At 41.6% G+C, this 144,179-nt stretch overlaps 1 protein-coding gene across 1 annotated transcript; it reads left to right on the top strand.

The window, feature by feature from the left end:
- Positions 1-34,682: 34,682 nt before the first annotated feature.
- On the top strand, positions 34,683-136,759 carry NPFFR1 (neuropeptide FF receptor 1). The gene is made up of 3 exons (XM_069979150.1): positions 34,683-34,968; positions 97,724-97,823; positions 135,871-136,759. Exons 1-3 carry the CDS (start codon positions 34,686-34,688, stop codon positions 136,757-136,759), a joined length of 1,272 nt encoding a protein of 423 aa, XP_069835251.1. The 5' UTR covers positions 34,683-34,685.
- Positions 136,760-144,179: the final 7,420 nt, after the last annotated feature.

The following is a 144,179-nucleotide window of genomic DNA, read 5'->3' as shown; positions in this document are numbered from 1 at the left end:
CCCAAAATCTGTAACGCAGGTTCTCCTGAGTAAAAAGGTACCTCATATGTGGGCATAAACCACTGTATGGGCACACAGCAGGGCTCAGAACGGAAGGAGTGCCAATTAGCTTTTTCAATGCAGATTTTGCTGAAGAAGTTTCTGAGTGCCAGGTGCGTTTGCAGTGCCCCTGTAGTGCCAGCGGAGTAAAATCTCGCCCATAGTCACCCCATTTTGGAAATTACACCCCTCAAATAATTCATTTTGGGGTGTGGTGAGCATTTTGACCCCACAGGTATTAGAGGAAAGTATTCAAAAGTAGACAGTAAAAATGAAAAACTCGAATTTATCCAATAATATGTTCCTTTAGTTTAAAATTTCTCAATTTCACGAGGAACAAGAGAAAAAAAGTACCCCAAAATTTGTAACACAGGTTCTCCTGAGTAAAAAGGTACCTCATATGTCGGTATAAACCACTGTATGGGCACACAGATGGGCTCAGAAGGGAAGGAGCGCCAATTAGCTTTTTCAATGCAGATTTTGCTGCAGAAGTTTCTGAGTGCCAGGTGCGTTTGCAGAGCCCCTGTAGTGCCAGCGGAGTAAAATCTCGCCATAAGTCACCCCATTTTGGAAAGTGCACCCCTCAAAGAATTCATTTTGGGGTGTGGTGAGCATTTTGACCCCACTGGTATAAGAGGAAAGTATTCAAAAGTAGACAGTAAAAATGAAAAACTCGAATTTTTCCAATAATTTGTTCCTTTAGTTTGAAATTTCTCAATTTCACAAGGAACAGGAGAGAAAATTCACCCCAAAATTTGTAACACAGGTTCTCCTGAGTAAAAAGGTACCTCATATGTCGGTATAAACCACTGTATGGGCACACAGCCGGGCTCAGAAGGGAAGGAGCGCCAATTAGCATTTTCCGTGCAGATTTTTCTGAAGAAGTTTCTGAGCGCCAGGTGCATTTGCAGCGCCCCTGTAATGTCTACAGAATAGACCCCCCCCCCCAAGAGTCACCCCATTTTGGAAAGTACACCCCTCAAAGAATTCATCTTGGGGTAGGATGAGCATTTTGGCCCCACAGGTATTAGAGGAAAGCATTCAAAATTGGCCAGTAAAAATGAAAAACTTGAATTTTTCCAATAATATGTTGGTTTAGTTTGAAATTTCAAAATTTCACAAGGAACATGAGAGAAAACGTACCCCAAAATCTGTATCGCAGGTTCTCCCGAGTACAACGGTATCCCATATGTGGGCATAAACCACTGTATGGGCACACAGCAGGTCTCAGAAGGGAAGGAGTGCCAATTTGCTGGAGCAAAACAGTAGCTAGTAATAGTTATTAGAATAGCGCAGTTACTAAAATAAAATAAAAAAAATTAGATTACAGGTAATGTGGGGTGGTTCCGGGTAATTTGGAGGTGGTTACGGGCAGTCTAGGGTGGTTACGGGCAGTCTTAGGTGGTTACGGGTAATCTGGGGTGGATACCGTCAACATGGGGAGGTCACGGGCAACCTGCTGTGGTTACGGCAACCTGGGGTGGTTACAGGCTACCTGGGGTGGTTACAGGCAACCTGGGGTGGTTACAGGCAACCTGGGGTGAATACGGACAACCTGCTGTGGTTACGGACAACCTGCTGTGGTTACAGACAATCTAGGGTGGTTACAGGCAACCTGCTGTGGTTACGGGCAACGTGGGGTGGTTACAGACAGTATGGGGTGGTTACAGACAATCTGGGGTGGTTACAGGCAACCTGCTGTGGTTACGGATAAACTGAAGTGCTAATAGGTAATCTGAGGTGGGTACCTGTAATCTGGCGTGGTTGCGGGCAATCTGGAGGGGGTCACTGGCAATTTGGGGTGGTTAGAGGCAAGGTGCGGTGGTCAGAGGCAAGGTGCGGTGGTCAGAGGTGACGTGCGGTGGTCAGTGGTGACGTGCGGTGGTCAGTGGCGAAGTGCGGTGGTCAGTGGCGACGTGCGGTGGTCGGAGGCGACGTGCGGTGGTCTAAGGCGACGTGCGGTGGTCAAAGGCGACGTGCGGTGGTCAGAGGCGACGTGCGGTGGTCAGAGGCAAGGTGCAGTGGTCAGATGCGACGTGCGGTGGTCAGACGCGACCTGCGGTGGTTGCGTGCAATCTGGGGGGTTACATGTAATCTGGCATGATTACCGGCAACCTGGGGTGGTTATGCGCAACCTGCGGTGGTTACGGGCAACCTGGAGGGGTTACAGACAATCTAGAATTGTTACGGATAGACAGAAGTGCTTATAGGTAATCTGGGGTGGGTACATAAAATTTGGGGTGGTTACAGGCAATCTGGGGTGATTACGGACAATCTGGAGGGGGTCACTGGCAACGTGCGGTGGTTACGGGCAGTGTGCGGTGGTTACGGGCAACGTGCGGTGGTTACGGTCAACGTGCGGTGGTTGCGGTCAACGTGCGGTGGTTACGGGTAATCTGGGGGGTTACGTGCAATCAGACGTGATTACGGACAACCTGGAGTGGTTACGGGCTAGCTGCGGTAGTTACGGGTAATCTGGGGGGTTAGGGGTAATTTGGGAGTAAACTGCAATTATTACTATAATAGAAAGTGTGTGTTTTATTTTTTTGTATGTTTGTCACTTTTTGTACTTTTCACATTCTTTTTCACTGTATAACTTTATTTTCTTTTTTTTTATAACTGTAATGTTTATTAAAGTTTTCATAAAGACAGTAAAAGAATGCAGAACACAATAAACAGCGGTAGTACAAAGCAATCTGCAGTATAATCGTGGACATGTCTCAGAACCGCAAATACAATAAGTCAAACCTAGGTGAACAACACAAGAACCTACAGGGAAAGACGTACATAGACAATAAGACACCAAAGATACGTTGGGGGAGAAGATAGGGAAGGGATCATGAAGGTAGAGAGAGGGTTGGGGGGGGGGGGAAATCGGTTCTGGAGTCAATCAGGTGTAACCCTGTTGTGAACAATACGCGTCCCATGGGGCCCATACAGTCTCAAAGGCAGCCACTCTATTATTCAGCATCGCCGTCAGCGATTCCATCGTTCGTACCTCCTTAATCCTTGCTACCAAGTCAGTAAGGGAGGGAGGGAGATCTGACTTCCATTGTCTAGCTATTAAGGTTTTAGCTGCTGTCAGCATTTGCAAGAGCAGCTTGGTGGATTTCTTTCCCACCGACTTAGGGGTCAGGTTAAGGAGGCAAGACACTGGGTCAGGTGAAAAGGGATGTTGCAATACTGAGGAAAATACCTCGCAAACGGTGGTCCAATAAGGCCGAATAATAGAGCATTCCCAAAAAACATGGTATAGAGTCCCCACCCCAGTATGGCACCTCCAGCACAGGGGTGATATAGATCTATTTAGTTTGTGGAGCAACTCGGGGGTGTGGTACCAAAACATTAGTAATTTATATTGGGTTTCTTTGTAGGTAACGCATGGAGAAGACTTAGCTGCCCTGTCCCAAATAATTTCCCAGTGCTCGGGGGAACTTTATTTTCTATCACAGTAATCATAGTTTAGTGACAGAGACCAAATTGGTCTCTGTCACTTTAAATTTTCAGAGCTGGCTGGTTGTGGAGCGCATGCGCACTTCATAACCAGCCAGGACACCGAGGAGGAAGGAGCTCCAGGATCAGGTGAGTATATGGGGTAGGGGAGGGTGACTCGGGGACGGGGGTGACTGGGGGGGGTGGGGGGCGACTGGGGGGGGTGGGGGGACATCACTTTTTATCCCCTGTCGCCAATCATTCATGGTGACAGGGGATAAAATGTTCCGGCGGCACATGGCACAAGCGATCAGCGGTATATAGTATAGACCGCTGATCGCTTGTACCGGGACCCCACAGGGGGGGTCCCCGATGACTGCCCCATGCTCTCCGCTACCTCCGGTGGCGGAGAGCATGGGGTTTTCATTCATTTTTACAAAGAGATCACTGTGAACAGACATTAGTCTGTTCACAGTGATCGCGGCGGCCATCTTGGATCTGATGGCCGCCGCGGGGAGGGGGGGTTAGATACCGGGGCACTAGGGGGGCTGGTCTGGGGTCTGATTTTAACTATTTCATCTCCCCCCAACGTGGATTCACGGTGGGGGGAGATGAAATATAGCGGCGGCACCGGCCCATTAGTGACCGCCGTTTCGGCGGTCACTAAGGGGTTAATGGGGGTCAGCTGCGGGATCGCAGCTGATTCTCATTATCTCTGGTGCCTCACTCAGATGAGAGCGGGATCGCTGTCCCTGCAGCTATCCCGTTCTCATCACAAACCCCCGTCAAAGCAGGAACGTATATGTACATTCCTACTGCACGGGGCATGTGCAATAGGAACGTATATATACAGATGGCTGACGTGAAGGGGTTAATCTAAATATATCTATAATACATCCTTTCTGGAGTCCTTTCATGTGTTTTCAAATCTTCAAAATCTCTCAGTTCTCCTTTTACAAAAAATTGTGTTACTAACCTGGAATATATTTTATTACAGAGAGATATTATCAGGTTACATGCTATCTATAGAAGGCTGTTAATAGGGAAGAGGGAGAAAGAGGAGGCGGTGCAATGAGATGAACTCATGGAAAACTAAGAATTACACAGCTGCAGAGTCTGCAATGTTATGAACTCTTCATATGTTAAGGTGTTAAATCAGCATGCTATTACAAAATGTACCTCTCATGTTAACTCAGCATGCTATTACAAAATGTACCTCTCATGTTAACTCAGCATGCTATAACAAAATACACCTCTCATGCCATGCTGGGAAAAATACATAACTACATATTGAGGAATAGATTTAAATGTGTGGTTCCTATGGATTTCTATTTTCACCATACAGGTATAACATTAAAACCACCTGCCTATTATTGGGTAGGTCTACCGTGTGCTGCAAAAACAACTCAGACCCATCGATTCATTTTAATTCAATATAGCTCTGACTGTCCTGTGATATCTGGCATAAAAATTTAGCAGCAGATATTTATATCCCGGCACATATGCACACTGGTCAATTGACCAAAACATTCAACATTCCAAACAGTCCACATTTTACTGGAATTTCTTTTGAGCTCGGCTTCTATTATATACATTTTTCCTAAATAAGGGAGTACATTGGATTTTCTGTCTGAGATTGCTACATATACAGTACCTACTTTGATTATTCTCTTTGTAAGCTGAAAGTATACTTGGAAATACTCTTGGCCAAGATCACTATAATAAATATTGGTAGTGATTTGTGCTGTGCATGCAGTCAACCACTACCAATGTCTATTATTCTCTGGGGGGGGGATGATGGTGTTTCTATCTGCAAGACTACGCAGGGGAAGGGGGAGTATGGGAGGGAGCCTGTGGCAGGGGTAGCTGTCTGCGAAGATTGCAGCAGGGGAGCGAGCCTGGCAGAGAAGGGGAGCCAGTCAGCTGTGTACGTGTGTATGGGGGAGTGGAGGGTCAGCGGTGATCGCAGAAAGGGAGTAAGGCTGGCACAGGGAGGGAACCGGTCATCTGTGTGTGGACGGACTCAACGTTGATCACAGCACAGGAGTCTGGTTGGAGGGAACTAATCAGCTATGCGGGGAAGGAGGGCAGGGGTGGTGTCAGCGGCGATTGCAGCAGGGGCGTAAGCCTGGCACAGGGAGAGAGCCATCAAGCTGTGGGGGAGGGGGGGAGGGTGTAGGCAGAGATCGCAGCAGGGGCGTGAGCATGGTAAAGGGAGGGAGCCAATCAACTGTGTGTGAGGAAAGGGGGGAGGTGACATCGATCAAAGCAGGGGAGTAAGCCCGGCACAGGGAGGGAGGTGGTCAGCTGCGTGGGGAGGTTGGCAACAGATGCAGAAGAGAATTGAAGAGGAGGAAAGGTATTTAAGAATGCAAAAAAATGTTGGGGGTGGAATACCCCTTTAAGGACACCGTTGATTCTGGCCTGATAGTGCCACTGTTATAACTTTTAACATCAAAATCAACAGTAGATGTGAAATACAGAAAGTTTGCAATTTACATTAATATTTTTTTTAAAACAAAGCATAACTTATCTGAAATCCAGGTCCAGTCTCCTGAAGGCAGTGTCAGGACAGGTCAGGGTACACACAGGTGATGCAGAGACAAGTACAGCCCTGACACTGTCCTATGCCCACTGTCCCTGCCTACTTGCCTCCTAGGCAACACAGGACAACTTAGAGCCATCCCCTATGCTAATATAGGTGGAACAGGACACAAGAAAAATATTAAACAAACTTGTGACAATTACGAGACAAGGAAAAATATACACAATGGTGGGTGGTCAGCAAGCTAGGGTCAAACCATGCAGATACTAGTACAAAGTAGCTAGGCAATAGGCAAAGTAACTGAGGCAAACCAAAGTCAAAATTCAGACCAAGTCAGGAGACAAACACATTGTCAGGGACACAAGCCAAAGTTAGGTTACCAATATCAAGATAGCAAATCACAGGGTAGGAAGCAATTATAAGCACACTAAGTATACGCTATAGCAGGCATCAGGCATAGTGAATGACTGAGTTTTAAAGAAAACCAGGTCCCAGTCTCAGAAGTGGTTGGAGCAGACAGACAAGGACTTAGACAGGAGGATAGGGCTGTCAATCACCGGCAAGGCAAAGAGTTAACCAATTAGATGCTGAATTAATTAGATCCAGAATTAATTCAACTAGCCCAAGGCAGATTAAACCCATGTTCACACTAGAAATATACAGAATCATCCTGGCTGCGTTGCCCATATCGGAGAGGCGCTAACAGGCAGCTTTTTAATCTTATGCTGGTTGAAAAAAAGAGACTAAAGACATGAAGTCTGACCAGTAAAGAGTGTTACAGCTCAAAAAAATATTGCAGGGTTCCCTTTTTGCTCCCATATAAGCAGTTAGGTCCAATTTATGTCCTTAAATGGTAGTCAGGTCCCTCTGTGCCCCACATAGTAGTTAAACCCAACTATGTGCTCCCCTATATGAGTTTGGCTTCATCTGTTCCCCTTATGCCTCTCTGTGCTCACATATAGCATAGGCCTCCTCTCTACCTTCAAAGTATTAGCCCCCTCCCCACACATCCATAAAATGTAGTGTAGTAGTCCCCATATAGTTTAGGCCCCCTGTGTAGCAACCCCCACATAACAGCAGTCCCCATATGAAATAGACCTCTCTCTGTAGCACCCCTTTGCTCTCACCCTGTGCAGCAGCCCCAACATAGTATAGCCCCCCTGTGTTGCCCCCACATAGTATAGGCTCCTTTCATGAGCCGGGCCACGCGCTTGGCTCCTGGCACTGATGGAGGGTGTGACCGGCCTGTCAGACACGCCAACGGCATCCCTGGTAACCAACCCAGGTACTCAGCTGCTAGTGTTTGTTGTAATGCTGACTGACAGGTACAGCTGCCAATCAGCTTTGGTGTTTTCAGGAGGTTGGAGTCCCAGGCCCCAATCAATTCTGGGGCTGGGACTTTACTTCCCATATAAACCTGCTATTCCCCTTTTTCTTTGCCTATGATAGCACCTTATACCCTGTCTTTTTGACCTTACAATGGTATCCTGTGACTTCTTGACCCAGCAATGGTATTCCTGATCAGTATCTCTGGTTCCTTGACTTTCTGGCTTTGACTTTTGACTACTCTTTGCTTCGCAGACCACTAGTTGCTTACCCGGACCTCTAACCCTAAATATTTGTGTTTTGTTTCTCTTGTCCACGTTATTTGTCACACCTGTACAGACTAGGGACAGTCGAGGCAATCAGGCAGGGACATCAGGACTGGGGTCAGTGCCAGGGCATAACTGTCTCATGTTGTCTAGTTCCCTAGTCCTGACAGCTCCTCTGTGTAGCCCCCACATAATATAGCCCACTGTGTAGCCCCCACATAGAAAAGCCCCCCCTGTGCACATAGTATAGGTCCCTTTGTGTAGCCCCCAAAAAGTATAGCCTTCATTTAAAAAAGGATACTTACCTCTCACATCGCTTCCCATCAGCAACTTTCTCCTCCTGAAGCTCTGGTCCTGGTGGTGGCTATTTCCACAAACAGCTTCCAGAGCAGGCAGCCTGATATAAAGCTCAGCTGCCTGCCATGGAAGTTCACTGCACCTGCACTTATCTTCTCCCTTGCTTGGTTCCCGATTTTTTACATCAGCCGTACGTCTTTTAAAATATGCAGCTGACGACACATGTCAGGGACAAAGCAGAAGAGAAGATGAGTGCAGGTGCCATGGGGCCTAAGCAGTGAACTTCTGGGGCAGACAGCTGAGCTGTGTATTAGATTGTACTGTATGCTCTGGAAGCTCTCTGTACATGGAAATAGCCACCACCAGGACCACTGGATTCCAATTTCGCAATCAAAGGTACAAAAAGGCTCTGAAGCCATCCGGAGGCCACAGGTGCCCTAAGTGTACAGGCCCATGACCCAGGGGGAGGGGTAAACATCTGCTTTTTACAGCCTGGGTGGCTCACAGATTAGCAATCTGACTGTATTTGTTGTGTCCGATAGATTGTCACTCCAGGCCTGTTGCTAAGGGCTGCCAAAGAACCTAGTAATCCAGCTTCAAGCTGGGACCAGCTCTATTACATCACTGGCCTGGCCTGGTAAGTATAACAGATCGGTTTCTCAAAATGGCATTGTGAGAGCCCGATCTTCCAATAGACTATGTGGTTGGCTTTTTTAATGTCATTTAAATGCTGCTATCAGTTTTGACAGTGGCATTTAAATGGTTAATTAGCTGATTTGTTGTTCATGCTGATAGCAGCTGGGAGCAGTGAGGTACAGAGTGGGGTAATGGTATGACCCCTCTGAGGGACTCTATGACGTAATGGGTACTTCATGGGTCTTTAACCCCTAGACGACCCTGGACATAGGGTTACGTCATGGAAGTCTGTCCCCAGACGACCCATGTCGTAACCTTACGTCCTGGGTGTTTCTCCTGCTATGAAGCGTGCTCCGGAGCGGAGCGCGCTTCATAGCAGGTGGGGGCCGGCTGCAAACAGCAGCCGGGACCTCACCGGTAATGACATGCTGCAGCGTTTAAGTGTAAGTGACAGGGGGAGTCCCCTGTCACTTACCGATCGGGACCCCCGCAGTGTGACTGCGGGGGTCCCGATCGTTGAAACGGACTGCCGGAGGTCTCTCACCTGCCTCCGTGCGGTCCGATCGGCGATCTGCTACACTGAGCCTGCACAGGCAGGCTCAATGAGCAGATCGCCGATAACACTGATCAATGCTATGCCTATGGCATAGCAATCATCAGTGTATAAATCAAAGTAGTGAATGTAAAAGTCCCCCAAAGGGACTTCAAAAGTGTAAAAAAAAAAAAAGTTCAAAACACTATTACACTACCCCAAAGCCCCTCCCCCAATAAAAGTCAAAATCACCCCCCTTTCCCATTATATAAATAAAACATATAAAAATAAATAAATAGATAAACATATAATATACCGTAGCGTTCGTAATTGTCCGATATATTAAAATATAACAAGCGTCATTGTGATCGGTGAACGGCGTACACGAAAAGAGGGGGAAAAAGTGCGCAGATTACCGATTTTATGTTACATTATATATTAAAAAAAATCAATAAAAAGTGATCAAAACGTCCGATCTTCACAAATATGGTATTACTAAAAACTAGAGATCATGGCGGAAAAAATGACACCCCATACAGCCCCGTAGGTGAAAAAATAAAACCGTTATAAGCGTCACAATAGGCCCATTTTATTAATATTTAATTGCCAAAAAAAAGGATTTCATAAAAAAATACATATAACATTAGAGAATCTGTGTAACCTGCATATGGTTGTGTTCGGACTGACCTATAGAATAATAGTGTCATGTCGCTGTTACCATATAGTGCATTACGTAGACACAGGAACCCCCCAAACGTTACCATATTGCATTCTTATTTACGATTTCACCTATTTATATCTTCATAAATAATATATTTGGAATTCCATCATACATGTTATGGTAAAATGAATGACGCCATTACACAGTACAACTATTCCTGTAAAAAACAAGCACTTACATGGCTTGTAGATAGAAAACTGAGAGTGCTGGAGCTCTTAGAAGGGGAGGAGGTAAAAACGAAAACACTAAGATCAAAATTTGCGCGGTCCACTGGGTCATTTTGGACCTGGTCCTCAAAGGGTTAAAGGGATATTCCAGTGGGAAAAAAAAACATTTTTTTTTTATAAATTATTGCAGACCTGTGAATGCTTGAGCATTTAAGTAGTTGTCAGCTGCTGTAAGCCCTGTAGAAAGTGGTGTTTTCCTTCTAGTTCGACACTATGCTCTCTATTGCTATCGGGAGCAGGAGGAGGTTTCTATAGATGTTTGTTACTGTTCTTGACGATTCCTGACATTGACAGAGGTGGCGGCAGGGAGTACTCTTTCTGCAGGGTATATGACAGTACTTAAAGGCATAAAGGCATTCATTTTTTAAATAGAAGTAAGTAAGTAAGAAGTAAGTACGAAGTAAACCTTCTTCATGATGTTTTGCTACTGTTGAGTGAGGAAGAAAGAAGGTAAAAAAATGTATATCAATTGGAGTAAGGGGTGGGGGATGGGTTGACACTAAACCACCTATTTACACCCTGAAAATACTGCTACTTTATAGTTAGAGTTGATGCAATGCAAATAGATGTGATGGTGTAGAGTTATTACACAATAAAGAGATTTACAAGCTTTCCTGGTAAAGTAAGGTAATACATTTGTCATGAATATTTTATATTTCCACCCAAATAGTCAGAAAGCACAGAGAAAAGATGAATAATGAAAAGTTCTTTGAAGGCTTCACTAGGCTTTGTCAGCTCCTACCTGCCATAAACTAATAAGTGTGATTCTACTCAATTATTCAAACCTTTATTTGTCTGCTCTTCCTTGTAACGATATTATGAATGCTATTTTTTCTGTTTACAATATCTTTGAGTCGTTAGACGAGTCTACGCATAGGTGGATTTCTCTCATTTTTATAAACATATAGCATCTGTATACTTTTGGAAGCATACAGTAATTACTTTGACTATTAATATCTTAGATCCAGATAGAGAATATTAACCTGTACAAGCAAAAGGGTAAACCACATGTAGTGATTAAAGTCACATTTACAGTTTACTTTTCTTTGGCTGCTTAAAAGGCTTTTCCATTTTTTGCTAAATAAAAAATTGGGATTTTTTTTTCTTACATAGCAATTTAGCTTATATATGTTGTGACTATACTGTACATATGTCTGTTTGCCCGCCATGTGTGCTTGTGTCTTACGCAGTGAAAGAATGCGCGAGTGTATGTGGATTAACTGGTGGCCTGTGTGTTTGTGGGCATGCTTCTATGTTGGGATATTATACAATGCAATTATTTGTGCATAGTATGACAGTAATATTTGAACAGTGTATGGTAGCTTTATTCACTGTAGCAGTATCTATACAGCTTTATATATGCACTAAATGCCTTTAACCTACTGTATCTTCTGGATATGCTATATGTTATGTTGGTCAGTATAACTTGATCAGTGTAACTGCTGATATCTCCCTGGTGCATACTGGTAGATCTCTTACCTTCATCCCTGGCACTATTTCCATGTAGTCTGTAGTTTAAAACCATTTCTAGTCAGGCCATTTAGGACACTGGCGGTGGAGCTACCACCACAATAGCGCCGATCGCCCCTTCTTCTTGTGATTATCAGTGGAGCGGGTCGGATTGGTGCTCTGTGGGTGGTAGCTAGATGCAGTATAAGGCTATGTTCACACTACATATCTTTCCGGCCGTAGTGCAAACCACGAATATACACACGTAGTTTAGAGGTTGATGCGTTCGCTTGAAAGTATACGATGTACGGCCGCACAATGCACACTACGTATGAGCTTACGGCCGGATCGTATACGGCGCAGTGAAAAATTAACAAGACCATTCTTTGAGGACGGAAATGTTCCAACTCACGGCCGTGGATTTCCATGCGGTCCCGTACGAAGTACTTATTTCAGCCAAATTGAACATGATTTTTAGATCCAAAAGGTTCTGTGTGTTTTATTGGGCTGGGCAAAGATTTCCAAGTTAATGACCGGTTTCAGATCGCTTCGAAACAAGCTAGGGAAGCATAACTCTACTACGGGCGTATGTTCACGGTTCGCCCGCATGTTCGCAATCCGGTCGCATGTCTATTTTTCCCACGCCCGTACTTTCAGCCGCACATGTACGGCTGCGTACGAACTACGGCCGGACTCATACGTAGTGTGAACGTAGCCTTAAACTACAAACTGCATTGAAATGGCGCCAAGGAGGAAGGTGGGAGGCTTACCTTCAGCATTAACGCCCCATGAGCAATAGGAATTTGTCTTAACAGTTAGTTTGTCTTTAAAAGGTGTTTTCCAAAGTACAATATCTTATTTTTAAAGTAACACAGCTAAACTTATTAAATTTTTATTTGATTCTTTGCATTTCCAATATGTATTTTATAAATGTTCCATACACAAATCTTTACTCCTGAGGGATCTTTCCCTTATACCATGATGCATTGCCTTTGAGCAGCCACGTAATCCAATTAATCTGTCACGTGACTGCTTTTCTGTCTATCTCTGTCTGCTCTCATTCAGCACATGTCCAAGCATCATGGCCACATTCCACAGAACAATCTCTCTAGTATCTTATCTGGAATTATAGCAATAAAGAGGCTATGTAATAATGTATTGTACAAACACACATCCTACTGTGCATACCTAACAGCACTGTCACGGCATAAAGCACAATACTGGGTTCCAGATGCTTTAACATATGTTTCTGGTCTAATAACATTGGCACAGCACACAAATCTGGAGTGGGAAAAATGTCCAGAATTTTTCTCATTAATGGAAAAGAATGATACAGAGATATGTCCTTTCTTAAGGCTAAATCCAATATACTGAGATGTATGATGTAAGAACACCAACTGTTTACAAGTTACATAGTTTTACTACACTGTCACACTGCATAAAACTGTGTTTGCCCAGGTGTGTAATTAGTTTCATATGAAATTTGAATAATTAACTAAAGTTGTTCTTACACAGTGTAGTACTGAATCAAAAACATGTAGTTTTTTAATTACACAGTAGAGTTAACAGCTGCCTCAGTACATGTTATACCTTTGAAAAAAACATAATTTACCTGAGAGTCTGCTAAGGCTGAGTTTGCTGAGCTTCTTTGTTTACACAATCAGAACCTGAGGTGGTGGTTCCACATTATGTAACAAAGAAAGGCTATGTTCACACACAGTATTTCTGTCAGTGTTTTGGTCATGTTAGAGCTCACTATTCTCTCAAGTTTTGGGGTACTCGGCAGTGGTCGATACTTGAACGAATGCCATGTAGTGGTCAAATAAAATCTTCTCTGCATGTTTGGCAGCTTTAATTAGCCAATAAACAGGGAAGGGGCTGGGAGATACTGGTACCCAGCAGAGGATTTATTTTCCTCTTTATTTCTTACTGAGAATGTACTGGTACAGCCACGCAGCTGTATCAGTACATTCACGCAAAGATTTACACATAGCTTTCCTGACTTCAATTTGATAGATGACGCCTGGAGAGTCCATGTCCCAGCTTCACACTCCCTCATCTCAGTGGATTACAGACCGTGGGAACAAGCCCTAACACCTAACATCTATAGGCTAGGTTCACACATACTATTTCTGTCAGTCTTTTCTTCAGTATTTTTTCAACCAAAATCAAGAGTTGAATTGACTTGGCAAATTCATAATGGAAAGATTTTGCACAGCTTTTGTATTTTCAACCCACTCCCAGTTTTGGTTGAAAAAAGACAGATAGAAATACTATGTGTGAACATAGCCATATACATATTTTTATTCACTTCTTTCATTTTTATGCAAAAATTATTAGGTTCATACCTGCAGTTCTGGCATTAAAAAAAACATCTAAATGTAGGTAGATGTACAGTAGTACATACAGCTACTCATATCAAGCATGTTTTTTTTGTTTGTTTGTTTTTTAGTTTTGTAGGGTTTATATTTTGGCATAACATGACTAATAAACTATTTCAGTAGCAAAATAAGATAAAAGTTTTACTAAGGCTATGTTCCCACACAGTATTTTTGCTGTCAGTATTTTGCAGCCAAACCAGGATTAAAAACACAGATAGGCTATGTTCCCACACTGTTAAAATTGAGTGTATGGCTGCCATTTAATGGTAAATAATTGCTGTTATTTAACAGCCGTTTTTTGCTATTAAATGGCAGCCATCTACTCTGTGTTTTCAATCCACTCCTGGTTTTGGTTGCAAAATGCTGACCAAAATACTGAGCACAAATACTGTGTGTGAGCATAGCTTAAGAAAGAAAAATAATCATGAATAAACTTGATAAAAGTAATCCATTTTACTGTTTATTTGGTCTACAATTCTACATCAAAGCTATAAAGTTAAAAATATTTCAATGCACTCAGCTAAATAGTTTTCCATTAAAACAAATGTATTTAATGTCAGTAAACTGATTGGGAGGCATTTATTAAGTCTGGCGTTTTTTACGCCGGACGTAAAAATGCCCCCGCAGCTCCGGCGCTACGGAGATTTATGTAGAGGCGGACTGCCTCTACATAAATCCCGTGCGCGCCGTTGGGCACCGCCGAAAACCTACGCCAGCTGAGGACTGGAGTAGGTTTTCGGCGTACATTTTGGCCCTCCGTTCCGCCCACTTTCCGCCCCTTTTCCGCCCCCTTTCCGCCCCCTGGCGTACTCGGCGGAAAGTTCCGATTTGCGAATATTTTATTCGCAAATCGGCCATTTGCGTATAAAAAAATACGCAAATCGGCACTTTCCGCCGAAAATCATCCGTTCGCCAGATGATACATGTGGCCCATTGACTATAAATTCAATCCCTTAATTTAAAGTGTTGTCCAGGGTGGTGAAAATGTAAGAGAATCTGTAGGGCTATGCTGAGCAAAGCTTACTACATACATATAGTTAATAGTAATTTTTTTTTAGCTACAACTAGTCAAAGCAACCTTTCACTCAAAATCCTAACATTGATATTTTAATCATAAAAAATATTTTTCCCCCAGTTTTTCTGTCAATTTAGTTGTTTCAATGATGTTAGTACATGCACCAATTTATGGAAAATAAATAGTCATGGCGTTAGTGTGGTGTTGGAAACCAGCCATCAGTCTCTCTTCTTGTAAATACAGTAGCTACGTAATGAACATTCTAATGATCTGATACAGTTAGTTAAGGCAGTTTGCAGGGATAAGTAAGACATTTCAATTCAATAAGGCTCTTGGGCAATCCAAATACCTTTTTAAAGATGGTAACCCACATGTAATGATGAAGGTCATTCTGTTGGCCGGACAATCTTGTTCAGTTTGTAGTTTGATTTACTAGCAACTCTAACCTTTGGGATGTATTATGACTTACAGACATCAATTTTTTTTATATTCGTGTTCATCGGGATATTTACGCATCACTATCTTTAGGGTGGCCATCTTTAAGTCCTCCAGAAGTGGAATGAAGGTATACATATGGTCCAGCATGGTCCATCCACCGCAAGAGGAAAAAATATATGTTGGCTTACTTCTGCAGTTGATTTCCTCAGTTCATCGTATATCTCCCTCTCTGATTATATATATAGATAGATAGATAGATAGATAGATAGATAGATAGATAGATAGATAGATATCCCTACTTTTAATTCTACATTGCGAGTACAGGGAATGCACAGTTAGATTCACCTTTAGTCTGAATTAGACTAACCTTTACCCAGGTTAACAGCATCTATAGCATAATACGCAAATAAAGATCTGGATGCCACAGCTGTAGATTGGTTTAAGAAATATTATAACGGTGCCCTGATTTTTTTCTGTAAAGCTATGAGCCAAATAAAAAGTAAATATTGAGCAATTTCCTTTGAGGCACACCTGCAGCTAATGCAATCATGCATGATTATGACTAAAGTAGTTCAGAGACAAAGTGGACTATAATCACCCAATCCTTTTAATAGAACAACCTACTGACATTCAGCTGCACACATAAATATTTTAGGTGTAGTGTAGTACGAGTGCTAGACACAATATGTATTCCCCCCCCCCCACACACACACACACAAAATAAATAAATAAATAAATAAATAAATAAAATTAAAATGAAATAAACAAAAAAAATTGTGTGCTGCAATTCTTCCATTACTTTCTATTAGAAGGTGACAAACCATATATGTGAACAAAATGTCAAACAAGATGTGTTCTCTCCTTGAATTTAGCCACTTCCAGATAAAAGGTACATGCACCCAGGAGGCAATTCTGCAGACAAAACATTCTGTAAATTACAATAGGTCAGAAAAAATGGTTATAACTACATTATACTGAAATATTACAAATAATGACACAGTCTTAACTGCAGATGCCAACAATACCAGCATACAGTTTCAAGCTGGTGCAAACGCAATACAGAACATAAATATAGAAACGCAGAACATTGTTGACAGAAAAAGACCACCTGGTATGTCTAGTCCACCCTTATATTATTTCTTTTATTTTGATCCATGGATAAATATAGCTCTGTTTCTTAATGCACTATTATATGTGGTGGGGGCCAGGGAGAACAGGTACTGGGAAACTATTTTCATCGCCAAATTAAACAGAACTAAATATTATCCCCTTAAGGATACAGTGGATTTTAACCTTGTGGACACAGGATAGCTCATCAGTCACTGATTGGCAGGTTGACAGTTTGTCTCTGCTCAGTGTGTAATGGTGTCGACCTGTAACACCTGGAACCCGTACCCTTTTAAGACCATTACTGGAATTTATTAAATTAAAGGGGTACCTTTTTTATATATGCTAGGTGATGGGTTATATAAAAATATTAAAGGACACTTACCAATTTGGCTCCCGCGGTACTGCCGGTATCTTAATGCTGTGTCTCACTGTTTGCCCGCTTCCAGGACCTGTTGTCGTAATGTTGCAGGGTCAACCAGCCGAGCAATGGCTGCAACGGTGTCCCCGGCCTGGCACTGATTGGCTGTGCAGAACTGCAATGTCACAACAACAGGTTCCAGGAGTGTCCAAACAGCGGGACAGGGCAGTAAGATAAGTGTCCATTGTTATTTTTAAACAATCCATCCTGAACATATATCAAAAAAGTCTCTTGCTTGGAGTACCTCTTTAAACAAATTACCTCAGTTAATATGATGCAGTGGCTTCTGAATTTAGGATTATATACTCAAAAGGAAATGTAATGGATGAATTCCAAAATTTGTTAGGAAAAAGAAAATCAAAAGTTTGTTTTATTGCTTAAAACAAAATACAAATAGGAGAATAAATTGGTAAGCAGGCTCTCTAGGAATAGGTATATGATTAGTATATATGATCAAGTGAATATGTAGGTTGTGGATAGTGGTGTATACTGTCAGGATAGTATTGGGATAGTACGAAAATAGATATACAGTAATTATTACTTATACAAAAGCATGACTTAATATGTAAAATAAAATATAGTAATTTAATAATTCATATACATGATATAAAACACATAAAAAGGTGCAATTCATAGAATCAGAGCTCTCATGGATGAGCTCATATAGTGTCCGATTGTATAATATGTAGAGCCAAGTTCAGCTGTCCGTGCCGGGCCCTTTGCGCAGGCAGCTGATAAGGAAATATATATCTATTGTAGATGACAGATATCCTGTAGTTATATCAATCAGTCAATTAGATAATGATTATTAGTATTATGATACCGTAGTGCTCCTTTCGAGACTTGTGAGTTATTGCAGACGTAGCGCTTGTATATGGTGAAGTTCAATTGCGTTAATTATCTCTGTATATATGGCTCTGTATCTCCACGATACAAGGCACTTATTGTTTTCACTGACAGTAAAATAGTCTTGTAGGAAAATGTCAGTGGAAACAATAAGTGCCTTGTATCGTGGAGATACAGAGCCATATATACAGAGATAATTAACGCAATTGAACTTCACCATATACAAGCGCTGCGTCTGCAATAACTCACAAGTCTCGAAAGGAGCACTACGGTATCATAATACTAATAATCATTATCTAATTGACTGATTAATATAACTACAGGATATCTGTCATCTACAATAGATATATATTTCCTTATCAGCTACCTGCGCAATGGGCCCGGCACGGACAGCTGAACTTGGTTCTACATATTATACAATCGGACACTATATGAGCTCATCCATGAGAGCTCTGATTCTATGAATTGCACCTTTTTATGTGTTTTATATCATGTATATGAATTATTAAATTACTATATTTTATTTTACATATTAAGTCATGCTTTTGTATAAGTAATAATTACTGTATATCTATTTTCGTACTATCCCAATACTATCCTGACAGTATACACCACTATCCACAACCTACATATTCACTTGATCATATATACTAATCATATACCTATTCCTAGAGAGCCTGCTTACCAATTTATTCCCTTGTTCACTCTCAGGCGTAGAGACAGTAGTGCACTCGGAGTCAGGGTTTAGCCACCATATTGTAGGGGTGTAGCAAACAAACATAATTTCTTCCTTAAAAGACAAATAGGGTTAACTTTTAGAAGCTTACTTAATTTTTTGAAATATTTTTAATGGTTGTTTTTGGGTGTGGGAGGAAACCCACGCATACATGGAGTGAGAACATACAAACTCTTTGCAGATGTTGCCCTTAGCGGGATTTGAACCCAGGACCCCAGTGCTGCAAGGCTACTGTGCTAACCACTGAGCCACCATGCTGCTGAAGCTTGTTTTAAAGAAGAGTAAATGTTATTGGATAATGTTACTTATCATAGATTACTTAGGAGCATTCATTCAAAAACAGAGAAATTATCTCTATGCGCAAAATCTAGTGGTTCCTATCTTACAGGCAGAAAGATATCCATCTGCTTCTGCTGTAGGCTGATAATATCAGAAATTGGATCTGTGAACAAAAGACTGTATGGAAGAATGGATTTCTTACTACATTGATTCAGAGAGTCCCTTGTTATGTGAAAGATACACATGTGAGATTTTCTCCTGTCTGAATAACAATGTGACTTGACTTCTCTTTGCAGCTCTATAGCCCTTGCTGTGTAGCCCTTGCTGAGACACTAGTCAAGTGCTGTACCCGCAGCTCTATTCTAAACAAAGAAGCAGCAGCCCTATTCCGAGATTGCTGGGGGTACGGAGGTCGGACCCCCGCAATTTCTTACTTGTCAACTATCTTGTGGATAGGGGACAAGTTATTTTATCTTTGAATACCCCTTTAGGGTGCCTTCACACCTACCGTATCGCAGCAGAAAATCCGCTGCGAATCCGCAGCAGATCCGCAGCAGATTTAACTAAGTGAATGAACACAGCATTAAATACGCACTGTCAAATCCGCTGCGGATCCAGCAGATTTGTAAGTGCGGATTTGATGCTGTGTTCATTCATTTAGTTAAATCTGCTGCGGATCCGCAGCGGATTTTCTGCTGCGATACGGTAGGTGTGAAGGCACCCTTAATAAAGGCTATCAGTTGATCTGAAGGCATTTTCAGGCTAGCCCCTATGGATTTTTTGGGTTATGTAATAATAATGAATGTTCCTTTTTATTCGGTCAGTATTGGGATATCTGAGATAGTGCACCACACCACCCTGATAAATAACCCCTTAAGTCCCACTCGGTTGCGAGTATTGGAACATAGACAGGGAAACAGGGTGGCCCCTTTTGTCAATGTCTAACTCAAGGTGCGAGTATTGCGATCATGACAAGGGCTTGCAAAGGCAGGCTTCCACCCACAGACAGCCGTTTCGGGGGTTTTGCCCCTCGTCAGTGTGGGGCAGGATTCTGGCTAGTTGGGGCAATGAAAAATCAACCAACAAAACACAGTAATCACTGAACTCAAGGAGAACAGCGAAAAAAATTCCAATGAAGTACTCAATCAAGAGTCTCCACTGATGCCCCCAAAAATTTAAATATGCAAAACAAGAGTCCGTGGAGCCTCAGTTACGAGTCTCAAAACACGGGATAGCCAGATATCTCTAGCCTGTTGCCAACGGGGTGCCTCCAAGATGGGGAGAGCACCACACCACCCTGATAAATAACCCCTTAAGTCCCACTCGGTTGCGAGTATTGGAACATAGACAGGGAAACAACAGGGTGGCCCCTTTTGTCAATGTTTTCGCTGTTCTCCTTGAGTTCAGTGATTACTGTGTTTTGTTGGTTGATTTTTCATTGCCCCAACTAGCCAGAATCCTACCCCACACTGACGAGGGGCAAAAACCCCGAAATGGCTGTCTGTGGGTGGAAGCCTGCCTTTGCAAGCCCTTGTCATGATCGCAATACTCGCACCTTGAGTTAGACATTGACAAAAGGGGCCACCCTGTTGTTTCCCTGTCTATGTTCCAATACTCGCAACCGAGTGGGACTTAAGGGGTTATTTATCAGGGTGGTGTGGTGCTCTCCCCATCTTGGAGGCACCCCGTTGGCAACAGGCTAGAGATATCTGGCTATCCCGTGTTTTGAGACTCGTAACTGAGGCTCCACGGACTCTTGTTTTGCATATTTAAATTTTTGGGGGCATCAGTGGAGACTCTTGATTGAGTACTTCATTGGAATTTTTTTCGCTGTTCTCCTTGAGTTCAGTGATTACTGTGTTTTGTTGGTTGATATCTGAGATAGTGTTGGGTGGGATGCCTATGCCTTTGTATTATTATATATTGTTATATGTTCATAATTGTAAAATTAAAAAGTCTTTATTAACTTAAAGGGAATCTGTCAGCTCCCGGGCCCTACCTAAGGTGCTGACAGTGTGCTGTAGCTGGCAGTCCTCTAGTTAACATGATGCCTTTTGGTAATTTTCCGTGCAGTGGATTATGCACAATCTCAGGTCTCCTACTGTAAGAAGTGTCAAAGAGGAGTTGTTTGTGCCACACTCTGGCTGCCTCAGCACTTCTTCCTCCTCCCTCTTCTTCATGAATAATCAATGCAGCCCAGCCTCCTGCTCGCCCAGCTGTCAGCCAGTGTCTCTGATTGCTGATCAGACCTCTGTAGGCAGTTTATGTTTATAGTTGAATCTCTCAACCCAAATGTGTTTGAGCTGTGGTCTAGGGGTAACTCACCTGTCTAGAGACCTGCCAGTAGTTTTTATTTTTTTTTCTCATTATTGTATCATTGTAAAGGCTATGTAAGGCCATTTAAACAACCCTTCTTTGCCTCTTCAGTACAGTAGGAGACCTGAGATTGTGCATAATCCACTGCATGGACAAATTACCAAAAGTCACCATGCTCACTAGGGGAATGCCAGCTACAGCACACTGTCAGCACCTTAGGTATGGCCTGGGAGATGACAGATTCCCTTTAAAAAAAAACATAATAAATTCTATAGAACATTTCAATTGCAGCAATACCAAATATGCACACATTAGTTTCATATTTATACATCAATTTTTACTACTTTTGCACATGCTATCTGCAGTTGTGAAATAATATGAACCCTAAATTACATTTACTAATTTTCAGGTGACGTAAATTTTAGATTCTTTTTTTCTTCTTTATCTGGTCCAAACCAAAATAACTTCTACTGACACTTGACGTTGTTGTCGAGGCATCTTTGCTCTTACACTTTTGCAGGCTTTACCCCTTTTTGGCAACACAACCCCTATTCTTTAATATTGCCATTCTGCTGCTACAACAAATTCTGTTCCAGCTACTGCTTCATGTGCCCCATTATGATATCTAAAGTGAAGCCCTTTGCACCACTATATTATATTTCAGATTTTACAATGCCTGAGAATAGAAATAAAACCATAGCAGTGACATTATTAATTCACACTTTTCAAACCTAAAGATCCCCCCCCCCATGTTATCCCTATCTAACAGAGAATGTTGCTTATGGTTCTTTGTTTCCCATATAGACTGCTGCTCAGGCCTCCTCACTAGTTATACAGACTGTTGTTCAGACCCCCTACATTTATATACATGCTCAGGTCCCCTCCCCCTGCTAAGGGTACTGCTTCTGCTAAGGGTTATTGAAGGTCATCCCAGGTGTAATGTATTTCCAGAGGTAACAACTAAAGAGCATACATACTGGTATAAGTTATCTCCTAGGTGGATATGGTCGCAGTGTTACTCAAGCAGGTATTAGGGTTACTACCACATAAGTGTATAAATGGCAGGTATGCCGGTAACAGACACTCAGTATTTACCAGTTACAGTATATTGATGCAATGGGGAGTATATACACCAGCCCATAAACTGTAACTGAAGTCAATGTCAAGGTAAGAAGGAGATAACTCAAACATACGTGAGACATTTAAAGGGGTACTCCGGTGCTAATGGAAAAAAAAATCAATCAAACATAGTTTTACCATCCCTCCGGAGACTGTCTCCGTTTGAATTTCCCGCTGTTTGCAGGTCCCTGAACCTCCAGTTAGTGGCTTCATTTTTTCATTGCTTCCTCGTTTGGGATTTCCCATGATGCACTTCATCTCCTGTGATGTCTAACGGACTCTGTAAAACTGTTAGATGGCTTACAGCTTGCTCAGCCAATCAGAGCTGAGTAACCTGTGTCATCTGACAAAGGGAGGCTGGCTTTACAACTTAGACTCGGCTCCCTCTTGATGATGTCATTGTCACAAAATGGCTTCCACGGAGCAGCCTGGGGTCAGCAGTCATTAGGTAAGAATGAGTTTACTTCACTTCCTGGTTGGAGGTTGAGGGGGAAAGATAGGAAAGGGGGGCAGATCAGTGATTGAAGCATATTACAATGTTATATAACTTTGTAATGTGTTTCAATTACTGGGAAAAAAGCTTTTTGCTGGAGTACCCCTTTAAGGCAAAGCTGAAAGTATTGGGAATGCTTCTCACATCGATGTGATAAGTGTTTTTAAATTTACTGGGCATCAGGTCCACACATTTTTATACATAAACTGTAATTTTTGAATGATTAGTGCTTTTCTTTTCAGGAGATTTGCAGGAGATTTTTTGTGGGAGATTTTTTGTGCTATTATTTTTGACTACAGTATGTGGAAGGTATTTTATCCCCCATATAGCATTGCCTTTGGTACAATATAATAATACATTCACATATATTTTTTTGCTCTCAGATTATTAGTAAAGCCATTTGAATCTAACACCATAATATTTAAAAAGAAATAATAAAAATGTAGCTAAGTATAGATTTGTAGTCAGTAATCTACCAAATCTGTTTGCTCAATTTCAAATCTTTCACCAACCATGAAAAAGTACATGTAGTTGCTGCTAATCAGGCTTGTTGTCTTTAGAGCACATAAATGCTCAAACAGCCTAGAGTTATGGGCGCATTGCACATCTTTGGGTGCTAATTGGATTTCTGTTGCCAGTGCAGCCAGCAAATACATCTTTATTACAGTCTTTCCCGGAGACAAAATGAAATTGCAAAAATGCCTGTTCCGTGTGGAAAAAAATAGACTAAATCACTAAAAAAGAAAACCTAAGTGCTAAACTGGCTAACTTTATTTTTGCAGAATACAGTACATGAAAAGATGTGCCTATTTGTAACTATGTATTGTAGCAATAAGATCACATATAAAAAAAAAAAGATAAGATTTTATTTATTAATTAAAGTACTAATTTAATCATCTGTGTCTAAGGCCTCATTCACATGTCCGAAGTAATTGCAGACCAAACTATGGATGTACAGTACATCCTTTTTTTTTGCGTCATGGATCATGGCTCCATACATACATACATACATACATACAAACAAACATACAGACGTAAACGGGCCCATTGAGAAGCATTGGTCCTATGTTTAATTGTCTAATTACGCACTAGTGAATGAGGCCTTATGGCCATAACACAATTCCAGGCAATCTAAATCTCAAGGGAATGTGAAATAAAGCAAGTTTGCAATTTATATAAAAATTTTTAAACAGTATGGTCGCCCATCAGTGGTTGCTCAGGGTTTCGATTAGTTCCCCGAAAGAAGATCACAGAGAGACGATCCACTGTAATGTCAACCTTTTGCATGTCTTAGTGGCTGCCTTGACTGATCTGCTCTACTGTACCATCAGATTGCAGATAATTCAATTCAATGTTATTAGATGGCAATGTATTAAAGGGGTTATCCAGCGCTACAAAAACATGGCCACTTTTGCACCACTCTTGTCTCCAGTTCAGATGTGGTTTGCAGTTAAAGCGACTCTGTACCCACAATCTGACCCCCCCAAACCACTTGTACCTTCAGATAGCTGCTTTTAATCCAAGATCTGTCCTGGGGTCCGTTCGGCAGGTGATGCTGGTATTGTGCTAAAAATTTACTTTTAATCCTACAGCGCTGTGTCTAACGGCCGGGGCTTACATTTGTATAAGCATTAGGCTGGCACAACCTCTCTGTCCCTCCTCCTCTCCCTCCTCATCATTAGGAATGCTCCAGGCAGATTGCTTCCTATTCCCCACCTGTGTGCATAATGAACATGGGCTGGATCGTTAAGACACCTGTGCAAAGCTCAAACAGCAGTAAATGTTCCTGGAGCATTCCTAATGTTGAGGAGGGCGGGGAGGAAGGATGGAGAGGTGGTGCCAGCCTAACGCATATACAAATGTAAGCCCCGGCCGTTAGACACAGCGCTGTGGGATTAAAAGTTGTTTTTAGGACAATAACTGCATCACCTGCTGAACAGACCCCAGGACAGATCTTGGATTAAAAGCAGCTATCCGAAGGTACAAGTGGTTGGGGGGGGGGGGGCAAATTGTGGGTACAGAGTCGCTTTAAGCTCCATTTACTTCAATGGAACTGAGTTTCAAACCCCACCCAATCTGGACACAAGAGTGGTGCAAACGTTACCATGTTTTTGTAGCACTGGATAACCCCTTTAAATTGAGTAAGCAACAAATGGTCACTTATGTAAGTCCCCTAGGGGGACTTTAAAAGTGTAAGAAGAAAAATTTATTTAAAATATAACAAATCTCCTTAATAAAAATTAAAATTACCCCCTTTTCCAAATTTTTTTTTTTTTATAAAAATTGTATTGCTGCATGGAAACTATAAAAATATAATGTTAATGAAATGAATGACATAAACATTAAAACATAAAATGGCATAAACCTTTTAAAAAATGGCAGAAAAAAAATAAATATAAATGATCAAAAAGTTAGTCTATACCAAACGGTACTAATAAAAAAAGTAGCGATCATGGAACAGAAAAAATTTGTAGACAAAAGTAACATTTTATCCTCTGACCCCTAAAACTTTTTCTATTTTATATTTTAAAGAAGTGTTAAAAGTAGTAATTGTACAAATAATCTTGCCAATCTTGCCAATCTGGTGAGTACAGATAACATATTAATTTTACTACACTAAATGGATTAAAATAAAAAATACATGTATGTGTATATATATATATATACACATGTATATATATATATATATTATATATATATATATATATATATATATATATATATATATATTTCAGCGCACAATTTGTCACACAAAAAACAATTCCTCATATGGGTCTGTAGATGACAAATAAAGAGTTAAAAAAAAGCCCTAAATTAAAAATAGCTGTGTCATTAACCCCTAGTCAACCTTGGACCTACAGTTATGCCCTGGAAGTCTGTCACCAGATAACCCTGGACTAGGGATGAGCGAACCGAACCGTTACAAACCAGATTTGTTACGAACTTTGCAACTTTACGAACTTTGCATCAATAATTTCCAATTTCAGTAACTTTGCAGTAACGAACTTTCGGTTCGGTACCGAACCGAACTTTCAAAAAGTTTGTTACGAAGTTCGTCAAAATCGCAACCGCGTCGCAAAACTGTATTGTTTTCACAGAATGGAAGAGGATATAAGGAATTATTACTCCTATAATCCCTTTTATCCTGTTATTATGTAAATATCAAGGTGAGTGACGTCACTACAGGAACAAGAAGTGCCTGAGCGTCCATGCTCTTTCTCATTGTGTGTCTAGGCTGCAGAGAGAGAGAAGCTCCGTGCTAGTTAGGGAGGGAAAGCACATAGATAGATAGGCAAACAAGTAGATAGCTACAGGGAGGTAGAGAGAGGGAAAGATAGGCAGAGATAGGAAGTAAAAAACTTGTGATATCCAGGCAGAGATAGGGAGATAAAAAAAAAAGACAGAGAAAAGTGAGAAGAGTCAGAAACAGCTACCGTTCTGTGACTGAGAGGAGACGCTAGTTGTTGCTGCTGTGGTGGGTGCCGTCAACCCCGTATAGCTGCAACCAAAAATGTTCATTTAAAAAAAAAAAAACTTAAAAAAAACCTAAAAAAAACCCAAAAAACTAAAAAAAAAAAAAAAAGTTTGTTTGTTTGTGATACCCTGTACATTGCTGCTTTGCTGGGTGCTGTCAACCCTGTATAGCTGGCTGCAACCACAAAAGTTCTTTAAAAAGTTCATTAAAAAAAGTTTTAAAAAAGTACAAATAAACACAAAAAAGTAAAAATAAAAAAAGGTGTTTTGTGATACCCTGTACATTGCTGCTTTGCTGGGTGCTGTCAACCCCGTATAGCTGCAACCCAAAAAGTTGTAAAAAAAAAAACAACAAAAAAGTTAAAAAAAAAAAAAAAAAAGGTTGTTTGTTTGTTCGTTTGTGATAACCTGTACATTGCTGCTTTGTTGGGTGCTGTCAACCCCGTATAGCTGCAACCCACAAAGTTGTTAAAAAAAAACCTAAAAAAGTTATTAAAAAAAGGTTGTTTGTTCGTTTGTGATAACCTGTACATTGCTGCTATGCTGGGTGCTGTCAACCCCGTATAGCTGGCTGCAACCACAAAAGTTCTTAAAAAAGTTCATTAAAAAAAGTTTTAAAAAAGTACAAAAACACACAAAAAAGTGAAAATAAAAAAAGGTGTTCTGTGATTACCTGTACATTGCTACTTTGCTGGGTGCCGCCAACCCACAAGATTGTCACTGAAAGTTTGTGCCTTGCAGCCAGTAGCTTCTTTCATTTTCCCCCAACAAAAGAACCATGTCCAAGCGTCCTACATCCAGCACTTCACAGGCAGGGACTGCAAGAGGCGGTAAGGCTAGGAGAAGTGGCAGCACCAGGCCCGGTGGCAGCCGGGGCAACAGGCGTGGCAGCAGGGTGCAGCTACCCCAGACACCCAGTGGTTCTGTAAGAACCACACAACCAGCGGTTCTAGATTGGCTTACCCAATCCTCCACTTCCACCACCCAAAGCTCCCAAACGAGGTCGGCTGGATCATCCGACACCACCCTTATATGGGACGGTCAGCGAGAGTCCTCAGCCTCGTCCCCTGTTATTACTATGCCACTTACCTTTGGGGCACCTTCTGCCAGGGAACTGTTGGCAAATCTTCATCTGCCTTTGGATTCTCTACCACTTTTTAGTGATGAGGAGGAGGTAGTCCCCCAAAGGTAGCAGGTGGAACGTGCAGAGACTGCAGAGGAGGTGTTGGAGGAGCCTCACTAGGTGTGCCTGCCCTTGCCTCCTTTTTGCTGGCCCTTAACTGGTATCCATGTTGACTATTGCTGGGCATTTACTGGCATCCATGTTGACTACTGCTGGGCCTTTACTGGCATCCATGTTGACTACTGCTAGGCCTTTACTGGCATCCATGTTGACTACTGCTGGGCCTGCCCTTGCCTCCTTTTTGCTGGGCCTTAACTGGCATCCATGTTGACTACTGCTGGGCCTTTACTGGCATCCATGTTGACTACTGCTGGGCCTTAACTGGCATCCATGTTGACTACTGCTCTGCCTGCCCTTGTTTGTTTGTTTTTTTATTATTTGTATAGCGCACACAGATTCCTCAGCGCTTCACCTATCTGTATGTTTTTGGGTGTGGGAGGAAACCGTAGTACCTGGAGGAAACCCACGCAAACATGGAGAGAACATACAAACTTTTTGCAGATGTTGTCCTTGGTCGTCTTTGAACCCAGGACTCCAGCGCTGCAAGGCTACAGTGCTAACCACTGAGCCTCCATGCTGCCCTTGCCACCATGTTGGCTACTGCTGGGCCTTTACTGGCATCCATGCCAGTAAAGGCAGAGGGCTTCGAAACGCAGTTTGAACACAGTTTAATTGGTTCCAGGACGACCATTGTATGTTGAAACCATTGTACGCTGAGACTAAAATTCTATGGAAAACTGGTAATTGGTTCTGAATGCAGCAACTTATCCTGTCCCAGATAAAGAGCAGCACAGGACATGTAGTATCACACTGTACTGTACAGAATTACTACTAGAAAGCAAACCAGTGCATGCACTTAAGTAGTACTGGGGTTTTACCAGTAAAATGACCACTTTCATTTACTTCCATTATTTGTTGAAAATATTGCATCCTAAGGCCATTGTAAGTTGAGGGACCACTGTATACATTTTAATAAATACATATACAATTGAAATGTGTTTCAATTAACATAATGCATCTGTATAGACCTAGTTTTCTTTGTGACAGAACCCCTTTAAATTGCATATAAAATCAACGCTACAAAAGGGACAATACAGATAAGCAATTCAGTATTAAAAAGCAAATGGTATTAGTTAAAGGGGTACTCTGGCCCAACACTATTAGGCTATGTTCACACACCGTATATTTTCGTAAAACCACTGCTTTTACCAACCATTGACCGTGATTTATATGGAAATATACGTCCATTGCTGCCTAGGAATCCTGGCCGGAGCGTATACACATAGTAAACGCTCCAGCCGGGATCTCTCGCGGTGCTGCAAACAACTGACATGTCAGTGCACCATGTCAGTGCACACTATGGAGCAAGCGGCTCCGGCCGCTCGCTCCATAGTGTGCTGTGGGGAGTTCTGATGCGGGGCCGCACGGCACTGCAGTACTGGCCGAGATGCTCTTTTCAGAGACCGGCCATTCCGTTCCTGTATGAACATAGCCTAAATAAGTATTGTGACCATAAGCTAAATTTATACAACTTTGTAATGTACATGCATTTCAAGTTTGTTATCCTTACCCTCTTTTTTCTGTGTGCCTCCCCTACTGAAGGGCCTGTAGTGTAGAAAAACATAATTATTAAGAGGTCTCATGCCTTTGCAGGAGGTGCCATCTTGAGACGTGACATCACAGTGAGGAATTACTGGATGTGGGTTTTAATATCACTCCCTGGGGCAGGGTGGGTGGGCGTGAGATAAGGAAGCTGTATGGTGCATGAGTGAATGGGATGAGCTTAAAGGGACAGGGCTTGTTCAAACGGAGCTACCTATGGCGGGGCAGCTATAAAGAGTATGAGTAAATCCCACAGAGTTTAAAATGGGTGGAGCTTGCTTAAAGAAGCCCCACAGCAACTGCTCTTTGGGGATTCCTTCCCTGCCATTGGTGGCTCATAGGTCTGAACAAACTTCAGCCCTTTTAAGCTGCACCCCTTTCAAACTTTGCAACTGCTGTATGGGAATCAATTCATGCTCCATACAGCTTCCCTGCATCACGTCAGCCCACTCCAAGGATTACCGCCCACATCCAGTAAAACTTTTGCCAAGGCATGAGCCGTCACAATAAGGATTTCTTCTGGACTACAGGACTTCCGGTGGAGGAGAAAAAAGTTGTTAAGAATAAATTTAATTTGCACGTAAATTACAAAGTTGTATAACTTTAGGTTATGGTCACAGTACTTGCTGTATTCACAGTGTTTGGCCGGAGTACCCCTTTAATGATTCATAGACTCTAAAATCCAACACAGCAAACAAAGGAAGACAAAACACAAAAGGCATACTGATTGTTTGGATGTCAATTTTCTGAGAAAAATTAAATAGTCTGTCAATTATTGTATCTTTTATTTATGGCAGTAGTCATTACTTCTTGGTACATTAATTTTTAATATTGATATTCTAAGAGTTCCAGTAGACTGTATGCAAATTTATTCAGAAAATGCCTCACCCATTATATAGTATGATCCATTTCTTGGAGGCTGTCAGTCAGCTGTGTGTGCAGAGGAGAGTAGGATTGCAGCAGGCATTTAGGGCAAGGCAGGGAGAGAAATAAGGAGAGATAGGGAGAGAGAGAGTAGAGGAGAGTCCATTATGGGTAGGTGTCTGTGGGTGCTGTGGACGAAGTTATACTAGTGTGTGGGAGAAGTGGTTAGTGTTCATTAAATCTATCCTGTGGGTGCTGTGAAGCCAGTGTCCATTCAAACCAGTCTGTGGGTGCTGTAAAGCCAGTGCCCATGTCAGCAAGTCTGTGGGTGCTGTAAAGCCAGTGTTCATTTCAACCCATCTGTAAAATCAGTGTCCATTTCAACCAGTCCTTGGGTGCTGTAAAGTCAGTGTCCAATTCAACTAGTCTGTGAGTGCTGTGGATGAAGTTAACCCATTGTTATGCTAGTGTGTGGGTGCTATAAAGCCAGTATCCATTCTAAACAGTGGCTGACCCCTCGGAATTTGCAGGTGGCCACTGTAGTGACGGACAATGGCAGGAACATTGTGTCAGCACTGCAGCGCGGACTGCTCCCCCACTGTGCCCTATGTGTGCAAAAATAATTGTGCCATTATGCCTTAATGGACTGTGTCACAATGCTATAAAACTGTGTTCCCAATAAATAGTGCAACCATGCCCTAATAAACTGTGCCACAGTGCCCTAAAAACTGTATCTCAAATAAGCTATGCCAAAACGCCCTAAAAACTGTGTCCCTGTGCAGTCATTTAACAGTGAATGTGAGAGAGCTTGCATTTCATATTAAGTATATGGTGTGGAGAGCAAGTGGTCCTATTTAGCTTAGGGAGCCCAGTCACCATTGTGACAGATGAAATCCCCATTGTTACACACATCAATGCAAAAAAACACAGAAGCCCGTAGAACTAATTTGGTCTTCACAAAATATTCCTGTACTTAAAATTATAGCATACTTCCTTGATAAAGAACCTTAGGGACATGTATCAACGTGTTTGCGCTATGTTTTTTGTTACAGTATATTTCTTATGCCACGTTCGTGATCAGTTTTTGCACCAAGGAAGGGTTATTAATTTCAAATTAGCTTTTTAAGCTGATTTTTTTTATTTTTGTGCAAAAAAATTGTGCAGCAGTATTCCATTGCTATCCTACCGTAGTTTTTTTTAGCCAAACTGTTTTAGACAAAAATTGTGCAAAAAAATTGCACAAGGATTATCAAGATACATGCACCTAACAATAATTTTTGACCGTAAATGATCGTGAAATTTGTGCAGCCAGTAAAAGGTACTACTTGCACAAAAAAGCCACATGATAAATGTCCACCTTAATATTTGCAAGTTTATGCTAAAAATAGTTACAAAAAGTAAACAACTTTAAAATAAATTACAGTTAAAGTAACATGATTCACCATTGTGTAAAAAATGTTGTCATCCTAATTATATAGCAAGCTATTTCTACATTCTCTAAAAGGAAAAAAAAGACAAGAACAAGAACTTATTAGCTTGATGTCACCTACAGTTATTTGTGGCAGTATTTCTTTCCTTTAAAAAAAAAAAAAAAAACAAACAAAGCCAGGAGAAAACAGCAGGAATGTGAAGTGATCATGAAAATTTCCATTTTTTTGTTTATTTTTTTCTCCTTGCCTTCAAGAGCTAGGTTCACATACCTTTTTTTGGCCCTTTGATGGCCATCTTTTCAGACAGACTTTTTTGAAGTCCATTATTTTGAAACCACGGACATTATTTGGCCTCAAAATGACGGACGTCCAAAAAGACAGCCAGGTTTTTTGCTGACATTCATATATATACTGGTCACCTTGACTTAAAACAAGCATGTTTGATTATTTGAGTAATCGGGTCAGTACAATTATAACAATACCTAATTAATATTGTTTCTGTTATGTTTTACTACTTAAAAAAAATAAAACTTAATAAAAATAACTAAATAAAAATTATTTGAATTGCCTTACTTTGACTCCTATAACTGTATTTATTTATTTATTTTGTCTTTAGACCTTTGTCAGGGCTCATTTTTTGTGCCATTGGTCAGTGGTTATTGGTCCCATGCCATGCACCAAGTGGAATCAATAATGTTATATAACAGTTTGGGTGATTCTGTATGAGGTTATACTAAATATGTTTATATGGAGGTGATTTGAACTAAAAAAAAAAAATGTTTTTTCTTTACAGTCCCCCTAGGGATTGGACTAATACTTTATTAGTCTACTATATGAGGGCGCTGTCCTGTCCCCTTTTTCCCAGCTGGATTTATTAAGAGGCATATACCCTTTTAGTAAAGCCGGCCTGGCTCTGCGCAACAAATCTATATATGTTTACAGCAGTTGTAGATTTGTAAAATGATTTACGCTTACTCAACGCCTTGCAGCACCTCCCCTGCCCGCCCATCAGTCAAGCGGGGGATACGGTTAGCATATGCCAGGGTGAAGCGGTAAATCTGTGCCTTCTCTCTGACTTACACCAAGGTCACAACCATAGTACCTGTCTCAGAGGCCTGCAGAAGGCTGCCATTGTACCTAATCGGAACCCCATGAAGAAAAATTTTTATTAAAGTAATGTATTGCCCCCCAAAAGTTCAATACAAATCACCAATATACACTTATTACAGAAAATGCACATAAAGTTCTTTTTTCCCTGCACTTACTACTGCGTCAAGGCTTCACTTCCTGGATAAAATGGTGATGTCACGACCCGACTCCCAGAGCTGTGTGGGCTGTGGCTGCTGGAGAGGTGTCTGGATGACCAAAAGATTAATATTTGTTAGAAGCCAAGTACTAGTAAATCCAACCCTTTTATCTTAAAAATTGCAGACTCCTCCCACAATAGGAAGAGAACTGAAAAGCAGCCAAGGTATAGTTTTATAGCCTAATTTCATTGCTACTTAGTGTCAGCATTAGTATTAGGCTGGAACTACATGGCAACTTTAGCCATGACAGGGGTCATGTAGCCAGATACTGCCATGTTGCACCCTGTAGATTATAGTGTGTCAGTAAATGGCCCCTACCAAGACCCACCAGTAAAAAAAAAAAATCCATCTTGACTGTAGGATCACAGATGATGATTGAATTGTATAAATGGAGCAGGAGGAGATACATATATACCATGGCTTTGGGCCACACCAGGGAGTGCAGTCTAAGTGCCCTCTAGACCTTCACTCTTTATGCAGATCCAGGGTGCGGAAGTTAGACTGTAGAAAACCAGGTCGCTCCATAAGTGTGGTCCCAAGGTGAGCGCAGATTGTCTAGGCAGGGAAAAAGCTGAATATGTGTGGTCAGCAGGCCGGGAAATTAGCAGGAGAGTCAGGGATGAGGTTGGGGTGAGTCAGGGACCAGGGATGAGACGGCTATCGTAGTTAGACAGGCAAAGGGCAGGTGGCTTTAGGGTCAGGTCAGACAATCTGAGTCAGCAACAGGAGAGGTACATGTTACAGACAGCGGTCAGGCAATAAGCGTAAACTGAAGAACAGGGACAGGTCAGGATACACAGAGAGTCGGCAGAATAACAGAACACACCTTCGCATGGAATCCAAGATTCCAATAACACTCAGACTGATTTAAATTGGTGCAGGCAGCTCTGCATGACAGTAGCAGGTGGAGACAACCTGCCTCTAAAATCCAGAGCAGTTTGCCGCCTGTACTGCCACTGCACCCTAGTGGCCACAGGTGTTACTGCACATGAAGTGTGCAGGTGTTACTGCACACTTCAGGTGTTACTACACATGAAGACACGAGCAGTACCAGGACGAGCATGGAGAATGGCAGAGGAGTGAACAGGACAGCGCTGCTGATGGTGAAACTCTTCCGTCACCATTACACTAAGCTAATATTTTGTTTTGTGGGAAAATATTTAGAATAAAATGTATTACTCATGTAAGCATCTGCTCTTTCTGGACTTAGGAGTCCAGTGGGCAGGGCTGATCAGTGATTGACAGTTATTTCTGTATGCACATTGATACAAAGGCAGCAGTAACTTAATGAGAAGGACTAACCACTTAAAGGGGTACTCCAGCGAAAAGCTTTTTCCAGTATTTGAAACACATTACAAAGTTATATAACTTCAATCACCTATCTGCCCCACTTCTCTATCTATTCCCCGCTCAATCCCCCACCAGAAAGTGAAGTAAACTCATTCTTACCTAATGACTGTTGACCCCAGGCTGCTCTGTGGCAGCCATTTTGTGACAATGACATCATCAAGAGGGAGGCAGGTCTAAACCCTGTTAAGCCAGTCTCCCTTTTACAGATGACAAAGATTGCTCAGCTCTGATTGGCTGAACAAGATGTAAGCCATCTAACAGTTCTGCAGTCAGTTAGACATCACAGGAGACAAAGTGCATCATGGGAAACCCCAAACCTGGAAGTAAAGAAAAAATGAAGCCACCAACTGGAGCATCAGGGACCTGTGAACTGCAGGAAATTCAAACAGTGACAGACTCAGGAGGGGTGGTAAATGTAAAAACTATATTTATGAATGTTTTTTTTTATCAGTGCATGAGTACCCCTTTAATCACTTAGCACAGAATAAGCAGTTATTTATATGAACAATATACAAATGTCCCAGTCTTTTTTATAATTCTGCCCAATTCCTCCTGCATTAACCTGCTGCCGATAATCATCATTTTTATCTTTTCAGGTTTTCAGACAACCATCAAACAAAATGGTTTGTAGAAAGGATTGCATTTTACATCAAAGATTATATTGATATAAATTTGCTTTTATGTAGTGTTCTACTTGCAGATAGTTTGTGTCTGGATGATAAATATATTAAACAAAATGTATAACAAATTAAAATAAAATGTCCTTGTTCTAAAACATTACTCGTGGTAAACGCATTGATTGAAAATCGATTTTTTTTTTTTCTCCCTCAGATCCATATGTTCCACCTTTCAACATGAGTTCCTTAGGATTGGGGAACAAGACACATGTCTCCAGGGAAAATCTAACATTCTCGTTCTACTACCAGCACTCCTCAACAATAGCAGCAATGTTTATCTTGGCCTACACGTTCATCTTTCTCATGTGCATGGTTGGAAATATGTTGGTTTGCTTCATCGTACTAAAGAATCGGCAGATGCGCACTGTGACCAACATGTTTATTCTGAACCTAGCCATAAGCGACTTACTGGTGGGGATCTTCTGCATGCCAACTACATTGGTGGACAACCTTATCACAGGTGAGTAACATCAATGGCACTGTATGTAAAATGAGTCAAAATTGTTTATATGTGCAGAAATAGTAAAGTTATCTATTATACTGTTTCTGGCTATAAAAGGCACATGGCTCTCTTATTTATTTATTTACTTTACATATTTAGATTTTTATAATGGGCAAGGGGGTATTTTAAACTTTTATTGGGGGGGGGTTATATAAGGTTTTTAAAAAAAAAATACTTTTAAAAACGTAATTTTTTTATTACACTTTTATTAATATTTTTATTTTATTATAAAACATGCAATCATTAGCTTGTATATACTGATCTATGCCATAGCATAGCATAGATCAGTGTTATTGGTGATCTGTACATAGAGGAGACTCTATACACGGCTTACCCCCGTCGGTGCTGCGGGGGTCCCGATCAGTCAGTGACAGAGGCTTGTTCTTTTACTGAATACCTTAAAGGGGTTATCCAGCGCTACAAAAACATGGCCACTTTTCTTCCTCTCTTGTCTCCAGTTTGGGCAGGGTTTTGAAACTCAGTTCAATTAAAGTAAATGGAGCTTAATTGCAAACCGCACCTGAACTGGAGACAAGAGTAGGGGGAAAAGTGGCCATGTTTTTGTAGCACTGGATAACCCTCTTAAACACAGTGATCACTGTGTATCGATGCGATTAAGGAGTTAATACGCTCCTGCTGCTCTGGGTATGTGCAGCAGGAACGTATATAAACGTATGGCTGACGTAAAGGGGTTAACCACAGCAGAAACATTTACCATTTTCATTTCTAGAATAAATTATATATTCTGCTGCCTTGTGGCCATTTTAAACAGTGGATGTAATGAATCCACACTGTGTTCAGAAAAAAAACATGCTCATGCTCAAATATAAGTGCTCATGCTCAAACAAATATAACTTGAAAAAAATGACACAAATATAAAATGACATATATAAAAGAGGTCATCAAGATTGGAATCCAACAACCTTCTCCACCTCCTCACTGACACACTGTCTCATCATTATTTACAAAGAAAAACAAAGAAAAACGGAGCCTTGAAATATTGTTGCACATGAATGAATTCAATAAATACAGTAGTACCTTGGTTTAAGAGTAACTTGGTTTAAGAGCGTTTTGGTTTAAGAGCTCACAGTTTTTCTAAATTGTGACTTGGTTTTAGAGCATTGCTTTGGTTTAAGAGCTCACAGTACTGGGTGGGAGGGGGAGTTGGGAGGGTCATGGCCTTCATAGCGGGGTCTATGGTACTGTACTCTGACCCAGGAAGTCTCCCTCACCTTCCAAATCATAGCAGAACCACTTCAGGCTGGGGCTTGCATCAGGGGACAGGACTGTGGAGGTAATCTCTCCATAGCTGTAACCCCTCTCTCCCCGGACAGAGAGTGCTGCATGTATGTGCCCACATCTGCCCTGCTCATTCCTCCATGCTTCCTGCAGTCTCTGTCAGCCCTTGTGTTTCCCATCCTCCCCATTACTGTACAGTAACTTATAATATCACTTATTTTGCTGTTTCTGAATGTTTATTTCATCTGTCATACAAGTTATTCAGAATAATAAATCATTATTTTTGGGGTGTGGAACCAATTGTCTGCATTTCTATGATTTCTTATGGGAAAATATTCTTTGGTTTAGTTTGGTTTAAAAGTGGATTTGGATTACAAGTGCAGTCCCACAACCAATTATGCTCGTAATCCAAGGCACCACTGTATTATGTGCACACGTTAGCAAAGCAATATTATTTGGAGTAGTCATAGTAGTAATAAGAAATCCAGTATCATTCATTGCTCAGGTATCCAAGAAATTTAATTCGTTTCTGATTGTTTTTTGTTTTTTTCAGAAATTCATAGTATTGTTTCAATTCCGGAAGAGTATGGGGTTCAGTTTTCATATTGTTAGTAATGATGAAAGAAGAAGTAGCAGGATAATCAATTCTTACACTGCAATCTAGTAAATGAAAAAGAAACTGAGCTTTAACAAGTATCATGGTTTACACATGGTTTACAGTCTTTTCAATCAATAAGAGATCAAGAACTGTAAAAATCAATTGTATGACCAATTTAAGTTTCTAATATCCTGTAAACTAAGACCTATAGGAATAGCTAGCAAATAAAGGGTAATACATGCTATAAAGGTTGTTCTAGTTAAAGAATCTATTTTCTGCTGACAGTTATAAACTGTTCACAAAGTGTCCTTGCTGCTGATACCCCCAGGGACCAGCTGTAAAATGTGAAGGAGCCTGACAAGTGATCAATTCATCTATAATGCCACCAAGGTGGAAACAAAACTTTTAACCGTTAGAAAGAAGCGTAACTCGAGCATGTTCTAATACGATCATTCAGCATCCTATGGCTGTGTCCATGTTTTCCAAGACCACCTAGGGCTGCATGCAACTTCTTCAGCCTCTGGTATTCAAATGTCGAATGCTCAGACTCAAGCATGTAATGGCCACACATGGATGTCCTGGATTTTCCAGAATAGGAGACAAACTTTGTAGTTGGTATGACTAAAAGATGAGGGTTCTAATCAGAAGTCCGCCCTCCCCTCTAGTAAAGGAATTGCATATGATAAGTAAAACACGGCTGCTTCCATAACAAAACCACTCTTTGCTATGGGTTGTGTCAGTGTTTGTGGTTATTTCATTGGCTAATATCATATCAGCATCATTGTTTTGTGACCCTCACGATCACTGCCAAGGCAATTGGCTCTTTGACATTGTTGACCCTTCTTTGCGGGCTACAGGTGCCGTGTGCAGACTAACAGGGTGAAGGCCACTTGTATACAGGACAGGAAAGCCCATAGTTCCCCATTACCATCCTCTATGCTGTTATCATGTCTATGAGAAGTAATACACTGCTTGTTATGCCTCATTGTCAATTTCTAGAAAAAAATTATATAAAGTGAGAATAGTTCAGTCTGCACAAGTTTTCATTGGTTTTCCATTTATCCATTCCTGTATACGATGGATATTTTAGCAATGGTTACAGGAACATTGATAATATTTTTTTCCAATTCCCCATCCCCCATGTAATAGTCCACAGTTTAAACATTAATGTTAAAGCCCAGCTGTGCCACACTTGCCAGAATGACTGCAAGTTTGAACTGAAATACTACCCTTGCAGAAAAAATATGTTGTGCGATTCCTAATAAACTTGTATTACTAGAATAAAAATGTGGTAATTTTTCAGAAAACAGAAAATGAGAATCTATAGTATATTCTAAGGAAAAGCCACACTATTGCCACATTAATTCAAGTTTAAAAGAGTAGTAAACATATGACAGCCAAAAGCATGACTGGTGGATCACCAACCAATCATTAGATCTAGGGTCCCGAGTGCCATGGTACACTTCATCCTCATGATTGTCTCAGAGGAGAGTTTGAATGCCATGGTTGTAAAGCATAATAACTAGAGACAAGTGAACCTTGAGCACACTCGTGTTCAGTTAGCTTATTGAAAGTGGTCTGTATGATCAACAACATTATTTTATTTAAAGAGTAGTAGATGTTTGGAATAAATCCAGCAGCAGCCCCAGATTCGCCAGTGTGGGGTATGGGGGTTGGGATTTATGTACAACCGGCATACAGATACACCGATCTTGATAAAATCCCCCCTATATGATTAAAAGTAGATGGCATACAAAATAACAAAGATTCATGACAATCTAAGAGATTTTTTAAAACGAATGTACCACTAAGTACATTGCTTTTTTGTTTTTTACATGAACAGATTGGCGCCTAAATGCTGGTGTCGTGGTTAATTTTTTTGACTCACCGCCCAGTTCCCACACCGGTGCCGATCTGTTCATATAAAAAACAAATAAAAAGGGATGTACGTAGTGGTACATTTGCTTTAAGAGAATGTAGCGCCTAGATTTCTTCTTACCGATTAGATCCAGATACTGAAACACATTTCTTTTTTTAAATCTGTTTCTATCTTCTGATAATTTCTATCTTTGAAATTTTATAAGCAGTGCATTATTATGGTCACTGACATCTTTCATAAGTTGTTTTTAAAAGCATTCTATGACATGCTTTACAGCAAGCTTCATGGACATCTTCTTATGGACACAATGAACATCTCTGGACTCTAATCTTTGTACGGGACACATTTTGTGCATGCTGCATGGGCTCATTACACAAGAGAGGGCTGGAGCTGGAAGTTGTAAGCAACAGTTCTGTGTGTACCTGTAAAAAAAAAAAGTATATATATATATATATATATATATATATATATATATATATATAATGTATGTTTGTGTGTGTATAAAGGAAGTCTCAGCTTAGCTTTAAGCCTGGCTGTGCCCGAAAACCAATTAGCCTTTCACTCCGATGCAATGTGCGGCCGCGCTGCACATTGCGTTGTGTGAAGCGTCCGGAAATAATTGACAGACACATTATTCTAACGCCCGTTCTAAAGACCAGGCGTTGAAATAACAATGTGAGAACACAGCGAGCGGCATTGAATTGACTTCAATGCAATGCCGGGCCTGCAGTAAAGAATGGTTGCAATCAGCGTACGTTCTTTACTTAAAAAGAACTTTGTGTGAACATAGCCTGACACTGACAAAGTGACAAAGACTGACTGACTGAAACTGGCAGATTGACTGACTGACACTGACTGACTGACACAGGCACTGACTGACACAGACACACTCAGACACTGACACACGGCACTTATAGCTCCGTCTTCTCCTTCCTCTCTGTCATACTCTGTCTCCTGTTTCTTCTGATGTTCAGCCCACTCACCCTGCACTATAGTGAGCAGGCTGAACTTTAAAACACTGGGCCCCTCGAGCCGCTGTGGGCCCTGCCAATTTTCCGGGTAAGCCCTGTGCTGACACCAGCCCTGCCTTCTTGTCTCCAGCTGCCAGCATGTTGGGGATACCCTTTCTCCTGTCTTATTCTATATAGAAACAAAGAAACATAGAAGATTGTCGGCAGAAAAAGACAACTGGGTCCATCTAGTCTGCCCTTTTAGTATTTTCTTTCTTATTATCTTAGGATAGATATATGTCTATCCCAGGTGTGTTTAAATTCTGTTATTGTAGATTTACCAACCACCTCTGCTGGAAGTTTGTTCCAGGTATCTACTACTCTTTCAGTAAAAAAAATATCATACCGCCATATCGCCGTACCTCTTAACCTCTTTACACTCCTCACTTAATCACCCAATCACACAAAACAAAAACAAAACAAAAATAATTATTTAATAATATAGGTAATAAAATAGAAAATTAAGTAAATTAAAAAAAAAAATTCTAAATGTGATGAGATGTTCCTTTTAATGGCCAGAACTCCCCATACTAGGGCTAAGCTTTACAGGTGATTTTTTTGCAGCAACATAGTTGCAAGTAGTTGCAGCAACAAAATCGCTTGTATAGTTGGCCTGTGTGCAACTTTAGCTGAACCAGTATATGTATATCTTATTGTAGAGAAAATGACCTGTAAAGTAGAAAAAAGTAAAGTATTCCAGAAGTTCTTATTATACGTTTTACAATTTAATTTATTGTCAAAGGCGAATGTTCAGCAGAATTGCACATCACTACTTATTTGTAATCAAAGCAGGGCAATTTAATAAGTGGAGTTCCAGTATTTCTTATTAACATTGGTATGTCCCAGAAATTTTCATTACATTTTATACAGTTTTTATACTATTCAATGCCCCCTGTGATTTTTATTCATGATTGTCACAACTAGTCATTTCTGATCAGTAAATTACATATTATCTGACATCTAAGACTTATTGGGGTAAGACAGGTTGAAGCTGTACACTGAAGTACACTGAAATTCATTGTGAGTTAGGAGAAAGAAGTTCTATGTCACTGATCTAGCATTTACGCACTCTGCACCCTCTTTATCTGTGAGGGTATGTGCACACTGAGTAAATTTGACGGAAACTCCGTTGCGGAATTCTCGCAAACTACAGCGGGTACGCGCGTCTTCACCTGTGTCATAGACTTCATTTTATGCACAGGCGGATTCCGCCCTTAGTCCAAAGAATGAACTTGATCATTCTTTGGACGGATGAAAAAATCCGCCTGCACATTGAATGGAGTCTATGACACGGGCGGAGACAAGCGTGCGAGAGCAAGAGCGGACACGAGCTGAGAAATCCGCGACTGAGTTTCCGTCAAAATTACTCAATGTGCAAATACACCAAAGCTTTAAGCATCAGGGGGAATAAAGGCTGCATTAGGATATCCATATCAGAGGGGTAGAAGGAAACGGATAATTATATACCCTTTAGGGCTAGTAAATGGCATGTAACATGAAAAATTAATACATACGAGGTAAACTCAAGAGGCTCCACATTACTATGCTATATTAGCCCATGTTGCTATATAAGAAAAACATGGCTTTAAAGTGATGCTGTAGACAGTGTCACCTAGGCGGAGATTAAAGGCAGTTGGGCCCCATCTGCTGGCTGGGGACCAGTCCCAACTGTCGTGAAGACCCGCCTAGGTAACACTGTCCACCAATGAAGTGAAGTGATTTTAGAGCAGAAAGAAGACACAGACACGTTGTATATACTATTATATATACAGGTATATATAGAATGTACAGCATCTAAGCTTATGGATGGTGCGGAGCTTTCATTATGGAAAAACCGAATATATAAGTGCAGGCCATATATATGTTTTTTTTTACGGATCAGTGGTTAAAAAAGGATGTGTGGATGAAACAGGATCCTGATTTACGGACAAAAAAAGCTGATGCATGAGGCTTAATACTGGTACTAAACAAAATGCACTATACACGGAAAGATATCATCAATGATATCACTAAATACTACTGCCACAACATGACTGCTATTCATTACCACTACAGACCATATAGAGATTACAATGCAGCTTCATCCACTGATTCACAGGTGATGTCTGACTGTGATGTCTTACCAGAGTTGTTCACTTTCCCTTTTGCCTTTTCCTCTGTCCCAGACCACCAGGACAATTTCTTCCAGCCACAACTCATCTTTCCAGAACCTGTCAGACAAGTTTTTTAGGCTCCTTGCTTTTTCGGCACTTTCTTTACGTTTACCTAAACCTAAAATCTATTTGGTGTCTGGCTCAGTAAAGTGCGTAGATAAGTGGGTTAAATTGGGGGTGGGGAGAGAGGTAATTCACCCATTAGGTTCTTAGGCCAAAAATCATTATATCGTTCGCATTTAAACGATAATCATTCTGTGTAATTGCAGGCCACGTTCGTACGTCGTTGATCGTTGATTTAGTTCTGAACCTTAAAATTATCTGTAATTGTTCGCTAATCATTCGCTGTAATTCCACGTTCGTTCGCTAAGGTTCTGCATTTTTCACTAATCGTTTAGTGTAATAGAACATTGCCCATTGTTTTGCTGAGATCAGAAGGAATATACAATCATAGTAACGATCGCAATAACAATCGTAATAACGATAGTATCTAATTACTATGGTTCTGTGTAATATGGTGAACGATTTCAGGTTAACGATAAACAATCTCATTTGTGATCGTTTATCGTTAGTCCTTAATTGCTAAAAATCGCTCCGTGTAATAGGACCCTTAGTGTGCATGTGTGTCTAGAAGAAAAAAATACTCTTGGCCTCTTGTGATCCCAGGGATGAAGATACCTCTGACCTATCAATGTGACAAGACAAAGAGCTCTTACTCTGTCACACCTTGCAATTGAGTACTAAACTTGTCCTTAAGATGTGCTTACAGATAAAAGCCCTCAGCCACTGTGGCTCCCCTACACACACACACACACACACACACACACACAGACAGCATCAGACACACACAGACAGTTGTTGCACCCCGCCACCACCACCACCAGGTGGTAGAAGCAGTCCTGTCTCTTCTTATAATTCCCTTATCCTCTAAACTTTCCTGATCTTAATCATGGTTTAGGAAAAAAGTATGAGAAAATGAGGAAAACCCTGTGTCATCTATCTCTGTCATACCACCCTGATATCCACCCCACCAGTAAGCTTTAAACGTAATTACTCAAGTGTCGTACTATGACTGGTTTTACACATGACAGTTATATTGTGGTTTTTGATTACCTAAAAAACAGTTACAAGAACAATTACTAGTAATCACTCGCCAACAACTTGTGTGATTTCAACAGGATTAGAGAGTAATTGCCTCTAATCTATTCCAATAAGCATTGCAATTCTGTTTATAATTTAGCCATCACAATGTAAGTCCAGCGCCCACATACATTTTAAAAAAGGAAATCCTTTATTTAGACATACAGAATAATATTGCGGCTGGGCATCCTGCCAACACATTTTAAATATTTTCATGTTCTTACTCATGGCTGGGTTGAACTAAGCCAGCAGTATTAAATGCATATGCTAAGAGAAGGGAAGGGGCACTGTTGTTAGGTAAAAATGCTATTTCTATGAATATGGAAACAAATGTGGTAAATCTCTGGCCCAGCTCTCAGAACCAAACAGACCAGATCCTACTTTTCCTGCATCTCATTCTTTTAATAGACTTGACCACCTAAGTTTCAGAAATTTTACGCCTCCACCATTACACTGACCACTACAATCCTGTCAATCTGCGCGACGGTCTTCTGGACCATGTTCACAATTATTTGACTGACTTGGGGATACCCCTAATATCAAGTAGTATAGTTCATGGCCATTAAATACTCTCAGCGGGGAAATGCCCTAGGTGGCTTTTTGTTATCACATTATAAAGCTTACATTGCAGTAATACCAAAGAAAGGAATAGATCGCATACCACAAGATCTCTATTCTTAACCTATTCTTAACCTCCAACTGTTTGAAGTTGTTCTGGCATCCAGGATGTTGAGTCTTCTGGAAATTGCGATTTACTCAGATCAGGCAGGGGTTCATGGCAGTGACAGGATGGGAGGCCAGGGACAATACCACTAGAGTTAATAACTTGATCTACAGAGTTTTATTGCCACTTTCTTGCATATGCAGTGGTGCCTTGGATTATGAGCATAATCCGTTCCAGAACCGTGCTTGTAATCCAAATTCCCTCTTAAACCAAAGCAAATTTTTCCATAAGAATTCAGACAATTGGTTCCACACCCCAAAATAATTATTTATTATTTAGAATAACGTGTAAAACAAATGAAACAAATATTCAGAAACAGCTGAATATGTGATATAATAAGTTACTGTACAGTAATGGAGAGGATGGGAAACACAAGGGCGGACAGAGACTGCAGGGGGCATGAAGGAATGAGCAGGGCAGATGTGAGCACTGTATAGCAGCACTCTCTGCCCTGGGAGAGAGGGGTTACAGCTATGAAGAGATTACCTCCACAGTCCTGTCCCCTGATGCAAACCCCAGCCTGAAGTGGATCTGCCATGATTTGGAAGGTGGGGGAGACTTCCTGGGTCAGAGTACAGTGCTGTAGACCACGCTATGCAGACCATGCCCCCACACACACACACACACACACAAACACACACACACACTCCCACCCAGTACAGGGAGCTCTTAGACCAAAGCAATGCTCTTAAACCAAGTCACAATTTAAAAAAACTGTGAGCTCTTAAACCAAAATGCTCTTAATCCAAGTTATTCTTAAACCAAAGTACCACTGTATTTTGAATTGTCCAGTGCTTACATTCTTTTGACATATATAAGACACAGAGTGTGAAATGGAGCCTGCAGCAGCCCTAGGCTCACCTTGTCCATAGCCTGACCCTGGATCTTTCTCTGGCCCTCTTCCTTCTCCAGCACCTTAAGATTTGATGAAAGAATACACTCCCTACTTGAGTTTCCGGTTATGGCAGCGTGAACCTGTATACCTGTGCTCTGGAAACAGTCCACGACCCCTCAGATCTCTCTCTGGGTTATGCATATGGAGGACTTGTCCTTTACAGCACAACTCATACAATCGTTATTACAAAACATGGTTTTAATGGATGGGATTCTGGGATGTCAGCGGCTGTCCTTCTTGGACTTCTTTAACCCTCCTCTCGTCCTCATCCCTTTAATCTTTCTTATACATACAAATACACATTTTGCATGTGTTTTCATTTTCTCCTCTTTTTCATTATTTTCTCTTCCTATCTGTGTCTAAGTAGACCCAAACTCTTTCTTATCCCTTTGGGAGTAACTACTTCTCAAAATTATAGTCGAAGTGTTCTCTTCAATTTTACCATATTTCCAAAGCGTCATATAACTATAATGTGTTAAAACATGCTAATGGAATACACAAAGACTTCTATAATGTTATATTCATTAGCTTTTTCCCTCAGCAGAACAATCATATCAAAAGTATACTAAGTGTCACAATCCATTTGAATGTCATTTTACTAATTACAGTATTCACTGGAGGGAGTCGATAGAAGTTTAACATCAGATTTATGTAATTTTAGGAAGAAGCTGAAAATACATTCTGTGGCAGTACAAGCCTATTTTACTTGGGGAGAGACCTTATAGCTATAGTGCTTTAATTTAATTGGAATATTTAGGTCCTGTTCACACATACTGTAGTTTTTCAATGAATAATGGCCATTTTTGTGGATTGCAACACCGATGTATTACAAATTCTACCAAAATGCGGAACTTAAGCAAACGAATGTGGAATTACAGCGAATCATTAGCGAACGATTAACAATGATTTTAGGTTCAGATTTAAATCAATGATCAACAACACATGAACGATTTTTCAATCGTTGCCTGCAATTGCACAGAAAGATTATGGTTTAAATTTGAATGATAATTGTCCCCTGTAATAGGGCCCTAACTGGATGTGCTAACAAGGCTACTGGTACATTAGGGTCTCTGATACACCCACTGCCCCTTCTGTACTGGCTCATATTCCAGCACCTCTTTACATAACAGCAAACATGGTCACACAAAGTCTAATGCACAGGTTAGGCAACAAGACTCAATGGAGACTAAAGTCAATATAAAATGAGTTTCCCAAAAATCTTTCTACTCTCCAAAGGCCCACCGGTCTGTCAGGCCGTCCAAACCCTCCAAAGGCCCACTTGCCTGTCAGGCCTTGATGATCTTCCCATTTCTGACCCTGCTTGGGGCTCAGATTCTAGCTGACTATCAATTAAGACGGGATATGGGTTGGGATGGGAAGTAAGGGTCCTTTGACTCAGCCTAATATGCAGGCCATGTACAACCACAAACTAGTGCCAATCAGCAAGATCAGCACTTTTGCACAATCAGTTTTGTGGCCAGACTACACAAACAATCGTTGTATCCTTCATTCGGCCATTTAAATACTCTGTTTAGACAGAGAGAGGTGCAGCCAATAGCGAAGATTTTACAAAAGAGTAAACGAACAAAGAAGTCCAATGAAATAGGTAGGGAGGTGTGAGAACATAATAGACAAATTATACTTACCTATCCTCATGTCCCATAGCGCCGCTCAAGGGTACAGCAGACAGACTCAAGCCTTCTGCAGTTCTTCCAGCTGCAACGTCATGGCCCGGCTGATCGATTGCCTGCTCAGCCTATAAGTGACTGGGGAAAGACACCGCCCCAGTCACTGGCTGTCTAAGCAAGCAACCGCTCAGTAGGGCCATGACATTACAGCTGGAAGAGCTGGGGTATGTGGCATACTTGGATTCCAGATAAAAATGACAGCCAGCTAGACCTAGAAGCACTGCTACGGAGGCATATGGCCTGAAAAGTACACTTTGTTTATGGAGTTCTTACCCCCCCCCCCCCCCCCCCCCCCCCTGCCTGCCTTGCTTTTTTAAATTTTCATGGGACTTCCCTTTTAACATAAAAACTTGATTTAAACAATAGATATTGTCTTCTGGTGGAACATTCCCTTTAAAAAGACATAGGGGGAGATTTATGAAAGGGTGTAAATATACACCAGGTGTAAACTGCCCACAGCAACCAATCACAGTTCAGCTTTCAGCTCTGGTAGAATATAAGAGGAGCTGTGATTGGTTGCTGTGGGCAGTTTACACCAGGTGTATATTTACACCCTTTCATAAATCTCCCCCATAAAGTACTAGTAAGCACAGCAACACCAAAATGTATAGAAGTATATGGAATAGTGTAGTGAATAGTGGATTACAGAAGTCCTAAAGAAGTGCTAAAGAAAAACCATACCAAGTACAATTTTAAGGTGGTAGACTTATTATAGTCAAAGTCTTGAATCAGAAGACTCCTTCATGAACATAAATACAGAGGGTTTATCTCAAGATGTCAGTTCTGCAAATAAGAATTTTTATTAAGGGTAATTTCAGTGATAGTCAGGGTCAGTGGTGTCTGGTGTTAAGGTCAGGGTTCAGCGTAAGGTCTAAAATAAAATTCAGGGAAGGCTAAATAGGGTAAATTTTGTAAGCTTGTTTCTGTTCATGAGCCATTTGCTTTAATTTCTGACTACTAACTTCATCATTGTGCCAGCATCCAATCCCAGTTTTTATTCATGTTATTCTTTACTTGAAATAGGCTTAAAACAGATAAAGCGATCGGCACTGCTACTGGCTCAATACGTTGCTGGTGGTGGATATATGATCGGAAATAAAGTGGTACAGTTAGTTCTTACGGGGGTGCTCACTCTATGAAGGCAGTATAAGCCGCTAATTTCCAAAGTACTTCAGAGAAGAGACAAAAAGAGGGCACTCACCAGTTATTTCACTTTTTTATTCTTATTTCATGCAGCCATAATCCATAAGCCTGCACGTGTCTGTTGAGGGGGTTGGCGTCCTCGCCGGCGAGTGCAGGCTTATGGATTATGGCTGCATGAAATAAAAATAAAGAAGTGAAATAACGTGTGAGTGCCCTCTTTTTGTCTCTTCTCTGAAGTACTTATTCTTTACTTGCTTGCATGGATAAATGCTTTGGGTTTTTTTGCAACTATCTGTCACTTTAACACAGCGTAATCTATGCCATGGGGGCATCTTAGAACTGGGAGCCACTGTTAGAACCAAGGAAAAGTGGTTGCTAAAGGTGGAGTCCACTTCTGCGATCTTGTGACCAGAGGATATCTTTACAGAGGCATAGAAGAGCAGAATTAATGCAGACCATCTTCGATGAGCCAATAGAACTGTTGTTTATTGTTGTGACTGTGAATAGATGTAACAGGATAAATTCTGAAGTCTATAGAACTATATTTTCAATCAAATTCTGCAAAATAATAGGACATCGCTTCACAGAATAGATGCATAACAGCCCAAAACAAACTACAAAAATAAACCAAGAGTTTCTTAAGGCGAAGAAATGAAATATTCTCCAGTGGCTGAATTACTCATCTGACCTCAAACTTATTGAAAATGCCTTTCTTTTGCTAAAGAAAAACTGAATATGGTAAGACCCACAAAAAAAGCAGCAGCTACTGAAGGCAGTTGCAGTAAAGGCCTAGCAAAGCAAAGCGAAACTTACTGGTGATGTTCAGTAGTTCCAGATACTGCAAAGTATTAAAATAAACTCTAAATTTTATCGAAAAAAATTCAAGGGATTGAGTAAAAAGTCTCTTTAGTCGTTAAGGGCATTCAGAGGGGGGCTGCGCGGCGACCCAGCTCTGAGCTGCCGCAATCCCGGGTGCTATCTGCAGCCCGAGACCACGACTATTAGCGGCACAGTCCGATCGCCGTGCCCGCTAATTTGCCTTTTAAATGCAGCTGTCATGGTGTTTTTGGATCCAGAGTTAGAAGGCACATCGGGACAGACAGTTCATACGAAAAATTTCAGAAAAACCATCTCGGGAAACACCACATTACATGCTTTGAGCCACCACCCCCTACACACCACCAAGTCCATTCCCGTAGGAGAGCTGCTTCGCATGAAACGCAACTGTGACCAACAGAGTAGCTTCACAAGGGAAAAAGCAATTTGTGCCCAGAGACTTACAAACAGAGGGTACAAAAAGGGAGGGATTGATGTAGTATCACGTAAAGCCACAACATTAGGGGACACGCTCTCTCCCTCTGTACCCAACAGTAGAGCCAATAAACTGACCAGACAATCTACATGGTTAGACGTCAATGGTTTCCACAGATGCGGTCACCATCCTTGCAAAACATGTACCCATGTATTACCATGCAAAGAATTCAAAGATACCACTGGCAACAAAACATTCAAAATTAAGTCCTTCATGAATTGTAACAGTTACAATATAGTCTATGTCATCTTATGCACACACTGCCATGTCCTATATGTGGGGAGCACCACACGTAAGCTTAAAACACGGGCGTGTGAACATCTATATGATGTTGAACATGCAGGTAACAGGACACCATCAGGTGCATCACGTCATTTTATTGGGGACATCAGGGCTCAACAAGGACTTTTCGTATCTTTGCCATAGAGAAAATTTATGCCTCATCCAGAGGGGGGGATATACAATCAGTATTGAGAGATAGAGAGGCATTCTGGATGTTCTGCCTCAATACTTATGTACCGCACGGTATGAATTTGCGCCGAGAAATGTTGCTTCATTACTAGCACTAGTTTAGTTACTTGTTGCTGTAATACTAGGTACTCTCCACCATATTGTTGTTACGCCAGTCAGTCACTTTTAGAATGTTTTCGCTGGTAACCTAAACTATATATCAGGTGACTATTGTTTCATATGTGTCAATGCATTGTTATGGATTTGTATATATTTAGTTGCAAATGCAATTTTACATGTTTGTTGTTATTAATTTTGCACTGCCAAATGACCCCCGAGTGTGGCCAGGACTAATTAGCTCAGGTGTGCTTCCAGGATGACGTGTATAGCGGGACGGCGCTCCGCCTCTGACGTACCGGATACCTGTAGCTATAAGTCATGTTCCCACGAGTGGGTCTCTAGCCATGATTAAGGCTGCGGTTAGCAGCTGAAACGCGTTGGCGTATCTGTTGGGGGGGTTTGCCGCAGTGTGTGCACGGTGTCCAGGTGAGGAATAAAGCTATGGGAATAGAGGTTTTAATTTTTTGAAAGTCATCAAATAAACTGTTACACAAATTATATATCGTTGTAATCGTAACACCTTGAGAAACATGCATAACAAGTCAGTTTTACTCTAGGGCAAGCGGCGTAAACACAATACCTCCCCAAATTTTTATTTTTTTTTTTTAAATTTCACCACACATTTAATTTTTTTCTGGTTTTGCAGCGTACTTTATGCAAAAAAATAAGCCTGCCATTGCAAAGTTAGTGGTGCAAAAAATAAGTGCTCATGTGGATCTATAGGTGAAAAAATGCAAGCGTTATGGCCTTTTAAGCACAAGGAGGAAAAAACTAAACCGCACACACAATTTGGTGGGTAGGTCAAAATCTTCTCAGATGTTTCCCATTTTCAAAACTTCTCCACCAAGACCAGTTCTCTGAAGAATATGACCTTCCTAGATTGTAGTCTCTATGCATGCCCCAGATATTCCACTTTATCCTCCATATTCCAAAGGTAAAAAACTGAAAAACCATACTCTAGTCTATCATAATATTCCATTCCAACTGGGCATGATTTCCAACCTATACCCTGTGTTAACTACCCTAACACCCCTAACACTAAACTCTAGATTATGGTACAAAGGGAAAAGGATTTAAAGGTTTATATATGATAAATATATTATATGATAATATCTTATATAAATATTTTTTTCTTTGCTGACACCATTGTTGCACCAGTAGTTCAAAAGTTAGAAACTTCTGTCAAAAAGGTAGAAACCTCTGTCAGAATATTTCATATTGACCATTCCTTACCTTTACTGATATGCCCTATTCTCTTCTATATCCTATTATCCTCTTATGTCTCCCTATGCTAAACTACTTACTGCTATTCCATTGAACTTTGATGATACCATGCCTACCTTCCCCTGCGTGGGCTATTGTTTTTTGTCTTTTAACTGTTCAATTATAAAAAATATTTTAACTAAAACTTGCAAGAATAGCAATACAGGGAACACCAATCTGCAAAGTAGATTTATAAGACTTAACCTCTATTATCTATAAAAACACAAGCAGCTTTACTTTTCAATTTCACAGACTGAGACCTTCAATTCTTTGAATTTTTCCCTTTGCTGTTTCCATCTTTTTTATATTCTCTAAACATCCACTTTGCCCCCACGTTTCAATTTGCTTTTAACCTGTTCAATCTTTTTGTTGACTTCATTCACATTCCAACTAATCCTTTTATCTTTTACCTCTCCCTTCCTGCCCTCTGACACTCACTTGTCCCCAATAAGACCTGCCATCCTGTGCCTTTCTTTTACCTTGTGAACGCGCACATTTATTGAAAACAGCAAACAATGACAAATAATGCAGGTTTATATTTTTCCTCTATATGTGTAGCTACATGACTTGCATATACTATACATTCATAAATCGAGTCACACTGATGTAGATACTAATATAATATTCTTTTTTGTATTTTAAATAAAATAATAAATATAAAATATAAAAGGTCACTTTTTACATGTTTTACTTGTGAATCACCTTGGGCTTCAATCTTGACAAATTGTGTCAAAATATGCAAAGAGTTCATGACTCCCCTCTCAAGGCTGTGCTTCCCTGCACTGTGGTGAGTCTGTCCATATTCAGGCTCAGTCTGTCCAGCATTGAGCCTGAATATGTTAATGGAGGATACTGGGGGCAGGACATGGTCACATGCCCTCCATGTCAGCCATCTTATGGACAGATTCACCTCAGAGCAGGACAGCACAGCCTGGAGGAGATGAGTCTGATTTTAGGTCTATGAGCAGTAGCAGATTATAATAGGTCCATTTTGGCCGGTAGCCAGGGCCCTGAGCTCCTGGGGGACCCATGGCCCCCAAACAGACTTATGCTTTCAGTGGTTTATTATTTCCAGGCTACAGTTCTGCAATGATTTGCAAAAAAAATCTCAGTTTCTTATTGCAATTGTGCACAAATAAGGGCAAAACTGTAGCCAGGAGACAATGCAGTAACATTAGAGGAAATATTGAAGGACTTTAACGGGCTGCATTATGGAAGAAAAAGACTAAAGCTAGTGCCGTGGGTTGGGGGAAGGCAATCTATCTATGAGGTATACAGGGAGCTACTGTCAGTAAATGCAGTGAGAACAGTAACTAATACTGTACACTAAACAATTTTACTATAAAGTGGGCAACCCTTTAAAGATACAGTCAATATATTTCTATATAGTGCTGAAAAGGTATCTTCACAAGTTGGCTCCCCATCAAGTCAGGTAGTCCAGTAGTTATATGTGGTAAAATACACATTTTGACAATATCCAGTCAGTGTGGACTGATGCAGCTTGGCTTTTCTTTCATAGCTGTACAAGAAAATAGTCGGTGTCGCAAAATCATCGGAAAATACGATAATTAACTTTGGATATTGACTATTTGGCTTTTCATCTCTAGAGAGGTATAAGGCACAAGCAACTTTAGTTTTCAATTTCACAGAGTCAGACCTTCTAATCCGATGGTTTCATTCACCTTTGCCTTGATCTTCATATTCTCCTAACACCCACCATGCCCCCTCCTTGTAATTTTCTTTTATCTTTTTTTCACCTATGCCAGTCATGTCCTATCATCTCCAGCCCTCCCACTAATCCTCTTATCTTTCACTACTCCTTGCCTACCCTGTGCCATTCACTTGTCCCCAATATGAGCTGTCATCTGATGCTCATCCTGCAATGTCATATATTTGCAGAAAATAGCAGACATTGATCCAAAATGTAGGCTTATGTGTTTTCCTCTATGGCAGCTTCTTTATTTCACATTTTTCCTGCATTCTCTTTTCTCTCCCTTCTTTTTTCACCCATTGTATCAGAGCTCATCCTACTTTATTATTTTATTTTTGCATATAAAAAGAATTGATATATTACCTTGTAGAATAGAGAAACATGGGTGGCTCACTGCTGGCCAAATTTTAAGGAATGTATTAGATGTAGGGTTGAAGTGTTTTAACAGGGGCTTAGCTTGGACTCATGGGGCCCCATAGCAAGAAACTCTACGGGCCCAATGAATCCTGTATGACCCCCACCTCACACCCCCATGACCCGACATAGTCCCGCATTCTGCCAGATCCCTAGCGCATGACTGATGTTACTGGCAAGCCAGGGGGCTGGGAGAATAGAACTCTGAAAGACTGTGCCAGGTCGTAAGAGTATGGGGGGGTTCCTTTAGTAGCTGGAGGTGCAATGCTGCCTCCAGCGAGAAGAGATACTGGCAAGGCATGAAGCCTGGCCAGTTAGTGCAGTGAGCCATATCTACCATGGAGGTAGACCATGTCTCACTGGAGGGGCCAAGGCCCCCCTGCCGCATGGGCCCCATAGCAGTTGCATGGTCAGCCTTTATGGTAGCTACGCCACTGTGTTTTACATTATCAGATATAACAGGTTTGTAATCACAGCAATATTTTACTTGAAGATGAGTTGTGGTACCAGGTGCACTTTATGGACAGAAAATTTCAAAAAATTTGGGATACTCTTTACGTAGTGTACCTGATATACACTGTATTATGCTATAAAATCAGCAAATCTTTTAATGTTGCATTTTTTTGATGTTGGATGCATCTGTGCTTGTTTTTCTCTCACATTCTCTGTATTAACCTTTAACATAACTGAACAAGGTCAAGGTCATGGTTTGGTTGGCAGGGCACTAAATATGAGTAAAAAAAAATGCAATTTTTTTGTGTAGCCCCCTGGTAGCAAAAAAAATCATAAAAAGCCCTTACTAGCAGAAGTGTAAGGACAGTTGCAAAGAATTTGCAAGTTCAGTGCATGGATAATCCTACATAGCTACTACAAACACAGTGTAGGTACAGTGTGGTGTACATTACAATTCAGATGATAAATTCCCCCTATATATCAGGTACTTCAGTTTCCTATACTATACTTACTGTTGTGAGTGATACAGAGGTGTAAAGATTGTCCTTCACCTTACCAAGGTAAATTTGACTCTCTACTCCTGAAACTTAACAGGGTATGCCACTAGTAATAAATGTTTCTGGTAAACTGTATTATACAAGGGACTGTGGCACTAACACATAAACACTGTGCTGACTGTGGCCCTGTTCCCTGTTCTAATGTATTATACAGGTAAATAAGGCACGTACACATAAACTTGTTCTGATTGCAGTCCCATTCTCCATACAATTGTAGTCCCACCCTTGCTGATGTCCCAGGCCATGGGCTGGCTGGACGGCTTCCCCATCCATAAGATGATGCCACATGGAGGAGCATGTGATGTACACATCACTCTGCCTCCTATACTGCATCTGTGCTCTTTGCTTTGGTGCACTTTAAGGCTATGGAGGAGGTAGAGTGACTTGTACATCCCATGCTCCTCAATAGGATACCATACATGGATGGGTAAGTCAGCCAGCACATGGCCTGGGACATCAGAAGGGGTGGAACTAATATAGTACAGAGAATGTGAATGCAATCGGCACATATTTATGTGTAAGTGCCTCATTTACGTGTATAATATAGTTTACTAAAACATTATTTTAAGGTGCTCAACCCTCTTGACCACCCACCACCACCAATTAATGAAAATATACATTATTCTATTTTACACCATTGGCCACATAAATGCTTTGTGGTAAACAGTGGCTGTGCACGAAAATGCACCACATTTCAAATCATATATATATATATATATATATATATATATATATATATATATATACACTACCGTTTAAAAGTTTGGGGTCACCCAAACAATTTAGTGTTTTCCATGTAAAGTCCCTATTATTCACCACCATACGTTGTGAAATGAATAGAAAATAGAGTCAAGACATTGATAAGGTTATAAATAATGATTTGTATTTGAAATAACATTGTTTTTACATCAAACTTTGCTTTCGTCAAAGAATCCACCTTTTGCAGCAATTACAGCATTGCACACCTTTGGCATTCTAGCTATTAATCTGTTGAGGTAAGCTGGAGAAATTGCACCCCACGCTTCTAGAAGCAGCTCCCACAAGTTGGATTGGTTGGATTGGCACTTCTGGCGTACCATACGGTCAAGCTGGTCCCACAACAGCTCAATGGGGTTCAGATCTGGTGACTGCACTGGCCACTCCATTACCGATAGAATACCAGCTGCCTGCTCCTGCTGTAAATAGTTCTTGCACAATTTGGAGGTGTGTTTAGGGTCATTGTCCTGTTGTAGGATGAAATTGGCTCCAGTCAAGCGCTGTCCACTGGGTATGGCATGGCGTTGCAAAATTGAGTGATAGCCTTCCTTATTCAGAATCCCTTTTACCCTGTACAAATCTCCAACCTTACCAGCACCAAAGCAGCCCCAGACCATCACATTACCTCCACCATGCTTAACAGATGGCGTCAGGCATTCTTCCAGCATCTTTTCTTTTGTTCTGCGTCTCACAAACGTTCTTCTTGGTGATCCAAACACCTCAAACTTGGATTCATCCGTCCACAACACTTTTTTCCAGTCTTCCTCTGTCCAAAGTCTGTGTTCTTTTGCCCATCTTAATCTTTTTCTTTTATTGGCCAGTCTCAGATATGGCTTTTTCTTTGCCACTCTGCCCTGAAGCCCAAAATTCAGCTGCCGCCTCTTCACTGTAGATGTTGACACTGGTGTCTTGTGGGTACTATTAAATGAAGATGCCAGTTGGGGACCTGTGAGGCGCCTGTTTCTCAAAATAGAGACTCTAATGTGCTTATCTTCTTGCTTAGTTGTGCAACGCGGCCTCCCACTTCTTTTTTTACTCTGGTTAGAGCCTGTTTGTGCTGTCCTCTGAAGGGAGTAGTACACACCCTTGTAGGAAATCTTCAATTTCTTAGCAATTTCTCGCATGGAATAGCCTTCATTTCTAAGAACAAGAATAGACTGTCGAGTTTCAGATGAAAGTTCTCTTTTTCTGGCCATTTTGAGCGTTTAATTGTCCCCACAAATGTGATGCTCCAGAAACATAATCTGCTCAAAGGAAGGTCAGTTTTATTGCTTCTGTAACGAGCTAGACTGTTTTCAGATGTGTGAACATGATTGCACAAGGGTTTTCTAATCATCAATTAGCCTTCTGTGCCAATGAGCAAACACATTGTACCATTAGAACACTGGAGTGATAGTGGCTGGAAATGGGCTTCTATACACCTACGTAGATATTGCACCAAAAACCAGACATTTGCAGCTAGAATATTCATTTACCACATTAGCAATGTATAGAGTGTATTTGTTTAAAGTTAGGACTAGTTTAAAGTTATCTTTATTGAAAAGTACAGTGCTTTTCCTTCAAAAATAAGGACATTTCAATGTGACCCCAAACTTTTCAACGGTAGTATATATATATATATATTATATAGACGCAAAAAAAATTAAAAGATGCTGAAAGAATGCCTGACGCCATCTGTTAACCCCTTCAAGACTAAGTCTATTTGGGCCTTAATGACCAGGCTCATTTTTCAAAATCTGACCTGTCTCACTTTATGCGCTTATAGCTCAGTGATGCTTTAACGTATGCTAGCGATTCTGAGACAGTTTTTTTTTTTTGTCACATATGGCACTTTATATTAGTGGCAAAATTTGGTCACTACTTTGTGTGTTGTTTCTGAAAAACATCAAAATAACATAAAAAATTAAAAAAATTAGCATTTTATAAACTTTCATATTCTCTGCTTCTAAAAAAAGAAAGTCGTATTATATAAATTAGTTACTAAGTCACATTATCAATATGTCCTCTTTATTCTGGCATAATTTCATAAACATATTTTACTTTTTTAGGGTGTTACGGGGCTTAGAAATGTATCAGCAAATTATCACATTTTTGTGAAAGTTTCCAAAACTAATTTTTTTAGGGACCAGTTCTTTTTTAAGTTGATTTAGGAGGCTTATATACTGGAAACCCCCATAAGTGACCCCATTTTGGAAACTAGACACCTTAAAGAATTAATCTAGGTGTATAATGAGCATTTTAACCCTACAGGGGCTGGAGGAAAGTATTCACCAGTAGGTTGTAAAAAAATGGAAAATTTAAATTTTCCAATAATATATACATTTACATTAAAGTTTCTCATTTTCAAAAGGAACATGAGAGAAAATGCACCCCATAATTTGTAACGCAGGTTCTCTTGAGTACAACGGTACCCCATATGTGGGCGTAAACCATTGTATGGGCACACAGCGGGGGTCAGAAGGGAAGGAGCGCCAATTAGCTTTTTCAATGCAGATTTTGCTGAAGAAGTTTCTGAGCGCCAGGTGCGTTTGCAGAGCCCCTGTAGTGTTAGCAGAGAGAGAAACCCCCATACGTCACCCCATTTTGGGAAGTGAACCCCTCAAAGAATACATTTTGGGGTGTGGTGAGCATTTTGACCCCACAGGTATTAGAGGAAAGTATTCAAAAGTAGACAGTAAAAATGAAAAACTCGAATTTTTCTAATAATATGTTCCTTTAGTTTGAAATTTCTCAATTTCACGAGGAACAGAAGAGAAAATTAACCCAACAATCTGTAACACAGGTTCTCCTGAGTAGAACGGTATCCCATATGTGGGCATAAACCACTGCATGGGCACACAGGGGGGCTCAGAAGGAAAGGAGCGCCAGTTAGCTTTTTCAATGCAGATTTTGCTGTAGAAGTTTCTGAGCGCCAGGTGCGTTTGCAGCGCCTCTGTAGTGTCAGCAGAATAGAACCCTCCCAAAAGTCACCCCATTTTGGAAAGTGCACCCCTCAAAGAATACATTTTGGGGTGTGGTGAGCATTTTGACCCCACAGGTATTAGAGGAAAGGATTCAAAATTGGCCAGTAAAAATGAAAAACTCAAATTTTTCCAATAATATGTTGGTTTAGTTTGAAATTTCTAAATTTCACAAGGAACAGGAGAAAAAAATGTACCCCAAAATCTGTAACACAGGTTTTCCTGAGTACAAAGGTACCCCATATGTGGGCATAAACCACTGTATGGGCACACAGCAGGGCTCAGAAGGGAAGGAGTGCCAATTTGCTGGAGCAAAACTGCAGCTATAGTAATAGTTATTAGAATAGCGCACTTACTAAAATACAATTAAAAAAAATGAGATTACAGGTAATCTGGGGTGGTTACGGACAGTCTGGGGTGGTTCCGGGTAATCTGGAGGTAGTTACGGGCAACCTGGGGTGGTTACGGGTAATCTGGGTTGGATACCGACAACCTGGGGTGGTTACGGGTAATCTGGAGTGTATACGGACAACCAGGGGTGGTTACGGATAATCTGGGGTGGATACGGTCAACATGGGGTGGTCATGGGCAACCTGCTGTGGTTACGGCAACCTGGGGTGGTTACAGGCAACCTGCTGTGGTTACAGGAAACATGGGGTGGTTACGGGTAACGTGGGATGGTTACGGGCAACCTGCTGTGGTTACAGACAATCTAGGGTGGTTACAGGCAACCTGCTGTGGTTACGGGAAACATAAGGGTGGTTACGGGCAACGTGCAGTGGTTACGGACAATCTAGGGTGGTTACGGACAATCTGGGGTGGTTACGGATAAACTGAAGTGCTTATAGGTAATCTGAGGGGGGTACCTGTAATCTGGCATGGTTACGGGCAATCTGGAGGGGGTCATTGGCAATTTGTGTTGGTTAGAGGCAACGTGCAGTGGTTAGAGGCAACCTGCTGTGGTCAGTGGCGACGTGCGGTGGTCAGAGGCAACTTGCGGTGGTCAGAGGCGACGTGCGGTGGTCAGTGGCGACGTGCGGTGGTCAGAGGCAACGTGCGGTGGTCAGAGGCAACGTGCGGTGGTCAGAGGCAACGTGCGGTAGTAAGTGGCAACATGCGGTGGTAAGTGGCAACGTGCGGTGGTAAGAGGCAACCTGTGGTGGTCAGTGGTAACCTGCGATGGTCAGAGGCAACGTGCTGTGGTCAGAGGCGACGTGCGGTTGTCAGAGGCGATGTGCGGAGGTTAGAGGCGACGTGCGGTGGTTAGAGGCAACGTACAGGGGGTTACGGGCAGCGTGCGGGGGGTTACGGGCAGCGTGCGGGGGTTACAGTCAAAGTGCGGTGGTTACGGGCAACGTGCGGTGGTTACGGGTAATCTGGGGGGGTTAGGGGTAATCGGGGAGTAAACTGTAATTATTACTATAATAAAAAGTGTATGTTTTATTTTTTTGTGTGTTTTTCACTTTTTGTACTTTACACATTCATTTTCACTGTATTACTATGATTACTGTGATATTTTCTATCACAGTAATCATAGTTCAGGGACAGAGACCAAATTGGTCACTGTCACTTTAAATTTTCAGAGTTGGCTGCTTCTGGAGCGCATTCGTACTTCAGAAGCAGTCAAGACGCCGAGGAGGAAGGACCTCCCAGGATCAGGTGAGCATATGGGGAAGGGGGGGTGACTGGGGGACGGGGGGTGACTGGGGGGGTGGGGGGCGACTTGGGGGATGGAGACTAACACTTTTTATTCCCTGTCACCAATCATTTATGGTGACAGGGGATAAAAAGTGCATCCCTGCACATGGCACAAGAGATCAGCGGTATATAGTATACACCACTGATCGCTTGTACCGGGACCCCACAGGGGGGTCCCCGATCACTGCCCCATGCTCTCCGCTACCTCCGGTGGCGGAGAGCATGGGGCTTTGATTATTTATTTATTTTCCATCGCTGTGAACAGACATAAGTCTGTTCCCAGCGATGGCGGCGGCCATCTTGGACCTGATGGCCGCCGGGGGAGGGATAGTGACTGCCCTACTAGGGGGGGCTGATCTGGGGTCTGATTGACCCATTTCATCTCCCCCCACCGTGAATTCACGGTGGGGAAAGATGAAAGGCACTGCAGCGCCGGCCCATTAGTGACCGCCGTATCGGCGGTCACTAAGGGGTTAACTGCCGGGATCCGGGCACGTCCCGGATCTCAGCAGTTGCGGCGGGTGCCTGGCTATCACTGACAGCCGGGCCCCGCCGGGGATGACAGGAGTGCAGCTCCTGCGCCCCTGTCATCCCGAGGACGTACCGGCACGTCCATCTGCAGGAACGGGCTGCAGATTTGGACACGCCGGTACGTCCTTATGCGGCAAGGGGTTAAGCATGGTGGAGGTAATGTGATGGTCTGGGGTTGCTTTGGTGCTGGTAAGGTGGGAGATTTGTACAGGGTAAAAGGGATTCTGAATAAGGAAGGCTATCACTCAATTTTGCAACGCCATGCCATACCCAGTGGACAGCGCTTGATTGGAGCCAATTTCATCCTACAACAGGACAATGACCCTAAACACACCTCCAAATTGTGCAAGAACTATTTACAGCAGGAGCAGGCAGCTGGTATTCTATCGGTTATGTAGTGGCCAGCGCAGTCACCAGGTCTGAACCCCATTGAGCTGTTGTGGGAGCAGCTTGACCGTATGGTACGCCAGAAGTGCCCATCCAACCAATCCAACTTGTGGGAGCTGCTTCTAGAAGCGTGGGGTGCAATTTCTCCAGCTTACCTCAACAGATTAATAGCTAGAATGCCAAAGGTGTGCAATGCTGTAATTGCTGCAAAAGGAGGATTCTTTGACGAAAGCAAAGTTTGATGTAAAAACAATGTTATTTCAAATACAAATCATTATTTCTAACCTTGTCAATGTCTTGACTCTATTTTCTATTCATTTCACAACGTATGGTGGTGAATAAGTGTGACTTTTCATGGAAAACACAAAATTGTTTGGGTGACTCCAAACTTTTGAACGGTAGTATATATATATATGTGTGTGTGTGTGTGTGTGTGTGTGTGTGTGTGTATAAATAAATAAATATATACACACACACATTATAATTTGGGTATTTAAATAACTGGTTTACCTAGGAACTGCTCAGTTGACAATGAGGCAGGGGCCTGGGGGCTTCCCCCATTGGGGACTGAGTGGAAGATGCTAATTAGCATATTGTTTTGCACAAATAGCATGAATAGCTAGGTAATGGCAGGGATTAATCAGCAGAGAGGCACCTATATATGGATGCTGACAGCTTGATCTTTTTTTTCAGAGGACTTAACAAGTTCTATTTAAGATGTCAGCCTATACTACAGCCACACATGGGACAAAACTATTGTACCTAGCACAGCCACCAAAAAAAAGTATAGCTTGTACTAGTTCAAGGATGAAGGATGAAAGAGGATACAGTACCACAGCTTATTAAAACATCTGATTGCTGGGGGTGCTGAGATTCTGACCCCCACCAATCAAATACATTTTTTAAACCTAGGTAAGCACTATGAGGAAGATTTATCAAACTGGTGTAAAGTTGAATTGTCTTAGTTGCCACTAGTAACAAATCCACCTTTCATTTTTCAAAGAATCTGTGAGGAATGAAAAGTGGAATCTGATAGGTTGCTAGGGGGAACTAAGACAATTCTACTTTACACCAGTAAAAAAGTAGTAATTTGATCAACCAGTAAATTGATAAATCTACCCCTATATATGTACTAAAATTTTAATATTTATAGAATGTACTTTATTTCCTTTGACCAGAATTTTTATAAGCTATTTATATGCTATTGGAAGATGTGGTTCCCTTTCCTAAGATCCCTATGAAAAGCCAGAGGAGAGAGCCAATCTGTAAAAGTAGCTCCCATAGTAATCAACTTAAAGGGGTTATCTTGTATCAAATCACCCTATGAAATATAATTTACTAATATAGTGTTATCACTTACAGTACTGGCTTTAATGTCATTTTGTGCTTCACAACTGACAAGAATTTGAAAATAGGAGCACAATATGTGACTTGTTACCAGCTCCTTAGCTCCCCCCTCTCGAGGCAACAAATCATCCTCTGATATCACATAAGGCTTGGTTAGTTCTTGTCTCTGCACCTGCTTGATGTGACACTTAAAAAACAGGCATTAAGGAATTTAGTGAGTGCCAGGACATTTCTTTACACCTGTGGTAAAGCTGACATGTTATATATCTTCCTCAAATCAGTACAATTACAACGATATGCAATTTATAGAACTTTTATTTTATTTGACTGCTTTTAGAAAATTAAAACTTAAAAAAATGTATTTAGAATTGTTTTATTCTGATCCTTATCACGCTTTTATTTAGTGGTCTATGGGGCTATTTGATTTGTACTTTTTATCGGTATCATCCTTGCATATATGCAACTTTTTATTCCAATTTTTCTGGATGTTATTTGGCCAAAAATTAGCAATTTTGCGTTTTGGCGGGTTTTTCAGTTACGCCATACAAGATAAGGAATATGATAATTTAATATTTTGGGCAATTCCACGTGTGGCGACAGCAAATATGTTTTTTTATTTATAAAAGGGGAAAAGGGGGGTGATCTAAATTTTTATTATGGGATGGGATTTTTTCATAATAAAAATATATTTTTTTAGTAGTTTGTAGCGTTCCCTAAGTGACTCCTTTAAGCAATACGATGATTGCTCATAGGGAGGAATGCAGTACATATGAACTGCATAGACCTATTCTATTTGCTGGCAATTACTAATGGCTGCTGAAGGCAGCCGCTAGTGATCACCGAGCTTGGTTCAGATTCAGAATGTTGCTGAGGCCCGGCCTGGTGGTAAACATGAGGTATCAGTTTCTTACAATCGCATTGTGAGAAGCCGATACCCCAACTTGACCATGCCTTTTAACTGCATTTAAATGTTGCTTGTTGTCAATTTTGACAGCGGGATTGGCCCAAACGGTAAATTAGAGAACCCTCTCTGTATCCCCCGCTTAGTGGCATCATGAAGCACCAGGTACGTCATGAGAAGAGGAAGAAAACAGCGAATGTGTTATACACCGGATGCATGCACAAAATTAAGTACACAATCAGATGACCCCAACAATCATTAGGGTAACACCATAGTACCAGGAGAAGGCAATTAGATAACCTGTGCAGCAAACATGTAAATGCAATAGGTAGAGAAGCACTGCAGCATAGAAATTACAGCAAACTCATGTTGAAAAATTCATCCAAAAGTGCTATGTGCCATAACATAATGCCCTACTATATAGCGTGCAAACATCCTGGTAGAATACCACCTAAACCCAGGGTGGTATTGTACCAGGATGTTTGCACACTATTCTCATTTTGTGTGTGCATCCAGTGTATAACACTTTTGCTGTTTTCTTCCTCTTCCTATCACTTCATATAGTATGTGTTCAGGTGCACCACTCTTGTTGTTTAGCTGTGCCCACTGTGTTTTCTCTTTTGGACAGGTTCGTCATGGGTCACGCCAAGGGGATAAGAATTAAAAAAAAAAAAATTGGAGGTCTATAGAAGCTAAAATTATTATGTTAATTTGTTTTCCCTAAGACCCATTGGCATCACAACATATGGGGTAAATTCGCCCCTGCGAGCCCCTGGGACGAAGGAATATTTAATGAAAAAATAACAATTAAATTTTAATCCCCTCCTCCATGAGGTATAAATAGGCTCCACCTCCCCCTAGACCTCAGTCTAATTATAAAGAAACATAAAACACAGGGAGGGAGTCTTGTGATGCCAATGGGTCTTAGGGAAAACAAATTAACATAATAATTTTAGCTTCCCTTACGTCCCATTGGCATCACAACATATGGGGAATTAGCAAGCATTATCCCCAATGGGCGGGTTATTTATTACGTCCGCATTAAGAACAGATCTTGCAAAGATTGTTCTTGACAAGAAAGAAGTATCCAGCCTGAAATATCTCACAAAGGTAGTCAAAGACGACCAGGTAGCTGCCTGGCATATGTCCTCAAGTGGCACAGCGGCACGCTCTGCCCAAGTGGAGGCCACAGCTCTAGTAGAGTGAGCCCTGGTAAATTCTGGTGGATCCAGATCAGCAGAGGAGTAACATAAGGCAATGGAGTCACAGATCCATCTGGATATTGAAGGTTTTGAAGCCTTTCTCCCCTTGTTCTTTCCTGCGAAAGGGATAAAGAAATTCTCGTCTTTACGAAAATCACCTACTCTATGTAGATAGATCTTGATAGCTCTGGATACGTCCAATAAAGAAAGATCCAAGTCTTCTTTAGATGATCCAGTAGGAGAAAATACAGGCAATACTATTGGCTGGTTGATGTTGGCAAATGAAGCCACCATAGGCAGGAATCCTGGAAGGAACCCAAGGATAACCTTGTCTTGGGAAAAAAATCACGTATGGAGGTGCGGAGTCAAGGGCTTGAAGTTCTCCAACTCTCTTAGCAGAGGTAATGGCTAGTAAAAGAGAAACTTTCAATGTTAACTTGAAGTCTACTTCCTCCCAAGGCTTAAAGGGAGGAAGACACATATGTCTCAACACAAAGGATAAGTCCCATGGGTCTACCTGCTTTACCAGGTTAGGCCTAGCCTAGCCTTAACAAAATTCTTTACCTCCAAGATCTGAAAGAAACGTGAGTTTAGGTGTGCAGAGAGGGCTGCTATCTGCACCTTGATGGAATTAGGTTTTAATCCTTTATAAAAGCCTTCCTGTAAAAACTCCAATGACTGTGGAGTAGAAGGTTTAGGTCCATTTAGATCAATACTCCTGCTTGCATACCAATCTTGAAAATCTTCCAAATATGTGCATAAGATTTATTTGTAGTGCTACTACGAGCGTGAGCAAGGGTATACTATACCTTCTCAGAAAAACTAGAGTCCAATACGATCCTCTCAGTCTCCAAGCTGTCAAGCTGAGGCTGGAAAGATTCCTGCACAGGTGCTGACCCTGGAATATTAGATCCGGATGCAGAGGTAATCTCCAAAATTCCCCTCTGCTCATATTCATGGGCAGGGTGAACCATGACCCCTTCGGCCAGAAGGGAGTTCTTATTATTACTGACGACTGATCTAGACTGATCTTCGTCAAACTCTGGGAATCATGGCTATGGGAGGAAAGATATACGCCAGCTGGTATGTCCATGGTATTGTCATTGAGTCCACTACCGTGGGATTGTCTGCCCTGTAAAGGGAACAGAAATTCCTCAGTTTGGCATTGCTTGCTGATGCCATGAGGTGTCTCTCAGGAAGCCCCCACCTCTGGGTTAACTGAATGAACACTCTCCTTGAGAGAGACCATTCCCCCGGTAATGTCAGGCCTCGACTCAGTCAATCCGCCAATATATTGTCGACACCCCTGATAGGAATCGCAGAGAGTCTGGTTATTCTGGTTTCTGCCCAACAGAAAAATCTTCTCTACTTCCCTGAGGAGAGAAGGGGATCTGGTACCTCCCTGTTTAGGTACGCCACACAGGTCATGTCGTTCATCCGGATTCTGACTGCTCTCTGTAAAATAGGAGGAGAAAAATGAAGAAGAGCTAGGTAAATCGCTCTGCGCTCCCTTACGTTGGAGGGCAGAGTGGATTCCTATTGACTCCAAGATCCTGCAGTCGTGATGACTGTCAGATGAGCTCCCCAACCTGTTCCTGAAGCATCTGTCATGATGGTTATCCAGTGTGGTTCTGAAAATAAAACTCCATGTTTGACTTGTCTCCACCACATTAGAGAATGTCTTGTTTGAGTCGATAGAACATGCATCGCATCCAAGTCCTTCAGTCCTCGGTTCCATACTGTTTAGGCATTCATAAATATTTTTATGAAAGAAAGGATGAATCTTATCTGGAAAAAATGATCCTCCTACGGTATCCATAGCCGTCAGGTAGAGGAGTCTCACACTCGGCACATGAAGTGCTTCCTTAGAAGGTCTTTTGCCAGCAGCAGGACTGGTCTCCATTTCAGACATCTGCAAATAATCAATGTATTACAATACATATAAACCACTAGTCTGGCTAGAGTGATATCGGAAAGAGACATGGCTTTTTTTAATAGTTTTTCTAAAAAAAAAAAAAAATACCATGTGTAAATAACCTGTAGGTGTCTGGCTTCTGGGAGTGTCCGGCAAAAAAACGTTTGGCCATTATGCCTAATATCCATCACTTTTCTTATAGATATGTATTAAACCATTTCCAGGATTGCACATAAGTACCAAGAGCTGCTTCAAGCAGACACATCTGCAGTAGGTTGCGTACTTCAGATAAAATATTCACTTAGCAAAACATTTGTTACTTTCTTATTTGCACATCAATCCTCAAACTCAAGAGAATGCTGAACCTGACAGGTAATGAAAGCACTCACAAGAAAGAAGATAAAGTACAAGGTCCAGTATGTACATCATAATGATTATTGGTGCATGTTTATAAGCCATTATTTATGAAGCATATTTTATGTCCCCATAGAACCAGGATGCAGTATGGGAAGAAAGCAATCAAGTAGAGGCAATGCGACACACTGTGCAATGTTCTCCTTAGCTCCTGGGATTCATGTCGATGTTACTTTGACACGTACTACCCAAATAAGCATTGTTATAGACCAAGTAAACAACTTCTTGGCAGCAATATTCCTGCGATGAGAAAAATAGCTTTTTTTTGCAGGATAATGCTAGGCTGCAATAGATCACATTGATGGTTTAAAAAAAGTGACAAAGTTTAAAGGGATATACCCATCTCAACTAATACAGTTATACTTGTAGGCCTTGCCAAATTATATATATTTGCACATACATTCATTTGGCAAACTTGTTTCTTTCTCCTGCTGTGCTGCTCTTTCCTTCCCATTGTTGACAGCTTGTTGTCTAGGAGGTTACCGACCACTTCTCTGCTCTAAAAGCAGTGGTCTAGATGCTATCTATCTATCTATCTATCTATCTATCTATCTATCTATCTATTGCTTTACTATTTGTTTATTTCAGTATATATACACTTCATTGCTATACATCTGCCCTAAGTTAAATTATGTTAGTTGAGATAGGAATTTAGGCCGCCATATCACAGGGCAGTTTTTATGGAAAACCACCACTGCAGATTTTGAGCCAAAATCTAGTTTGAATTCAAAAAGTATGGGAAATATAAAGGAATGACTTATAATTCTGCTTCCTGTCGGATGCTCTTCTCACTGCCATGTAGTTTTCCAAAAATGCTGTATATGACAGCAGCCTTAAAGTGATATTGTCACCCCTCCTTAGTATGTGCACTTCTCTGCACAGTCCACACGCTTAGATGCTGCACATTTGTTGTATACCTGTGTCTTCTTCTTCTTATCTGTGTCTTCTTTCTGCTCTAAAATTGCTTCATTACATCAGCAGACAGCATCATCTAGGCTGGGCTCTCAAGGGTTGGGATGGGTCCCAACTGCCGTGAGGCCCCACCTAGCTAACACTGTCTACCAATGAAATGAAGCAAGAGTAATGGGGTGACAGTATCACTTTAAGGTATTGACTTTCCCTCCAAAATCCACAGATATCAATTTAATCAAGCATTTGTGGCATGTATTGGAGTAACATGTCTGATCCTTGGAGGCCACACGCCTCCCCACAACTTAAAAGATCTGCTGCTGACACCCTGGCTGGCATCCATGTTTTTCTAAGCCTTGATAACCCCTTTAATGTTATAAAGAACAAAAAAAAGGCAGAGCGCCTCATAGAGTAGTACCTCAGGATAGAAATAATGATCTAACACATGTAAAAAATCATTGCTCACCTTTTGGGGTTGTGGAAACAGAGCCACAACACCCAGCAGCACATGTAATGGTGTCCAACACACCTCCCAGGGATAGGGGTAGCAGCAGTCTTCACAACAGGTCTAAACCGGGCTCCTTATGCAAGGACCCGTGGAGTCAGTTAAAACCAAATGGTGCCAAAAATGACAAAAAAATGACCTGGAGATTGTGCTCACCACCAAACAACGTAGTAGAAACCGATGTTCACATAAAACACGATTTATTCAGTCCAACAATAACGCGTTTCAGGGCTATGGCGCCCCTTCGTCAGATTCAGGACAAACATAGTATGCTCATAACACAGACCATACTTAAATACAGCAAGGAATCACAATGATTAGGCTAAAGGAGGGGCAGTCCATTTCCTCCCCCCGGGTAGTTAACCCTATACGCATCAGTGCAAAATTTACATAGTCAAGGTGACATATACAGAATTCACATAAAAAATACACATACAAAACCTTCATACAAAGTCCATAAAATCAATCCATATGTACATCTCCCATATAGTTCATATAAAATCAAATTCATGTGAGGGTAAGTAAATCAATTCATGATGGGCAACCCAGTGTACATAGATCAATTCCTAATGAACAATTCATTCTCAGTTCTACATATCAAAAACATTCTATATTAGTCCACTTACCCCATCCTGAAGCATAAGGAAAGGGGCAATTTCTCATGGATTCCCTCAGAGGCAGCAGCTGGAAGTACTCTGTATTCCAACTCATGGAGGGCAGAGAAAACAGTCACATGATCGGACCAAGAGCGGTCACATGATCAGACCACATGATCAGACCACATCACATGATTGGACCAAAGCCAGGAGTCGGATCATGTGATTACTAATCTATTAGGCATAAGTGTCATGTGGCAAGAATCCTATTTGACACGAGTGTCACTAGAAATGGTGAAAATAAACATGGAATAAAGAGATATAAAATAAAATACAAATATATTACGTTGTTATAAGAACAAGGCTAAGGGGTATATGCAGACCCAATATATAAATATAATAAAAAAAAAAAAAATTCTTAATTTTCTTTTTTTCTTTTCTTTTTCCTTTCCTTCTTTCCCCTTTCCCTTCTTTTCTTTCTCTTTTTAGACAATTTTGGTAAAAACAAATATATATCACTCAATTTATAATCATAATAACTGGACCTATAACCTTACAAATATATATAAAACACTACATACTGTATATCTAGATAAAATTATACGACCAACTTATTGCACTTAAACCTAATGCCTACAAATTCCACTCGAAGGCTTCATTTAGTCCTAATGGCTCCATACAATTCAGCTTATAAATCCAGTACATTTCACGCTTGCGTAACATACCCAATCGATCGGTGCTGGATTTCTTTATGTGTTCAATAGGGATAACAGAAAACTCCTTAAAATCACAATTATGGTGTTCCTTAGCATGTCTTGAAACACTATGTAGCTCAAAGCCTCTTGTGACATTTGAGCGATGCTTATTAATCCGAGTGCGAAGTTTCATAGATGTTCTCCCAACATATTGTAAATTGCATGTACACTGTAAAACATAGATCACATACTCAGACCCACAGTTTAAATATGTTCGGATAGGGAAGCTCTCGCCTGTGGTTGTGCTAGTGATGGTATTCTGTCCTTGGACAATATTGAAACAGCATTTACAACTAATCCCCCCACATCTGTAGGTGCAATTCTGCTTTAAGGTATTCTTAGTATTGGATGTTCCAGCTGTGACCGGGCGCAACCGACTGGGAGCTACAATGCTCTTGATGGTCCTAGCCCTTCTAAATAAAATTCGTGGACTCTTGGGGAGCACTTTCATTAATAGGGGATCATTCAATAATATATGCCAATGCTTTTTTAGAATTTGGCGTATCACCCCATGTGATTGATGGAACGTAGTAATAAAATTACATACAGTATGTCCTTCACTCATTGATGGTTCTCTAGGTTTCAAACAGTCTTGCTGAGGCTGAGCCCTAGCCCTTCTATTGGCTTCATTAATAATTAATTTTGGATATCCCTTCTCTAGGAACCTTTGCTCCATGATTTTACTTTGAGTCTTATAGTCTATTTCTCGGGTGCAGTTTCTGCGTAATCTCTTAAATTGACTATAAGGTATGTTGTTTTTCCAGGGCTTATAATGGGCACTAGTGTAATTAAGTAAACTGTTACAATCAACTTTTTTAAAATGAGTTTTAGTCATAATCTCATCTCCCACATGAAACAATAGTAAATCTAGATATTCTATCTCAATCTGAGACTGGTTGCATGTAAAAGTAAGACCCCAATTATTAGAGTTGATAGAGGTAACAAATTCATTCAGGCTTTCATCATCCCCTTCCCATATTATCAGAAGGTCGTCAATATAACGCTTGTATAATACGATGTTGTCTCTCCATTTCTCTAGGGGTGCTATGTACAGATGTTCAAACTCCCCTACGTACACGTTCGCAAAACTAGGTGCAAAACGTGTACCCATAGCCGTGCCCCGATTTTGGATGTACAGTTGGGCCTCAAAACTGAATAAATTATGAGTTAATATAAATTCTATCCCCCTAATAATAAACTGTCTCTGTTGTGGTGGTAGGCCGGTGTCCCGGTAGAGTACAGTATTGACGACCTCTAAACCCTTGGTATGTGGTATGTTACTGTATAAAGAGGTGACATCCAGGGTGACCATTTATAATTGGGGTGCCACTTAATGTTTTGTAATGTAACGATCAGACTGGCAGAATCCTTCAGATATGAAGGCAAGGAGATAACGTGTTTTCGTAACTGTAAATCTAAATAATGTGACAAATTACATGTCACTGAATTAATCCCCGATATTACCTTGTGCACCTTGGGAAGGTGATAAAACAAGGCGATTGATGGGTCGGGGATCCGTAAGTACATTTTTTCTTTCTTTGTTAAAACCCCCTCCATATAAGCATATTCACTAGCTGGTCAAACTCTTTAATATGTTTGGATGTAGGGTCTGAATCCAATTTGCTATAATACTTCTCACAGTAGATCTGAGTCCCTAGCCACCAAGATCACGCACCCACCTAATTCTATTGGGGCTCGACTCGTTCACCCACTGTTTCCCACTCCACCGTTGGCCAAGGACTGTCACCCTATTACCCCTGCAATCAAACCCATCCCCAAACCCAGAACCAGCCTTCCTAAACAGAACAACAAGAACCATGTTAGTTCTCCACAGAAGATCAATACATGCCTAGAACCCACACCAAGGGATGAAGTGTTCAATAATGCTAAGCAGTGTTCTTCCCTAGCTCTGCCTCCTACCTTCTTTGGCTCAAAGAGTGATCCCACCAAAGGTAACCAAGAGCATCTTGGTAACCTGTCAGCAATATCATATCACACTGATGACTCCTTTATCACTATCTGTAACACTCCTAGTAACATGAGCAATACTAACATCAGTGCTATACCAGACATTGTGGAACCAGCTGGCCCCAGTCCCCCTCCACGAACATCCTTGGTCTCTTTTTTAGACCTTCTTCTGACACTCACTCCTCCTCCCCCACTTACTATACACAAGAGGGAGGGACATCTATGCAGGACCATAGAGGAATATTTCAGCCCCATGATTGTGAAACGACAACTAAAAAGAAAACCAGACGAGAAAATAGAGGAGGACTTAGGAGGTTCAGACCAGCTAGTAAGCACAAAAGAAAACATGCCAAAGAGGAACAAGGTGTAGATAAGAACAAAACTATTAAGATCTTTAACCTGTCTAGATATACATTAAATCCATCTGAGGAAAGAGTCTTAGAGAAAGGCCTGTCTTTCTGTCCTACAGATAAGTAGGATGATTTTAGGGTCTTTTTAGACCTGAATGATTTCACACGGAAATTGACATTAAAAAGGTTTTTCTCTGTTGAGAGCGCCAAACCTCCTAACAACCTGAATTTGACCTCAGATGGGTTTATACATACAGAATTAAAACCTAAATCATCCTTTTTTCCCACACAAGCCATGGGACCCTTTATAGAGACCTTTCATTCTGTTGTAACAGGAGAACTCAGATCCTTAAAACCATCTAAAACATGTACAAAAACTAATCTTACTCGGAAAGAAAAAGAAGCCCTCAAAAATCTAGCCTCTAACCAATCTATTGTGATTAGGGGGGCTGACAAAGGGGGAGGGGTAGTTATACAAGATAGAGAAGCATACATTGCTGAAGCCAATAGAATTTTATCCGATGAGAAGTATTATAGCAAATTGGATTCAGACCCTACATCCAGACATATTAAAGAGTTTGACCAGCTAGTGAATGATGCTTATATGGAGGGGATTTTAACAAAGAAAGAAAAAATGTACTTACGGATCCCCGACCCATCAATCGCCTTGTTTTATCACCTTCCCAAGGTGCACAAAAGTTTGATAGACCCCCCTGGACGCCCTATAATATCGGGGATTAATTCAGTGACATGTAATTTGTCACATTATTTAAATTTACAGTTACGAAAACACGTTATCTCCTTGCCTTCATATCTGAAGGATTCTGCCAGTCTGATCGTTACATTACAAAACATTAAGTGGCACCCCAATTATAAATGGGTCACCCTGGATGTCACCTCTTTATACAGTAACATACCACATACCAAGGGTTTAGAGGTCGTCAATACTGTACTCTCCCGGGACACCGGCCTACCACCACAACAGAGACAGTTTATTATTAGGGGGATAGAATTTATATTAACTCATAATTTATTCAGTTTTGAGGCCCAACTGTACATCCAAAATCGGGGCACGGCTATGGGTACACGTTTTGCACCTAGTTTTGCGAACGTGTACGTAGGGGAGTTTGAACATCTGTACACAGCACCCCTAGAGAAATGGAGAAACAACATCGTATTATACAAGCGTTATATTGACGACCTTCTGATAATATGGGAAGGGGATGATGAAAGCCTGAATGAATTTGTTACCTCTATCAACTCTAATAATTGGGGTCTTACTTTTACATGCAACCAGTCTCAGATTGAGATAGAATATCTAGATTTACTATTGTTTCATGTGGGAGACGAGATTATGACTAAAACTCATTTTAAAAAAGTTGATTGTAACAGTTTACTTAATTACACTAGTGCCCATTATAAGCCCTGGAAAAACAACATACCTTATAGTCAATTTAAGAGATTACGCAGAAACTGCACCCGAGAAATAGACTATAAGACTCAAAGTAAAGTCATGGAGCAAAGGTTCCTAGAGAAGGGATATCCAAAATTAATTATTAATGAAGCCAATAGAAGGGCTAGGGCTCAGCCTCAGCAAGACTGTTTGAAACCTAGAGAACCATCAATGAGTGAAGGACATACTGGATGTAATTTTATTACTACGTTCCATCAATCACATGGGGTGATACGCCAAATTCTAAAAAAGCATTGGCATATATTATTGAATGATCCCCTATTAATGAAAGTGCTCCCCAAGAGTCCACGAATTTTATTTAGAAGGGCTAGGACCATCAAGAGCATTGTAGCTCCCAGTCGGTTGCGCCCGGTCACAGCTGGAACATCCAATACTAAGAATACCTTAAAGCAGAATGGCACCTACAGATGTGGGGGGATTAGTTGTAAATGCTGTTTCAATATTGTCCAAGGACAGAATACCATCACTAGCACAACCACAGGCGAGAGCTTCCCTATCCGAACATATTTAAACTGTGGGTCTGAGTATGTGATCTATGTTTTACAGTGTACATGCAATTTACAATATGTTGGGAGAACATCTATGAAACTTCGCACTCGGATTAATAAGCATCGCTCAAATGTCACAAGAGGCTTTGAGCTACATAGTGTTTCAAGACATGCTAAGGAACACCATAATTGTGATTTTAAGGAGTTTTCTGTTATCCCTATTGAACACATAAAGAAATCCAGCACCGATCGATTGGGTATGTTACGCAAGCGTGAAATGTACTGGATTTATAAGCTGAATTGTATGGAGCCATTAGGACTAAATGAAGCCTTCGAGTGGAATTTGTAGGCATTAGGTTTAAGTGCAATAAGTTGGTTGTATAATTTTATCTAGATATACAGTATGTAGTGTTTTATATATATTTGTAAGGTTATAGGTCCAGTTATTATGATTATAAATTGAGTGATATATATTTGTTTTTACCAAAATTGTCTAAAAAGAGAAAGAAAAGAAGGGAAAGGGGAAAGAAGGAAAGGAAAAAGAAAAGAAAAAAAGAAAATTAAGAATTTTTTTTTTATTATTATATTTATATATTGGGTCTGCATATACCCCTTAGCCTTGTTCTTATAACAACGTAATATATTTGTATTTTATTTTATATCTCTTTATTCCATGTTTATTTTCACCATTTCTAGTGACACTCGTGTCAAATAGGATTCTTGCCACATGACACTTATGCCTAATAGATTAGTAATCACATGATCCGACTCCTGGCTTTGGTCCGATCATGTGATGTGGTCTGATCATGTGGTCTGATCATGTGACCGCTCTTGGTCCGATCATGTGACTGTTTTCTCTGCCCTCCATGAGTTGGAATACAGAGTACTTCCAGCTGCTGCCTCTGAGGGAATCCATGAGAAATTGCCCCTTTCCTTATGCTTCAGGATGGGGTAAGTGGACTAATATAGAATGTTTTTGATATGTAGAACTGAGAATGAATTGTTCATTAGGAATTGATCTATGTACACTGGGTTGCCCATCATGAATTGATTTACTTACCCTCACATGAATTTGATTTTATATGAACTATATGGGAGATGTACATATGGATTGATTTTATGGACTTTGTATGAAGGTTTTGTATGTGTATTTTTTATGTGAATTCTGTATATGTCACCTTGACTATGTAAATTTTGCACTGATGCGTATAGGGTTAACTACCCGGGGGGAGGAAATGGACTGCCCCTCCTTTAGCCTAATCATTGTGATTCCTTGCTGTATTTAAGTATGGTCTGTGTTATGAGCATACTATGTTTGTCCTGAATCTGACGAAGGGGCGCCATAGCCCGGAAACGCGTTATTGTTGGACTGAATAAATCGTGTTTTATGTGAACATCGGTTTCTACTACGTTGTTTGGTGGTGAGCGCAATCTCCAGGTCATTTTTTTGTCATTTTTGGCACCATTTGGTTTTACCCTTTAATGTTATGGCTGATCTGTGTGGATAGATACATTTCAGACTCCCGAATCACAGGGCAATTGTAATTTCTTAGTTATAATGCACTGCAAGACTTGTGAACATGGCATTCATTGCACTACACTCTTATCTCTAGCTCTCACATTTCAATTTCCAAGCATACACTAATACAAAGAGATGGATTCTGTACATGGAATGAAAATCAGCTGACCTTCTACCATGAGCCGTTACTAGGGAATGGAAATTTGGCTCTCAAATATTAATTGGGAATGTGTGACCAAGAGCCTGAGCAAGAGAAGTAGTAAAAAAAACTGTGTGTCAAGGTCTTAGCTCATTTATTTAGCTTATGACCAGAGATTTGTGTGTGTAGATAAGACAGCATCCACAACAGGCCTATGAATCAATCATTTTTTTAAAGGGGGCTCTATCAATGTTAATATTTTGATGCAGCACTGTGGAGAGGATGATTAATTTGATTCCTGTGTTTGCAGCTTAAAAGGGGGAATATCATTAAATTTATTAAAACAATTATTTTTAAGTATAGTTTTAAATTCTGCATTAAAGAGTTTCTCAGTCAGGTTTTTTTTTTGCAGTTATAAAACCTCATTATAAATCACAGGATGGCTAGTGACTGTTGACTGTGTCAGAGCCGCGCTGCTCTGTCATTACAGTGCTGTAGCGATTCAAAGAGTTTTCCCGCTGCCAACATGATGTTGACACATCATGCCAGGCGGGGAAACAATCGATTGCATGCATATCCCAGGTCTGCAAAATCTACCAAGGTGTGAAAGAAGCCTCCACTTCATTTTACTGTAGCATGGCTTGCTGAACCACTTTACTGCCCTTTGCTGCTCTGGGCATACTGATTTGCAACTTGAGACCTATCTAAATCAGATTCCAACCCCTCCACCTCTGTATAGATTTGGCTTTAGGGGTCAAATAAGCAAATGCAACTGCAACACAGTCACCCATCAACCACAACATGTGACCTTACAAAAAAACACTGGTCAGAAACCTGAATAAATACCTGAATAAATAATTCAATCATTTTAAGAAGTCTTTGCCAATAGATAATTTAACACGAACTTCAAAGGGAACCATCCATGTGACACTACAAACAGCGCCCGAAAGACGTGCTAAAACTTTGTATGAACATCGTCTATAGTTTGACATGTCAAACGCCGACCTTGTCAAACAATGGCCGATGTCAGATGTTTACCCGGCTGATACTGTGCTGAGGGGTGCAGAGACCCCTGACGATCATTTAAAGGAATGGGCAGATGCAGGGGCTCACTGATAAAGTAGCAGTCGACTGAATTATAATGGAGCCCTGTAATCACTGTATTGGAAGTCCCATAATTCCTTAAATACAGTAATATGCTGCGTGCTGCGCGTGTCTGCCCCTTCATTCCAACAATCTGCGGGGGTCTCAGCACCCAGACACCCACCGAAACAAACTTCTAACATGTCGCTATGACATGTTAGAAGTTGTTTAAATGATAGGTACCCTTTAAAATGCATCTGTGGCCACCCTCAAAAATCTACACAACTTTGCCCCCACAAAAACTAAAGATCATGGGGCAAAAAAATTATGCCACAAACATCCCCGTAGAGCATAGAGCAATTTTTATCAAAATTTGTTGCAAAAAAAAGTTTTACTGTTAAATAGTAAAACATTTGAAAAGCTATCAAAGCAGCATATTGTTTTATTTAGACTGATGTATAGAATAAAGATTTTTCAGTTTTACCGTAAAGTGCATTATTTAAACTCTGAAACTCCCCAAAATTTGCAAAATTGCACTTTTTTCCAGTTTCGCCTCATAAATATTTTTTGAGTTTCTTCATACATTTTATGCTACATTTAAAGGCTCCATTACAAAGTACACTTGTTTCTGAAAAAAACAAGCACTTATATAGCCCTGTAGATGGGGAAAAAAAACACTATGGCTCTTAGAAGGTGAGGAGAAAAAAAGAAAAACGCAGAAATGAAAATTGACCTGGTCATCCACTGTGTTCTTAAGAGGTTACACTTTTGTTATTATGTTGTAAACAAGAGTCTGCCAAATCAGTGCCCCATACTCTGACATCTCCTCCTATTCTGCAGCTATATTAGTACTTCCCAGACACCCACCTCTAGCAGCCCCGCTTTATGCTTGTAATACTGAGATCTCTGCTCTTTTTCAGTGACCGGCTTCTGTATTCTGACCAGAATTAAAAAATTAATATAGTGATTTCATTCATATCATAGAAATGTAATCTCATGATACACTGGTAATAGTCATGTCAGGGATCTCAGTACATGCTAAACAGCTATTATCAGATAAAGTTTAGGTGTTAAAATAAAGTTTTGGTGCCACAATTTCTGTGTCTGCTTCAGTGCAATCTTTATTTTCAAATGTAGTCTCTAAGGAGATGATCAATTCTCAAGCAGTACAATGCCACAGGCACACACTGAGAACAAGTATTTCTGCAGGACTAAGTATTCTAGACATTGTCAGATTTCAACCTGCTGTGTAATGGTAAATGCATTGTCAGTTTATAACTTTCCATTGTATTCAAAAAGTTGTAGGAAACGGTGGGTTATAAAATTGCTATATAAAGGCTAAACTATATAAGGCTATGTTTAAACATCATAAGTTCCATACTAATCACAGCCGTTGTTGCGATCCCGGCTGGAGTGTATAAACTTAGGGGGACATGTATTAAGGTGCGTATCGGTGGAAAGTGGACGATTTGCGAATAAAATATTCGCATATCGGCACTTTCCGCCGGGTATGGCGGGGGGTGGGGTGGAGGGAGCGAGACGGGGGGGGCGCGGAGCAAAAGATACGCCGAAAACCTACTCCACCTTTCAGGTGGGGTAGGTTTTCTGCCGTGCGCACCAATGCGCACCGGATTTATGTAGAGGCAGTACGCCTCTACATAAATCTCCGTAGCGCCGGAGATGCAAGGACATTTTTAAGTCCGGCGTAAAAAACGTTGGACTTAATAAATGTCCCCCTTAGTATACACTCCGACCGGGATCCCTAGCGGCGCGAGAAACTGTGAATAGCGGTCAGTTTCAATGAATAGAGGTCAATTAACACTGCAACCGAATTCTGAAGATCATCCGGCCGGTACCTATACAAAGTGTGAACATAGCCTAAAGCCTCATGCTTAGGAAAGCAATATTCTGAACAATCACATATACATATACAAAAACAATACAGCTTTTACTTTTCAAAAATGGATGTGATAAAGATACAAGTTCTCTGTATGGTTGCTAAGATGTCATACAAACCATTTACAAGCTGTTTGCATCAATGTAGCTTGATATGCATAGAGCCTCCTCTCTCCCTACCCTAGTCACTGATCTGCTGGCAATCTGATAGCCCTGCATTCTATGTACAAAGGCTCCCCTCAACTCTCACAGCTACACCTTGGTGGTTTCATCTATCTCGGGCCCCTTTGACTTACTATCATCCCTGGTCTAATTCTAGCATCTTCTTCAGCCTGCATTTATGCAGCATCCCTAGGCAGCCCTGTGCCCAAATTAGGAGCCACTGCACACATCAGCATTGTTCTTCCATAGAGATGAGCTAGTAGTACTCGATCAAGTAGCTCTTTGATCGAATAGTAAACTATCTGAAATACTAATTTTCGATTGAGCATACGAAAGAAAATGCAGTTAAGATTTGTTTCTCCTCCCACCTTTCCTGGAGCCTTTTTCTAGCTAATGACTATGAGGGGGGGGGGGGGTGACAGGCCCTAGGTGTACGCTGGCATCGCGAGAACAGTGTCTACATTCATTGGCTGGCTTACTCATGTGACCTCCAGAGTATAAGAACTTGGGATTTCCTGCTCGTCATCTGAAGCCATCTTGAAGGTAGTCAGGGAGAGAGGCTGGAGCAGGGAGAAAGAGGATTTAGTTGATTGTAGGCAGGAAAGACTCCAAAAGCCCTTTTTAGGGTCTAGTAGCATATCAGATAGTGACATAGACAGGCAGTCACGCAGCTTATAATTATCTTGCATAGACTTGTGTTGGACAATTTTGTCGCAGTAGCCCTCTGCACCTCATTTGAAGCAGTAAAACACCTGGCACCTGTTGGCACATGTAAATGTCGACATATAGGGGGTGATTTATCAAACATGGTGTAAAGGGAAACTGGCTCAGTCGCCCCTAGCAACCAATCAGATTCCACCTTTCATTCCTCACAGACTCTTTGGAAAATGAAAAGTAGAATCTGATTGGTTGCTAGGGGCAACTGAGCCAGTTTCACTTTACACTACGCTTGATAAATCTCCCCCATAGTATATATGCCTGTGTACGCATAGTTGAACAAAAAAAAAAGTGTTAAAGGGTTTATTTTGCGCATCCTATCTTGTGGGTACACTAAAATTCTACCTACCACCTTACTGAAAGGCTCCTGCACTTTGCAAAAAATGCCAAAACAAACTGCATGCATTAAAATATGCACCGTTTTCCACAAATGGAGAGGAGGTGTAGCTAGGACCCAGCTCCATCCACAATTATGGTGGCCACAAAGGGATCAACAGTTAGTATAGTTCTGAGCAAGCTGGGAACAACTGTGTGTTTTATATGTCATGTGGCAGGTTTGGTGGTGCTAGTGTAGTGTCTTTAGTGTACCATACTCTCCTTTGTCAGTAAGCTGTTACAGTGATAGAAAAATGCAGATGAATTATTGGACAGTTTTAAATCAGCTTTTACACTTGAAAGTAAAAATATTTGGTCACTAGCCCTTTAAGGATTCTAGTAATAGAAGGTTAGCTGAAGAATTTAGCTTTAAGACACTTTGGTAGGTTTTAGCTTGGTTGATATTGGTTATGAATTTAATTAAAGGGAACTTAGATCAAGTGCTCCCCAATGCTATCTGACTTGTTTGTGGCAGCCAAAAACTGCTGAAACTTTAATAGGGATTATGCAAATGACGTAGCCCCGCAAGCAAAGCAGTTTGCATAACTCCCGTAGTTATGTAAAAAGCAAAGTCAATGGGCTATGCCGTTTGCAAAACTCCCATTTAAATCTATCTAATGAAGATGTGTTGCTGGTAAATCATGGCAAATGAAGATTTTAGTGCCACATAAAAGATTCAATCAGTCAATAAACATCAGTTTCCTTTTCGCTTTATCATCGGGGCATGTACAAGGGATCGGCTATTCTCGTGTTGGGAGACCGAGGCTCCACAGACCCCTTTCTTGAATATTAAAATTTTATAGGGGGCAATGTATCAATGACTCTTAAATGAGCTCAGTAATTGTTGTGGTTTTCTGGTTTTCTTTTCATTGCCCCCGATAGCCAGAATCCTACTCGGCACTGACGAATGGCAATACCCCAAAACAGCTGTTTGTGGATTGATGCCTGGCTCTTGTAATCCCTTGACATGTCGCAATACTCGCAACTGAGTTAGACTGAGTTTCAAGCCAACATAATTTGTCCCTGGTCAAAGTTGCTCAGATTCTTCTTGTCCATTTTAACCCCTAGAGAACATAGATAATTATGATGTTTGATTTTTGTTCTTTCTCCCACTCATTTCTCTGTTCTTTCTCGCACTCTAAGAGCCTTGCTTTTTGCTGGACTAATTGTACTTTGCAATTACATAAAAAATATATATTTAGAGATGTTATTTTTATTCTGAGGATCAGAAAAATTGTAAAAGGGAAGTGGCTTCAATTACTGTTCCCGACTGTGATAGTAGATGTTTTATGGCAGTCGAAAGGACTCTGACTGCCATGGCAACCCATTGGCACCCTATGATTGTGTCATGAGGAGTAATGATCAGAATCCTGACAGGACTTTCTGTGCCAAATAGCCACCCAGATACAGCAGTCACTATTGACCTTAGCGTCTACAAGATTTAATCACTATTTAATCTCGACATCAGAGTCATATACAATCAGTGTTTTTAATATTAGGGTATGTTCACACAATGTACGACCAACGGCTGTTGTAGTGAATATCCAACAATGGCGATTGTTGCACCAAGATTTGCATTGTAATTAGTGATGAGCGAGCATGCTCGTCCGAGCTTGGTACTCAAACGAGTATTAGGGTACTCGATGGTACTCGTTACTCAGACGAGCATCTCACGATACTCGAGAAAATCTCATAATCCGTTTCCTGTAAGTTTGGGCGCTATTTCTCAGCCAATAAACATGCAGGAGACTCTTTGGTACATACTGCAATCACGTGGGACCCATACATGTCGATAGCAGCGATTGGTTGGCCAGATCAGATGACCCTGCCATATAAAACGCGCTGCCGGCAGTACTCCCTTAAGACACATGCTGTGAGAGATTAGGGACAGAGCTGCTGCTTCTCAGGGAGAGCATCAGTGTAGGATTTAGCGTTCCAGTAGGCAGGGAATACTAGCAATACAAACAAACAGCCCTTTTCAGGGCTTCAAATTGTTTTTTAATAGTTACTACAGACTGCTGGCTGGGACTTGCAGTGCTGTTACCACAATTTGACCAGCACAATGGTGATCGGCTGCTGGCAGAAAGGGGACATTAGGTGTTGCATACAGACCCCTAAGAAGTGCTCAGTGTACTCTTTTTTTGATTTTGGGGCTGGTGGTCCTGCTGTACTACATTGGATTGCTGGGATTTGTAGTACACCTGCATAGAACTTCACTGCTCATTGTAAGGGGGTATCACAGAGTGTGTCTAGGTCCAGCCACTACCACATTGTACCGTAAAGCCCCCCCTAACTAGTGGGTACTACACTGTATTGCTGGGATTTGTAGTACACCTGCATAGAATGTTAACCCAACTGCTACAGTCGAATTGAAAATCGAAAGGGTGCTGGGGGGTAGAAGGCTACTGCTGGGCCTTAACTGGCATCCATGTTGACTACTGCTGTGCCTGCCCTTGCCTCCATGTTGGCTACTGCTGGGCCTTAGATGGCATCCATGTTGACTACTGCTGTGCCTGCCCTTGCCTCCATGATGGCTACTGTTGCTCCTGCGTGGCCTCCATGTTGGCTACTGCTGATCCTGTCTGCCCTCCATGTTGGCTACTGTTGATCCTGTCTGGCCTCCATGTTGACTACTGTTGCTCCTGCCTGGACTCCATGTTTTATTTGTATAGCTCACACAGATTTCGCAGCGCTTCTCCTATCTGTATGTTTTTGGGTGTGGGAGGAAACCGGAATACCCAGAGGAAGCCCATGCAAACATGGAGAGAACATACAAACTTTTTGCAGATGTTGTCCTTGGTCGTATTTGAACCCAGGACTCCAGCGCTGCAAGGCTAGTGCTAACCACTAAGCCACCATGCTGCCCTTGCCTCCATGATGGCTACTGCTGGGCCTCTACTGACATCCATGTTGACTACTGTTGTGCCTGCCCTTGCCTCCATGTTGGCTACTGCTGTGCCTTAACTGGCATCCATGTTGGCTACTGGTGTGCCTGCCCTTGCCTCCTTGTTGGCTACTGCTGGGCCTTAACTGGCATCCATGTTGACTACTGGTGTGCCTGCCCTTGCCTCCATGTTGGCTACTTACTTTAAGGAAATTCTTCAGAATAATCTTCATTTGGTTGAATCATTGCTACACTGTGGCCGGCAGGTTACACAGCTTAGTTGTCACGATCTGAGCACACTGTATAATTGGCTGATTGATGCAAGTTCTCAGTAGGGAAATTGGGAGTCTAAAGATAATTACATCATCAAGAGGGAGGCGGGTCTAAGCCCTGTTAAGCCAGCCTCTCTTTGTCAGATGACTCAGGTTGCTCAGCTCTGATTGGATGAGCAAGCTGTAAGCCATTTGCCTGTTTTACAGAGTCAGTTAGACATCACAGGAGACAAAGTGCATCATGGGAAAGCCCAAACCAGGAAGTGAAGAAATGATAAAGACCAACTGAAGCTTCAGGTACCTGTTTTTTTAACAGCGCCGGAGTACCTCTTTAAGGACTAGTAAAGAAAAAAAGAAGAAGAAAACACAAATGCTAAAGGGACCTTAAATTAAACAAACATGACTGCTTGCCCAGAATGCATACCCATCTCTTTCTATGGTTTCATAGATACATCAGTTAGTGTTAAAAGGAACAAATCTAACCTGCTGGTATTTCCCTACTGCACAGGAGAGGCCAAGAAGTAAGGTATGTGTCTTACCTTCCTTCTCAGCGCTGTTCAGGTGAAGTTAGTCTTTTGCTCCACAGTCCAGTGAGACCGTGAGGAGCACTGGGGCACCTGTTAGAAGCACTGTCCCCTAATAGCACCGATCCAGCCCACCTTCACCAGGGGCGGCCCGTGGAGCTAAAGGGTAACTGCGCCGGAATGGCACAGAGGAAGAAGGTAGGACACATACCTTTCTTAGAACAAATTAAGATTATTGCATATGTATAAAACCTACCCATGATCTCTCCCTATTCACTCCATCCATCCCCCTCCTTGGTTGAACTTGATGGACATGTGTCTTTTTTCAACCATATTACTGTATGTAACTATGTAACCTTCATCCTTGGCGTCCCCTGGGACATATCAGCAGGTTCTTATATCCTGCTGATAATTCCCCTTTAACACCTACTGATGCATGTATGAAACCATAGAAATATATGGGTATTGATTCTGTCTGCATTTACGGACAGAATCTGTGTTGAGGCCATGATCCATGTTGCAGAAACAAAAGGCAAGCCATTGTGTGGCCCGTAGTTGCAGCATAAATGTGGACAGTTTCGGATGTACATCATAGTCCTATCTGATATGGAGAGGCTACAGATGTGTGGATGAGGCCTTAGTGTGAGAGGTGCGAAGTCACTCACTCTAGTACTAAAAATAAATAGTTGACCATTTAGTGGGGGTTATCCAGCATTGGAAAAACATGGCCACTTTCTTCCAAAGGCAGTACCACTCTTGTCTCCAGTTTGGGTGGGGTTTAGCTAACTAATTCCATTGTAGTGAATGGAGCTTAATTGCAAACTACATCTGAACTGAAGACAAGAGTTGTGTTGTATGAGGAAGAAAGTAGCCATGTTTTTCTAATTCTGGATAACCCCTTTAATTCACATTTGTGGCAAACTCAACTAAGAGGTCTTATTCAAGTAACTGGTGCTCAACAACAATACTAGAAAGCCAATGGGCTGGAACAATGGCATTTTATGAAAGAGATGCAGAATTCCCTTTCTATCCTCAAATCTTACTATAGCACACACAATACTGATTGTCTTAGAAACGTCTGCACATCTGACAGAAGAAAAAAAAGGCTTCTTAAGGGATTTTGACATTTAATGGATTTAAAATGGAAGATTTTATAATGGTAGCAGCTTTTCCAATGAATAACACAGCTGGCCATCAATTATTTTCTTATTCTAATAAATTCTTTTCATGTCACAAATAATCTTGCCAGCCATTTCACCGAGGGTCCGGTCACTTGGTGCTCCAAAGGGACATTACTCTAGGATTAAAATAAAATATATGTATCTATTGGTATTCAGCTTAATATGAAATTCCAGTTCAAGCAGAGAGGAAACATACATGATGATCAAATCTGGAGACCTATAAAGATAAAACAAAGACATTTCTCAGAATCGGAGAAATGTTTGCACAAGAAAGGACAAGAGTGTTTGACAGCCAGTAAGCCAGCATTATTTTAGCAGATATAGGGGTATACAGTTGAAATCATAATATTAGATACATCTTAGCAACATTGATTAAAATTTAGTTTTTCACAATTCCTAATATTTAACCCTTTGAGAGTACTGCAAATTTTAATGTTTTAAACTTTCCATTTACAGAGTCATAGAGCAGTAATTTGTGGAATTAGATATATTTTATAATGATACATTTCATTTTACCATAGAATCTATGGTGAAATAATAGATTCACACACATACACACATACATACATACATACATACATACATACATACATACATACATACATAAATACACACACACACATACAGTACCCACTCACAGACACAACTTACCAACCTTTTTCTTTTGGGGGGTGGTTACCCAGTGCACCCTATAGGAAAACCAGAACATTATATTGATTCTTTAGGATAGTACAATTACAATACCCAATTTATATAGCTTTTATTTTGACTACTTAAAAAAAAGTATAAGCATACCAAAGCATAAAAACATTTATAATCAACACCTATAATTTTATGTTTCTGTCTACACGGCTGTGTGAGGGCTCATTTATTTTAGATGGTGTTTTGTTTTTATCAGAACAATTTTGGGGGAGTTGGAAGTTTTGAATAGCTTTTTATATTTTTTTTCCCCAGTATAAGAGAAGACAAAAAAATCAACAATTTGACTTCTATGGGCAGCATGTTATTTGATATCTTAGTGTGCTTATAGTCCTTCTTGTTTCTCTAAAGTCAAGATTTTGCAGTGAATTAAGGCTAGGGCCCAGATTTACTTAAACTTTCTATGTGCAAACTTACAATGGACAGTTTTCAAATATGCCAGATTTATCAGTGTGGTGCTGGTTGTTTGATAAATGTGTTGCATCTGGCCACTCTAAGTTTAAACTAACTATTAGTTTTCTTTAAAGAGATTGCCCAGACTTAGAAAAACATGGCTGCTTTCTAACAGAAACAGCACCCCTCTTGTCCTCAGTTTGAGTGTGGTTTTGCAGAACAGTTCTATTTAAGTGAACAGAGCCACACACAACCTGGGGACAGCGTTACATAGCTACATAGTTAATACGGTTGAAAAAAGACACATGTCCATGAAAGCGTTGATGCTGTTTGCAAGAAAGTAGCTGTGCCAGAATTTTGAGCCTGGTTTTAGCATATTTTTTGGTACAAAGTGTTGCACCTTAGGCCATGCCCCCATTTATAAATGATCTGAAATTTCTCAGAGGCTGGAAACACATACAGCGTTTTTTTTTTTTTAAACTTCCACTGCAATTTGTTTTTTTGCCAAAACCAAAAGTGAATTCAAATGGGATGGAAAATATAAAGGTATAAAGGGAGGACTTGTACTTCTCTTTTCTGTTATATCTTGGTTCTTGATTGGATCTGGTTTTGGCACTATAACTGCAGTGGCAGTTAAAAAAGCTCCCATGTGTGTTTCCAGCCTTAAGTGTCTTTTTAACTTGTACATACAATACTTTTATTTTACACACTGATCACTGCTATGCCATAGGCATAGCATTGATCAGTGTTATTGGCGATCTGCTCATTGAGCCTGCGTGTGCAAGCTCAGTGACCAGAGCGCCGATCGGACCGCACGGAGACAGGTGAGAGACCTCTGGCGGTCCGTTTTACCGATCTGGACCCCCGCAGTTACACTGCGGGGGTCCCGATCGGTAAGTGACAGGGTACTCCCCCTGTCACTTACACTTAAACACCGCAGCTGCGGCGTTTAAGGCGTTATTGTCACGCTGCAGCGCGATCGCTGCAGCGTGATCGCTGCAGCGTGTCATTACCGGTGAGGTCCCGGCTGCTAATTGCAGCGAGCCTCCACCTCCGGTGCGCGCTTCATAACTCAGGACGTACTGGTACGTCCAGGGTCGTCTGTGGACAGACTTCCAGGATGTACCGGTACGTCCTAGGTCGCCTAGGGGTTAAAACCTATCTCACACATTGGTTAAATCGCCGAACGACTGTTCACACGGAACGATATGAAATGTTTTTGCGTGTACCTCCCCCCCCCCCCAATATCACAACAACAGAAAAAAAAATGTAAATTACTGGCAAAATAAAGAGATACGGAAACCTAAGGAATGAGTAAGGGAAAGTTGCCAGAATTGATTAATATCAGTGACGAGAAGCAGGACAACAAAGTATACAAACACAGATCACATTTCAGAAGCAGTTTCATTCAGATATGATAACCCATAATCCGCTGGCTGACATACACATATATAGCTGTTCTGTACCTGGCAGCATCTGATTATCAGCTTTATGTTCAGACTCAATGGAAAAAGCTAATGTAACACCTCAATATTAATGGCAATTTCTCATGTCATTTAATTTTCTGTCTACATTTTTAGACATTTAACTTTTTAAAATGAGATTGGAATTTGGATATGGCAGCTACCATTTGATGCCTTCAGCAAGATCACAGCACATGCTTCATATATTGTCTCATAAGTAGGGATAAAAATAGGTAGCTAATTCATTACTTAGTCTGGTTTAAACTATTCTGCTAGTCAAAACAGAGAAAAGAGAATAATTGCAGTGTATAGAGTATAGATTAAGGGAAACCTAAAAGCTGAAATTGACCTAAAATAGAACGGCATTGCAGCTTTTTAGAAATGAAGAGATGACAACAATGTCAAAAGTGTAAAGATTCACTTACGCTCTGCCCGCCGAGTAGAGCAAATTGCTTGAGTGCCATACGACCCCCTGAAATGATGGCAATTGTTGTATGCAGGGAAACATATTGTCAGAAAATTGGTGTCATTTATCAGCTTTATGTATTATTGTTTCTCAAAAGTGTGTTGTACACTTTAAAAATTCTGCACACATGCCTTTCATACCATGCCTTTTAGACAGACGCTATTTTGGCACCAAAATGCGGTTGTTAATTGCATATATATCCATAATTTGGGGCATAAAACGGCAAAAAAAGACATTGTGGGAACATACAGATGTAGCCAGGGTTAACGTGATCACAATAACGCAATTAACTCCACATTCTAATTGACTTAACATACCTACCTGACACTGCGTCAGGGATCACGTTAACCCTGGCTACATCTTTAGCCCAATACTGCATTTTATATAATGACTTTTTCTACCCATAATTGAAAGCGGTATAAAGATTTGTCTCTCTGACCTGTGAAGAATTTAATCGGTACTGTAGCTGTCACATGGACCGAAGGAAGAAAAATAGTAAAATAGATCATAGTTAGTTTTAGAGCGATGATGGCGAAGGTTACCTTAAATACTGCTACAATTTGACAGATTGATATTGCTGTATCTCGAATTACATCTCTAGAATATAATTACTTATATAATATATAATTGCTTGTAGATTAATGTTTTTCATGTATAATGGCAGAACAAACTATGCACCTGCTTAAAGGGAATCTGTCAGCTCCTGGGCCCTACATGAGGTGCTGACAGTATGCTGTAACTGGCAGTCCCCTAGTTATCATGGTGCCTTTTTGGTAATTTTCTGTGGAGCGGATTATGTACAATCTTATGTCTCCTACACTCTGGCACACCTCTCCACTCCTTCCTCCTCCCTCCTCTTCATGAATAATTAATGCTGCCCGGCCTCCTGCTCCCTCAGCTGTCAGATTGCAGATCAGTTCTCTGTAGGCAGGTTATGTCTGAAAGAAACACTCAGGTATAATTGAATCTCTCAGCCCAAATGTGTTGGAGCTGTGGTCTAGGGGTAACTCCCCTGTCTAAAGATCTGCCAGCAGTTCATTCTCTGGTTTGAATTCCCTGATGGAAATTAAATAGAGGGTTTTTTTCTTCATAATTGTATCATTGTTAAGGCTATGTTCATACACAGTATTTTTGCTCAGTATTTTGGTCAGTATTTTACAACCAAAACCAGGAGTGGATTGAGAACACAGAAATGTTGAAATTGAGTGGATGGCCATCATTTAATGGCAAATATCAGACGTTGTTTTAAAATAACAGTAATTATTTGCCATTAAATGGCACCCATCCACTCAATGTCAACAGTGTGTGAACATAGCCTTTCTGTGTTTTCAATCCACTTCTGGTTTAGGTTGAAAAATACTGACCAAAATATTAAGCAAAAATACTGTGTGTTAACATAGCCCTAAAAATGATATAATAATGATAAAAACATAAATAAATAAATAAATAAATAATTAAATACCTATATTTCATTTCCATCAGGGCATTTGAACCAGAGAATGAACTGCTGGCAGGTCTCTAGACAAACCCTAGACCACAGCTTCAACCATATCTAAGTGTTTTTTTCAGACATAAACTGCCTTCTCTTTGCCACATTAGTACAGTAGGAGATATGAAATTGTGCATAATCCGCTGCACAGAAAATTACCAAAAAGCACCATGCTCATTAGGGGACTCCCAGCTACAGCACACTGTAAGCACCTTAGATAGGGCCCGGAAGCTGACAGATTTCCTTTAAAGTGTCACTATCCTTTAGAAGGCACAATGGGATAAGCATTTCTCTCCCTGTATCGCTTATTTCTGCACTTACTATGGGGCCTGACCTGTACAATCAAAACTGGGAGAAAAATGCTTAGTTGAGTGCTTCTTCCAACTCGTTCTAGTGACCAGTGGCAGGCTCAGCACCCAGACTGATCAATACCTGTTTAATTTTCAAATATCCCATTAGGGTATTCTCAAATACTAGAGGGTCTGGAGTGTCCATTGAGTTCTATATCTTCAGTAAAAATGAATTCCCACTGTGGTGGAGCTGTATAGAAATTGAACCCTTCTTGCTAGGCTTCCCCACAAGTGTTTGCTAGAGTCCATGCAACAAGACACCCTGGAATTAAATTATCATCTAGGTATCTATCTAGGGCTTAATATGTAGAGAGGGTCCACTGAATGCACAGAGGAGGGGTTTGGGTGAATTTATTGCAGAAAAGGGAGGTGTCAGGAACTCACCGAGTGACGTCACGGAGACCCGACGGCGTCCCTAGTAACCGGGGACGCCGCGGTCTCACGTGATAGTCAGCCGGCCGGCACAGCTGATGCGGCTTCATGCAGGCTGAGTGGCAAATCGCTCTGCCACTTGGTCTACAGCGCCGCAGCTGCATTGTTGCTGGAATCAGGAGACCGGACCAATCAGTGTCTGGTCCGGGCTCCTGATCCAGTATAAAGTAAAGTTAAAGCCTGCTAGTAATCGCTGGCTATTAGTTATTCTGATCCCAGCTCCCCCAGTCCTTTTCCTGCGAATCCCGTCCTAATTCCTTCTGCCTGACTACTCGTGTTCTGACCTCCGCCTGACTTTCGACTATCCCTTGTGTTACTGACTTTGTACTACGTTGCCTGTGTGGTTTGACTTGGCCTATTCTACTATTCTTTATTGTGTGTTGTCTGTCCGTATTGTTCTGTGTTTCACTTACGCAGCGTAGGGAACGCCTTCGTGGTTGTCCGCGACCGTTTAGGGTCGACCGAGGCAATTAGGTAGGGTCAGTGGGTGGGTTCAGATTCAGGGCACACTGTCTCTGTCCTGTCTGTGCTTGCCAGTCCTGACAGAATAGCCAGCCCAATACCGCCATTTTGCCTCATGGACAACCCGACAGCCCTGATTAATATTGTGGACCAAATGCAGCGACACAACACGATGGTTCAGGAGCTCGCTGTAAGGGTCCAGAAACAGGAGACGGCACCCCGACAGCTCACGGTGACCTCCCCCACACCTCCTGAGCCACCTGTTCAGCTTTCTGATAATTTCTTGGGGGACAGGAGGAAATTCCGTGCCTTCAGGGAGGGGTGCAAATTGTATTTTAGGTTGCGCCCTCGTTCCTCAGGGGATTAGACTCAGAAGGTAGGCATCATCATGTCCCTCCTCCAAGGGCCACCACAGGAGTGGGCATTTTCTCTACCAACTGACTCCCCTGACCTACTGAACCCCGACTAGTTCTTTTTCCCTTTAGGTCTACTGTATGATGACCCAGACTGTGCAGCTAACGCTGAACGACAGCTGACCGGGTTCAGACAGGGCCGATGTCCAGTGGAGGAGTACTGCTCAGAATTCCAGCAGTGGAGCGGTCTTTCCACGTGGAACGATTCGGCCCTCAGATATCAGTTTCGGGTGGGTCTTTGTGACAGATTGAAGGATATGTTGGTGGCATACCCTACTCCTGACTCGCTTGAGGACAGCATGACTCTAGCTATCAGAGTTGACCGGCGACTCAGGGACCGACAGAGAGAGAAGGGTACCCCTGACCACCCTACAACCTCTGTGTCACCGCTCTCACACCCCAAGCCTTCCCTCCCTGTCTTACCATCACCCGAAGAGCCGATGCAGGTGGATGCCACCGATGCTAAAGCCCGACGTGCCCATCGCCTGCAGAATAACTTATGTTTTTATTGCGGAAGGATAGGACACCAAGTTCGGCAATACCCTTCCAGGCCGGGCCCATCGCCGGAAAACTTCAGCGCCTGAGAGATTGTCGAAGGGATCTCTCAGGCGTACAGGTAACCTTCAAAAATAAGTTATTGTTGCCAATCTCTTTGTCTGTGGGGGATAAAAGTATTAATGGGTATGCCCAGGTTGATTCTGGATCCTCTACCAACTTTGTTAATCCTATGTTTCTTTCTGGTTTGGAGGTATGTCCCCTGCTGCTCCAGCGTCCTGTTAATGTCACTGGAGCAGATTCTGCCCCTTTTGCCCAGGGGAATGTACGCTATGTGACACCTTGTCTTGAGGTCAAGGTGGGGTCTGTCCATGTGGAAAGACTCGACTTCTTACTACTGCATAACTTGACGTGATTCTGGGGTTTCCCTGGTTGGAGACTCATAATCCTGTCTTTGACTGGTCCAACAGGGAGCTGGTACGATGGGGGCCTGGGTGTGCCTCCCACTGTAATGCTGTGTCTCTTGCGGAATGCTCCTCCGGAGAAGGGGAGGTTCCGGAATTTTTGTCAGACTATGTTGATGTGTTCGAAGAAAAAGCAGTGGCGGAATTACCGCCACATAGACCGTATGATTGTGCTATTGAGCTACTTCCTGGTGTCAAATACCCTCGAGGTCGCATATTCAATCTGTCCTGTCCTGAGAGAGAAGCTATGAGGGAATATATAAAGGATAGCCTGCGTAAAGGTCATATACGCCCATCTTCTTCTCCCATGGGGGCAGGGTTCTTTTTCGTTGGGAAAAAGGACGGGGGTCTCCGTCCCTGTATTGATTACCGGGAGTTGAATAAGATTACGGTTAAGAATCAGCATCCGTTGCCATTAATTCCCGATCTATTTAATCAAATCATAGGAGCCATTTGGTTTTCCAAGGTGGACCTGCGGGGAGCATACAATCTAATCCGCATCAGGGACGGTGATGAGTGGAAGACCACATATAATACCCCAGAGGGCCACTTCGAGTATCTCGTCATGCCCTTTGGGTTATGCAATGCTCCGGCGGTCTTCCAGCACTTTGTAAATGATGTTTTTCGTGAGTACCTGGGACAATTTGTAGTGGTGTATCTCGATGATATTTTAATCTTTTCCCCAGATTGGTCTTCCCATGTGTTGCATGTCCGTACGGTAATGGAGCTTCTCAGACAAAATAATCTTTATGCCAAGTTGTCAAAATGCCAGTTTGGCCTCCAGGAAGTCTTGTTACATAGTTACATAGTTAATACGGTTGAAAAAAGACACATGTCCATCTTGGGTTATAATATTACTCCCCATTCGTTTAGTATGGACCCAGTCAAGGTGGCGGCCATTAAGAATTGGGAACGACCTAACAACCTGAAGGCCTTACAAAGGTTTTTAGGCTTTGCTAATTATTACAGGAAATTTATTAAGGGGTTTTCCATCATAGCTAGGCCTCTTACCGATTCGACCAAGAAGGGAGCGGACCTTGTACACTGGTCCAGAGAGGTTATTGAGGCATTCGACACACTTCGGCATTGTTTCTCAAAAGCTCCAGTACTGACTCGAACGCCCGTTTGTTGTCGAAGTGACTTCATTTCACTCGCTGAGTTTTCCCTAAACAACCATGAGCAGCGCTCTACTAGTATGTTGCCGTTTTTTTGTAATTATGGGTTTAATCCCAGATACTCGTCCGTCCACTCCGCCGAATCTGTAAACCCTTTAGCTGAAGATATATTCTCGAAACTGTGCACAGTTTGGGCCCAAGCTCATCAGAGCTTGGTTAAGGCCCAAGAAACCTATCGAAAGTATGCCAACAGAAGACGCATATCTGGCCATCAATATGTTTTAGGTGAAAAAGTCTGGCTCTCAACTAAAAATCTGAAATTGAGAGTCCAATCAGGGAAACTGGCGGCCAAATACATTGGGCCATATACTATTGTAGAGGTTATTAACCCAGTAACTTTTAGGCTTAAACTACCATCGTCCCTAAAGATTCATTCTGTTTTTCATAAAGCCTTGCTGAAAAATATGTGCCACCGGTGTCCCCATCACCTCCTCCTGCTCCACTAGTCGTCCAGGGTGAACTGGAGTATGAGGTAGAGAGAATTTTAAACTCTCGGTAGGTACAAGGTTCATTGCAATACCTAGTCCACTGGAAGGGTTTCGGACCAGAAGGGCGTACATGGGTGTCAGTTAGGGACATACACGCTCCTCAGTTAGTCCGACGATATCATGCCCAGAATCCGTCTAAACCCGGTCCAGTGGATAAGGGTCCTGAGGCCCCTCATAAGAGGGGGGGTAATGTCAGGAACTCACCTGACCTGGCTCCTGCAACGTCTTATTCGGGCTCGGCTCCGGCGGCCGGCTCGAGTGACGTCACAGAGACCCGACGGCGTCCCTAGTAACCGGGGACGCCGCGGTCTCACGTGATAGTTAGCCGGCCGGCACAGCTGGTGCGGCTTCTTGCAGGCTGAGTGGCAGATCACTCTGCCACTTGGTCTGCAGCGCCGCAGCTGCATTGTTGTTGGAATCAGGAGACCGGACCAATCAGTGTCTGGTCCGGGCTCCTGATCCAGTATAAAGTAAAGTTAAAGCCAGCTAGTAATCGCTGGCTATTAGTTATTCTGATCCCAGCTCCCCCAGTCCTTTTCCTGCGAATCCCGTCCTAATTCCTTCTGCCTAACTACTCGTGTTCTGACCACTGCCTGACTTTCGACTATCCCTTGTGTTACCGACTGTACTACGTTGCCCGTGTGGTTTGACTTGGCCTGTTCTACTATTCTTTATTGTGTGTTGTCTGTCCATATTGTTCTGTGTTTCACTTACGCAGCGTAGGGAACGCCTTTGTGGTTGTCCGCGACCATTTAGGGTCGACCGAGGCAATTAGGTAGAGTCAGTGGGTGGGTTCAGATTCAGGGCCCACTGTCTCTGTCCTGTCTGTGCTTGCCAGTCCTGACAGGAGGCTTTTGGATCCTGCAGGTAAACATGCTAGCTCCGTGTGGGTTAAGTCTTAGGAGTGACCTTCTTTTACATTTATTAAGGTATCACAATATCTGTACATCTGTCTTCTTTGATTCAAACAATAAGAAGAGAAATGAGATGTCATTGTTCAGTAGACTTTAGTAGCCTTTATTCTTTGTAATTCATAAAAAACCATCTGGTGGCTAGGATACCAACACCCTTCCAATCAGCGTGACAGAGGAACCTTTATTCATTTCATTACTACAGATCTTGGTGAGCTGTTATATACTTTTTTGCTCTTTTAGTATCTATCTAGGACTAGTATGATATGGATAAAAGTCCTGCGGCAATCACTGGTCTAATGACCCAAACTGATGTTATGGACCCCTATGATGCTTTCAGTTCAGTTAACCAAATAATGTTTAAATATATAGCGCCACCAAATTCCACAGTAGTGTACAATTTTTAGGATACATGCACAGACAATGAGACATAGAATTACACACTAATTACTGAAACTAGAGGAACTAGGGCCCTGTTCACAAGAGCTATATTTGGGCTATAGGCTATATTTTCTGTGTTCTGTAATTTTTGTCTTTCTATCTAGCATTGTGGATGTTTTTTAGGCATATTTCAGCTTTTTTTTCTAACAGTGAATACAGAAAATGTTAATATGAAACATACAAGTCAGCTGTTTATTTGGGACTATAAATGCCTAATAAAGTTTAAAATAATGTTCCAATGTATTTTATTGGCAGAAAATTACAAAACTAGTCCCTTGAACTTACTTTAACAGAAGTTTCAATACTGAATTATTGTTATTGGTGAAGATTTTTGCAGCACATTTTACTCCATGAAATTATATTACAGATTTGAAAATGCACAACATGCCTCAAATGTTTTGTATATATTTTCTGTTAATTGATTTTGGTAAAATTAAAGTAGCAACACACAAGAGAAAGTATAAGCTCACCATGTGCATTAATGGATAGTGTAAATTGAAACCTCTTTGGTATGGAGGAAGTAGGAGAAGAAATCCGAACTGTACTGTGGCTGCAATCAGGCATACAGAAAAGAATGTGCACAGCTCCAATAAAATATCAAGGCTTTATTCCAGATCCTCTAAGAATTTATGGTACAACACATAAAAACACTCCAACATAATTTGAGGGGCAGTCCCTAAATCATGAATAAAGGGCGGCATCCCGAAACGCGTTGGAATGTTTTTACCTGTTGTACTGTGATTTTTTAGAGGATCTGGAATAAAGCTTTAGAATTTTATTGGAGCTGTGGGTATTCTTTTCTATGTTTGGTAAAATTAACATTGTAGAATCTTTCTGTAAAATTTGGAAAATAAGTGAACTTTCCCCATCTGATCAGCAGAGAAATCACTTATTTTAGAGGGATTTGTTGAATTTGGAGGCCCCCTTTAAGCATAATAATGTATTTTTACCAGATAATCTCCTTATTGTTCTTCACTTTTTTGTTAGAAATATTTAAGATGAGACTTAACATTTAATTTCTTCTTTAAGCCAGAATGTTATTCATGTTTTTCCTTAAGTTTTAGTTTGGCTTTTAATGAAAGCATTTTACACCTGGTTGGACTCCTTTCTTTTCTTCATTCTCTTTTGTATTCCTTTCCATATTTATGAGAATTAGGAAAGGTATTAAAGTGTTTTAAACAAGATCTTAAATTAATATTTTCATAAGTTTTTAACATAGAGGAACCACTGGATCACTGTAACACCTGTTCCTTTATGTAACTGTAAATGTAAATGTTACCTTAAGGGCCCTATTCCACTGGACGATTATCATTCGCATAATCATTAACGATTAACAATCTCAAACGACCTCTATTGCGAAAGACCTGAAAACGTTCACTCATTTCCATGGAACGATAATCGCTACTTATGATCGTAATTGCGATTGTTTTTTCTTCGCTATTGCGTTCGTATCTATTGCGAACGACAGAACGATGTCTTATTCAATGCGAACGATTTGCGAACGTTTTGCGAACGAGCAACGATAAAAATAGGTCCTTAACTTATTAATCGTTAACTGCATTTCAACCGAACGATTATCGTTTAGATTCAAACGATTTAATGATAATGTGAACGATAATCGTCCGGTGGAATAGGGCCCTAAGTATGCACACAGTCCTGTCACTGCACAGGATTACAAGTGGTTGATGAGGTTTATTTATTTACTCTTTAATGGGTTAACCCCTTGACAATCCATGCCGTATGGGTACAGCATGGACTATCAGCAGCCGGTCCTCACCATTAGTGAAAAAAACATACAGCGTTTAAGTGTAGGTGACAGAAGCAGCACCTATCACTTACCAATTGGCACTCCAACAGTGTGATTGCAGGGATCCTGATAATTTTCCTTGACTTCCGGAGGAGTTATACATACCTTCATGATACATTCATGATTGCATGAAATAGCCCCCAGGGAACATTAAAAATTGTAGAAAATGTATTCCACTTGCAGTTCCCCATGGACAAGGGTAATGCTATTTCTGACAAATGGTAGTTCTCTAAGCTTTTCTCTAAGCTCAGACAACTCCTTTAACCAGAATAAATAAAAAAAAATCATGAATTTTTGCCTTTTAGATTATACTCACACACTGTAAAATAAAAATAAACATGGCCATATTTTCAATATAGTAAAGTACTTCATTAAAGTCAATGGGAAACTGTTTGACAGAGCTCACACTATACAGAATAATAGCCGTACTTGATTATGACCGCCCAAATAATGAACATGCTTATTATTTGCAACCTGTTTTTGCAAAATACAGCCGTTTCTTTTTTTTCTCCATTTGTTCATACATTGTTATATTTTTACTTAAAATTATGGTTGCATTTAGCTTTTATTTAACTCTGTCTGAATCTAGCCTTAGGGATATTTCTCTGATGTTTGCCAATAGTTATTACAATATTAGTGAGCATTCTGTAACATAAGCTATGGTGTATTTTTATTCATTAACCACTTAGCGTCCCATGACGTACCTGATACGTCATGGTGACGCTGGGGGAGTTCAGAGAGGGGTCCCGCCGGGACGCCGCTCTGAACGGCACCGCTCCCAGCTGCAATCTGCAGCCGGGCAGTGCCTCTATTAGCCCGTTGCCGCGCCGGCTAATTAAGCACTTCAATGCAGCTGTCAAACCTGACAGCTGCATTGAAGTGCTTTCCACTTCATATCCCTGGTGTGTAGTGGGACGGATCCATTCTTCTGCCCGTGCCAGGCCTCAGCGTCGCAATGACGCTGATCCTGTCTTGGCAATAGATTGCTATGGCCTGCAGCAGGCCACAGCAATCTATCACCAATCTAATAGATCTTTGCTGTGTATATACACAGCATTAATCTATATGAGAGATCAATGCTGTGTATATACAAGTCCCCCAGGGGGAATATCAGTCACAGTAGAAAAAAAAGTAAAAAATGTTTTTTCATTAATAAAAAAATCCCCTCCCCTATTAAAAGTTCAAATCACCCCCCTTTTCCTATTTTATAAATATAAATACATAAATAAACAATTAAACATGTTTGTTATCGCTGCATGCCTAATCACCCAAGCTATGAATTAATCACATTCCTGATCTCGCACGGTAAACGGCGTCAGCGCAAAAAAATCCCAAAGTGCAAAATTGCGCATTTTGGGTCGCATCAAATCCAGAAAAAATGTAATAAAAAGTGATCAAAAAGTCGTATATGCGCAAACAAGGTGCCGATAGAAAGTACATGTCATGGCGCAAAAAATGGCACCTCAAACAGCCCCATAGACCAAAGGATAAAAGCGCTATAAGCATGGGAATAGGGCGATTTTAAGGAACATATATTTGTTAACAATGGTTTGAATTTTTTAAAAGCCATCAGATAAAAGAAAAGTTATACATGTTACATATTGTTGTAATTGTAACGACTTGAGGAACATGAATGACAAGTCAGTTTTAGCATAGGGCAAACGACGCCAATGCAAAACTCTCCGAAATCCAAACAAATTCCTTTTTTTTTCAATTTGACAGCGGAAATGATTTGTTTCCGGTTTCTCAGTATATTTTATGGAAAAAATAAAGCCTGTCATTGCAAAGTATAATTGGTTTCGCAAAAAATAAGGGCTCATATGGGTCTCTCGGTGAAAAAATGCAAGCGCTATGGACTTTTAAACATAAAGTGGAAAAAGCAAAAGTGCAAAAACGAAAATTGGCTTTGACCTTAAGGGTTAAGATATGAATGTACATTAAAATATATCTGAATTCCTGATTTAACTAGGAGCTGGGGAAGGAGAAAGCTAACATCAAATAAATTCTCACCGTATTCCTTCTTCGACACAATAGCACTATGAATCACTGTGTTTCTGTTATTTACAACATAAGTATACATGTCATAAGATCCTGGTCTTTTATTTTAGGATGGCCTTTTGACAACATCATGTGCAAGATGAGCGGTCTTGTCCAAGGGATGTCTGTTTCTGCATCGGTATTTACTCTTGTGGCCATTGCAGTCGAAAGGTAATGTGTAAATATTTCGGTTATTCACCTAAATATTGCTTTTTAAAGGGAATGTATCAGGTATTTAATTTAAATTTTTAGGTTTCCTATTAATAATTAACTAAATGTAGGTATGTGAAGGAGAATTAAGACTGCCGATACGCCCGGCTGTAGTTGTGTATACTGCAGGTTAAGGAGCTTGCCCCGTGCTATATTCCCATTGCTGCCTGCAACCACCAGGAGTGGACTTCAGTCAGTTTAACCCTCTGCATGACACAATCAATATTGATCGCAACATGCAGAGATACCTGAAAGGTGCCAGACCTGTACGGGGTCTGATTGACACTCCTGTAACAAGAGAACCGGGTGCCAATGGGTTGGTATGGCTTGTAGGGCTAAACTTACCTTCAGTGGCAGCAATGGCGTCTTTGCTGATAGAGTCTGGCTCAATAAGACTTTATGAGCAGAGCCCCGATCTAACTGATCCATGCTATGCAGAGGCATAGCATTGATCAGTATAAGCCATCTAATTACTGTTTTCCGTTAGTACCCTAGGGGGACGTGAATAAAAAAACAAAAGAAAAACCAAAATATGTTTGGTATTGCCGCCTGCGGAATTGTCTGAATCATTAAAACAAACCATTATTGATCCAGCACGGTGATCATTAACAAAATAAACCAAAGAAAATTGTCCTATCCACCCAAAACTGGTACCGATATTTGATATATATGGGCTATGGTAATCTCTGATGTGGGCGCGCGCTGATGCGCCTGCATCAGAGCTCTGTGGCTGGACAGATCATCCGTCCGGTACTTAAGTACCGGCCGAGATGATCCGGCCAGAGACCGGCTGTTCCGTGACCCGGCCGGGGTCACGGAACGGCCGGTCTCATACGTTGTGTGAACATAGCCTAAGGCTATGTTCACGCTACGTAAGTTTCCGGCCGTAGCTCGTTCCATGAATAAGCGGCCGGAGATTTAGGTAGTTTGTGTACAATGGAAAGTATACGATCTACGGCTGCACAGTTCACACTACGTAAGAACTTACGCCCGGATCGTATGCGGCGCCGTAAAAAATGAACCAGACTATTGTTTCAGGACGGAAATGCTGTAACTTACGCCCGTAGCGTAACATGCGGTCCCGTACGGAGTGGTGATTTCTTCATTTTTGCACTTTGATTTGCCAATCCAAAAGGTTCTGTGGGGTGTCCAGGGCTAGCCAAAGATATCCAAGTAAAAGACCGCTGTCAGATCGCTACGTACGGCGCTCGGGAAGCGTAAGTAGACTACGGGCGTAAGTTCGCGGACCGAACGTAGCCGGCCGCAACTTACGTAAATCCCCAGCCGGAGTTTCACACGTATATGTCCGGCCGCGTAAAATATGCGGCCGGACATATAAGTAGTGTGAACATAGCCTTAATGTTATTACTGGTATATTACTGTTATTGTACTGACCTGCAGAATAAAGATAACATATCAGTTATATTGCAAAGAGAACAGTGTGGGAACAAAATTCCTTAATAGTTGCAGAACTGCAGGGTTTTTTTCCAATTCTGGCCCAGAATTTGTTTTCCGTTTTACAGTACGTTTTATGATCAAATGACTCACGCTGTTAGTCGGGGTAAACTCCGCTCCAGAGCACCGTTAGGGGCACTGCCGCATCATCCGGCCCACCCCTTCTAATGATAATCAATGGAGAGGGTGGGTTGGATGACGCGACAGTGTTCCTAATGGAACAACGCAGGACCGGTGCTGAGAAGGAAGGTGGGACACATACCTTCCTCCTCAGCATCCCCGGCACTATAGGGGGCTATCAGCAGGTTAGATTTGTCCAGTAGGAGACTAGTACTATTAGAGCTGGAATAGGTAACAAACTACTAATAGACAATGTCATTGACTGTAAAACCTACAGGAAAAAGGTTGGCTAAACCTTTTTATACAGTTGATATTCCTCACCAATATCAAAATAGTAAACTTTTTCTAGAAATAAAAAATATATCACTGAAAAATAATTTTATTCTAGTCAAATATTGACTATTGATTGAAGATTGAACCAGAAAATATGATGACAGTACAGCAAGAGAAATTGTGTAAAATGTATCATAAAAGGAATGTAAACATATTTTTCCACAACAAACTATTTCAGATTAAAGCTTTCAAATCCAGTAATTCACATACAAAGCCTTATTCCAACAAGCAGGTCTAAATGATCTCTTCAACAGAAAAAGAAAAGTGCATGCAATTATGAAGTAAAGTCTTGAAATAATAGGATAGGGATAAGGAGGTCTATTGACATAGTAATTGTTACTTAAATTTTGTACCATTGTGTTGGTAGCTAAACCATGTCAATGGTCTTTTTTATAAACATGACTCAATCTTTTATAGTAATTGTCCCTACATTTGACCGAAATATTAGTTAATCGCCATGTTTGATGAAAAATAGCAGGCTAATTTTAAGTTGGTAATTCTGTATGGGACGCAAATGATGTTAAAAAAATCAAAATGGCTCCTGGCTTAAAAAAGGTTTGCATTTCCTGGTTTAAAGTGTCCCTGATTTGACGCAGCACTTTAAGACCTGCATTACACCTTTTTTTCTCTTTGAAAATACCTTTAAATGCCGTGCATTTAAAGCAACTTTAACAGTGTTCAACATTCATTTTTTTCCCCTTAAATTATTTTTATTCTTCACATACATCATAAAAAGTACACACACACCCCCACCACAAAAAAACAACAACAATTTTTAAATAAAAGTAGAGAAGGAGAAAATAGAAGAACACTAGAGATGAGCAAGTATACTTTTAAATAGACCCAAGTCTCCTGATGCTCGATTCACTTGCGTTCTGTTAGCTGAGAGGGAGAGCTGGGGGAGCAGGGACAGAGGTAGTATAGAGCCTAGTTTTAATAGTTAGGTAGGTGACTAGCTAACAAATACCCAAAAGTCCTTTTCGGGACTAGTAATCTCCCAGTGTGACACACGCAAAAAAAATATTACATACAATATACCAGTATTATACAGTATCTGATACCAATAGTGGTACAGTATACTGGTACTGGCATATAGCTAGTATATGCAGTTGTTTACTATGCTACAGCCTTTGTTATTGGAGTATGCAGTAGGAGTACGAGTATTGAAAAATACTTGACACAAATAACCTGCATTTGAGTATTTTAGAGCTCACTCATCTCTAAAGGACACAGTATCAAACTTGCGACATTAGTTCCAATTCTCCTCAATAATAAAGTAAGGTTCCTCTCTCCAGTGTTATGTCCTATGTTCACACAACATCAAAAATGGAGAAAAGGAGTACGATTTTGAAACTTAAAATAACATCCAGTATTGCCGTGATTTAAGTGACTGCAATGCAATGCATTGCAGTCAATGGGAAGACGGACGTCCAATGCACACAATGTCTTGAATAATGGATGTTATTGCCACGGACGTCAAAATAATGATTATGACAATTTTGCAAACAGCAGACGTTTTTTATTAGTTGTTCACACACAGTTTTTCTTTTGTCTCTGCTTTTACTATTAAATTTAATGGAATTTTCAATTACGCCACACCCAAAGGACAATTAGTAACCCAAACTAGAATAATGTACTAACAGCCGTCACTGCACTAAGGGGAGACCAGACAGCTAAATGACGTAATTTTAAACGGAGCTAAAAGAAAAAACGTTGTGTGAACATAGCGCTTAAAGCGACACTGTACCCACAATCTGCCCCCCCCCCCCCCCCAAAAAAAAACACTTGTACCTTCAGATAGCTGCTTTTAATCCAAGATCTGTCCTGGGGTCCGTTCAGCAGGGGATGCAGTTATTGTCCTAAAAACAACTTTTAATCCTACAGCGCTGTGTCTAACGGCCGGGGCTTACATTTGTATATGCATTAGGCTGGCACACCCTCTCTGTCCTTCCTACCCACCCTCCTCGTCATTAGGAATGCTCCAGGAACATTTACTGCTGTTTGAGCTTTGCACAGGTGTATTAACGATCCAGCCCATGTGCCGGGCTGCCACAGGTGGGGAATAGGGAGCAATCTGCCTGGAGCATTCCTAATGATGAGGAGGGTGTGGAGGAGGGACAGAGAGGTTGTGCCAGCCTAATGCATATACAAATGTAAGCCCCGGCCGTTAGACACAGCGCTGCCGGATTAAAAGTTGTTTTTATGGCAATAACTGCATCACCTGCCGAACGAAACCCAGGACAGATCTTGGATTAAAAGCAGCTATCTGAAGGTACAAGTGGTTTGGGGGGGTCAGATTGTGGGTACAGAGTCGCTTTAATAGATACCACTAAATTAGCCCAGCTATGTAGTGAGAGACCCTCTTGGGACTTCCAATTACATATTATTATTGCTGTAGCTAATAAGAGTATCAGCCGGGATGATCTTCTCTGAAAGCAGACGTTCTTTGACCAGGCCAGGTCATGGAACGACCGGTATCTTACGCCATGTGAACATGGCCTTAGAGTGCATACACTGTTCAATGCTATGCCAATGCTATGATCAATGTTATCGGCAATCTTCTCATAGAGCCTGCCTGAGGCGGTGGAGCGCATCATTGGAGCAGGGGAGGTGAGAGTATGTTACTTCTTTCATCCTCCGCCTCCCTGGCACTCTGCCAAAAAAGAATTTACACATGTCCATAGGGTAAATAACATTTATTGACTGCATAACACATCGCATTTTACTTTAGAAATGGAAGATATCCTTCAGACTATCTTCTAGAAACTAGCAAATTTACAGTAATAACGAAGAAAGCTCTTCTTTATCTCTGCAATCCGCTCATAAGCCGGCTGCCTTTTAACTCACTGCCGTTCCCTCCCACTTCTCCCCGGGTGCTGGGAAAAGCTGGATCCAGTTCTGGGGCTCAACCTCATTATTACTGTAATTAATTATTTGCCCATCTCTAGTATTTTCTATGGTGGCGTACTACATGTTATCAACACTTGTTATGGTAGCAGTAATGGTAGCAACCAATCACAGCACAGCTCATGACGCAACATGTACATTGCGAGATTTTGGGGAAATTAGTCTTAGTTCATGTTGTTTTTATAAGTGAAATGGTCTTTAATAATCTGTAGAGTTGAGAAAAGCAGATAAATTCTTTTCACAAATATTGGATTGGGTTCGATAAAATTTGCAAATCAAGTACAAACAAATCTCAATTACACAGCTCAACTTCACTACCAAACTTTGGAAAGCTCGTGCAGGTTCAGGAAGAGCTGCCACACGTCTCAAAGATCAAAAAAACAAACCTGTCTGCTCTCCCCTGGTGCCTTCTTGTGGCTCTCCATAGTCTTCTCCAGTGAGGGCACGCTCAGCCAATTACATGCTGACTGGGATGGGACAGCTCTGCAGCCTGTAAAGCCAGCTCAGCAATTTTTTTTTGTAATGATGACATAAATCGTGCCGCTGTAGACAGACGTATTGCTGGACCTTCAGGGCTGATGGTGACCCACAGATTGAAGGCACCTGCAGGCCTATATTTAGAGTTCATGCTACCCTAGGCACTTTGCATGCTGAGGTGCAATCTGTGGGTGACAACCATCAGCCCTGAAGGTCCAGCAATACATCTGTCTACACTGTACTACAACTCCCAGCATATCCTGAGGACTGCAGACTGTCAGTACATGCTGGGAGTTGTAGTGACTGCAGCTGTTGTAGTTGGGTCCTAGGTGCATTATACACTGGGTGCTTTGTGGCATATAAGAATACATAGATCTGTGGGGGCTCAGTGTAGGGGGAGATGTTTTTGTTCTATCCCCTATAAGTGATGTTCTGGGGTCAGTTCCCTGCACTGAGCCCCCACAGATCTATGTATTCTTATATGCCACAAAGCATCCAGTGTATGGGACCCAACTACAACAGCTGCAGGCACTACAACTCCCAGCATGTACTGACATGCTGGGAGTAGTAGTACCTGCAGCTCTTGTAGTTGGGTCCTAGTTTAAAAGTTTGCGCTAGTGTACTGTAATGACCGCGGGGCTGTGTCAGTACACTACCGCACACATTACACCAACCCTTATAGACCCCAATGCATCTGGAGGGGGCAGGGGAGAAGCTGGGGGGGCAGGGGGAGAACCTGGGTGGCAGACAGAGCAGCTGGGGGGCAGGGGGAGTAGATGGGGGCAGGGTGAGAACCTGGGGGGCAGAGAGAGCAGCTGGGGGGCAGAGGGAGTAGATGGGGGCAGGGGGAGAACCTGGAAGGCAGGGAGAGCAGCTGGGGGGTGCTGGGGGAGAAGCAGGAGGAGCAGATGGGGGCAGGGGGAGAACCTGGGGGGCAGGGAGAGCAGCTTGGGGGGGTGCAGGGGGAGAATCTGGGGGGCAGGGAGAGCAGCTGGGGGGTGCAGGGGGAGAAGCAGGGGGAGCAGATGGGGGCAGGGGGAGAACCTGGGGGGCAGGGAGAGCAGCTGGGGGGTGCAGGTGGAGAAGCTGGGAGGGCAGGGGGAGCAGATGGGGGCAGGGGGAGAAGCTGGGGGGCAGGGAGAGCAGCTTGGGGGGGGGGGTGCAGAGGGAAAACCTGGGGGGCAGGGAGAGCAGCTGGGGGTGCAGGGGGAGAACCTGGGAGGGCAGGGGGAGCAGATGGGGGCAGGGGGAGAACATGGGGGGCAGGGAGAGCAGCTGGGGGTGCAGGGGGAGAAGCAGGGGGAGCAGATGGGGACAGGGGGAGAACCTGGGGGGCAGGGAGAGCAGCTGGGGGTGCAGGGGGAGAAGCTGGGAGGGCAGGGGGAGCAGGTGGGGGCAGGGGGAGAATATGGGGGGCAGGGAGAGCAGCTTGGGGGGTGCAGGGGGAGAACCTGGGGGGCAGGGAGAGCAGCTGGGGGGTGCGGGGGGAGAAGCAGGTGGAGCAGATGGGGGCAGGGGGAGAACCTGGGGGGCAGGGAGAGCAGCTCAGGGGTATCGGTGGAGAAGCTGGGAGGGCAGGGGGAGAATCTGGGGGGCAGGGAGAGCAGCTTGGGGGGGTGCAGAGGGAGAACCTGGGGTGCAGGGAGAGCAGCTGGGGGTGCAGGAGGAGAATCTGGGGGGGCAGGGGAGCAGATGGGGGCATGGAGAGAACCTGGGGGGCAGGGAGAGCAGCTGGGAAGTGCAGGGGGAGAAGCTGGGGGGGCAGGGGGAGCAGATGGGGGCAGGAAGAGAACCTGGGGGGCAGGGAGAGCAGCTGGGGGCAGGGGGAGAAGCTGGGAGGGCAGGGGGAGCAGATGGGGGCAGGGGAGAACCTGGGGGGCAGGGGGAAGAAGGAACATTCGGAGGGCAGGGGCAGGCTTGGCAGCTCCCTCCCATGCAGCTTCGGGGCCGGCCGGGCTGAGCTTATGGCACACACTGCCTTTATCGCAAGCCGGAAGCTCCGCTGTCCCGCTGTCCCGGACTGCTCGTGGCACATGTGACGTCATCGCGCCGAGCAGGGGAGAAGTCCGGGACCGCGGGGCTGCAGCTATGAGCTTCCGGCTTGTGATAGAGGCAGTGTGTGCCGGAAGCTCAGCCCGGCCGGCCCCGAAGCTGCACAACATCCCCCCCGGGGGTGGACTAAGCACCTGTGGTCCGGTGCCTAGGGCGGCGGGTTAAATTTTTTAATTTTTTTTTAGAAGAAAAATATTTTGTTCCCCGCGGGTGCCTCCCCCCGCAGGGCGCCGCCCGAGGCACCGGACCACGGGTGCCTAGTGGCAAATATGGCCCTGGCCACCTGGAGACTCTGCACACAGTGATTCATTAAAAAGTTTTGCCCTCAGAAACTACAACTCCCAGCATACCCTGAAAGCTGTATAAATGTAGGGTTTTCTGGGAGTTTTAGTTCGACAGAAAATTTTATTCAGAAATGATTTGTCACATATACAGATGAATCCAGGAAAGGAGCGGGTCTCACTGGTTCTATATTGGTGGGCCCCAAGGATCATTTCCGCTGGTGGGCCCCAAGTACCCCAGTCCGACACTGCGGCCGAGCGGTCTGTCTCTTCAGACACTGCAGGGTGCGGACCAAAGCTAAAGGACCTCAGGGTACATGGGCAGGTATGTGTAAATTTATATATTTTTTACACATTTATCAGCTGTTGGCTTGTACTCCTGGCAGCTGATGATTTCAGGTCAGGAACAAAAGACATGATCAGCCAAAGATCTATGGCAGATTATCACTCCATGTAATAAGCCTCTTACAATATGAATATACAGTAGGTCCTGTACTGTGAACAGCTATCACTTCTCTGACCCCTCACTTTCTTTTTATTGAAGACTTCTTTATTGCAGCAGACAGGTTTAACCCTTACAGTGCCTGCACAGATAACTGATTCATGAGCTCCAGAAAGGCACTGTAAGTGTTAAACTTTCAACAATAAATACAAGTTACTGTTTTTATACTGTAATGAGAAACTGGGGAATTCAAAGAAATAAGCTGACCCCCCCCCCCCCCAACACACATATCCTGACACTGCACACACTAACACACATATATCCTGACACTGCCTGACATCTTTCCAAGGTGACACCTCACCCTCTTCCCTCCAGCTCAGCCCTAAAGAGATGAGAGAGCAGGAGGCAGGACTTACACAATGTTTTCTCTTCCACTGTGTCCAGGCCAGGTTGGGGCAGGAGAAGCTGTCACCGGGTGCTGCTGCCTGGGTGTACAGAGCGGGAGAAAATTATCAGAGCTGCCAGGAACATCGAAAGTTCCTGTTGCTCTGTGCTAACAATTCTTAACGGTGGAAGACCACTGGATTGCGAGCCTGAAGGGCCCCAGCCCCCCAGCCACCCCCTTGCAGCCAAATAGGCTGCACAATTTGCAGTATATGTCTGCCACTGAGTTCCAGTGGGGGAACTTGAGTCTACTGCGCCCGAATCTGGGGCCCACCGAGGACAGGCAGCATCACTTTATCTCTGTCTGGGGGCCCAGTTGCCGAAAAATTAGTGGGGTTGGGGGAGGGGCTTATCGGAGGATCCTCAGGTCCTCCGGTGGCCCAGTCTGGCGCTGTTTATAAGCATTTCCCTTAATAAGTGTATATTGGTGATTTGTATAACTTTTGGGGGGCAATACAATACTTTAAAGTGTCACTGTCGTCATAACTTTCAAAATCTAAATCAACAGTAGATGTGATATAAAGCAAGTTTGCAATATACATTCAATATTTTTTTGTTGTTGTTATTATGCTGTAAAACAAAGCTGAACCTACCAGAAATCCAGGTCCAGTCTCCTGAAAGCAGATTTTTTGACTTGTGCTGGTTGAAAAAAACCAGACTAAACACAGGAATTACAGTACCTGTAAGTACAGAGAGTCACGGCTCAATGTGTCCATCAATCACATGACTGCCTTCTCTGTGAGCGCTCAGATGACCTGGGATACCCAGGATGTCCTGTTTTCTGACTGTTTCCTGTTTTGTATTGTGCCGTGTTTTCCATGATAACTAAAAAAAAAAGAAATGAATGTAAATTGCAAACTTGCTTTATATCACATCTACTGTTGATTTAAATTTTGACAGTTATAACGACATTTTCTTCGGACTTCTCCTTTAACCCCTTAACGACATCGGACGTACGTATACGCCCCCGCAGGGTGGGCTTTAACGCAAACGTATACGTATACGTAAACGTATACGTACGCCCGATGTTTCCCCGATCGCTGTGTGTTCACACACAGCGGTCGGGGAAGATGGCCTGCTATAATGTATAGCAGGCCATCTCTGCTCGTCGGCACGGGGGGTGATTAACCCCTCCCGTGCCGACGATCGCTGCTATATGCTGATCAATACAGATCAGCATATAGCAGCTGAAAACAGCTTTCCGGGTCATCGGTGACCCGGTGGCCCGGAAAGCAATGGCGATTGGTGCTGTCCGAGATAGCACCAATCGCCATTAGTGTCCCCAACAAAGATGGTGCCGATGCCACCCCCACGATCGCCGTGATAGGCCGGCCAGTAACGGCTGGCCCATCACGGCGATCATATTGTCAAAAACAGTGTTGCCGAGTTCAGCTAGGTAGCTGAGAGGTGCAGAACAGGTGTGTGTGGTGCAGGTGTACCATACTCACCTGATCTGGCCGTCCGGAGCGAAGATCTTCGGTCCGCGCCGTCCTCGCGTCTTCTTCGCGTCGCTTCCGGGTTCGTTCGTCCAGCATCGGAAATCTTCGGAAACACTCGGGTCTTCGTGTTCGGCCGGCCTCTGTAATCTCCGGCAATCTTCTCTCTACTGCCTCCTAGCGGCTGATCAGTGAATATCATTCACTGATCAGTTGCTTTGGGTTAAAAAGATTTTTAAAATTTTTTTTCCCAATTTTTTTTTTTACTTTTTTTGCGCCCTAACGCCGCTGAGTACTGATCAGCATCGCACGTAAGTGCGCCACTGATCAGCAACTCCTCCCTTTTGGCGTAGGAGCATTTTTTCCCCCTATATCCTACCGCCACTGTCTGCTGATAAGTGCCGCACATAAGTGCGGCATTTATCAGCAGCTCCTTTCTTGGCGTAGGGATATTATTTTCTTACTGTCAAAAAAACTTAAAAAACACTACATTACACTACACTACATGAAATAAAGTTTTACAATAAACATTTACATACCCCATATACTAGTCCCCGTATAAAGATAGCCCCCAGGGTGTTTTCGGCGTCGGACGCATATGCTATTATTGCCTCCAACACCGAAACAGCCAGTGAGAATGAATGGGGGGATCCTTCTTTCCTCCATTCATCCTCATCATCATCATCATCCAGTGACGTGTCTGGGGGTAGCGTAGCGTACGCTGCCCCCCAGACACGTCTTTTCCGCCAGTACCGTCCCAATAAGAGATCACGGTATGGCGTGAAATTCTACAAACTCTGTGACAGTACCTCAGGGTACTCTTACAGATTTATTGTAGGTGCATACTGCGGAATGGCGAAGGATAACCCTTTGTGCATTCCGCAGCTGGCACCCGCCGGCGGACTGATGCAGGCGTGCGTCTCCGCCCGTGTCATAGACTCCATCCTATGCACGGGCGGATTCCGTTGTCCGTCCAAAGAATGAACACGTTCATTCTTTGGACAGAGGGCGGAATCCGCCCACGCATAGAATGGAGTGTGACACGAGCGGAGACGCACGCCTGCATCAGTCCGCCGGCGGGTGCCAGCTGCGGAATGCAGAAAGGGTTATCCTTCGCCATTCCGCAGTGTACATGTACCATTACAGTGTATGAAGGAAGGGACACCCGAATCCAGCCCCAGATGCCCCCAGATGAACCCACTCCCCCCCTCCCGTCCTCAGAGTTAGTGGGGAGATCGTCCGGGAACTGATCTTCCTACTGCTGGATAAAGGTTACCACCTGTACGGGGATAACTTTTATACCAGCATTCCCCTCCTCTGGTCTCTTGCTGCCCGAGCTACTGTAGCTTGCGTCACAATCCGAAAATATCAGAAGTAGTAATAAAGCCCTAATATTTAGCAGGCATGGAGCGGACCCAGCGCTTCTGGATATGAAGGACCCCGTATCGCACCAGGGCAACATTTTCCAGGTGACGTCCCCCACACTGGAAAACAGGAGACCCCAGAAGAAGTGCATAGTGTGGCGTAACAGTGGGATCAGGAAGGACACCATTTTCCAGTGTGACACCTGTCCTGATCCCCCCGGCCTCTGCATACTGGATCGCTCCAAGGCGCACCACACGTCATTGGAGTTCTACATTATCTAAATTCTGTCCCTTATTCCTATTTCAGGGGTCACGTTGATCCAGGGATTATTCTGATCGCCATTATGGAGTTGGGAAGGAATTTTTCCCCTGTGATGAGGCTACTGTCGTGTGTCTCACGAGGGTTTTTTGCCTTCCTCTGGATCAACACAGGTTGAATTTGATGGACATCTGTCATTTCCAACCTTATAAACTAATAATTGGCCTAATACCCCCAAATAAATTAGAATTGTCCCTTTTCCCCAGCTAAGTAGGTATGGCCGCCATTCCCATTAGAGGATGCCATGATGCAATTACAGAGCCTCTGTGCTGCCGGGACAGAAGAAAATCCCCACAAGTGACCCCATTCTGGAAACTACACCCCATAAGGAATCTAACAAGGGGGGCAGCGGGGATATGGCCCCCTGGTGACGTGCACATTTGTGGCGTGAAAATAAAAAAAAAATTATTTTTTATTTTCACGGCACATGTTCCACATATGTGCCCATCACCAGTGGGGTCCATATCCTCACTGCACCCCTTGTTGGATTCCCAATGGGGTGTAGTTTCCATAATGGGGTCACTTGTGGGGGGTTTCTACTGTCCTGGCAGCACAGGAGCTTTGTAAATGCGACATGGCCTCCATCCTCCATTCCAGCCTCTAAATGGCGCTCTGTCCCTTTGGCTTGCCCTGTGCCAATATGGCACATTATGTCCACATGTGGGGTATTTTCATACTCAGGGGAAACTACCCTACACGTTTTGTGTTCACTTTCTTTTTTAACCCCTTGTGGAAAAGGAAAAAAATCAAGGCTAGACCAACATTTAGTGTAAAAAATGTTTAATTTTTACACTAAATCATTGATCTTATCTTGATTTTTTCATTTTCACAAGGGGTTAAAAGATAAAAAAAAAACACTAAATGTGTAGAGCAATTTCTCCTGAGTACGGAAATACCCCACATGTGGACATAAAGCGCCATGTGGGTGCAGGGTAAGCCTCCAAAGGGAAGGAGCGCCATTTGGTTTTTGGAGGCTGGATTTGGCTGGAATGGATTCCGAGGGCCTTGTTGCATTTAAAAGGCCCCTGTGTTGCCAAGACAGTTGAACCCCCCCACAATTGACCCCATTATAGAAACTACACCCCTCAGGGAATGTAACAAGGGGTGTAGTGAGCATATGGACCCCACTGGTGACGGGCACAAATGTGGAACAATATGGCGTGAAAATGAAATATTACATTTTTTACAGTATAATGTTGGTTTAGCCTTAAATTTTTCATTTTCACAAGGGGTTAAAAGAGAAAAAAACACACAAAATGTGTAGAGCAATTCCCCCTGAGTTCGTAAATACCCCACATGTGGACATAAAGCGCCGTGTGGGTGCAGGGCAAGCCTCCGAAGGGAAAGAGCGCCATTTGGATTTTGGAGGCTGGATTTGGCCAGAATGGATGATGAACGCCATGTCGCATTTACAGAGCCCTCGTGCTGCCAAAACACTGGAAACCCCCCACAAGTGACCCCATTCTGGAAACTACACCCCTCAAGGAATCTATCAAGGGGTGCAGTGAGGATATGGACCCCTTGATGACGGCCACATTTGTGCCGAGAAAGTGAAAAAATGAAAATTTTCCCTTTCACGTCATATTCTTCCACATTTGTGCCCGTCACCAGTGGGGTCCATATGCTCTCTGCACCCCTTGTTAGATTCCTTGAGGGGTGTAGTTTCTAAAATGGGGTCACTTGTGGGGGGTTTCCAGTGTCTTGGCAGCACGAGGGGTCTGTAAATGCGACATGACCCTTGAAATCCATTCCAGTAAAATCCAGCTTGCAAAGGCCAATTGGCGCTCCTTCCCTTTGGAGGCTCGTCCTGCGCCCGCTTGGCACTTTATGTCCACATGTGGGGTATTTCTGTACTCGGGAGAAACTGCGCTACACGTTTGGTGTTTTTTTTTCTTTTATCCCCTTGTAAAAATGAATAAATGAAGGCTAGAACAACATTTTAGTGTAAAAAATAGAATTTTTCCTTTTTTACACCACATTGTTCTGAAAATCTGTGAAGCACCTGTGGGGTCCAAATGCTCACCGCACCCCTTGTTACATTCCTTGAGGGGTGTAGTTTTCTAAATGGTGTCCCTTTAGGGGTGATTTTAATGTTTTGGCACCCCAGAGCCTCTGCCAACCTGAAGTGGTACGGTCAAAAATAACCAAATATAACGGAGGCGTTGAAATTCACTGGGCGCTCCTTTATATCTGAGGCTTATGGTTGCGTCAAATAGCGCAATAGGGCCACATATGGGGTATTTCTATAAACTGCAGAAACGGGGCAATCAATATTGGGGTGCATTTCTCTGCTAATAGGTTTATTATTATGAAAGATATTGGATTACAATAAAATCTCTGCACAGAAAATAAAAATTTTCACATTTCTTACACACTTAGCTTTTATTTCTGTGACTCCCCTAAAGGGTTAAAACACTTTCTGGATGTGCTTTTGCAGAGTTTGGGGGGTGCAGTTTCTGAAATGGGGTGCTTTGTGGGGCTTTCTAACATACAGGCCCCTCAAATACACTTTAAACCTGAACAGGTCCCTGAAAATATCTGATTTTGAAATGTTACAGAAAATTTGGAAAATTGCTGCTAATGTTTTAAGCTTTCTATTGTCTAAAAAAATGAAATATAGTTTAATAAATGCTGTCACCATAAAGTAGACATGTTGCTAATGCTATTTAATATATAATTCATGTGGCATAACAATTTTCTGTATAAGCAAGAAGGTTTCAAAGTTGGAAAAATGCATTTTTTCACAATTGTTCACGTTATTTTGGTGTTTTTCATAAAGATTCGTTATGAGTATCGACTCCATTTTACCAGAAATGTGAAGTACAATATGTCACGAGAAAACAGTCTCAGAATCAGCCAGACAGGTAAAAGCATCCCGAAGTTATTAATGACTAAAGTGACACAGGTCATATTCATAAAATTTGTCTCTGTCCTTAAGGCCATTTCAGGCTCTGTCCTTAAGGGGTTAAATTAAATGGACTTTTCAGTTAAAGACATTCCCAAATGGCAATTAGTCCACCTAAACTAGGATAATGTACCAACAGCCATCATTGCAATGACAGCCGATGAATCATACTAACAGTACCCACCAGTGAATTTAAAAAAAAAAAGAACATTCCTGTAGCCAAAACAGAGGTATTGGCTACAGGAACGTCCTGAATACGGCCCGGCAGCTGGCAGTTTAACAGCATACGTTGCTATGCAACAGACTCTGTTAAACGCTGTGTGAACCTAAAATAGTAGCAATAAGAACTACCCCTATAAAGCACAAGCATACTATATACATATAGATAAAAAGTGTTCAGAAAGCACAGAGTCAACTAAAAAATTGTGAAATAAAAAGTCAACTTATTCACCCAGCTGTAACCATGATGTTTCAGCCGCACATTAGAGCTATGTTTTAAAAAAATGCACACAGCTTTCCTGAAGAAGAAATTAAAAAGAAAATGACCCAGCAAGTAGGTATCCCATTAAAAATGTATGATTTTTACTCACCACGAAGAAATAAAGATCATGAATTTTTAACAGAATGCCTATATGCTGAATCTTCTTTTTTTTTTTTAGACTTGATGTATGCCGATGTGGCTGATTGACATACTTTCTAACTGAAAGTTAAGCTAAAATGTTGCACTTGGTGTAGAAAAGAATAAAAAAAACTATTTACATTTAGTATAGTTGTAATTGTACTGACCCACACAATCAAAGTATAGCCCATTCCCATTTCAAAGTAATATGTTACAATCAATAGCAGATGATTTATGTTTCTTTACAAGAGGAACAGTAGGCTGTCGGTTCCAAATTTTCTTAAAGGGGTTATCCAGTGCTACAAAAACATGGCCACCTTTCCCCCTCTCTTGTCTCCAGTTCAGGTGTGGTTAGCAATTGAAGGGGTACTCCAGCGGTGGGGCACTTTTTTGCTGGGATTGGGGAGGAGGTGGCTGAGGGAAAAGACGTCCACTAACTTCCCCGATTCCAGCGGCGGGTCCCGCATCGCGGCACTCAGGTGCCCGGTTCCCGGCCGCTTCCTGGTGTCTGTCATGGGCCCAAGACGATACGTTTCAGGTCCGCTCAGCCAGTCAGTGACAGAGGCGGGATCTGAGTGGACTTGAAACAGATCACACCTCCATTATTGACTGGCTGAGCGAACCTGAGACGTCACGTCTCAGGCCCGCATTAGACACCAGGAAGTGTTAGGGCACCGGAGCGCCGCGATGCGGGACCCACCGCTGGGACCGGGGAGGTGAGTGGACATCTTTTCCCTCAGCCACCTCCTCCCCGGTCCCAGCCAAAAAGTACCCCCCCACTGGAGTACCCCTTTAAGCTCCATTTACTTCAATGGAACTGAGTTTGAAACCCCACCCAATCTGGGGACAAGAGAGGGGGAAAAGTGGCCATGTTTTTGTAGCGCTGGATAACCCTTTTAAATATTGTAGAGATGCCAGAATTTTCCAGCTACTACTGACTAATGCTAAACTGGGTCTTCCACTTTGAATGCAACTGAAGAGTGATTTAGTTCATCCCTTTTCTATTTCTGGTCTGATATGGTCCACTTACTTTAAGGCCCTAATACATAAAGCAATTGTCGGCCGCATTCAGTAAAATATCCCCGTCACGGGAGATAATTACTTGGTGTAATAGCTACTATTAAAAGGCAAAAATCAGCCAACATGCACGATACCGGCTGATCCTTGTCTTTTAAAGTGTTGAAAAAATTTATAACAATAATGACTTTCTGCTGGCTGTCACTCCGTGTTAGTAGGAGCCAATGGGCTCCCCAGAAAAATCTAAAGAGCCTCCCTGCCCCCCCCCCCGCTCTTACCCACTCGCTGTCAGCGCATGTAATAGTGTCGGCAGCGAGCGGGGAATAAGAATGTATCATGTCACCATGTTAAAGGAGAAGTCCGGCGAAAATTTATTTTTTATATGTTATTACTTATGGAAAGTTATACAATTTTCTAATGTACATTAATTATGGGAAATGCTCATATACTGCTATTTCCCTTAATTTAGTGTATCAGGAAGTGTTAGAATTCTCTCAGAAGCAGTGACGTCACGACGAACGGTGTAATTCCTATGGAGTGTCCAGCAGGGGGCGCTCTCTATATAGAAGTCAATGAGTACCATTGACTTCTATATATAGTGCGCCCCTGCTGGACATTCCATTGGAATTACAATGGATGTGTGTATGTAATGTAATGTACTGTACTTTGCGATTGAATGCATTTATGGAATAATTTGTATCCCATAGTATCCCATAAATGTAATCAATAAATACATTTGCTGGGCACCGAGCAGGGAGAGAGAGAGGTGCCATCTACCTCCCCCCTCCTTGCTCGGTGCTGGGAACATATACAAAGTACTACTCCCCCATTATCTGCAGATAATGGGGGAGTAGTACCTGTGCTTATCTTTTCGCCGCCGCTCACATAAGTGCTGCCCGCTCCGCCGCCACCGCTCACATAAGTGCCCCCTCCTCCTATGTTCCCCCTCCTCCGTGCCGCTCCTCACACTATCCGGCCGGCCACCGCTCTCTGCTTCTGCAGGCCGGCCGCGTCAGCCCTGGGTGAGGGCTGACGCAGCCGGACTGCAGGAGCAGAAAGCGGTGGCCGGCCGGATAGTGTGAGGAGCGGCACATGCGGGCGGCAGGGAGTCAGCGGGGCCATAGTGTTTCAAGGAGGAGGGGGAGCGTAGGAGGAGGGGGCACTACTGTGAGCGGCGGCAGCGGTGGAGCAGGCGGCGCTTATGTGAGCAGCGGCGGCGGAGCGGGCGGCACTTATGTGAGCGTCGGCGGAGGAGCGGGCGGCACTTGTGTGAGCGGCGGCGCAGGCGGCGACAAGATAGCACAGGTACTACTCCCCCATTATCTGCAGATAATGGGGGAGTAGTACTTTGTATATGTTCCCAGCACCGAGCAAGGAGGGGGGGGGGGGGTAGATGGCACCTCTCTCCCTCCCTGCTCGGTGCCCAGCAAATGTATTTATTGATTACATTTATGGGATACTTTGGGGAGCAAGGACAATTGCTCCCCAAAGTATTCCATAAATGTATTCAATCGCAAAGTACAGTACATTACATTACATACACACATCGATTGTAATTCTAATGGAGTGTCCAGCAGGGGCGCACTATATATAGAAGTCAATGGTACTCATTGACTTCTATAAAGAGAGCACCCCCTGCTAGAAACTCCATAGGAATTACACCGTTCGTCGTGACGTCACTGCTTCTGAGAGAATTCTAACACTTCCTCATACACTAAATTAAGGGAAATAGCAGTATATGAGCATTTCCCATAATTAATGTACATTAGAAAATTGTATAACTTTCCATAAGTAATAACATATAAAAAATAAATTTTGGCCGGACTTCTAGTTTAAGGTACAGTATCCTTAGAGACATGGTCCCTACTCCAGCATTTTCACACTAGCAATGGCCTCTCCTGGCCTAAACAAGCCTACAACTGGGCAGATAGAAGCCAAATAATCTCTTTTATAGCACCCTTGGGACATGGGTGGAGTGCAAGCCAAAAGGAGGCAGCTACAACCCCCACATTCAACAGAAAAAAAAGGAAAAATGGCAGCACCTCTATGACTCTGTTCACACTGCAGATTGCACGCTGCATGTGGCTTAAAGGGGTAGTGCGGCGGTAAAAAATTATTCACAGAATAACACACATTACAAAGTTATACAACTTTGTAATGTATGTTATGTCTGTGAATGGCCCCCTTCCATGTGTCCCACCACCCCCACCCGTGTACCCGGAAGTGTAGTGCATTATACATACCTGATCCGTGCCGACACGCGTCCGCCATCTTGTGCCAAACGTCATCTTCGGCCGGCCCGAACACCTTCGATCTTCCCAAATGCCGGCCGCGTCATCAGCCGCTGAGCCGCGATTGGCCGAGCACAGTTATGCTCAGCCAATCGTGGCTGAGCAGCTGATGACGCGGCCGACACTCGGGAAGATCGAAGGTGTTCGGGCCGGCCGGCCGAAGATGACGTTTGGCACAAGATGGCGGACGCGTGTCGGCACGATTCAGGTATGTATAATGCACTACACTTCCGGGTACACGGGTGGGGGTGGTGGGAAACGGGGAAGGGGGCCATTCACAGACAAAACATACATTACAAAGTTGTATAACTTTGTAATGTGTGTTATTCTGTGAATAATTCTTTACCGCCGCACTACCCCTTTAACCTCTTAAGGACATAGGACGTACCGGTACGTCCTATGTCCTCACTTGCACTTCAAAGCGGGGCCGCGCGGCGGCCCCGCTTTGAAGTGCCGCGATCCCGGGTGCCGCGTGTAGCCCGGGACCGCCGCTATTAGCGGGCACGGTCTGATCGCCGTGCCCGCTAATTAGCTAATCGGAGGCAGCTGTCAAAGTTGACAGCTGCCTCCGATTACCGGAGGCAACGTTTCCCTGGTGTCTAGTGGGGGAGATCGCTCCTCCGGGACCTTGTCCCGGAGGAGCGATCTCCGTTACTGATGCCGGCCGGGGACGCGTCCAAGATGGCGTCGTCCTCGGCTCGGCACTCGTTTGTTTCCGGCTGCAGCAGCCGAAAGCAAACGAGTGCCGATCTCATGGATCTCTGCAGCATATCTATGCTGCAGAGATCTCAATGAGAGATCACAGTGTATATACTAGAAGTCCCCTAGGGGGGCTTCTAGTATATGTGTAAAAAAATAAAAAAAAGTGTTGTTTATAGTAAAAAAGCCCCCTCCCCTAATAAAAGTCTGAATCACCCCCCTTTTCCCAGGTTATAAATAAAAGTAAACAAATAAATAAATAAATAAACATGTTTGCTATCGCCGCGTGCGTAATCGCCCGAACTATTAATTAATCACATTCCTGATCTCGTACGGTAAACAGCGTCAGCGCAAAAAAATCCCAAAGTGCAAAATTGCGCATTTTTGGTCGCATCAAATCCAGAAAAAATTTAATAAAAAGCGATCAAAAAGACGTATATGCGCAATCAAGGTACCGATAGAAAGATCACATCATGGCGCAAAAAAATGACACCTCGCACAGCCCCATAGACCAAAGGATAAAAGCGCTATAAGCCTGGGAATGGAGCGATTTTAAGGAACGTATATTGGTTAACAACGGTTTGAATTTTTTACAGGCCATCAGATACAATATAAGTTATACATGTTATATATCGTTTTAATCGTAACGACTTGAGGAACATGCATAACAAGTCAGTTTTACCCCAGGGTGAATGGCGTAAAAACACATTTCCCCCAAATAAAAGAAATGCGGTTTTTTTTTCAATTTCACCACACTTTGAATTTTTTTCTGGTTTCGCAGTGTACTTTATGCAAAAATTCAGCCTGTAATTGCAAAGTACAATTAGTGACGCAAAAAATAAGGGCTCATGTGGGTTTCTAGGTGGAAAAATGCAAGTGCTATGACCTTTTAAACACAAGGAGGAAAAAACGAAAACGTAAAAAACGAAAATGGGCCATGTCCTTAAAGGGTTAAGTACAGAGAAGAGAGATTATTTGGCTCCTATGTGCCCAGTTGTAGGCTTATTCAGCCCAGGAGAGGCCATTGCTAGTGTGAGTATGCTAGAGTAGGACCATGTCTCTGAGGGCACCTTAACGTGGTGACATGGTACACTCTGATCAAATAGTTTGCTAAGGTTCTCATTTTTTTATATCTACAGAGCAGGTTTTTATCCTGTGTACATTGTGGGAACATAGCCTAAAGGTGCTATGGATCAGATTTGTAATCTTGCCCTGTTATATCTTTATTTTGGACTAAAGTCATTGACTTGATCTACTTGATTATAAACCTTACGCTTGCCAAGCTGCTAACTACTTGCTTATTAGAATATAGACCTGTCAAAAACCTGTCAGCAATTTTGCAAGTTGTCCAAATTCATAATATTAGCAGTTAGAATATAAACTGCCTGACTTCCAGTTCCAGCGCGCACAGGATGGCAGCACTGTGAAGGAGCTCCCACAGTAACTCGCTATAGACTCGGCTCCCAGCTGTTACCCGTTACCACGGTAAATACCAGAACACCTGACATACTCCTCTACCCGTTAGGGACATGGAGAAACAACAGCAGCGCGCTGGGAAGCAACACAGAGCCCCCTCTTCCTCTATACCTCTCCCACAGAGGGAGAAAACAAAATCCAAGATGGCTGTGTCTCCTCACACAGCAGCGCAGCACATCACCTCAGGAGACACAAATATAAATCATTCACCTCCTGCTTCTTCTGAAATGGTCACAAATGACCCCAACACTGAATCTTTTATTCCTGGACTGTCTATTTCCTGTAAATCACTAGCCATAGAAGTGGCCAAAATAATAATACCAGACATTACTGCTTCCTTGGAAGCCACTATAATGACCTCACTATCTGCTATACAGGGAGACATTTCTCATCATACCTCCCAAATACATGAATTAGAAGAGCGCCTAGGGTTAGTGGAGGATGAACTAGCCACGACTAAATCTAAGCTACAAACAACTATGAAACTTACAGCAACATTAAGGGACAAGACAGATGATCTAGAAAATAGATCAAGACGGAGTAACCTTCGCATAATAGGTCTGCCTGAAAGCATACCACTGTCACAATTATCCATCATCTGTACCTCAGAATTACCACAGACCCTAGGTTTACAAGGCTCTTGTCAAGTAGAAAGGACACATCGTATAGGCCCTCCAGCAAACGCTTTAACCCCTTCCAAAAAGGCGACTACTAACAAACCGAGACAAGTGATAGTCAAATATCTTAATTATGCATATAAAGCTGCTATTTTACAGGCGTTTAGGAAAATGAAAACTGAAGTTCTTATAATAGGTCACAAAATTCTGATATTCAATGACTATTCTGCTACAGTAGTCCAAAAACCAAAAGCATTTTTACCAATATGTACGGCTCTAGTACAGCAGCAAATAAGATTTGCACTCCTCTTCCCTGCTATTCTAAAAGTCTTCAAATCAGATGGATCTACCAGTGTATACCAGACCCCTGAAGAAGCTTCGTCTCTCCTAGAGAATTTGAGAGACCCGACTTCTGCTACTCCTCCTGTAGATAAGAACAAGAGACGACGTCTTGATAGTCCTAAATCTCCTTCAGCAGATATGGAGTGATGAACTATACTGACTAACATGTCTAACAAGAGTCATCATCTTACTTCAGATATTTATTTATATCTCCTATTCCTTTATATTCCATCATTTTCTCCCTTTACTTATGCTCCTCCTATTCTACTATGATTTCCTAAGGTTTCACCTTAAAGAAAGAGTTTTCCTTTACCAAATTAGTCATGGCATTTGTTTACTTGTACAAATCCTGCTTGAATAGGAAAATGTATAGGAAGAGATATTTCTATGTAGTATTATTGATATTAGCGAGTTACGTTTTCTCGCCATGTTTCTATTTGTTTTCTATTTCCTCTTTTTCTTGTATCTTTCTATTTTCTCACCAGGCTATATGCCCGCTCGGAGTCAGCGAATACTCCGTATGTTTCTGTGTGAAAAAAGTGAAGTCTCATACCAACTTTCTTTCGCTTATTTAGTTGTAAGATTTAGATATATTGCAATATTATTGCTATACTGCTCTCTGTATATATTATGTAAGGTTTTTTTCAGTTTTTATGCTCTGAGGTGTAATTGTAACATGAATCTCTCATCTATATTTTTCTTATCTCTACTACTGCTGTGTGCTCTTGGGGTGCCTGCCTCTGATCACTTCATCCGCTCCTGGCTTTTATGAAAATTGTTTCTTGGAATGTAAAAGGTTTGCGCTCTCCTTCCAAAAGAGTGCTCATCCTTAAACACCTTAGAAGACTGGGAGCGGATGTAGCGTTATTACAGGAATCTCATTTGTCTGAATCAGATTATGTTAGAATGAAAAGGTTTTGGGTAGGTGAAGTCTTTGGATCTCCTGCTCAGAATAGGAAGCGTGGTGTGGTAACTCTTATTCATAGAAATTGTGTCCACTCTATTGTTTCTCAAACCTCAGACTCAGAAGGGAGATTTCACCACATGGTTTTGGATACTCCATCTGGACATATAAGCTTATATAATGTTTATGGCCCTAATAACAGACGAGCTCCATTTTTCCAACACTTAGAATCGTCCCTTCTTCAAGATGTTGAATCCAAAATAATAGTAGGAGGTGACCTCAATACAGTTTTACAGCCGCATGAAGATAGGAAACGTTCCACTCCTCTGACAAGGAATTCTCCTCCTCCTGAATTATTTTTAACAAATTTGTTATCTAGTACTCATCTAGTGGATTCCTGGTGTCATCTTCATCCTGAAGAAAGAGAATTTTCTTTTTTCTTACGTTCTCAGATGGCTTGGTCCAGACTTGACTATATGTTAGTCTCACAGGGAGCCTTGAGCCTACTAGATGACTCTGTCATAAATGATATGGTTATATCTGACCATTCTCCGATTACTTTAACCCTACGTGATTCTTACCCTAAAGGAACAGACATTATTTGGAGATTCCCAGCAGTTTTAGCTTCAGATGAAGTCTTCAAAAATCTTCTTAAAAAATGGTGGTCACAGTTTTGCGACAATAATTCGCAACATACCACAACTCCTATACTGTTCTGGGAAACTGCCAAAGCTGTACTAAGGGGCAATATAATCTCTTATCTCTCTGCACATAAAAAAGAAGAGACCACCTCTTACAATACTCTTACTACTAAACTTCGTAATGCATACACTACCTTCTTATCTTTACCTTCTGAACAAAATAAATCCCTTTGGTGTATAGGAAAAAAGGAATTCGAATTAGCTCAAGAAAAACTTAATAATTTATATAAAGATCACTATTTTTCTCGTCTTTATAAATATGGTAATAAAACAGGAAAATTATTAGCTAACTTAGCAAAGAGTAAACGCCCTATTTCCCATATCAAAAATATGAAAGATCATAATGGTTTATTACATTCTGATCCAAAAACTATTTCTAATATTCTTCAAAAATTTTACTGATTCCTTTACTCTTCTGATCTTATAGATCCTTTAGCGGGTCAACAGTTTCTCCAGTCTCTGAATCTTCCCAAATTGGATGAATCTTCTCTGGCATCATTAAATGCCCCCATCTCTCCTGAGGATATCTCTAAAACAATATCTTCCCTTCATAATAATAAAACACCAGGACCAGATGGATTTAGTAGAGAATTTTATAAAGTTCTAAATACTGATCTGGTTCCAACTCTCCAAAAAGTATATCAACATATAATAGATAATAAATGCATGTTACCTTCAGGGGAAATGGCCTATATTAGATTACTCCATAAACAAGGGAAAGACCCACAACTTCCATCCTCATATCGGCCTATTTCTCTTATAAATCAAGATTTAAAAATTCTTACGAAAATTATGGCTGACCGGCTTGCTTTATTTCTCCCTAAGTTGATTAGTAGCCACCAAGTTGGCTTTATAAAGGGGCGCTCAGCGATAACTCATATTAGGACAGTTCTAACCGTACAGGAAGTAGTACGACTAAGGGAAAATCCAAATCATTCACCAGGACTGCTTGCCTTAGACGCTGAAAAGGCATTTGATAATCTTAACTGGGAATGGATGGATATGACCCTCTCTCGTTATGGCATTACAGGACCTTTTAAAGATCTTATCTCTACCATATACAATAACCCAATAGCTCGCATTTATACACCTGGATTCTTGTCTGACACTTTCCCAATCCTTAAAGGAACCAGACAAGGTTGCCCAATGTCCCCCCTTCTTTTTGATTTAGCATTAGAGCCCTTAATTAGATTTCTTCTCCTCACACCTGAATTTAAAGGCATTCAAGTAGGCAATGAAGAAGTACATATAGCTTGCTTCGCTGATGACACCTTATTATTCCTAGAAAATCCCACATCACACATCCCTGGTGTTTTAAAAATCTTGAAAAACTTTGGCTCATTTTCTGGTTTTAAAATTAATATTGCTAAAAGCCAATTGTTACCCTTAATACCACACTTGGCTCCCCATATTTACCCTGAAGGTATAGGTATAGCAAAACAACACCTTTTATATTTAGGAATTAAAATTGGACATACCCCTTCTTCTCTCTACTCATTAAATTATATCCCAATCTTCCAAAAAATAGAACAAGAACTTGATAGGTGGAAAAATTTACCCCTTTCAATCTTAGGCCGTATTCATCTTATTAAGATGATGTCATTTGCTAAATTATTATATCCCTTACAAATGATCTCCTTACTACTAAAACATAAGGATATTTCTCGACTCAGATCAGCCTTTACCAAATTTATTTGGAGGTCAAAACGACCAAGAATAGCATATGATACTCTCAGCCTCCCCAAACATAAAGGTGGTGCTCAATTACCTAATATCAGATTCTATAATTTGGCCTCCATTTTCAGACACATCAGAGACTGGATTAACGGTACTTCTTTTGTTTTCTAATTATTCCTTGGAGTCTGCTCTTTCTTCACCTTGGCCATTGGCTTCGCTTCTTCACTTCTCTATTTCAGAACTACCCTCACATTTAAAACACAATGTTATTATCGCTGATACCGTGGCCACATGGAAAGCTTTAAGAAAATTGTATAAACTCCCATTTAGTCTTTCTAAGTTTTTCCCATTATGAGACAATCCCCTCTTTCTACATGGTAACATCAATCCTGACTATATGGTATGGAAACAAAATCAAATCACTGACTTAAGTAACTTATTGGACTCAGATAAGGGAGAGTTGTTATCGTGGGAAAAATTTAGAGACATGTATGATATCCCTCCCAATCACCAGGTTTTATTTGAACAACTGTGTTCTTTTGCTATTAATAGAGTTAAATCTTGTGCGAAGGCAGAAAAAACGAATGATTTTGATTTTCTATGCTCCAATTCTTCTCCCACCTTATCTCTTTCTCAAATATACCGTAGGATATGTGTTGATTCCTTACACAAATCTCCTCCCCCTTTTCTTCGGAAATGGGCTGCAGAAATACAAACAGATAATTTGGAACAAAAATTGCTAAATAGCATCCGATATGTTACTGCAGCCACTCCCAGTGTGAAATTGAGGGAAATCCACTTCCGGCTACTCCATAAGGCAATTTACGCTTTTAACTTTTCTTACTCCACCATGCCAGATGATTTCTTGACATATTGTCCAAAATGTAAAGAACCTAGCGCAGATTTATTACACTGTGTTTGGTCTTGTTCTCAAATTCAGACATACTGGCAATTAGTACAAACCTTTATTCAGAATACATGGAATGAATCCATACCTCTAACTCTACTCAGTTATGTTTTTCATGTTGTGTTGGCCGGGGATGGAGATCCCTCTGAAAAACCTATAGCCTCAAAATGTATTCATCTTACTCTGTTATTGGCCTTAAAAGGCTTACTAAACCACTGGATCTCTGACACACTTCCCACTATTTCTGAGCTAACAACCTCTCTTAAAGAAACTCTTCATTGGGAAATGCTGGATGCAATCCGCAACAAAGATGTTTCCACAAATAATTTCATTAAAAAATGGAAATTTTTTTTCATAAAGGTTATGTCGCAGGAGGAGAGGGAAGCTGTTATGAAACACTTTTGTAATACTGTTTGGTATCAGACGGCGGAGGCAAGGGGCACCCTAGGAGTACTCAGAGTTCCTTAATTATATTAAAGATAGATTCTTTATCTACATTTCTTTCGATCCTGTAGAGCATTCATTTTTGTTCTTTAGATTCTATTGTTTTTTATAGCAAAATTGTTTTCAAACTTACTATATTGTATCCTATTTATGTCTTCCTTTGATATGTAACTGTATTGTTATTAGATAAAATGTGAAAAATCTAATAAAAATATTTGGAAAAAAAAGAATATAAACTGCCTATGGAAATCTCCAATATCACCCCTCTCTGCGACGGTTAGTTAAATTAACTGCATAATATTAAATGAAAGACTAAATGCCACGTGGGGCCACCACGTGAAACAATTTAAGGAAACCAGATCACAGCCCCCACACTCCCCTGAAGTGAACTTTTGTGATGTTCTCTAAATTGTACCTTGGATTAAATCTGTAATGACAGTGAAAGGTCTTTGTCTTTTATTTATGTGGTTGAGGCTGTATCACATTTTTACCTACCATCAATTATGCTGCTTGTATGTTTTATCTTCTTTCTTGTTAATTGTACTAATTTGTCCTGTATGTTTACTAAGTTTATGATTCACACTAAAAGCACAGTGTTCACTGGGAAAAAAAGTAACATCTACTGAAGTAAAAACAATTTCTCTACTGATATAGAAGATGTTCCATTACTGCAGGAGCAGCGAGAGCAGCAAGTTATCGTTGTCAATTCTCTTAAAGAGTACAAAAGGGGCCTGGATGTCTGTTTTGCGTGTAATGAAGGTCATTGGTTCAGAGATGTATTTTGATGGTTGGTTGGTTTATGTGCCTCCTTAGAAGATGGACATCACTAGTTCATTATAAGACAGATATCCATCTCTTTCCACTGTAGTTGCTGGTCGATCTTGGTTCCATTGCTTAGTTTCTAGCATACACAGCATCACTCTCCTGAAAATGTCTCATGGACAATTTGATTTCTTGTTTGTTTTGCAAAGTCCTGATCCTCCTGTCCATCAGCAGCGCTGTATCCTGCACTGGAGTATTATGTCATATGTAGTGGTAGTAAAAATTACTAATCTAATTTAACATTTCTTTTAAAAGCATCTATAGTCTGAACCACAGCTCTGCTTTGCAAGAATACTTCTTACCTAATTCCGTGGATGTTAAAGGGGTAGTGCGGTGTTCAACATTTATTCCCTAAATAACACACATTACAAAGTTATAAATCTTTGTAATGTGTGTTATTTAAGTGAATGTCCCCCTTCCCCCCACCCCGGAAGTGTGATACCATATACTCACTGAATCACTGTCGACCCCGGCCGCCATCTTGGGTCGAACACGTCATCTTCAGGAGGCCGGCCAGACGGCTCCAGCCCTCCCTCATGCTGACCCCCTCCAGCGCGTCATCAGCTGCTCAGCCGCGATTGGCTGAGCATAGTTATGCTCATGGCGGCCGGGGTCGACAGTGATTCGGTGAGTATACGGCATCACACTTTCGGGGTGGGGGGGAAGACGGGGAAGGGGGCCATTCATTTAAATAACACACATAACATAGTTACATAGTCAATACGGTTGAAAAAAGACACATGTTCAACCAAGGAGGGGATGGATACAGGGAAGGGGTGGGGTGATAGGTTCTATACATATGCATTTATATTATTTTGGTCTAAGAACTTGTCTAGCCCTGTTTTGAAGCCCTCTACTGTTGTTGCTGTGACCAGATCCTGTGGTAGACTGTTCCACAGATTCACAGTTCTCATTGTAAAGAAGGCTTTATGCTAATAATCCAAATCCACTCTTAAACCAAAGCAAATTTTCCATTGTAAAGAAGGCTTTATGCTAATAATCCAAATCCACTCTTAAACCAAAGCAAATTTTCCATAAGAAATCACTGATATGCAAACAATTGGTTTAACAGCCCGAAAATAATGATTTTTTATTCTGAACGTAAAACAAATGGAACATGTAAAACAAATAGAACAAACATTTAGAAACAGCTGCATATGTCATATAATAATTTACTGTACGGTATAGAAATCAGCATGTGGAGTATAATGTATTATAAGTGTATACGAATAAAAAAACAGCGGCAGTTTGTAGATACAGAATGGAACCACAGATCCCCATAATGCAGGAGCGTAGTACAACAGGCTAGAATAGAGAAGCAGGGCTGCTGTCAGAGGTCTGTGTGATCACATGACTGGGCTGCACCAATGGGTAAGAGGTGTGTGTTCAGCATGGACCAGGATCAGGAAGTGGGAATCACAAAGCTGTGCAGGAGGACAGTGACAGAAACTTTTCTATACAGCAAAGTGAATGGCTGAGAGTGAGTGCAGGCACATTATAGCAGGAATGGAGAGGAGGTAAACACAAGGGCTGACAGAGACTGCAGGAAGTATGAAGGAATGGGCAGGGAAAATGTGGGCACAGTGTAGCAGCACTCTATGTCTGGGGGCAGCACTCTCTGTCTGGGGAGAGAGGGGTTACAGCTACAGTAGGAAGAGATCGCATCCACAGTCAGGGCAGTATTAACAGTTGCTGCTGCCCTAGGCACTAAACCTGAAGATGCCCGATCTTGGAGAGCGTAGTTTCGGAATCGCATGTTTCATGGTTTTTAACTACTTAAACATAAACAAATTTTCACATTGAATCAATGATTAGAGCTGTCTGCATATTGTCTGAAGGAATTCTCACCACAGAATTGGTAGGTAATAGCTTCAGGCATTACATTTACCAACATACCAGACCTAAATAATTCCACCATATCCCCCCACGTAGCAAGTCTGAACGGGAGGTGAGAGGTTAACCCTTAGGCGACCCTGGATGTACCCGTAGGTCCAGGGCCACCTACGTGTGTTCACGCTCTGAACCGCCGCGGTCCCGAGTGCCGCATGTAGCCCGGGACCGCGGCTATTAGCGGGCATGGTCCGATCGCCGTGCCCGCTAATAAAGTAATCGTATGCAGCTGTTAACGTTGACAGCTGCATCCGATTACTTGAATGCAGCCATCCCTGGTGTCTAGTGGAGCAATCAACACATCCTGCTGCCGCCGGGCTCAGCGCCGTAATTGTGCTGATCCCGGCTCGGCACTCGATTGCTTCCAGCTGCAGCAGCCGGAAGCAATCAAAGTGCCTATCTCATCGATATATCCTGTATTAGTATACAGGATAGATCTCAATAAGAGATCAGAGTACTTATACTAGAAGTCCCCCAGGGGGGCTTCTAGTATAAGTGTAAAAGAGAGAGAGAGAAATTTTATGGTGTGAACAGGTTAAAAAAATTTTTTTTTTGCAATAACAGGTTGTAAATAATAAGCACGTTCATTATTTTTGCACCAGTACTCAATTATGGCCAGTACTCAATTATGAGCACATTATTACACTGAAAATACTGCTGTAGCATTCATTTAAAATGACAGCCGTACTTTTCGCGTGAACATAGTCTCAATCTGCAGCATGTCAAATCCTATCAGAGATTGCTCAAAGATTTATTATCTCTTATAATAAAGCCAAATTCTGAGAGGAGAAAAACCCACAAACACTATTCCTGCAGAGTTTGCTGTATATTACCTATGAATCCTAAAGGCCCTATTACATGGAGCAATAATCTGCCCAATCAAGCTGACTCTGCAGATTATCACTCCGTGTAATAAAGACAGCGTTTAGCCGTAGAAACAAAATCGACTGATTATTGTCTTTCAGTATGTTGAAAAATCATTGCCCGCTGAACGCACATTGCTACGTGTAATAATGATGCATGGCCGAAGGCTGATGTAAAAAAAAGATACACTTTATACATACCTGTCCAAGTCGCGGCAATTACGGACGTTATTTTAAATATCAAAATTGGCCGCCTTTTCTCTATTTTTGACACTGTGTGAACATAGCCATACACTGGTGTAAATTTCCCACAGTAACCAATCACAGCTCAGATTTAAGCTCTGGTAAAATTAAAGCTGAGCTGTGATTGGTTGCTGTGGGCGGTTTATACCATTGTATATTTTACACCCTTTGATAAATCTGTGTGTATAAGGCCCCCACATTCTGGTAAAGAGTAATGCCAGGGCATCATATCTAGTCATCATATGAGTATCTAGTCTGGCAAGTCTACTTATGTAATTGTAATTGTAATTATGTTTACAATGCTATACAGTATGTTACAGTGCAATTACTTATGTAATTGTAATTGTAATTATGTTTACAATGCTATACAGTATGTTACAGTGCACTTATTTTGTAAAGAAATATTGACAATATATCTAATATGCAAATATATCCAGAAACAGAAATGCTAGAAAACCCTTTGGTGGTTTTATAAAAAAAAGTGACTCCTGATAATATGAAGTACCAATTACCCAAGTATCAAAAAGGCTTAGTGGGTACAAAGAAAACTGTTAACAGGATTACAGAATGTGACAGAGTATTTAATATCAAAGAGCCTGGAAAACTGGGAAAGTCGTATGATCTCCAAATGAATACAGAGTATTGGGATCACTCAACAGCTAATGTCATCCTGAATTACTGACATTCATGGCCTTAGTTCCTGCTTAAGATACGCATGATATGACCAAATGCCTCTGAAAGCAGACTTCACACGTCTGAATACCATCTCTTTTCCTCAATAAATGGCTTTTAACCTTGCAGCTGTACTTTGTAATTAACACTTATTGCAGAAAAGCACAAATCTAATACATTAGCCATAAAGGAAATGTGATAAATAGCTAATTGAAAACCACAGGTTGTACAGCTGTTAATGTAAAAATGACACAGAACAAAGATAGCTATTTGGAAATAAATGAAGTATATGGTGAATAGAGAGTTCTAACAAAATAATTAGGTACAAGTTATTTAAAGGAAAAGTGTCATCTAGAAAAGATGCCACAAGCTGCTTACATGGCTGTGTAAGGAGTGAGACTATTTATACTTTTATTGTCAAGGAAAAGCTGATCTTTAGTAGAGGGCCTTTTACACAGGGTAATTATTGGCTGACCAGGACAATTCTAAAGGCCCTATTTCATGGAACAATCTGTCAAAGACCCAGCAAACGGCTGACAAACAAGAATTTGCTCTTTTATTAACTGATTGGGGGAATTGTGTGGCCCTTAACCCCTTCCCTCAGAAGGGCATACTGGTACATCCTTCTGCGGGTGGGGAGGTTGAGAGAGGGGCTGCTTTCTGCAGCCTGGGACCTCGGCTATTACCTAATTAGGACAGTTAAATGCAGAAGAGCGATCAAAAAGTCGCATATGCACAATCAAAGTACCAATAGAAAGGACACATCATGACAAAAAATGACTCCTCACACAGCCCCATAGACCAAATTTTAAAGGAAGATTAATTTATTAAAAAGGTTTAAATTTTTTAAAAGCCATCAAGTAAAATAAAAGTTATACATGTTACATATCGTTGTAATCATAACAACGTGAGGAACATGCATAACAAGTCAGTTTTACCCTAGGGCAAACGGCGTAAATACAAATACTACCCAAATTTAAAAAATGCGTTTTTTATCCAATTTCATCACTCATCACTCACTAATTTTTTTTTGTTTTGCAGCGTACTTTATGCAAAAGTTAACCTGACATTGCAAAGTACAATTAGTGGCTCAAAAAATAAGGGCTCATGTGGGTCTGTAGGTGAAAAAATGTAAACGCTATGGCCTTTTAAACATGAGGAGGAAAAAACAAAAGCGCAAAAAAAATTGTACGGTCCTTAAGGGGTTAATAGAGCTTTAGGCCAGGTTCCCACTATGTCAGCCGTAGTTGTGTAAACAATGGCTGTTATTTGTGAGAGAACAGTTGTTGTTTGCACAACTACGGCCGTTGTTATGAAATATGGCCGTAGTTTTTACATAGAGTGAACCTTAATGAGGTATTCTGGAGATTTTTCCAATCTGTGCTTAGGGCAGTTAAATAGAAGAAAAAACCTTTTGCTCCCCCATTGCTCACACTGTGTTGTCACACTGTGTTATCCCTGCTGTACTACAATTCCTTTTGTTAGGACACAGAAAATTATCACTCAGCCAGTCCTTGGTTGAGACAAGACACTGCTCTTTTAGCAAGAGTTAATACTAGAGATAAGCAAATCTACAGTAGCAACGAAGCAAAGTGCTTCATTCCTATCTGGATTTTGCTCATCAGGCTCAGGTGCTTTTAAATCTGCACCGCTCTGTGCTGCCTTTCTCTGGGTGCTGGGAAAAGATGGATCCAGTCCTGGGAAACTTCTCCCAGTTTCCCAAGACTGGATCTATCTTTTTCCAGCACCCAGGAAGGAGCAGCAGACTTCAAAGCACCACAGCCTGATGAGCAAAATCCAGATAGGAATGAAGCACTTCGCTTTGTTCCTACTGTAGATTCGCTTATCTACGATTAATATTTAAAGCTTTGGGCTTCAGGTTTCATTAATATATGAAATAAAATGTTTACTACCTCAATTTCAAATGCTATGTGTACACTTCCATGCCAGATGACAAAAATCAGCATTGCATAATACGCTATGGAAATCCATGTCATGGGATAGGCTTACCATTTGGAGGAAATAGTGTTGTGTCTTCTTGTTGTTCACAGACATAAAACTGGCATTCCATGACCTCATCCCATTCACAGTTTTTGTTGCTTTTTTATTTTATTTTTTATGGCATGTCAGATATTAGAAGATTTAGATTAGCAGTTTACCTAATCACTGCCCTAATCTCTACGGCCTTAGCTGGGGTCAAGAACGGGTTGATGTATCTCTTCAAATTGGTTTAATTTTTCTTCTGTGTACTCTGTTTCACCAGTACTAGCAAAAAGGCAGACCTTAAATGGTCACTGTCATTTTAACTTTCAAAATCTAAATCAACAGTAGTATAAAGCAAGTTTGCAATTTACATTGAAAACATTTTTTTTCTTAGTTATCATGCTTTAAAACAAATCTATACTTACTTTTATACAGGTCCAGTCTCCTAAAGGCAGATTTTCAGTCTTGTGCCAGTTAAAAAAAGAGACCAAATGCAGGGAGTCCCAGCCAGTACAGAGTGTCATGGCTCAATGCATCTGTCAATCAAATGACTGCCTTTTATGTGAGCGTGCAGGTGACTGGGACTTCCTGCATTTGATCGCTTTTTTTTCCGGGCAGCACAAGACTAAAAAGCTGCCATCAGGAGAATGGACCTGGGTTTCAAGTAAGTATAATTTTGATGATGAAAATTTTAATAATAATAATCATGTAATTTTCAAACTTGCTTTCATCTACTAATAATTTAGACTTTAAAACTTACAATGACAGGTACCCTTTAAGGCAGGGCACACAGAGAGGATATCCCACCTCATCCAATGGCCCATGCCCACCAATAGAGGGTACTGTTCAGATTAGAAATTTAGGAAAAAAGAATTCTCTTATTTTAGTACAAATAGTAGGGGAGAGTGGGCAATTGTCCCATTGTTCATACCTTTAGGTCTGAAGTAATCAAATTAGTAAAAAGTAGCAACATACATCTACAACAAAAGCCGCCCTACAACAAAAGACCACTTAGACCAGACTATTCTCAGCAGCCTCCTGGAAGTTTAATTCCAAACCTTCTGTACAATCTCAGACTGCCGAAATAGACAAGATATACAGATAAGAGAAAATTGCATATTGTGAAAATATATAACACCAACAGTTTAAAAATTCTGGTCTCCCTGGGCACAGAAATAAAAAATTTTAATAGACAAATTTCATGCCAACATCCAATCAACACTTCACGACCCTCACAAAAGAACTTATTTTTCCAAAAACTTGCATGTTCATTTATATGTTTAGGGTTCTGTGTTACTTTCTCACTGTTCTCCCCTCATGACAAAACACTGTATTTGTCATATCTTGTTATATCTGCCTTTAGAAAAAGAGAAGGTTAGGGAAAGGGGAACAGTATCCCAAGGCTCATGCTGCGCTGTTTCCTATGAGATGAATAGATAGAACACATAGGAAACAAGCCTATGCACGCCAACGTATAGTAACAGATGCCCTACTGGCACTTTATTGTTGTTTGTAAATCCATCTATAGCAAACTGCCCTTTACTCAGATGAATTTTTTGCCATAGTGAAATGACCGAGTGAATTGTGACTTCAGTGGATGATGTACGAATGAATAAACCTCTCTGCTTCCCTTTGATACCCTCACTACTGCTGCAGGACACTTCTTCCTGATTCCATGCAGGGACCATAACCACAATGGGCTGTAATAGAATGTTCACCTACTCATATTTTATGATGCTGGGAATGCTTAAAGATTTGGTGAATGAAAAACAGTGTTAACACAACGTTCAATGTTTATTTTAAATCCAGCAGAGGCAAGGGGGAAATGATAGGGACCAAATACTTATCTCTTCCCATGCCCGCGAAGCCATTTTCCCCCAAAATGTGATGAAGTCACAACTCGGGGTAAAATGCCTGACCCAGCTCATGGACAACCCGCTCTGCCAATCAGTGACTGGAGCGACGTCCCGTCCCTGTCACTGACTGGCTGAGTGGGCTGTCAATCAGCTGGGTCGTGACAGTGGCAGCAGAGGAGATTCTGGAACCCAGCGGGAGTCCCGGAGATGGCAGAAGACTGATCACCAGCACAGGCAGAGGTAAGTTAGTTAGTTGTGCTACTGCTGCAGCCCTGCTGTAATCAAGCAGGGGTTAACAGCAGCTAAATAAAAAAAACATTACCTGGGGCCCGTTCCCGGCATCTGCGAGCCTCCTGTACTGTTCCTGGCGCAGGCAGTGTGACATACACTGCCTGCGCTGGAGACAGAGATCAGCGAAACTCTCCTGGGCAGCCAAGTGTCTCATTGGAGAGGCTCAGTGACGCTCGGCTGGGAGAGCTTCGGGAGAATGAGAGAGGCGACAGAAGTTCCCGAAGCCTCTATCATTCTCCCGAAGCTCTCCCGGCAGCCGAGCGTCTCCAAGCCTCTCCGATGAGACGCTCGGCTGCCTGGGAGAGGTTCGGGGATCTCCGTCTCCAACGCAGGCAGTGTATGTCACACTGCCTGAGCCAGGAACAGTACGGGAGGCGTGCCGATGCCGGGAACGGGCCCCAGGTGAGTTAACTGTTTGTTTTTGTTTTTTATAATGGTTGCCCCATACGGTTGGGATGCAGTCATTTTTGAGCCCCCCCCCCTCCACCGTATGGGGCGACCATACCCAGCGTATAAGACAACCCCCGACTTCTAAGAAGAATTTTCGGAGTTAAAAAATCTTCTTATACGCCGGAAAATACGACGGTAGTCAGTTTCATGGAAATACATAATGCTTCACTTAGAAAATTACAATTCCATTTACCACCTGTCATTTAAATTACAATAAAATTAGTTCATTTAGTACCCACTTTACCAAAGGAAATTTTCCTAGCGCAAATCCAAATAATCTTTACAGGAGAGTGTATGTAAATGGGAGTGTATGTAAATGGAAAAAATCTACATATGATGTTATTCCAAGTAGTCTGCACTGTCTGTGTTAATGGATTGGCAGCAGTCACAGAGCATGAACTGTTGCGTATCAGCGGTTGTTAACTACATCTCTGTAAATCCCCACAGTATAATGTATTTCAGATGTGGTTTCCAATTTCTATTGTTTCCAGGAATCCAACTTTTTGCACCATAGTTGATAGTAGGAAGTAGGAATTTAAAAAAAAATTAGATGAGGAGAAAGAAAAAATCATGACATTTCAATTTTTTTTACTCTGATTTAAATATGATATTAGTACATAGGATATGCCTGCAATAATGTCAATTGCCAATACATGGTCTCAGGACACAGGACACAGCATGAGGTCACAAGCCACATGTGGCTTCCAAGACACTGATAGGAGACTACGGCTCTTTCTACACAAAAGAAAAAGGCAATTGACATTGAATAGAACCCATGAAAGTATACTAATACAAAAGTAAAAAATCATTGCCATGCACAAAGACCTGCAGGAGGACTTATGTTCCAATAAAGGAAAAGATAAAAGATGACTGTACAATAGAACATACTGTATCTGAAAGAAACATCAGGGAGTTGCATCCAAAGCACTTAAGGACTGAAATGCCTTAGAGGTAAATTAGCATAGACTTGCGCTCTTTCGGCAATACAAGCGCTGTTGTTTTCCTCATATATTTCGATTATTAACCTTTGATGCTTATTTGCATTTCTGTGAAACATAAAATATGTGATGTCAAATCATTTTAATTATTCAAGATTGTTCCCGTGTTTCTGATCAGTTTTCTTCTTAGCAAGCAGTTGGTTATTTTACAGATGGTATTAGAAAAGCTTCTTATATGTGAAACACTACGTGTTTTAGTGGATAAGACATTAAACATTTATGTGGGCTGGAAGAAAATGCATGTGATTTCCAATTAACACATTTACAGGTTGATTTCCTTTTCATCCAATTGATTTAGCATTCATCAACATGCAGAATCTCATTTCCCCCAGGTTCTTCTGTTGTCTTTATCTGAATTTGCCGGTCAATGCTATCTGTATGCGTATGAGAGGGAAAAAAGTGTGCAGAAACATGTAAGAAGTAACATGAAGGGTGCTGCAGCATGGTACACAGCATTAGATTTCTATTATACTATGTAAAATAGTGCCCAAATCTTATTTTAACCCCTTCACCGAGGTCATTGGTGCCAGGATGTCCTGGTCAAATAATGCAATGTTCCTCCCCGCCTTCTAAGAGCCATAGAGCTTTTATTTTTCCACCTACAGGGCTGGTTGGGGTGTCATTGTTTGAGCCATGATCTCTAGTTTTTATTAGTATCATATTAGTGTAAAAGAAAAATTTGAATTGCTTTTTATAAATTTTTCCTGATTAATAATTTAAAAAAAAATCAGCAATCCTGGTGTTTTTTTTTTTGTTTGTTTATGCTGATCACAGCTCAGGCACAATAATTAGAGATGAGCGAACCGGGTTTGGGTTCGAGTCCATCCGAACCCGAACTTTCGGCATTTGATTAGTGGGGGCTGCTGAACTTGGATAAAGCTCTTAGGTTGTCTGGAAAACATGGATACAGCCAATGACTATATCCATGTTTTCCACATAACCTTAGGGCTTTATCCAACTTCAGCAGCCACCGCTAATCAAATGCCGAAAGTTCGGGTTCGGATGGACTCAAGCATGCTCGAGGTTCGCTCATCTCTAACAATAATGTGATATTTTAATAGATCGGACAATTCTGCACACTACGATATGTAAAATGTTTATTATTTTTTTTTATAATGGGCAAGGAGGTATATTAAACTTTTATGGGGGGTTTATAAGGGTCTTTTTTTTTAAATACTTTTAAAAACTTTTATTTTTTATTACACTTTTTTTACACTTATATTTCACTGTAAAACATGCAATCATTAGATTGCATATACTAATCTATGCTATGCTATCAGTTTTAACGTCGACCTGCGCATAGAGTCTGCCTGAGAGCAGACTCTATGCACAGATGACTCAACTGACAGGACTGAAGTAAGCGTCTTACCCTCTCCCATCGGTACAAGTGATCAGGACCATTCCGATCAATCAGTGACAGTTGCTTAAGCCCCTTACTCTCAGGAATGTATATATATACACTCCTGCTGTGTATTCCAGAGTGCAATACGTATTGTGGATGTGAAGGGGTAAAATGGCTCTATCATGTACAGAGGTTTTATTTATTTAGTTATTTAATTTCATGCATTATAAAAAAAATACCTCATATAATACTAAAAGAGCCTGGGTAACCCAGTGCAAACAGTATATTATTGCATCTATATACACCTACAAATGAGAAAAGCAAAAGTTCTCATAAGCAATACTAATGAATGCTTTCTTTCCTTTGCAGGTTTCGTTGTATTGTATACCCGTTCCGACAGAAGCTGACTCTAAGAAAAGCTATATTCACAATCGTTGTTATATGGGTTTTAGCACTTATCATAATGTGTCCATCTGCTGTTACTCTGACGGTGACCAAGGACGATTATCACTTCATGGTAGATGATTATAATAATTTCTATCCTCTCTACTCCTGTTGGGAAGCTTGGCCAGACAAACAAATGCGAAAGATTTACACAACAGTCTTGTTTTCACATATATATCTTGCTCCTCTGACCTTAATTGTCATCATGTATGCCCGCATTGCATTTAAACTCTTTAAATCATCTGCCACCATCCGAGGATCGATGTCTGAAGAACATGAAGGTCGTAGGGTCTCCAAGAGGAAAGTAAGAGTCATAAACATGTTAATTATTGTAGCACTGTTCTTCACAATTTCTTGGCTGCCCCTTTGGACCTTAATGCTGCTGACAGATTATGGAAATCTTACTGATCATCAGCTTAACCTAATCGCTGTGTATATATTCCCTTTTGCCCACTGGTTGGCCTTCTTTAACAGTAGCATCAATCCCATCATATATGGCTACTTTAATGAGAATTTTCGCCGGGGCTTTCAGGAAGCGTTTAAAGTTCAGTTGTGCTCAACAAAAAGAGAGCATAAAGAGACATATTCAGAAAGAAATAACAGTGGCTTTATGTTTGGGGTACGAAACAGGATTTTTGTTGAAGTACAACCCAGTGATTCAGCCCAAGGATCGGATTCATGCAACGGTAGCACGGCAAAGGCTGGTATGTTCTCCTTAAGGAGTGGGAGGATAGCCCATCATGGGATGGTGGTTGAAGAATTAGACAATAAAAGCTCCAATAACACTGTTAGCATACCAGCATGGGACATATAACACCATAAAAATTCTGTTAGTGTTGGATATGTCATGTGAAATGGACTGCCGAAATATGTGTATTTTGTGTATCTCCAGATGATGATAACGATGTTGTGAGATGTTTTGGCTTTGGTGTCCTTGACAATATGAAAAATCACACTGAGCAATGTTGGTATTAAGTAAATTTATCAACCGATTCATGAAGGGAAATGAAAACATTCATTTGGTCATCAACATTTGATGAGATTTTTACATCATCATTGTGAGATATGTATGTTGTTCTATATATTTCCTGTAATATAGTTATTTTTTATGATGATATACTGATTTCAGTATATTCTCAGTGCATTTACTAATATTAAATGAGTTCACCGGTAAATAAATATTTATCACTGTATGATGAAAAAAAATGGAAACTTTATAAATCCCATTTTTTCAAGATTCAATTCAGGGCTAATAAAGGGAAAGTCCTCTATTCAAGGCCTTCATCTATTCTGAGCACAAAGCAGCTATGCCGAACATGTCTTTCTCTATGGAGCAGCCAGCAACACAATACTGTACTCATTTAGGTTTCTATGCTGACAAATATCTAGATCAGTGGTGCACAACCTGTGCCCCCACTTCAGTGTTTGAAAAGTACAATGCCCATTATGTCTGGACACCCTTTTATTTGCAACAGCTGTGTACCACTGATCTAGAGGAATCTAGGAATCTAATCTCAGAACCTTGAATAGGACAATGGACTTTTAGTTTTAAAAAGCAACCTATGCATGATTTGTACAATACATTGGTGTCAATGTTAAACACAGTCTCGAGGGCTAAACTATATCTTCATCCTGTCGTATCCAGATACAGTAAGTGGGAACTTTCTACTACTTACACAGAAGTGAAGTGAACCGGAGATCTATGTCAGATAAAAGATCCATACAATCAATCCTTTCCAGAGTATATTTTAGTTCCAGATTGACATCTGAATTAAAAGGCCCAATCATAGTGTATTTATGTAAAAATACCTTATATATATTTACAGATCCCTAAAAAGTAATCTATCAATATTTGTATTTTTTAATGATTTTTAAAAAATGTAAATATAGCGTCTGCAGATGATATCCAGTACCATCATATACTATGTATATTATCCCTCTTTACTGAGAGGACCACCTACTAGAAGACCACTGACAATAAATTTACACATTTTTTGAAAAATATTTCAGGCACAAAATTGTTTATCAATGAAAACATTTGATTGTTCTCATTTCTATACCTAGTTTAAGAGGAAATGCTTTTTTATTTTGACCCTTCTACTGTGAGCATAACAAAAACAGCCTTGATAGGCTATGGACACCTTTTTATTTTAAAACTCTCTTTATTAAAAAAATTTTTTGGGAAAGTCAATCTCTAGACAGTCTCCATTAACCATGGGCGGATTAACTTTACTATAGGCCCCGGGCTGTTCAACAAGCCTGGGCCCCCCAACCCACTGTAACTATGGCAGCACTAATGTGGTATTCATAGGAGGGGATACATAATGTCATGATGCCCTGATTTGTGCAAAAAGCTGTGAAAATTATGGCAGAACTGTAGCCAGCAAAATTGCGGATATTTGATACATCACAACTAGAAAAATTTTAAGTAAACCAGAAAAATAAAAAGTAATCCAAAAGTCACATATTGGCTAAGTCCCCACAACATTTTTTTCTTGTCTGCAATAACAGCTGCTGGTACATTATTCTAGTTCAGGTGGACTAATTGCCCTTCAGATGTGCCTTTAATTGAAAAGTCAATTGAATTTAAAAGTAAAAATGGTGAAAAGACGTTGAAAAAGGAAAAACTGAGCTTGAACAAAAAAAAAACATCCGCTGTTTGCAAAAGACGTCTGAAAATAATTGTCATGATCATTATTTTGACGTCCACGCAGATAACGTCATTTTATACACAGTGTGCATTGGAACATGTAAATGAGGTATCAATAAAGTTAAGTACAGATTAGGCAAAAAAATAAGTCCTCAAATAGCCCCACAGACCAAAAAATAAAAACGTTACAAAGAATAAAAAAAAAGCTATTTTAAACACTTATTTAAAAAAAGTTTTTTAAAATCATAAAGTAAAATAAAAGCTATATAAATTTGCCTATTGTTGTAAAGACAATACTCCCTAACTCCAAAATGTAAAAAATTGTTGTTGTTGTTGGTTTTTTGTTGTTTTTTTTTTTCCAATGTCACTGTGCAAATATTTTTTTGCAGGATATTTTATGGAAAAATTAAGTGTGTTATTGAAAAGTATGATTGGCGTTGCAAAGAACAACACCTCATATGGGTCTGTAGATGAACAAAAGTAAGCGGTATGGGCTTTTAAACATCAAGACCTAAAAACAAAACTGCAAAAACAAAAATTGGCCTGGTTCATAGGGGTTTTAAAATTTCAATTTCTTTGCTTCTTCAGGGAAGGGAGGGGGTTACAGATTAGCTCAAAGTGTAGACAGAAGGGGAAAATCCTTGAAGGGCAGCTCACACTAGCTGCAGACACGGAGAAAAGGTACAAAAGGTATTTTATAAATGGAGCGAGAAAGCTAAGCTTACACAGCTAACTGTAAAAGATAAATTAAACAACATTAAAAAATAATATTCCAATACTGCTTTGTTTTGTTGATACCTCACTCCCTTAAAGGGGTAGTGCGGCGTTTAAAAATTATTCACTAAATAACACACATTACAAAGTTATACAACTTTGTAATGTGTGTTATGTAAGTGAATGGCCCCCTTCCCCATGTCCCCCCACCCCCCGGAAGTGTGGTGCATTATACTCACCAGATTACTGTCGACCCCGCCCGCCATCTTGGGTCGAGCAACGTCATCATCGGGAGGCCGGCCAAACTGCTCCAGCCGTCCCTCATGCTGGACCCCCTCTGCCGCGTCATCAGCTGCTCAGCCGCGATTGGCTGAGCATAACTGTGCTCAGCCAATCACTGCTGAGCAGCTGATGATGTGGCAGAGGGGGGGCCAGCATGAGGGATGGCTGAAATGGATCGGTCGGCCTCCTGAAGATTAGGTTGTTTGACCAAAGATGGCGGCCGGGGTCGACAGTAATCCAGTGAGTATAATGCACCACTCCAGGGGTTGGGGGGACACAGGGAAGGGGGCCATTCACTTACATAACACACATTACAAAGTTGTATAACTTTGTAATGTGTGTTATTTAGTGAATAATTTTTAAACGTCACACTACCCCTTTAACCTGGCTCATAGACAAAATCTCAAACATTACTCTATAACGTCCATATACCCCAAGAAGGGCAAGGACACATGAAAACCATTTTCATTTATTCCTGCCCAATGGAATTCACTAGTGCCAAATGTGTGTATAAGAATATGAGCTATCCTGGTAGCGTCTAAGTTTAAAACTTTAAATCTATAAAAATTGAGTACTTTTGTAATTGTACAAATCCACAAAATAAAGATTATTGCATAAAATTTGTAAAAAAAAAATATTATTTTTCACCCCCACAAACATATTTTTGAAGTTTTGCACTATATTTTATGGTAAAACAAGAGTGTGAAGGAGAAAAAAAAATACGCCATATTAGAGCAGAAAGAAGACACAGACTCATCTACGCTTGTGGATGGTGTGGAGAACTGCACAGAGCAAGGTGGTGACAATATCACTTTAAGCAGGTAAACAGTCAGATAATGCTGACAGAGCTGAAAATGCTAGCTTGCCTCAGCTTCCACTGCATAAAAAACATGCTATTGTTTAAATTTTTAGCATTTTTTAAAGAAGCATGCATGCTTTGTGCATCTCTTTAACCTCTTAAGGACATATGACGTACCCCTACGTCATATGTCCTCACTTGCACTTCAAAGCGGGGCCGCGCGGCGGCCCCGCTTTGAAGTGCCGCGAGTAGCCCGGGACTGCTGCTATTAGCGGGCACGGTCGGATCGCCATGCCCGCTAATTAGCTAATCGGAGGCAGCTGTCAAAGTTGACAGCTGCCTCCGATTACCGGAGGCAACGTTTCCCTGGTGTCTAGTGGGGGAGATCGCTCCTCCGGGACCTTGTCCCGGAGGAGCGATCTCCGTTACTGATGCCGGCCGGGGACGCGTCCAAGATGGCGCCGTCCTCGGCTCGGCACTCGTTTGTTTTCGGCTGCAGCAGCCGAAAGCAAACGAGTGCCGATCTCATGGATCTCTGCAGCATATCTATGCTGCAGAGATCTCAATGAGAGATCACAGTGTATATACTAGAAGTCCCCCAGGGGGGCTTCTAGTATATGTGTAAAAAAAAAAAAAAAAAGTGTTGTTTATAGTAAAAAGCCCCCTCCCCTAATAAAAGTCTGAATCACCCCCCTTTTCCCAGGTTTTAAATAAAAGTAAACAAATAAATAAATAAATAAACATGTTTGCTATCGCCGCGTGCGTAATCGCCCGAACTATTAATTAATCACATTCCTGATCTCGTACGGTAAACGGCGTCAGCGCAAAAAAATCCCAAAGTGCAAAATTGCGCATTTTTGGTCGCATCAAATCCAGAAAAAATGTAATATAAAGCGATCAAAAAGTCGTATATGCGCAATCAAGGTACCGATAGAAAGAACACATCATGGCGCAAAGAATGACACCTGACACAGCCCCATAGACCAAAGGATAAAAGTGCTATAAGCCTGGGAATGGAGCGATTTTAAGGAACGTATATTGGTTAACAACGGTTTGAATTTTTTACAGGCCATCAGATACAATATAAGTTATACATGTTATATATCGTTTTAATCGTAACGACTTGAGGAACATGCATAACAAGTCAGTTTTACCCCAGGGCGAATGGCGTAAAAACACATTTCCCCCAAATAAAAGAAATGCTTTTTTTTTTCAATTTCACACTTTGAATTTTTTTCTGGTTTCGCAGTGTACTTTATGCAAAAATTCAGCCTGTAATTGCAAAGTACAATTAGTGACGCAAAAAATAAGGGGTCATGTGGGTTTCTAGGTGGAAAAATGCAAGTGCTATGACCTTTTAAACACAAGGAGGAAAAACCGAAAACGTAAAAACGAAAATGGGCCATGTCCTTAAAGGGTTAAAGGGGTTTTCTGGCCCCATTGACTGTAAAGTAAATTGCTGGAAAAATTAAAGCCATACTCACCTCTCCACAGTCTCCCAGTCTAATGACATCCATGTACACTCAGCATTGATTGGCTGTGGCATTACACAGAGATATCTTTAAGGGTGCTTCAACCCCTTTAATGCTGCTCAGTAAGTGTTCAAGAGTCCAATACAGGAATCTTATCCCAATCTCAGAATTTAAAGGGGTTACCTTATCTGCTACTACACGGAAAATGTGATACATGCAGTGTCTTACATCTGGCAGTCTATGTACTACATGGACAGCTCAGTGCTGCCAGAGTGAGTGCCTCTGCTTAAAAGCATCTCTCTACTCTGGCTCATAGACAAGGTCTCAAATACAGAATATTTCTTTATGACGAACATACAGCCCAACAGAGCATGTGAAAACTATTTTAACTTCTTCACAACTGCCATATGGCCATTAAGGGGCTTTAAATGTGTGTGGGGCTGTCCCGCACACATCAGTGACCTCGGTGCCAGAGAGAATGACAGGCAGCCATGTTCAGGCAGCTGTCTGTCGTTAACCCCTTCAATACCGTGATCTATTGCAATCGCAGTGTTTAATGAAGTCAATGACAGGATAAGCAACTGTCACTGACTGACTGGGTCCCCCGCAGCATGGATCACTTGCACTGACAGGTGGAAGAGTTCTCCATACCTTTGTCCTATCGGATCTGCAATCTTCTGATACAGTCTGCCCCTAGCATTGATCAGAATATGCAGTCTAATAATTGCATATTTCACTGTAAAAAAAAGTGTAAAAAAATAGTATCTTAAAGAGGATGTACCACCCGGTACATCCTCTTTAACCTGAACCCACGGATCGATCCGGGCCGGCACGGGGAAGCCGGTGCCGCGGTCCGTTTTTCGGACCGCCCCCGGTTCCCGTGCACGGCGTCGTTCGATCCAACGGTACCGGCCGGTGCTGAAGCACTGGAGGTTGCTGGGCTGCCCCCAGTGGGAGGGAATTCCCTCCCCTGTATGACGCGGCTCCATTCATTCTAAGCGAGCCGCGTCATACAGGGGAGGGAGGGCCCGGCCGACCTCCAGTGCTTCAGCACCGGCCGGTACCGCTGGATCGAACGGCGCCGTGCACGGGAATCGGCGCCGCCGATCGATCCGTGGGCAACATGCAGAATTGTCTGATCTATAAAATATCACAATATTTTTCCTCCATGGTTAACGGTGTAAACGAAAAGAGAAAAAAAACCAACAGGATTGCAGATTTTTTTTAAATTATATATCGGGGTAAAAAATTATACAAAAGTTTTCTTTTACACCAATATACTAATTAAATCTAGAGATCATGGTGCAAAAAGTGGCACGCCAACCAGCCCTGTATGTGGAAAAATAAAAGCGCTATGGCTCTTAGAAGGAAAGGAGGAAAAAGCTGCTTCATTGTGACCGGGACATCCGTGCATCGATGTCCTTTGGTCATAAAGGGGTTAAATTAATCCTGCCCAATGAAATTCACCTGTGCCAGTCTGACAGTAGAAAATCGCTCTAGTAGAAATAGTTACATGTGGACAATCAATCACAGTTGCAAGAGTGCAGCACCCTTGTGGACATAAACAGTAACTACTATTGTGGCCAAACCTATTTCACAATTTAAGGCTGGGTTTACACTAGGTATATTTCAGTCAGTATTGTGGTCCTCATATTGCAACCAAAACCAGGAGTGGATTGAAAACACAGAAAGGCTCTGTCCACACAATGTTGAAATTGAGTGGATGGCCGCCATATAATGGAAAATATTTGCTGTTATTTTAAAACAACGGCTGTTATATTGAAATAATGGCAGTTATTTACTGTTATATGACGGCCATCCACTCAATTTCAACATTGTGTGAACAGATCCTTTCTGTGTTTTTAATCCACTCCTGGTTTTGGTTGCAATATGAGGACCACAATACTGACTGAAATATACGCAGTGTGAAGAAGAAAAAACTCATTAAAAAAGTTGATTATTCTAGAAATGCTTCTGGACTTTGACTTTAAGAATGTACATTGCAATCATAATGCATTTTTTTATTAGTATTTATGTAACATTTATTTTACTACAGTCCATGTTGCACTGAAGGGCTTTCTATTGAAACAAAAACAATTATAACATACTATACATGATTTTTTTCCACACTGTATATTGATGTCCTTTAGATGAATTTCTAAATTTACAGGATAATCAACCCCAGGATTGTGAACTACAAAGTTTTTGTTATACCCTGTTTTTGTTACACCAATTGCTTGTAAATGACATGTAGCTGTACTTTTTGAAATTGATGTTAAGGAATAAAATTTCATTATTTTCTATACCTTTTGTTGTT

This window comes from Dendropsophus ebraccatus, chromosome 8, assembly GCF_027789765.1.
Source record: "Dendropsophus ebraccatus isolate aDenEbr1 chromosome 8, aDenEbr1.pat, whole genome shotgun sequence".
NCBI classification, from domain to species: Eukaryota; Metazoa; Chordata; class Amphibia; order Anura; family Hylidae; genus Dendropsophus; species Dendropsophus ebraccatus.
The sequence above is the reverse complement of the archived record's forward strand: the minus strand, read 5'-3'. Positions and strand labels throughout refer to the sequence as shown.

Excerpts from the sequence above, each read along its gene's own strand:
- NPFFR1 (XM_069979150.1), top strand. The coding sequence starts at position 34,686 with ATGAGTTCCTTAGGATTGGGGAACAAGACACATGTCTCCAGGGAAAAT. Across the intron at positions 34,969-97,723 it reads GGTGGACAACCTTATCACAG|GATGGCCTTTTGACAACATC; the intron begins GTGAGTAACATC and ends CTTTTATTTTAG. Across the intron at positions 97,824-135,870 it reads GTGGCCATTGCAGTCGAAAG|GTTTCGTTGTATTGTATACC; the intron begins GTAATGTGTAAA and ends TTTCCTTTGCAG.